The 142,074-nt window shown below is 41.9% G+C and overlaps 2 protein-coding genes, 1 non-coding gene and 1 pseudogene across 4 annotated transcripts; 3 read left to right on the top strand and 1 right to left on the bottom strand.

Annotated features, from left to right (window-relative positions):
• The first annotated feature begins 40,236 nt into the window (after positions 1–40,236).
• On the top strand, positions 40,237–100,929 carry LOC113894310. The gene is made up of 11 exons (XM_027544556.1): positions 40,237–40,308; positions 46,050–46,278; positions 48,042–48,194; positions 55,066–55,214; positions 58,196–58,336; positions 58,754–58,899; positions 64,912–65,004; positions 74,436–74,571; positions 85,369–85,475; positions 99,677–99,789; positions 100,672–100,929. Exons 2-11 carry the CDS (start codon positions 46,099–46,101, stop codon positions 100,681–100,683), a joined length of 1,230 nt encoding a protein of 409 aa, XP_027400357.1. The 5' UTR covers positions 40,237–40,308; positions 46,050–46,098; the 3' UTR covers positions 100,684–100,929.
• Positions 81,179–81,280, bottom strand: LOC113899441. Its single transcript, XR_003512912.1, has one exon. It is a non-coding gene; the product is annotated as a U6 spliceosomal RNA (small nuclear RNA).
• A 5,510-nt stretch (positions 100,930–106,439) lies between the features above and the next one.
• Positions 106,440–113,824, top strand: RNF7 (ring finger protein 7). 2 transcript variants are annotated; one of them, XM_027544541.1, is made up of 3 exons: positions 106,440–106,721; positions 110,204–110,251; positions 112,921–113,824. In XM_027544541.1, the coding sequence occupies exons 1-3, from the start codon at positions 106,554–106,556 to the stop codon at positions 112,975–112,977; spliced, it is 273 nt and encodes a 90-aa protein (XP_027400342.1). In that variant the 5' UTR covers positions 106,440–106,553; the 3' UTR covers positions 112,978–113,824. The 2 variants fall into 2 exon arrangements, with proteins under 2 accessions (XP_027400342.1, XP_027400336.1); XM_027544535.1 differs by having other exon boundaries at positions 106,462–106,728.
• A 5,618-nt stretch (positions 113,825–119,442) lies between these two features.
• LOC113899426 lies at positions 119,443–119,537 on the top strand (annotated as a pseudogene).
• The last annotated feature ends 22,537 nt before the right edge of the window (positions 119,538–142,074 follow it).

The following is a 142,074-nucleotide window of genomic DNA, read 5'->3' as shown; positions in this document are numbered from 1 at the left end:
AGCAAAGTTAAACCCAAAGACAAGGTGCCTCCTCTGACTCTATATCCTTGAGAGTAAAGCTGGACGTGTGTGGCATTTGGAGATAAGAGTGATTTTTAAGATTGGATTGAGAGAAACAAAAACATATGTTTACACAGAGACATGTCAGTTCAGTTCAGTCACTCAGTCATGTCTGACTCTTTGCAACCCCATGGACTGCAGCACGCCAGGCTTCCCTGTCCATCACAAACTCCCAGAGTTTACTCAAGCTCATGTCCATCCAGTCGTTCCTGCCATCCAACCAACTCATTCTCTGTCATTCCCTTCTCTTCCCACCTTCAATCTTTCCCAGCATCAGGGTCTTTTCCAACAAGTTGGTTCTTCTCATCAGGTGGGCAAAGTATTGGAGTTTCAGCTTCAGCACCAGTCCTTCCAATGAATAGTCAGGACTGATTTCCTTTAGGATGGACTGGTTGGATCTCCTTGCACTCCAAAGGACTCTCAAGAGTCTTCTCCAAAACCACACTTCAAAAGCATCAATTCTTTGGCGCTCAGCCTTCTTCACAGTCCAACTCTCATATCCATACATGACTACTGGAAAAACCATAGCTTTGACTAGATGGACCTTTGTTGGCAAAGTAATGCCTCTGTTTTTTAATATGCTGTCTAGGTTGGTCATAATTTTCCTTCCAAGGAGCAAGCGTCTTTTAATTTCATGGCTGCAGTCACCATCTGCAGTGATTTTGGAGCCCAAAAAAATAAAGTCAGCCACTGTTTCCACTGTTTCCCCGTCTACTTACCATGAAGTGATGGGACCAGATGCCATGATCTTTGTTTTCTGAATGTTGAGTTTTAAGCCAACTTTTTCATTCTCCTCTTTCACTTTCATCAAGAGGCTCTTCAGTTCTTTGCTTTCTGCCATAAGGGTAGTGTCATCTGCATATCTGGGGTTATTGATATTTCTCCTGGCAATCTTGATTCCAGCTTGTGCTTCATCCAGTCCAGCATTTTGCATGATGTACTCTGCTGCAAATGGTGACTGCAGCCATGAAATTAAAAGACGCTTACTCCTTGGAAGGAGAGTTATGACCAACCTAGATAGCATATTCAAAAGCAGAGACATTACTTTGCCAACAAAGGTTCATCTAGTCAAGGCTATGGTTTTTCCTGTGGTCATGTATGGATGTGAGAGTTGGACTGTGAAGAAGGCCGAGCACCAAAGAATTGATGCTTTTGAACTGTGATGTTGGAGAAGACTCTTGAGAGTCCCTTGGACTGCAAGGAGATCCAACCAGTCCATTCTGAAAGAGATCAGCCCTGGGATTTCTTTGGAAGGAATGATGCTAAAGCTGAAACTCCAGTACTTTGGCCACCTCATGAGAAGAGCTGACTCACTGGAAAAGACTCTGATGCTGGGAGGGATTGGGGGCAGGAGGAGAAGAGGACGACAGAGTATGAGATGGCTGGATGGCATCACTGACTTGATAGATGTGAGTCTGAGTGAACTCCAGGAGTTGGTGGTGGACAGGGAGGCCTGGCATGCTGCAATTCATGGGGTCGCAAAGAGTCGGACATGACTGAGTGACTGAACTGAACTGAAGAAGGGTTACAATATACAACCTTGATGTATTCCTTTCCAATTTGGAACCAGTCTGTTGTTCCATGTCCAGTTCTAACTGTTGCTTCTTGACCTGCACACAGATTTCTCAGGAGGCAGAGCAGGTGGTCTGGTATTCCCATCTCTTTCAGAATTTTCCAGTTTGTTGTGATCCACACAGTCAAAGGCTTTTGGCATAGTCAATAAAGCAGAAGTAGATGTTTTTCTGGAATTCTCTTGCTTTTTCAATGATCCAACAGATGTTGGCAATTTGATCTCTGGTTTCTCTGCCTTTTCTAAATCCAGCTTGAACACCTGGAAGTTCATGGTTTGCGTACTGTTGGAGTCTGGCTTGGAGAATTTTGAACATTACTTTGCCAGCGTAAGAGATAAGTGCCATCATGTGGTAGTTTGGGCATTCTCTGGCATTGCCTTTCTTTGGGATTGGAATGCTTTAGTGTAATTGCCCAAAAATGGAGACAACTGAAGTGTTCATTAACAGGTAAATAGAAAACGAAGCTGTGATATGTCTGTCCCAAAGATGGAGTACTCGCTGCTCGGCAAAATGAAGACACGAACAACCAACACAGCCAACAAGGCGTCAATCTCAAAGTTGCCGTCTTGAGCGAATGAAGCCAGTCATAAGAGATAATGTGCTGTGTGATATATTTGTATACAATTCTAGAAAGTGCAAACTAATCTACAGTGACAAAACGCAGACCAGTGGTTATCTGGGGGAGGGAAAGGGGACTAGGGGAGGGTCACAAAGCCACAGAGAAATGTTGGTGAGGGCTGGATCCCTTCACCCTCTCCACTGGGGTGCTGGTCACACGAGAAATTTACATATGTCAAATTTTATCAAATTATATACTTGAAGATATACTGTCTATTATATACCAGTTAGATGTCAGTGAAATTTTTAAATATATGGGTTGGCAATTTTGACTGTTTCTTGGATAAACTGGTCACATTTCTGCTAGAGTCCCTCCTCTTTCTGGCTAAACTGGAAATAGATTCTTGTTGACATCAAGAGAAATAGTGAGGGGTCTTTCCTGGTGGTCCAGTGGCTAAGACTCTGTGCTCCCAATGCAGGGGGTCAAGTTAAATCCCTGCTCAGGGAACTAGACCCCACATGCCGCAACTAGGAGTTCACATGCTGAAGACTGAAGATCCTGCATGCTGCAACCAAGACCTGGTGCAGCCAAATAAATTAAATAAATAGATATTTTTTAAAGAGAGAGAGAGAGTATGTATTTCAGGAGAAATGGAACAAGAGTTTATGAGTCTGTGGGGCAGGGGAATGAAGAAATACATCTCTTTCATAGCAACTGTGCTATTAATCATCACCAATCTGAGCATTTTTTGTCTGCCAGGCTGATCATTGTACATTACCTTATTTAATACTCATGCAACCTTGAGAATAGATGTTATTGGACTCAATTTACAGAAGAGCAGACTAAGGGAGATACCTGACATCCTAAGGAGTGGCAAGCAGATTCAGGATTTGAAACAGGTATTTATTTATTTGTGTGTACTTCTTAAACTTTCTACAAAGAAAATAAATTACTATTAATCAAAAATCTTTCAGTCTTTAAAGTTATTAAAATCACTTGGTAACAACACTTGAAAATTTCTTCTCAGAGAAGGCACTGGCACCCGACTCCAGTACTCTTGCCTGGAAAATCCCATGGATGGAGGAGCCTGGTAGGCTGCAGTCCATGGGGTTGCTAAGAGTTGGATACGACTCAGCGACTTCACTCTCACTTTTCAGTTTCATGCATTGGAGAAAGAAATGGCAACCCACTCCGGTGTTCTTGCCTGGAGAATCCCAGGGACGGGGGAGCCTGGTGGGCTGCTGTCTATGGGGTCGCACAGAGTCGGACACGCTTACTGAAGCGACTTAGCAGCAGCAGCAGCAGCATAGGTAATTCCGACTGCTTATTGAACCTATTAGGTAACACATACTTAATTGTTCCTTTCTTTTAATAATTTCTTTTTAAATATTTATTTTTATTTATTTATTTGGCTGCAACATGTGTTAGTTGTGGCACATGGGATCTTTAATTTTCATTGCCGCATGCAGGATCCTTTTCAGTTGCGGCATGTGGGATCTAGTTCCCTGACCAGGGATAGAACCTGGGCCCCCTGCATTGTGAGCGTGGAATCTTAGCCTCTGGACCGCCAGGGAAAGTGAAAGTGAAGTCACTCAGTCATGTCCGATTCTTTGTGACCCCATGGACTATAGCCTATCAGGCTCCTCCGTCCTTGGGATCTTCCAGGCAAGAGTGCTGGAGTGGATTGCCATTTCCTTCTCCAGGGGATCTTTCTGACCCAGGAATCAGACCCAGGAATCAAACCCAGGTCTCCCGCATTGCAGGCAGACGCTTTACCGTCTGAGCCACCAAGGAAGCCCCTAATTATTCCTCTTCTCTGAGGCTGAGACTCAAGAGTAGATGAGCTTGTGTCACAAATGACAAAGCTAAGAAGTGTAAGAGCCAGAATGTGAACTCAGACCACTTTGTGTGTGGAACACTTGTTCTTTTTATGTTCGTGGACCCAGATTTCATGTCCACCAAATGCTTGCATGGCCATTTTAACTCCCTGAGTCCCTTCCAGTCCAGGAGGTGTGTGCACGGATTTAACATAGCTGGAGTCACTCTGGCCATCTGTCACTGACTGTTCTATTTTCTATTTAGACCAGTGGAGCAATGTTTTCCATACTGTTACATAGACTTCTCATTTATTCTTTAAAGAGATATGTAATATTTCATGCAATTGATGTATTATAGTCACTTGCTTAGCCATCACTTTCTTTCGGTCTGTTTTTATGGAAAACCATGCTATCTGTCAAGGAACCAAAACGATAGCTGGTAACTTACAGTGGTCTTCAAAAATAGCAGAGAGAGAAGCAGAAGAGGAAAGATGCTCTGATGATTTGAGGCAGATCATTCACATCCCAGCTCAAAACAGGGAAAGGCTCGACAGCATTACCTCTTTTGTCCTTGAGGAGGAAGGCCACCGGGTTTAGGGAAAAGTTCGTAAGGATCTCTCCATGGTGATGTTTGCAGAGCATGTGTCAAAGTTTATTTCTGCTTTTCAATAACATAGCACATTTTTCTTACACTCACTATGAATAAAGATTATTCATCTACCCTCTTCCTTATGGATGACATTTTTAATTATTTGCCATATGGGATTTTTTATCTGAATTAGGGAGGATTGGGCTTCCCTGGTGGCTCAGACAGTAAAGAACCACCTCCAATGTGGGAGACCCAGGTTCAATCCCTGCGTTGGGAAGATCCTCTGGAGAAGCATCTACCCATTCAAGTATTCTTGCCTGGCAAATCCCCATGGACAGAGGAGCCTGGCAGGCTACAGTCCATGGGGTTGCAGAGAATCAGACACGACTGAGCAACTAAGCACAGCCCAGCACCCATTTCAGTATTCTTGCCAAGAAAATTCCATAACAGAGGAGCCTGGCGGGTTACAGTCCATGGGGTCACAAAAAGTCAGACAGAACTGAGTGACTGAGTACACACACACACACACACACACACGTATGTGTATGTAATTCTATTTTTAATTTTTTAAGGAACTACCATATTGTTTTCCTATATAATTGACATATAACGTTATATTGTTTCAAGTATATAACTTGAATTAGTCAATACACACACTGCAAAATGATCATCAAAATAAGTCTGGCTAACTTCCGTCACCATACGTCGTTACAAATCTTTTTTCTTATGATGAGAACCTTTAGATCTGTTCTCTTAGCAGCTGTCAGATATGTAGTACAGTACTATCCGATACAGTCACCATGCTGTACTTTACATCTCTATGCATGCGTGCTTAGTCACTCAATCGGGTCTGACTCTTTGTGACCCATGGACTGTAGCCCGCCAGGCTCCGCTGTCCATGGGGATTCTCCAGGCAAGAATACTGAAGTGGGTTGCCATGCCCTCCTCCAGGGGATCTTCCCAACCCAGGGATTGAACCGAGGTCTCCCACACTGCAGGTGGATTCTTTACCTTCTGAGCCACCAGGGAAGCACATCTCTACGACTTACTTATTTTATAACCATACCTTCTCCCTCGTCTCACCCCCTGCCTCTGGCAACCTCCAATTGTTCTGCATGAGCTTGAGTTTGGTTTTTTCTTCTAGATGCCACATGTAAGTGTGATCATACAGTATTTGTCTCTCTCTGTTTGACTTATTTCATTTAGCATAATGCCCTCAAGTTTCATTCATGTTGTTGCAAATAGCAAGATTTCATTCTTTTTTATAGCTGAATATCATTCTATTGTGTATATATAGATAACTGTATATAAATATCACATTTTCTTTATCTATTCATCCAACAATGGACACATTATTTCCATGTCTTGTCTGTTATAAATAATGCTTCAATGACCATGGGGGTGCATACATTTTTTGAATTAGTATTTTCATTTTTTTAAGATAAATACCTGAAAGTTGATTACTGTATTATATATGATAGCTCTACTTCTAATTTTTTGAGGAAGCTGCAAACTGTTTTCAGAAGTGGCTGCCCCAGTTTACATTCTCACCCACAGCGCTCAAAGGTTTCAATGTTTCCACATCTTTCCCGACACATATTTTCTGTTTTTGTTGATAGTAGCTTTCCTATACATTTTTAAATGGTTTTAAAAAGTTGAAAGAGAAATAATATTTCATGACATATCAGTTGAATTTCAGTGTCAGGAAGAAAGTTTGCTTAGAGCACATGCATGTTCGTTCATTTACGTATCTGGTTGCTGCTTTCAGACTCCAGTGGCAGAATGGAGTGATTTCAACAGAGATGATGGCCTGCAAGCCTAAAATATTTACTGTCTGGCTTTTTACAGAAAAAGTTTGCCAACTCCTGCTGTCGGAGCTTCTCCCTGGGATGATGGTGGGTCAACTTGGACTGAAACTTGAAAGCCAGACATTAATACACTAGTGGCCATGAATCTATGAAGTCCGTGCTTCCCACCTGCCTTCTTGGCCCTCAGTTGCTTTCTCAGTAAAGACCTCAGCCACGCTGTGGTCACCTCGTCTCAGCTCCAGCATGCAGGCTGTTCTCTGGATTGGCCTCGTTCAACCCTGGATGCCGGAACCCCCTGAGACTCTACACCTCCACCCCCTCTCACCTCAGATGACATACATGCTTCAGAGCCTGGGATCTGCTCCCCAGGAACTGCTGCCCCGAGAGCCGCTACCTGGAAGCCGGAGGACCAAAAAGTTGATTCTTAGAGCTGACAGTTGAATTTCCTGGCTCCTCCCCGCCAGTTCCGGGGCCATCAACATCCGCAGAGCTGCACTGCTCAGGATGGCACCACTTTGCACTCGGTCTTCATCCCTGTAGGCCTTTCCCCTCATACTAGCTGCAATGGGTTTGCCTTCTACGAGAGCCTGACTATGACACCCATAAAAGTCCTTTGTTGGATGTAGTAATTTCCCCAAGGATTCGCACACTTAGACTATTATACAGCCTTAAAAGCATGCCTCTATGCCTGTGAAAAGTATCTTATGAAATACTGGGTGGTGGATTTGTTTGTTGGTGTGTTCTAGATTTTCCTGAAAGGTACCATATCATTTATGTTGTAGAGGGAAAACAATAACACATGGCATATGTTATATTTGATCACAATCAATACAACAGAAATTGCCTTGAAAAATTAGTTCAGAACACATTTTGGGGAGTAGATGGTATCTGCCAAATGTTTGCTAATTACTCAGTATAAAAATATTCCATCTCCCCTGATATAGAATGAGCTTCCAGAAATCAATATAAACACCAAAATAAGAAAAAAATTGAAAAAAATAATAAAAAGATATGTACAGTAGGTTCACAGGAAGGGAAATGTGGCTTTTTTATACATGAAGAAATGCTAAATCTCACATGTAATAAAAAATACAAATTAAAACTTGATGAAGAATATCATAAATTTTCTATGGCAAGACAATCAAAGAAAGAAAGGGGAAAAAAATTACATGCTCCCTTTGTGGAAGGCCTTTCCCAAAGTTCAGTGTGCATCTATATTATATGTTAACCAGACCTCAAAGCAGGAGAATGAAATCAACCTTTGAGAAAAAGTTGGCCCCTTTCTTCAGGTGCCAGCATTATAATTCTATGATTAATGTATTTTTTTTTTTCATCTGAAATAAGGGGTTGCATTGCCCAAAGGCTTGTCTGTACATGCATTATTGACAAAAAAAAAAAAAAAATTGATGAATTGTTTACACAACGCTAACCTGTATGATACATAATTTCTTCATTTCAAATATGTATAAAACTGCATCTCTAACTCTTGATCCATGGATGAGAACCTGTTTCCTGGGTTGGAGTCCTCAGTTTGACTCAAAATTCTCTTTCCTTTTTCATAGCTTGATTGTTATTTGATTTTTCATCAACAAACTACAAGGTACCATATTCCACCTACCAGTTTGAAAAAGAATTTTAAAGTCTTATACCATATTCACTAGAGTGTAAAGAAACAATTACTTTTAGAAGTTGCTGTAAGAATTATTTGATACAGAGGGTAATTCAGCAATAGCAATCAAATTATGAATATACATCCCTACTGATGAAGCAAGTTTCACTCAGACATTTGTCCTATGAGTGTATAGACAGACATGAGCATGAAATCTTATGCACAAGGTTTTTCTCTGCAGCCCCACGTGAAATGGCAGAAGACGATGAGCATCCTAATATCCTAAATATCCACCAAGTCTATTCAAAAAAAGTGTTATTGAATGAAGAAAAAGATGGCAGAGGAGTAGGTGGACGAGGAGTACATCTCTCTCCACAGATACATCAGGAATACACCTTCAGACACAGAAGTGCATGCAGAACACCAGTTGAGAGCCGACAGGAGTACCTGACCAGTGGAAAAGAATATATAGAACCACGCAAAACTCGGTAGGACAAAGGAACTAGGGGGAAAACAGGAGTGTTAGTAGGACCGGACCTGCCCTCAGCGGGTGGGGGAACTGAAGCAGGGGTCCGATCCCCACACAAGGCAATTGTCTGAGTCAGAGGAGAAACAAAGCTGAGAGTGAAACAACTGATCTGTGGCAGCCTAAATGGAATGAGCATCAGACCGTCCTTGCTGCAGCCATACATACCCCAGACGGGGACGAGGGACCCCTGGAAGGTGCAGCAGTTGGGAGCTCGAGTTTCAGGATTATGAAGCAATCCCAGGCCAAGGGCTGCTGTTGACTGCGGAGAGACAGATCAAGGGGAAGTGAGGGAGGAGATCGTGATGGGAAATGCTGGCAGAGAAAAGCCAGGCAGCCAATGGAAGCAAGGCGGTACTGCTAGTCACACATAGAGGGTGGAGCCATCACCATAGCCTCTCTCACCTCACACGCCAGCAAAGGCAGCTGAACAATAGAGAGGCTGGTCCATCAAAGGCCTGATGCACTGAACTACAGCATAGGACCTCACCCAGGGTGCCCCTTTAAATGCCTGACCGCCGATTTACAGAGTAGGGCCCCAGCCAGGGGTGCCCCTCTATGTGCCTGATGTGCCGAACAACAGAGAAGGACCCCAGGCAAGGGAGCCCTCTAAGTACCTGAACAGGCGGAGCTGCAGAGAAAGACTGGCTGAAGAGGCCTCTGAACACCAGCTACAAGATGCTCAAAAAAAGACTCTGATACGGCCATAACTCCTGCAGTGGAGACAGTCTGTGTCCCTACACACTTGGCACCACCAGGGTCCCCACAAGCCAAGCAGCTGAGCCGCCTTCACGCTCAGGGCTCACTGGGGCAGAGCTGCCACAGGCAAAAATAGTCTTATGTCTATGCACGCAGGGTCGCTTTGGTCATGTCTGACTCTTTGCAGTCTTGAAGACTGTGGCCTGCCAGGCCTGTCAGGGAGGGCGGTTCTCCAGGCAAGAATACTGGAGTGTATTGGCCAATACTGGTTGCCATACCTTTCTGCTGCTGCTGCTGCTGCTAAGTCGCTTCAGTCGTGTCCGACTCTGTGCGACCCCATAGACGGCAGCCCACCAGGCTCCCCCGTCCCTGGGATTCTCCAGGCAAGAACACTGGAGTGGGTTGCCATTTGCTTCTCCAATGCAGGAAAGTGAAAAGTGAAAGTGAAGTCGCTGAGTCTTGTCCAACTCTTAGCGACCCCATGGACTGCAGCCCACCAGGCTCCTCCATCCATGGGATTCTCCAGGCAAGAGTACTGGAGTGTATTGGCCAATACTGGTTGCCATACCCTTCTAGAGCACCATATTTCCTGCTGCCCTAGCTGCCAACCCCTCTGGGTACCTGGTGCTGCCAGAACCCCTGTGACCCAAGCAGCTGCACCATCTCCACACCTGGCCCTCACAGGGACAAGCCCAAGTCCTCCAGGGCAGCTGCAGGACGACCCCAGTGGACAACCCACATGCAGAGGTAGAAATAAAACCACAACTGAAACCCAGGGGCAGTGTGGCTAAGGAAGAAGACCAAACCTTCCCACCAGCTCTACAAGCTGCAGATTAAATCCACATGATCAACTAGGCAGACTCTGTGTCTATGGAATATACAAAAAGTCATTGAGCGCTCCCACAAAAGAAAACACACTAGTTCTGATAGCTGTGGATTTTGGAGGCAAGAACACCCAGGAGTAGGACCAGATTAGAATCTGAGCTGCCCCCACAGCAGGTCCAGAGATCACCACAGTGTTTTAGGGCATCCTAGGGAGGTGAGGTGGACTGTGACTCCCAGTGAGGGAAAGGACTCTGACAGCAGTGACTCAAGAAAAACATTTATTATTCTTATGTTTTAACTTGTTGGGCTTTTGCAGTTCTGTGGAATTTTCCTTTCTTTCTCTCTTTTTTTAATTTTAATCTTTTAAAAACTAATGTTACTTTTTCCTGCATTTATTCCTTTGTTTGCTTTTCCTACTGTTCTTTTCTCCTTGCAGTTAATCTTTAACATATATAAATCTTCTTTACCTACCTCTATTTAACTTTGCATATCTATTCTTTTTTTCTTTGCGTCTCTCTTTTCCTCTCAACATATTTGTTAGTTTTATTTTCATTGCTTTGTTACCCTATTGGCACCTTGCTTTAGTTTTGTTTGCAGTTTGTGTTTTAGTTAGTTTTGTTCTGGTAGATATAATTTTTGATTTCCTTTGTTCACCGAGTCAATCTATTGTACTTTATTTTTGTTGGAATGTTTTGATTTTGCTTATGGATGTATACGCTACTGCTAAGTCACGTCAGTCACGTCTGACTCTGTGTGACCCCATAGACGGCAGCCCACCAGGCTCCCCCGTCCCTGGGATTCTCCAGGCAAGAACACTGGAGTGGGTTGCCATTTCCTTCTCCAATGCATGAAAGTGAAAAGTGAAAGTGAAGTCACTCAGTCAAGTCCGACTCCTAGCGACCCCATGGACTGCAGCCTACCAGGCTCCTCCATCCATGGGATTTTCTAGGCAAAAGTACTGGAGTGGGGTGCCATTGCCTTCTCCAATGGATGTATATGTATATGTGTATATTCAGCCATAATTTTTAATGTAATAAATCTCTGCCTCTATGTTGAGCTTTTGCAGTTCTGAGGTGTTTTTCCTTTTTTTCTGTTTTTTTCTTTCATCTTTTTTTTTCTTTTTTCTCTTTTTTATCATTTTAATTTTTAGTTTTTTAAAACCTATTATATTTTTTCTACATATATTCCTTTGTTTGCCTTTCCTACTGTTCTTTTCCCCTTGCAGTTAATCTTTAATGTATATAAATCTTCTTCATATACCTCTATTTAACTTTGCATATCTATTCTTCCTTTTTTTTCTTTCTTTCCTTTTCAAGAATATTAGAGATACCAACGGAACATTTCATGCAAAGATGGGCACAATAAAGGACAGAAATGGATCCAATGACAGCAGAAGATATTAAGAAGAGGTGGCAAGAATACACAGAAGAACTATACAATAAAGATCTTCACAACCCAGATAATTCCGATGGTGTGATCACTCACCTAGAGCCAAACACCTTGAAATGCAAAGTCAAGTGGGCCTTACACTTGACTACACTACAAACAAAGCTAGTGGAGGTGATGGAAGTCCAGTTGAGCTATTTCAAATCCTAAAAGATGGTGCTGTGAAAGTGCTGCACTCAATATGCCAGCAAATCTGGAAAACTCAGCAGTGGTCACAGGACTGCATAAGTTCAGTTTTCATTCTAATCCCAAAGAAAGGCAATGCCAAAGAATGCTCAAACTACTGCACAATTGCACTCATCTCACACGCTAGTAAAGTAATGCTCAAAATTCTCCAAGCCAGACTTCAACAGTACATGAACCATAAACTTCCAGATGTTCAAGCTGCATTTAGAAAAGGCAGAGGAACCAGAGATCAAATTGCCAACATCTGTTTGATTACTGAAAAAGCAAGAGAGTTCCAGAAAAACATCTACTTCGGCTTTACTGACTATGCCAAAAGCCTTTGTGTGGATCACAACAAACTGTGGGAAATTCTTAAAGAGATGGGAATACCAAACCACCTGACCTACCTCTTGAGAAATCTGCATGCAGGTCAGGAAGCAACAATTAGAACTGGACATGGAACAAAAGGCTGGCTCCAAATCAGGAAAGGAGTACATCAAGGCTGTATATTGTCACCCTACTTATTTAACTTATATACAGAGTACATCATGAGAAACACTGGTCTGGATGAAGCACAAGGTGGAATCATGAGTGTCAGGAGACATATCAATAACCTCAGATATGCAGATGACACCACCCTTATGGCAGAAAGCAAAGAAGAACTAAAGAGCCTCTTGATGAAAGTGAAAGAGGAGAGTAAAAATGTTGGCTTAAAACTCAACATTCAGAAAACTAAGATCATGGCATCCGGTCCTATCACTTTCATGGCAAATAGATGAGGAAACAATGAAAACAGTGACAGACTTTATTTTTTTTAGGCTCCAAAATCACTGCAGATGGTGACTGTAGCCATGAAATTAAAAGACGCTTGCTCCTTGGAAGAAGTTATGACCAACCTAGATAGCATATTTAAAAGCAGAGACATTACTTTGCCAACAGAGGTCTGTCTAGTCAAAGCTATGGTTTTTCCAGTAGTCATGTATGGATGTGAGAGTTGGACTATAAAGAAAGCTGAGCACTGAAGAATTGATGCTTTTGAAGTGTGGTGTTGGAGAAGACTCTTGAGAGTCCTTTGGAGTGCAAGAAGATCCAACCAGTCCATCCTAAAGGAAATCAGTCCTGACTATTCATTGGAAGGACTGGTGCTGAAGCTAAAGCTCCAATACTTTGGCCGCCTGATTCGAAGAACTGACTCATTTGAAAAGACTCTGATGCTGGGAAAGATTGAGGGCAGGAGGAGAAGAGGATGACAGAAGATGAGATGGTTGGATGGCATGACTGACATGTTGGACATGAGTTTGAGTAGGCTCCAGGAGTTGGTGATGGACAGGGAAGCCTGGCACGGTGCAGTCCATGGGGTTGCAAAGAGTCAGACACAACTGTGACTGAACTGAACTGAACAGCATATTTGTTTTGTTTTCATTGCTTTATTCCCCACTTGGCACCTTGCTTTAGTTTTGTTTTGCAGTTTGTGCTTTAGTTAGTTTTGTTCTTAACTGGTAAATATAATTTTTTATTTCCTTTGTTTGCTGGGTCAATCTACTGTACTTTATTTTTGTTGGACTGTTTTGACTTTGCTCATGGGTGTATATGTGTACGTATATATTCCATTATTTTAATTATTATTTGCCTGACTTATTTTGCCATTTGTCTGGGCTTCATCTTTGGCTTCTCATTTTTGGATATTTGTTTTAATCTCACTTAATGCCACTTGTGGAATCTTTGTTTTTGACCAGAGATCCAAGCCCTGAGCCTTTGGAGTGGGAGCACAGACTCCAAGACTGTAGACTACAAGAGAATTAATCCTAGGGAGTATCAAATTGTGTGAACTCACACAAATGAAACCACTTGAATACAAGACCCAGCATCACCCAACCACCAGGAGCAGCACTCTGTGCCGGACACGTCATCTAACAACAGACAAAACAAAAATACAAACCCAGTCATCAGCAGACAGGATTACCACCTCACTCAGCCTTGTGCGGAAAGACAAGCGACAAACAAAAACTCGGCACAAATCTCACCCTATACAAAGCTTACACAAACCACTGGACCAACCTTAGCAGGGCAGAAACCAAAAGGAAGAACGAATTCAACCTTCTTCAAGGTAAGAATTCAACTTTCCTTGAAGCCTGGGAAAAGGAGACCTCAAACACAATAAGTTTTTAAAAAAATAAGGAAAAGGCAGAGAAATACTACACAAATGAAGGAACAAACTAGAAACACAGAAGTCCAAATAAATGAAGAGGAAATAGGCGAATTAACTGAAAAATAATTCAGAATAATGAAAGTAAAGATGGTCAAAAACCCTGAAAACCAAATGGAGAAAATGCAAGAATCAATTAACAAAGACCTAGAAGAATTAAAGAATAAATATGCAGAGTCAAACAACAGAATTACTGAAATTAAAAATACTCTAGAAGGAATCAATAGCAGAATATCTGAAGCAGAATAACGATTCAGTGAGCTGGAAGATAAAATGGTGGAAATAAGTTCTGAAGAGCAGTATAAACTAAAAAGAATAAAAAGAACTGAGGATAGTCTCAGAGACCTCTGGGACAATATCAAACACACCAACATTCAAATTATAGGGGTACCAGAAGAAGAAGAGAAAAAGAAAGGGTATGAGAAATTTTTTGAAGAGATTATAGTTGAAAATTTCCCCAAATGGAAAAGGAAATAGTCAATCAAGTCCAAGAGGAACAAAGAGTCCCATACAGAATAAACCCAAGGAGAAACACACCAAGACACATACTAATCAAACTAACAAAGACTAAACAGAAAGAAAGAATATTAAAAGCCACAAGAGAGAAGCAACAAGTAACATACAAGTAACATACACTTAACAGCTGATCTTTCAACAGAAATTCTACAGCCCAGAAGGGAATGGCAGGATATATTTAAAGTAGTGAAAGGGAAAAATTTGCAACCAAGATTACTGTACCCAGCAAGAATCTTGTTCAAAATTGATGGAGAAATAAAAAGCTTTTCAGACAAGCAAAAGTTAAGAGAATTCAGTACCACCAAACCAGCTTTACAACAAATGTTAAAGGGACTTATATAGTCAAGAAATACAAGAGAAGAAAAAAGATCCTCAAAATCAACCGAAACAATTAAGAAAATGGCAATAGGAACATATATCTCAATAATTACTTTCAATATAAATGGATTAAATGCTCCAACCAAAAGACAGAGACTGGCTGAACAGATACAAAAACAGGACCCATATATATGCTGTCTACAAGAAACCCACTTGAGACCTCAAGACACATATAGACTGAAAGTGAGAGGATGGAAAATTATATTCCATGCAAATGGAAAGCAAAACAAAGCTGGAGTATCAATCCTCATATCAGACAAAATAGACCCTATAAAAAAGATTACAAGAAATGAGGAGGGACATTACATAATGATCAAGGGATCAATCCAAGACGAAGACATAACAATTGTAAATATCTATGCACCCAACATAGGAGCACCTCAATACATAATACAAACACTAACAAGCATAAAAGGAGAAATTGACAGTAATACAATAATAGTAGGAGATTTTAACACCCCACTCACACCAATGGACAGATCATCAAAACAGAAAATTAATAAGGAAACACAAGCCGTAAATTATGCATTAGATGAGACAGATCTCACTGATATCTTCAGGACATTCCATCCAAAGCCAGAAGAATACACCTTCTTCTCAAGTACACATGGAATATTTCAAGTACACATGGAATATGACCCAGATCACATCTTGGGTCACAAATCAAACCTCAGTAAATTTAAGAAAATTGAAATCGTATCAAGCATCTTCTCCGATCACAACACTATGAAACTAGATATCGATTACAAGAAAAAAACTGTGAAAAACACAAACACATGGAGATTAAACAACATACTTCTAAATAACCAACAAGTTACTGAAGAAATCAAAAGGGAAATCAAAAAATTTCTAGAAACAAATGACAATGAAAACACGACAACTCAAAACCTATAGGATGCAGCAAAAGCAGTTCTAAGAGGGAAGTTTATAGCAACACAATCCTACCTCAAGAAACAAGAAAACCATCCAATAGATAACCTAACTTTATACCTAAAACAACCAGAAAAAGAAGAACAAAACCCCCCCAAAATTAGTAGAGGGAAGAAATCATAAAGATCTGAGCAGAAATAAATGAAAAAGAAATGAAAGAAACAATACTAAAGATTAATAAAACTAAAAACTGGTTTTTTGAGAAGATAAACAAAATTGACAAACCTTTAGCCAGACTCTTCAAGAAAAAAAGAGAGATGAATCAAATCAACAAGATTAGAAATGAAAAAGGAGAGGTTACAACAGACAATGCAGAAATAGAAAGGATTATGAGAGACTATTATGAACAACTATATGGCAATAAAATAGATAACCCGGAAGAAATGGACAGATTCTTAGAAATGTTCAGCCTTCCAAGACTAAACCAGGAAGAATTAAGAATTATGAACAAGCCAATTACAAGCACTGAAATTGAAGCTGTGATCAAAAATCTCCCAAAAAACAAATGCCCAGACAAATGGTTTCACAGGAGAATTTTGTCAAACATTTAGAGAAGAGCTGATGCCTATCTTTCTAAAACTCTTTCAAAAAATTGTAGAGGAAGGAACACTTCCAAACTCATTCTATGAGGCCACTATCACCCTGATACCAAACCCAGACAAAGACAACACAAAAAAAGAAAACTACAGGCCAATATCACTGATGAACATAGATGCAAAAATCCTCAACAAAATTTTAGCAAACAGAATTCAGCAACACAACTTGATCATACACCATGATCAAGTTAGGTTTATTCCAGGGATGCAATTGTTCTTTGACATACGCAAATCAATTGATGTGATACACCATATTAACAAACTGAAAGATAAAAACCATATGATAATCTCAATAGATGCAGAAAAAAGCCTTTGACAAAATACAGCACCTATTTATGATTAAAACTCAAAAAATGGGCATAGTCTACCTCAACATAGTATGATAAGCCTACAGTAAACATTATTCTCAATGATGAAAAACTAAAAACATTCCCCTAAGATCAGGAGCAAGACAAGGGTGTCCACTTTCACCACTATTATTCAACATAGTTCTGGAAGTCCTAGCTACAGCAATCAGAGAAGAAAAAGAAATAAAAGGAATCCAGATCAGAAAAGAAGAAGTAAAGCTCTCACTGTTTGCAGATGACACGATATTGTACATAGAAAACCCTAAAGATAGTATCAGAAAATACTAGAGCTAGTCGGTGAATTTAGCAAAGTTGCAGGATACAAAATCAGTACACAGAAATCACTTGCATTTCTTTATACTAACAATGAAAATTCAGAAAGAGAAGTTAAAGAATCAATCCCATTCACCATTGCAACAAAAAGAATTAAATATCTAGGAATAGACTTACCTAAGGAGACAAAAGAACTGTGCACAGAAAATTGTAAGACACTGATGAAAGAAATCAAAGATAATATAAACAGACAGAGAGATATTCCATATTCCTAGGTAGGAAGACTCAGTACTGTGAAAATGTCTATACTACCAAACATGATCTACAGATTTAATGTGATCCCTACCAAATTATCAGTGGCATTTTTCACAGAACTAGAACAAAAAATTTCACAATTCGTATGGAAATACAAAAGACCCCAAACAGCCAAAGCAGCCTTGAGAAAGAAGAATGGAACTGGAAGAATCAACCTTCCTGACTTCAGATTATATTACAAAGCTACAGTCATCAAGACAGTATGGTACTGCCACAAAAACAAAACTATAGACCAATGGAACAAGATAGAAAGCCCAGAAATAAACCCATCCACTTATGGGTACCTTATTTTTGACAAAGGAGGCAAAAATATACAATAGGGCAAAGACAGCCCCTTCAATAAATGGTGCTGGGAAAACTGGACAGTTACATGTAAAAGAATGAAATTACAACACTTCCTAACACCATCAGTTCAGTTCAGGTCAGTCGCTCAGTCATGTCCGACTCTTTGCGACCCCATGAATCGCAGCACACCAGGCCTCCCCGTCCATCATCAACTCCCAGAGTTCATTCAGACTCATGTCCATCAAGTCAGTGATGTTATCCAGCCATCTCATCCTCTGTCATCCCCTTCTCCTCCTGCCCCCAATCCCTCCCAGCATCAGAGACTTTTCCAATGAGTCAACTCTTCACATGGATTAAACACCTAAATGTAAGACCAGAAACTATAAAACTCTTAGAGCAAAACATAGGCAGAACACTCAATGACATAAATCAAAGCAAGACCCTCTATGACCTACCTCCTAGAGTAATGGAAATAAAAACAAAAGTAAACAAGTGGGACCTGATTAAATTTAAAAGCTTTTGCACAGCAAAGGAAACTGTAAGCAAGGTAAAAAGACAACCCTCAGAATGGGAGAAAATAATAGCAAATGAAACAAGGAACAAAGGATTAATTTCCAAAATATACAAGCAATTCATACAACTCAATACCAGAAAAACAAACAACCCTATCAAAAAGTGGGAAAAAGACCTAAACAGACATTTCTCCAAAGACATACAGATGGCTAACAAGCACATGAAAAGATGCTCAACATCGTTCATTATTAGAGAAATGCAAATCGAAAATACAATGAGATATCACCTCACACCAGTCAGAATGGTCATCATCAAAAAGTCTACGAACAAACAAACAAAAAAAGTCTACAAACAATAAATGCTGGAGAGGGTGTGGAGAAAAGGGTATGCTCTTGCACTTTTGGTGGGAATGTAAATTGATGCAGCCACTATGGAAGATGGTATAGAGATTCCTTAAAAAACTAGGAATAAAACCACCATATGACCCAGCAATCGCACTCCTAGGCATATACCCTGAGGAAACAAAAATTGAAAAAGACACATGTATCCCATTGTTCATTGCAGCACTATTTACAATAGCTAGAACATGGAAGCAACTTAGATGTCCATCGACAGATGAATGGATAAAGAATTAGTGGTACATACAGACAATGGATGGAGAAAGACATGGCAACCCACTCCAGTATTCTTGCCTAGAGAATCCCGGGGACCGAGGAGCCGGGTAGGCTGCTGTCCATGGGGTCGCACAGAGTTGGACACAACTGATGTGACTTTGTTGCAGCAGCAGCATAGACAATGGAATATTATGCAGCCATAAAAAGGGACACATTTGAGTCAGTTTTAATGAGGTAGATGAACCTAGAACCTATTATACAGAGTGAAGTAAGTCAGAAAGAGAAAGATAACTGTCATAATCTAATGCATATATAGACTATGCACTAGTCTAGAAATCTAGAAAATCTAGAAAAATGGTACTGAAGTATTTATTTGCAGGGCAGCAATGGAGAAACAGACCTAGAGAATAGACATGGACGTGGGGAGAGGGTGAGATGTATGGAAAGAGTAACATGGAAACTTACATTACCATATGTAAAATAGATAGCCAACAGGAATTTGCTGTATGGCTCAGGAAACTCAAAAAGGGGCTCTGTATCAACCTAGAGGGGTGGGATGGGGAGGGAGATGAGAGGGAGGTTCAAAAGGGAGGTGATATATGTATACCTATGGTTGATTTATATTGAGGTTTGACAAAAAAACAACAAAATTCTGTAAAGCAATTATCCTTTAATAAAAAAATAAATTTTTTAAAAAGTGTTATGTCTATATAAGAATTTTAATGGGAAAGATTTTATGTAGTATGAAACTGAAAGGCTGCGGTTGCAAGCCTTGTGCTACACTGGGATTCGTGACCTCCAGAGGAGAGGATTTCAATCCGGGGCCAGAGACAAGGCTTGACTACTCAGAGCTTTTTGTATAGAGAAGTTTTATTAAAGTATAAAAGAGATACGGAAAGCTTCTGACAGACATCAGAAGGGGACAGAAAGAGTGCCCCTTTGTTAGTTTTTAGCAAGGCATTTTAGGAGAAGGAAATGGCAACCCACTCCAGTACTCTTGCCTGGAAAATCCAAAGGATGGAGGAGCGTGGTAGGCTATAATCCATGGGGTCACAAAGAGTCAGACACAACTGAACGACTTCACTTTCTAGGTCTGTTAGCAAGCTGCTAATCAGATAAGGGAAACACCTCAAGGTTGAGGGGCCCTTCTCCTCAGGCCCTTCTCCCAGAATATGCATTTTTGAGATAGAATGGCACCCCCCCCAGCCATAAAACAATTGACGTGAATACTGGTTTGTTGAGCCATTATCAGCCCAAGATTTGAGAAAAGAAAAAAAGGTTAGTCTTAGGTAGAGCCAAAAGGCAGATTTCAAAGCAAATACATAGTTTCATAAGAAAAATGCTTTGGTTCACTCAAGGTTTGAGAAAAGGAACCACGTGTTATCAACACAGAATTAAAAGAAGCCTCTTGTAATTTTGTATAGAGAAGGGGGGGGCGGAACGTCTGCCACTTGGAGTTTATTTACTCCTGCCTCCTGAGGACCTCTGGTCTTGCTACCTGTTGCTGCTGCTGCTAAGTCACTTCAGCTGTGTCCGACTCTGTGCGACCCCATAGACGGCAGCCCACCAGGCCCCACCATCCCTGGGATTCTCCAGGCAAGAACACAGGAGTGGGTTGCCATTTCCTTCTCCAATGCTTGAAAGTGAAAAGTGAAAGTGAAGTCGCTCAGTCGTGTCCGACTCTTTGCGACCCCATGGACTGCAGCCCACCAGGCTCCTCCATCCGTAGGATTTTCCAGGCAAGAGTACTGGAGTGGGGTGCCATTGCTTTCTCCGTGCTACCTGTTAAACCTCTCAAAACTAACTAAAATTTAATATTAGGTTAAAGAAAAAACAACATATAGAACAGTGGGTTCAGTATGCTATCATTTGTATAAACCTATGTTTCTCTATGCATAGAATTTCTTTGAAAGACTATGTAAGAAAAACTTAACATTGGCTGGAGAAAATGGGGGAGGCAAAGGGTGAGACTGACTTTTCTTCACTGTATACTCTTTTGTACCTTTGAATTTTGAAATATGTGATTATATTACCTAGGCTTCAAAAAACTGTTTTTAAAAATTAATTTTAAAAAATGCTCCCACATAGAGCAATATGGTAGACTGAATGACACCAAACCTTCCTACCATAAAACACCTAATACTCTGGGGACATATACATATATTTTAATATTTTAAAATTTGTGGCTAAGTTGACATGAAATTAAGAGAAAACCTCAGAAGTCAGAATTACGAGCGAATACAAAACTAAGAAAGCCAACTAATGCTAAAGCATGAGTGCACTAAGGCATCAGTAAAATCCTGCACAGAAGGACTTGGTGTTCAAGACTCAGGGAGAAGGGCAGAAATACTGTGCAAGGCCCTGGCAAGAGGAAGTCAGCACTTAGAGTCTCAAATAAAGCTGGGGCCTTAAAGAAGATCCTTAATGAAGGTGGTTTCCTTGGTGGCTCAGTGGTAAAGAATCTGCCTGCCAATGCAGGGGATGCAGGTTCCATCCCAGGAATGGGAAAATCCCCTGGAGAAGGAAATGGGAACCCACTCCAGTATTCTTGTCTGGGAAATCCCATAGACAGAGAAGCCTGGTGTGCTACAGTCCAGGAGGTCGCAAAAGAGTCGGACATGACTTAGCGACTAAAAAACAACAACAAGAAATCCATGGAAACATCTATCCCACAAAAGGTGGTAGCAAGAAAACTTGCCGATATGGCCTTGACTCTGGGTAGAAGGGCCATTAAGGTCCCCTGGAAGCCTTAACTCTCCAACTCATTATATAAAGGCAACATAATTTTGATACCCAGACAAGAAGCAAGAAAAGAACTCAGAGATAGTTTTGCCCATGAATGTATATACAAAATCCTAAATAGAGTGGCAACAGACCAGTTATTGATCAGCAAATATAATACAACATGACCAAGTTGGGCTTATCTCAGACCAGGTTGGTTAAATATTATAATCCAAAATCAAAATCCAACTGAGAAAATTTTGAAGATTTTATTGGCTTTATTTAATGATTCATGAAGCAGCATTCCATTAGCAGATGGAAAGGAGCTCCAAGGAGCTATACAATATGAGAGACTAGGCAGAAGGGAGCAGGAACAAGGTAATCATACTAGGCTAAAAGCAGGCTGGTTATTTCAAGGTCCTTTTCCTTTAGGGGATAGCAAGAGTCCAGTCAGGTAGATGACCTAACTAATGCTAATCAGGTGATTCCTGACTGACTAGTTTAAGACTGCAGTTCTGGGAGAGCCAGAAACTGTAAGTAAGTCTTAGTTTGGTGACATGGGGTTTAGCATGACTGACTGCATTTGGGGCCTGGTGTCTGGTTTTTAACATTAGAAAATATATTCATACAACTGACTAAAGAAGGAAGGTAATGATCATCTCAAATATGGACAGGAAAAGCACTGAATAATGATTATAAATAAAACTATAAAGAACAAGGACCCCAGTGAACGATGTCCCTGAAATACTATGGCAAATGCCATTCTCAACGATGAAACACTGAAAGCTCAAAAAAAAACAGAATGTGAAAATGCATGTGCTCGTAACTAATCAGTGTTCAATAGGTACTCACTAGTACAAATAAGAAAATAATAAGAAATAATAGATGGAAAGGGAGAAAAACCAAACTGGCATTAAATCAGGTGATAGTCTTTATAGTAAAGCACAAAACTCTACAACCAAATTAATAGAATTAATAAGAGATCTGGTCAAGATTGTTGGACACAGGTCACATAGAAACACTAATTGTATTTCTGCATACCAGTAATATTGGGGGAAACATTTTTTTTTTATAAAATACCACATATAACTGCAATAAGAATATTTGAAATGGCTCAAGGGCTACTACTGTGAAGCCTTCTTCTACAAGTTGACAGTCAAACTCCTAGAGCCGATTCCTGTCTCTGCAACCAGATGTTCCTTTAGAATCAACAATAGCACACGGAACCTTCAGATTCATGCAGGGCAGATCCTGACATTCTTAAAAAAGAAGAAACCCAAAGATGCCTTTTGTGTTGTGGAAATACCGATGATCGATCTTTACCCAAGAGACTCCTGGAATTTTGTCTTTGGACAGGCCTCTTTGACAGAGGGTGTTCCTTTTTGACATTGTTGGTAGAAACTTGCTCAGCTTGAGACAATTACAGTTTAGATGTGAGGGCCTTGTAGTATTTCTGGTGCAGCATCCTGCCGTAGTGGAAAGGATGCTCTGGATAGGCCCTGATGATCTGGATCCGTTCCCCTCCACCCAGCTCGGCCATCCATTCACTGCCTGCACCACCTTGGAGCTAATAATACCTGTTTCACTGTGTTGTTTTGAGATAATTTACATAAAAGTGCTGACCCATAAAAAAAAACAACAAAAAACTGATAATATACCTAAAGAAGAAATCTAACAAAAGACAGATTTATGGAAACAAATTGTGTAGTGTAATTGGGAGATCATTAGTATAAACTAACGCCAAAGCCTTTGACTGTGTGGATCACAACAAACTGTGGAAAATTCTTCAAGAGATGGGAATACCAGACCACCTGACCTGCCTCCTGAGAAATCTGTATGCAGATCAAGAAGTAACAGTTAGAACTGGACATGGAACAACAAACTGGTTCCAAATCAGCAAAGGACTGTCAAGGCTGCATATTGTCACCCTGCTTATTTAACTTATATGCAGAGTACATCATGTGAAATGCTGGTCTGGATGAAGCACAAGCTGGAATCAAGATTGCCAGGAAAAATATCAATAACCTTAGTTATGCAGATGACACCACCCTTATGGCAGAAAGCAAAGAAGAACTAAAGAGCCTCTTGATGAAAGTGAAAGAGGAGAGTAAAAAAGTTGGCTTAAAGCTCAACATTCAGAAAACTAAGATCATGGCATCCAGTCCCATCACTTCATGGGAAATAGATGGGGAAACAGTGACAGACTTTATTTTTTTAGGCTCTAAAATCATTGCAGATGGTGACTGCAGCCATGAAATTAAAAGACGCTTGCTCCTTGGAAGAAAAGCTATGACACACCTAGACAGCATATTAAAAAGCAGAGACATTACTTTACCAACAAAGGTCCATCTAGTCAAAGCTGTGGTTTTTCCAGTAGTCATGTATGGATGTGAGAGTTGGACTGTGAAGAAGGCTGAGCACTGAAGAATTGATGCTTTTGAAGAGAGTCCCTTGGAGTGCAAGGAGATCCAACCAGTCCATCCTAAAGGAAATCAGTCCTGACTATTCATTGGAAGGAGTGATGCTGAAGCTGAAACTCCAATACTTTGAGTACCTGATGTGAAGAACCGACTCATCTGAAAAGACCCTGATGCTGGGAAAGATTGAAGGAATGAGGAAAAGGGGACGAAGAGGATGAGATGGTTGGATGGCATCACCGACACGGTGGACATGAGTTTGAGTAGGCTCCAGGAGTTGGCAATGGACAGGGAGACCTGGCGTGCTGCAGTCCATGGGGTCGCTAAGAGTCGGACACAACTGAGCGATTGACTTGAACTGAACAATTCTAACAAACTCCAAACTCTGGATGGTATAACACAATAGAAGGGTTGTTTTTGTTTTTTTGTTTTCTTGCTCTCCCAAAAGTTCAGTGTGGGTATTCTGTGAGAGACTTCCACACAGGGACTGGGGGACCAGATTCTTCTAATTTGTGGCCTTCTGTTTCCTGGGGCCTCAGAATCGTTTTCATGATCCCCTGCATCCCTCTACACTAAGGGGAATAGTCAAAGGGAGGAGGATCCCAGAGGAGGGCCAGGCCTGGCAGTGCGGCACAAGGCGATTTCTGCTCTCATTTCATTGTTCAGAGCCCACCCATGGGCCCCATCACCCTTAGGAAAGCTGGAGGGGGGTGTAGTCCTGGTGTGAGCTAAACAAAAGGGAAGTAGGCTGTCCAAAACACTAGACAGTTCTCACCACAGACATGCTGCTGCCGCTGCTAAGTCGCTTCAGTCGTGTCTGACTCTGTGCGACCCCAAAGACAGACAGCAGCTCACCAGGCTCCCCCGTCCCTGGGATTCTCCAGGCAAGAACACTGGAGTGGGTTGCCATTTCCTTCTCCAATGCGTGGAAGTGAAAAGTGAAAGTGAAGTCCCTCAGTCGTGTCCGACTCTTAGCGACCCCATGGACTGCAGCCTACCAAGCTCCTCCGTCCATGAGATTTTCTAGGCAAGAGTACTGGAGTAGGTTGCCATTGTCTTCTCTGCCCCGGACATGAGACAAGATCAAAACAAATGTTTATTGATAGGAAGACTCCATATCACAAAAGCATTCATTATCCCCAAGTTAACTTTTAGATCTGATGCAATGCTCATCAAAATCCTAACATAGCTTTTCATGGAACTTGAGCAGCTAATTTTAAAATGTATTTGAAAGAGGAAATGGCCAAAAATAGCCAAACTTTTCCTAAATATGGGGGGAGGGGAAACCTGCCTTGTCAGGAAATATAAGTTACTATAAAACTGTAGTAATGGTATAGTATTGGCCCAAGGACAGAAAACTATACCAAAGGACCAGGAACAAAGGCCCATAAGCAGAGCCCCACATGTGTGGGTGACACCTGACAGAGGAACCACAGGTCAGCAAGGGAAAGATGACTTTCCAACTCATAGTGCTAGGATCCTTTTGTCCACTGTATCATTTTTATTGTTTTATTGCTTTTCTTGATAAACTGTTAAATATGAAAGGCTGAGCTCTAACGATTGTAAAAGAAAATACAGAATATCTTTAAGACCAATTGGGAAAGGATTCTTAAACACAGCACGGGGACCTCCCTGCTGTCTTGGTCCAGTGACCAAGACTCTGTGCTCCCAACGCAGGAGTCCTAGGTTTGACCCAGGGAATTGGGTTCCCACATCTGCAACTAGGAGTTCACACACCACAAATAAAGTTCCTGCATGCCGCAACTAAGACCCGCTGCAGACAAAGTAGTTTTTTAAAAACACACAACACAAAAATGTCAAACAAAAAAGAAAATTATTGACAAAATAAACCACACTAAAATCAGGAGTTGAGTTCATCTGAAAAAGTCATAAAGAAATTGAAAAGGCAAATGATAGGCTCGGAGAATATGTTCTCAATACAAATAACTGACAAGGACTTAGTATCCAAATATAAGAATAAATCAATAAAGAAAACAACCCTGCAGCAAAATAAAGACAAGAACAAGTTTTTGCTAAAAAAGGAGACCCAAATGACCAATAAACACATTTAACTACACCTCAGCATGGTTTATGAGCCTCACCTCATTAGTAACTGTGAAAATGCAAATTAAAAGTGCAACAAAATACTGTTTTCCAGTCACTAAATGGGCAAAGTTTTAAATCCCCAATCGAACAACTGGGGACAACAGGCATTTTTTCACAAGATGTATACATATGTTGTAAATCTATAAAGAAAAACAAGGGAATAATACATACCTGAGAATAGGGGTTACTTCAGGATGAAAGACAGAGGGAGGGGCCCATGGGAAGGCGTCCCAGTGTCTGTACTTAAATGAAGGTTGGCTACACAAATTTTTTATTATTATTATTACATATATGTGTTACATATATATATATATTCTATTGTGTATACATGTTCTACTGTATGTAGAAAATATTTCATAATTTTTAAATCAGAAATTGATTTAAAATGAAATAGACACTATCTTTAGTGACTTTCCTGGTGGCTCAGATGGTAAAGCGTTTGCCTAAAATGCATAAAACCTGGGTTCGATCCCTAGGTCAGGAAGATCCCCTGGAGAAGGAAATAGCAACTCACTCCAGTACTCTTGCCTGAAAAATCCTATGGACGGAGGAGCCTGGTAGGCTACAGTCCATGGGGTTGCAAAGAGTCAGACACAACTGAGTGACTTCACTTTCACTCACTTTCATAGCAGTGTTGCCCTGCTTTGTTCCTGAGACACTATCTTGCCTCTGGAAGACTTGAAGCACAGTCAAGAAAACAGAAAATCAAATCATCCCAGTTCAACATAGGTGGATATTAATGCTCCAAGAGCACCAAGAAGAGAGAGGCATCAATTCTGCCTAGGAACATGGAAGCAACCTAAATGTCCATTAACAGAGGAATGGATAAAGAAGATGTGGTACATATATATGATGGAATATCAGTCATAAAAAGGAACGAAATTGGATCATTTGTAGTGATGTGGAGGGACCTGGAGTCTGTCATACAGAGTGAGGCAAGTCAGAAAGAGAAAAACAAATATTTATATTAATGCATGTATGTGGAATCCAGAAAGATGGTAAAGATGAGCTTGTTTGCAGGGCAGGAATAGAGAGGCAATTGTAGAGAACAGACATGTGGAAACAGAGGCAAAGAGGAGGGTGAGACAAACTGCGAGAGGAGGACTGACGTATATACACCATATATCTATTTAGAATAGATGGCATCACAGACTCGATGGACATGAGTTTGAGCAAGCTCCAAGAATTGGTGATGGACAGGGAAGCCTGGTGTGCTGCAGTCCATGGGGTCGCAAAGAGTTGGACACGACTGAGCAACTGAACTGACTGAACTGATCTATTTAGAAATCTAGTGGGAAGCTCGGTGCTCTGATGACCTAGAAGGGTGGGTGGGATGCGGGGAGAGGGACAGAGATTCAAGGAGAGGATACATGTGTACATATAGCTGACTCACTTTGGTGTGTAGCAGAAACTAACATAACATTATAAAGCAATTATACTCCAATAAAAAACATTCTGCCTGGGAGATTTGGGGCGCCCCTCCAGATGAAAGAAAACTTTGAGTGGAGCCTTGAAGAGCGAGTAGGAGTTTCCAGAGAGAGACAAGCATCCACATCAGCAAGACTAGATTTACAAAGTGGGGTAGAGGTGGCATGAGAGACCTCGAGGAGGAACTGCCCAGGAACACAGACTCTGCTCTCACAAGGGTGTCCACACGTCCATTTTTGCTGTTAGACTGAAGGCCAAATGGTTGTTGCTATTGTTCTTGCTGTTGTTTTCCAAGCCACCCACAAGCCTGGCACCTATAAATGGAAAATTGAATCTCTGAAATAAATGAGACTGTGAAACAAGTGTGAAATGGTCAGGTAACCATGACAAGCGTGGGTCCATCCGTCATCAAGGTGGTGAAATTCCCCCACCCCGTCAGACTGCAGGTCTCACTGTGCACCCTTCCTACAAAGCAAACAGAATGAGCTTGTGACGGCCTTTGCAAAGCCCAAGAAAAATGTTGTGGTTATTCTGTGTAAACATAAGGGTGGCTTTGAGAGGAAAAGACATTGTGAATTTTGAGATCTGCCTAGATTTTAGATACTTCACATCTAACCACGTCACAGTGCCAAAGAAAGGTAGCAATTTTTCTTCCCCAGCAAAAATATAGCCAGACCTATTAATTAAAAAAATAACTAAATTGGCACCTAGCTTTCCCTTGACACGCCTTTCTGTTCTCTGATAGAAAAACTAAAAGAGGGAAGGGGGACAGTAGAGTTCTGGAAGGCAAGTAACAGGCCAGTAGGGTTTGCCACATTCACAACCAGTCCATCCATATAGAACAGAATGGGCAGACCCATCCGTACAGAGGGCCTGAGGCAAAGACCCACAAGAATCCCTTCAACTTTGACAATTATCTTCCATTATTGTCAGAAAACCATGTTCAGTTCAGTTCAGTCGCTCAGTCATGTCCGACTCTTTGCAACCCCAGGAACTTGAAAGGTTGTTGTTGAATCACGCGAACACACCGGGATTCTTGGCCCCTGGAGGAGAAGAATTCAATCCGGGGCCAGAGACAAGGCTTGATTGCTCAGAGCTTTTGTGTAATAAAGTTTTATTAAAGTATAAAGGAGATAGAGAAAGCTTCTGACATAAGCATCAGAAGGGGGCAGAAAGAGTACCCCTTGCTTGCTAGTGTTAACAATGAGGTTATATAATCCAAAGAATGTCTGGAGGTTGTAAAGACCTCATCAGACCTACTCCCATAATTTACATTTTAAGATAACACTGTCCTCAGGCAAGATACATCCTTGTAAAGACCAGGTCTACTCCCATAATTAACATTTGAAGATAACAGAAGGTTTAATCCAAAGACTGTCCTTAGGCAGGATACATTATTGTTATATAATCCTAAGGAATGTGGAGAAAGAAAAAGTTTGTCCTTTCTTCCTCCTTGAGAATTCTAGACCCCTCTCTCCTTGGGGACCCCTAGACTCCCTATCAACCTGCCTAGGAAATGACTCTCTCAAACTGCAGCACACCAGGCCTCCCTGTCCATCACCAACTCCTGGAGTTCACTCAAACTTATGTCCATCGAATCAGTGGTGCCATCCAGCCATCTCATCCTCTGTCGTCCCCTTCTCCTCCTGCCCCCAATCCCTCCCAGCATCAGGGTCTTTTCCAATGAGTCAGCTCTTTGCATGAGGTGGCCAAAGTACTGGAGTTTCAGCTTTAGCATCATTCCTTCCAAAGAACACCCCGGACTGATCTCCTTTAGAATGGACTGGTTGGATCTCCTTGCAGTCCAAGGGACTCTCAAGAGTCTTCTCCAACACCACAGTTCAAAAGCATCAATTCTTCAGCGCTCAGTTTTCTTCACAGTCCAACTCTCACATCCATACATGACCACTGGAAAAACTACAGCCTTGACTAGACAGACCTTTGTTGGCAAAGTAATGTCTCTGCTTTTGAATATGCTATCTCAGTTGGTCATAACTTTCCTTCCAAGGAGTAAGCATCTTTTAATTTCATGGTTGCAGTCACCATTTACAGTGATTTTGGAGCCCAAAAAAATAAAGTCTGACACTGTTTCCACTGTTTCCCCATCTATTTCCCATGAAGTGATGGGACCAGATGCCATGATCTTCGTTTTCTGAATGTTGAGCTTTAAGCCAACTTTTTCACTCTCCACTTTCACTTTCATCAAGAGGCTTTTTAGTTCCTCTTCACTTTCTGCCATAAGGGTGGTGTCATCTGCATATCTGAGGTGATTGATATTTCTCCCGGCAATCTTGATTCCAGCTTGTGCTTCTTCCAGCCCAGCATTTCTCATGATGTACTCTGCATAGAAGTTAAATAAGCAGGGTGACAATATACAGCCTTGACGTACTCCTCTTCCTATTTGGAACCAGTGTGTTGTTCCACGTCCAGTTCTAACTGTTGCTTCCTGACCTGTGCATAGGTTTCTCAAGAGGCAGGTCAGGTGGTCTGGTATTCCCATCTCTTGAAGAATTTTCCACAGTTTATTGTGATCCACACAGTCAAAGGCTTTGGCATAGTCAATAAAGCAGAAATAGATGTTTTTCTGGAACTCTCTTCCTATTTCAATGATCCAGCGCATGTTGGCAATTTGATCTCTGGTTCCTCTGCCTTTTCTAAAACCAGCTTGAACATCTGGAAGAAAATCATGTTACCATTATCTAAATCCTCCAGTAATTCTTTTTCTTTAATCAGTCTTTTTCACATACCCTGGGTTTGACTGAAGGTCTTTGGTGTTTGAATTACATTATGGGTGACCCAGTAAGGCAGGCAGAAGCCATGGAACCATAAGCTGACATTGTTTTAACTTTTATCTGTTTTTGGTCTCTCAGCAGGAATCAGGCAAAGAATTTCAGAAGAGTCTACTAATCTCTCAAAACTGACAGTCGGGCTAAGGATGTCAGGAACCCCTTGGCTAACCCTCACCCTTGAAGAATGGGGGTATCATATTGCATTGGCTGTTTTTTATTAAGAAACCTAACACGTTTTGGAAGATTTTCTATTGCTTTTGCTTCTATTGTTGTGAATGCTTTTGTTAAACCCAAGGAGGAAGTAGCGGCTGACATAGTGGGTTTGAAGTCAGACAGAAATGATTAGAAGCCAGCTTTTATGCCTTAGTTTTAGTAGTTTCTTCATGCAAACAAATACATTGTAATTTTTTAACCCCAGAGTTTCCATTTCTTAATATTTATGAATAACACTACACCAAATATATTGTATGAAAATTTTAATTTCCAGTGACAGACACTGTTGGCTCCTCACCCAGAAATCACTCACCTTCCTTCCCTTCCAAAAGTACCCTGCTGTTGTGTAGGCAGGCACATCCACCATGGAGACCTTTGTCTCCTTTGTTAATGATATGTCTGAGGGGCAGGCATGTTGTCCTACTTTGAACAATGAAATTAGAAGTTAAGTGTTTCAGAGGCTTCTGGGAATGCATTTCTTGAAGAAAGTCTGTTTTCCCCCTTCTCTCTTCTTTTCTGCTTGGCCACTGTCTTGTAAAAACAGGACACTTTGAGTTGCAAACAGCTGATAGTGCCACCATCAGGAGAGAAGACAAACTGTGGATTGCAGAGTGGGAAAAGAAAGCTCTGAGGTCCTTCCTTACATCATGGACACACCAAACCAACTCTGGGACCTCTTTCCACCAGAATTTTTGTTGCCTGAGTGCCAAGTTGCTTCGTCGTGTCTGACTCTGTGATGTAATGGACCGTAGCCCACAAGGCTCCTCTGTCAGTGGGATTCTCCAGGCAAGAATACTCAAGTGGATTGTTATGCCCTCTTCCAAGGAACCTTGTTTCTCCTGCATTAGCAGGCAGCTTCTTTACCACTAGTGCCACCTGGGAAGCCCAGACTTCTTGTTACATGGTCAATAAACATTGGACTACTGTTGCTATATTAATTGAATTTCCGGCTGCTGGCAGCTGAAAGCATTCTAGTTCCTACAATCTAAATATAAATGATTTCCTAGAGTAGGATCCTAAGTGGGGAATTTCTAAATTATTGATACATACACACAAATCACTCCTGTGACAATAGTGAGACACATTCTCACAGCAACCTTCTTAACACTGAGTCACCAAGGAGGAAGAGCTTTCTTTAAAAATCACTGCTAATTTGATAGGCAAACTTACAACTCAAAACTGGTGTTTGTTCATCTCCATTTGGTGAAGCGAGGCATGATCAGACTTGGTGTACGACAGCCCTGTGGCATCCCACCCAGGAAAGGGGGAGCGTGGTTGGTCTCGAGCTTTGAGAAGCATTCCTTTACACTCAACGTTCAGACTTTCTAAGAGTGAAGATCCCTAGGGCTGATGGGGCAAAAGAGTTGGTAAGTATTACACAAGGAGAGAAAGTGGACAAAAGGAACTTCCTGGGGCTTCTTATTGTCTCCTAGGTTGATGGATTCTAGCATGATTGGTCTGGGGTAGGGTCCCAGGCATGGGCATTCTTTTGACCCCCCAGCTAATTCTAACGTGTAGACAACGTTGAGAGGCACTGATATAGCCCACCTTGAAGACTTAGGTTTTTTTTAATCATTATCCTGCTCACCTTCAAAGACTATTTGAAGCCTCCATGGAGTCTCTCATTGCAAAATATTCCTTGACCCTTTTCATTACAATCTTCATTTGGGATCTTTTTTCTGATCAGATCATGTTTCAGAAACACCTGCAAATGACTGCAAGGCCAGGGCTCAGTGAGCCTCCTATATCTAATGCTGACGAACTTCAGGCCTGCCCAACCCGGGAAAACCTCCTCTTCCTAAGAAACTCCCAGCTTCCCTGCCTGGTGCAAGGGCCTCACCATTTCTCCCCTGAACATTTTGTCTTTTTTCCACATGGACCCAGTCAGGACTGACTGATGAGAACAAACAGGAGAGGGGAGCTTCCCAAGAACTCTGGAGGGGGACAAGGGCTGGGGAAGGTGGTGGTGGCCGTCTCCGCTCTTTTTCTTATGCCTCCAGTCAGTGCTGGAAGAACACACAGGTGTGGAGACAAAGTTACAACAGCTCCAGTCCTGAGTATGCTGCCGGGAGCTCTTGGCACCCATTCCTGAACCTGTCTTTGGACCACTAGAGGGTGTGTATGTGTGTGTTAGTGTGTGTGTGCACTCAGTCTCTCAGTTGTGTCTGACTCTTTGCAACCTCATGGACTGTGGCCCACCATGCCCCTCTGTCCACAGGATTTTTCGGGCAAGAATACTAGAGTGGGTTGCCATTTCCTCCTCCAGGGGATCTTCCTGAACCTGTGTCTCCTGCACCTCCTGCATTGAAGGGGGATTCTTTACCAGTGAGCCACCTGGGAAGCCCTACTAGAGGTGGTAGGGGCTTATAACTTTGGCTTTCATGTAATCTATTAAAGTCAGTTGACCAAAGATTACCAGATGCTCACCTGCAGTCAAAGATAAAGACAGTAGATTTATTGGGCTTGCAGGAGAGGATGGGCCCAGAGGCTCAGGAGAGGGGACCTGGGAGGGACTTCTCACAGGACCACACAGTGTTGAGTGATTCTCAGATGGCATGAGGAAGGTGGAGGGCAGTCCTAGCCAGATGCAGCCAAGAATAGAGCATTTTGGTAATTGAACATCTAATGTTATCTAGAAAACAGGGGGCACTAGACTTGGTTGTAACTGATGAAGAGGTAGCAGTCAGATATCTCAGAAGAAGCGGGTCGGTCAGTCACTCTTGTGTTTAGAGAATGGCCTTGCTCAGTCTCCTTCCAAACGTTTTGGAGGGTGGGGGGCTTGCCTGAACATCGCTGCCATGCAGGTGGGAAAACCAACAGTCTGGCTGCCGGCAGGACTGGCTTGGCTTTCACGTTTTTGGTTTAAAACCCCATGTTTTTCTTGAGAACTCAAAGAGATTCTGTCATCATTTCTTGCCTCTGCAATCCCTGTTCTCTTCACAACAGTGACTATGTGCTTTCAGAGAGGGGTCAACAATAAAACTTCTAAATAAAACGATCCCAATCAAAACTGTGAAACCTGCTCACTGCACCCTTTTTTCATCATGTAATTGAATGTTTCCACATTCTCTGAAGATGCGTCAATAAAGGAGTTCCTGTTTCCAGAAATTCCCATTGTGCTTGGGGGTAAAAGAAATCTGATCAGCTTTGCCTTAACTAAACCAGGGCTCCCTTTCCTTATGTAATGAGAACCCAGAGGTGGTCAACCTGGATGGGTTCAATGGCTCCACGATGCTATCAGAGACCTGACTCTTTCTATCCATCTTCTCAGCCATCCAGGCTGCGGTTGATGTCTGGGGGTGATGTGCAAGACAGCAGCTTCACTTTCAATGTGATGACTGTATTCTGAGTGAGAAGAAATGGAAGAACAAAACACAAATACTCGTACGACTTGGGTCTGCCTGTTTGAAGAGCTTTCTGGGAAGCCTCATCTATTAACTTCTGCTTCTGTCTTATCCAGCATTGCAATGTCACATGGTTACCCCATAGGCAAGTAATGCCAGGGATGTTGTTTTCCTAGCCTGGCTTACTAGTTCAGTTCAGTTCAGTCGCTCAATTGTGTCTGACTCTTTGTGACCCCATGGACTGCAGCATGCCAGGCTTCACTGTCCATCATCAACTCCCAGAGCTTGCTCCAACTCGTTTCCATTGAGTCGGTGATGTCATCCAATCATCTCATCCTCTGCCCTCCCCTTCTCCTCCTGCCTTCAATCTTTCTGATCTGGAAAGCATCAGGGTCTTTTCCAGTGAAGTCAGTTCTTCACATCAGGTGACCAAAGTATTGGAGTTTCAGCTTCAGCATCAGTCCTTCCACTGAATAGTCAGGACTGATTTCCTTTAGGATGGACTGGTTGGATCTCCTTGCCATCCAGTGACTCTCAAGAGTCTTCTCCAACACCACAGTTCAAAAGCATCAATTCTTTGGCACTCAGCTTTCTTTATGATCCAACTCTCACATCGATACATGAGTACTGGAAAAACCATAGCTTTGACTAGACAGACCTTTGTTGGCAACGTAATGTCTCTGCTTTTTAATATGCTATCTAGGTGTGTCATAGCTTCTCTTCCAAGGAGCAAATGTGTTTTAAATTCATGGCTGCAGTCACCATCTGCAGTGATTTTGGAGCCCAAGAAAATAAAGTCTGTCACTGTTTCCATTGTGTCCCCATCTATTTACTATGAAGTGATGGGACCAGATGTCATGATCTTAATTTTCTGAATGTTGAGTTTTAAGCCAGCTTTTTCACTCACCTCTTTCACTTTCATCAAGAGGCTCTTTAGTTTCTCTTCACTTTCTGCCATAAGGGTGGTGTCATCTGCATATCTGAGGTTATTGATATATCTCTGGCCAATCTTGATTCCAGCTTGTGCTTCATCCAGCCTGGCATTTCACATGATGTACTCTGCATATAAATTAAATAAGCAGGGTGACAATATACAGCCTTTATTACCCCATCATAGTTTGGCCTCAGGCCAAACAACAGGGAGAGAACACAGCCCCACCCATCAACAGAAAATTGAATTAAAGATTTACTGAGCACAGCCCTGCCCATCAGAACAAGACCCAGTTTCCCCCATAGTCAGTCTCTCCCATCTGGAAGCTTCCATAAGCCTCTTATCCTTATCCATCAGAGGGCAGATAGAATGAAAACCACAATCACAGAAAACTAACCAAACTGATCACATGGATCACAGCCTTGTCTAACTCAATGAAACTATGAGTCATGGTGTTTTAGGGCCACCCAAGACAGATGGGTCACAGTGGAGAGTTCTGACAAAATGTGGTCCACTGGAGAAGGGAATGGCAAACCACTTCAGTATTCTTTCCTTGAGAACCCCATGAACAGTATGAAAAGGAAAAAAGATATGACACTGAGAAATGAACTCTCCAGGTTGGTAGGTGCCCAATATGCTACTGGAGAAGAGTGGTGAAATAACTCCAGAAAGAATGAAGGGATGGAGCCAAAGCAAAAACAAAGCCCAGCTGTGGATGGGACTGGTGATGGAAGTAAATTCCAATGCTGTAAAGAACAATATTGCGTAGGAACCTGGAATGCTAGGTCCATGAATCAAGGTAAATTAGAAGTGGTCAAACAGGATATAGCAAGAGTGAATGTCAACATTTTAGGAATCAGTAAACTAAAATGGACTGGAATGGGCGAATTTAACTCAGATGACCATCATATCTACTACTGTGGGCAAGAATCCCATAGAAGAAATGGAATAGCCCTCATAGTCAACAAGAGACCAAAATGCTGTACTTGGGTGCAAATGACAGAATGACCTCTGTTCCTTTCCAAGGCAGATCATTCACTATCACAGTAATCCAAGTCTATGCCCCAACCAGGAATGCTGAAGAAGCTGAAGTTGAATGGTCTATGATGACCTACAAGACCTTCTAGAACTAACACCAAAAAAAAGATGTCCTTTTCATCAGAGGAGACTGGAATGCAAAAGTAGGAAGTCAAGACATACCTGGAAAAACAGGCAAATTTGGCCTTGGAATACGGAATGAAGCAGGGCAAAGGCTAACAGAGTTTTGCCAAGAAAATGTACTGGTCATAGCAAGCACCCTCCTCCAACAACACAAGAGATGACTCTACACATGGACATCATCAGATGGTCAATAGTGAAATCAGATTGTTTATATTCTTTGCAGCCAAAGATGGAGAAGCTCTATACAGTCAGCAAAAACAAGACCAGGAGCTGACTGTGGCTCAGATCATGAACTCCTTATTACCAAATTCAGACTTAAATTGAAGAAAGTAGGGAAAACCACTAGACCATTCAGGTATGACCTAAACCAAGTGCCTTACGATTATACAGTGGAAGTGACTAATAGATTCAACGGATTAGATCTAATAGAGTGCCTGAAGAACTATGGATGGAGGTTCATGATATTGTACAGGAGACAGGGATCAAGACCATCTCCAAGAAAAAGAAATTCAAAAAGGCAAAATGGTTGTCTGAGGAGGCCTTACAAATAGCTGAGAAAAGAAGAGATGCCTGGCTTACTAACCCCTAGGCCAAAATAGAGTTCAGTCAGCAAGGTGGAAGTAGAGAGTGGATGTTCCCCACTCACCAGTGGCTGAGTCATGCACCCTGTAAACCATCTTTTATTGAGAAGTACTTAGGTGTGTTAGTTATATATTGGAGGTGGAGGAAATTACTCTAAAATGTAATGGCTTAATACAGCAAATGTTTATGATTACATACAATTTCTGAGAGTTGAGATTCTGGGAGCAGCTTAGCTGGGTGGTTCTGGCTCAGAGTTGCTCATAGGCTTACAGGACTTGAAGGCTTAAATGGGCTTGAAGGATCCACTTTCAGGACATCTCATCCACACAGCCCTAGGTTGGGGGCCTTTCCTAGGGCTGCTTGGATGACCTTACCAAGTGGTAATTGGCTTCTCCCAGAGAAGACAAGGAAGAGACAAAGAGGGTGTCATGATGCCCTTTATGACCTGGTCTCACACCATGGCTTCCGTCCTAGTTTATTTGTTAGCAGCCGAGTCACTAATCCAACTCACACTCAAGGAAAGAGTAATTAGGTTCTGCCTTTTGAAGGGAGGAGTAGATATAGTTGTGGAGACATTTATAAACCACTTCCTCTGGGGTGGACTGCCCCTGAGCTGTTCTGCCCCGTCTCACCTCACACCGTCCTTTGCATCTCTTCCTTCCTCTGCTCACTCTCCCTCTTTCTTTCTCCTTTTCCTTTCTTTTTCTTTTCCATCATCAGGTCTCCTGGGTTTCCTCCTCTATGGCAAAACAGCCTCTCTCCCCAAAAAGCCAAATTCATCTCAAACCCCTTCTAAGACTCCAATTGCTAGAGTCAATGGGGAGAAATCATGATTATGGGGTGATTCTTTTTTGTATTTTTTTGGGGTTTTAGTATTTATTTGCTTTTATTTATTTGGGTGCAGGATCTTTTTTTAGCTGTGGCACATGTGATCTTTAGTTATGGCATATGGGATCAGTTCCCTGACCAGGGAGTGAACCAGGGCCCCCTGCCTTGGGACCACAGAGTCTTAGCCATTGGACCACCAGGGAAGTCCCTTAGTGTTGATTCTTAAGGTCTGATCAGGGCTCTGAGAACCAAAAAGATCATGAACATCTACCCTCTTCCTATGCATAAACAGAAAACCAAAACATTACACTGCAAAAGACAGATAAAGAAGTTCAACAAAGTTCTGACTTTTCCCAAAACTATTTTGCTAGGGTTTTTCTTAAAACATGAAATATCAAATTCTGTCCTTGCATTTTCTGTTGTTGTCTCCCAGCTTTGCAGGAGCTCAAAACACATGTTTAGCATGTCCTGTAATTCAGCCCTGGTGAGTCACACCCTAAAATGTTAACAACTGTGAAATGAGCTCTGGGCTGCCCTGACTCACAGATGCTGGATGTACGAGGAATCCATATAATAGTCTCAAACTGGTGCCCATCGCACCCACTGCCCCAGCCATCCTTGTGGTCCTGGCAGCTAATAGCTGCTGTGACTGAGGTTGCTAGTTATCTCCCAATATCCATCTTTCCCTTCTTCTGTAAATAACAGAAGTTCTCGTTTTTCACTGGGCTCATGTCTGTCTGGAATAAAGATCATCTTTCCCATCTTTCCCAGCCTCCTTTGCCCTAGGTATGAGCCTGGTGGGCTATGCAAAGAGTCGGACACGACTGAAGCGACTGAGCGCACCACAGCACATGATCATGTCCATAGGTCTGGCTAGTGGAATAGAAGAAAAGGTATTACACTCGATTTCCTGGAAATTTCCTTAAAGGGAGAGAAAGTGCCCTTCTTTGTCCAGTTTTCCTTCCTTATATCTGAAATAGGAACAAAATTGGCTGGAGCTCAGCACCCATTTGGGGCCATGTGTGAAAGTCACACTGAAGATGGCAGAGTAATAAAGTAGAAAGAGCCTGGATTCTTCATGATCTTGGGCCTTTGATAGCAGCTCTGGACTGTTTGCCCAATGAGTTTCACTAACATGAAAGGGAAATGAACTTCTATCTTTTTCCAACCAGTGTTAATGGGTTTCTGACACTTGCAGCTGATCCTAATCCTAGTGTTACATTTCCTTTACAAACCTGCCCACGGTGCACAGGGATCCTCATCTCCTCTCTGATGGCCTGTCTAGTTTCTGACTTTGCTCTGTCCTGTCCTCAGGGGCTCTGACCTTCCTGATCATTCTCTATTTCTTAAGCATCTGCTTTTGAGTCCTGGTCTATAAAATGTAAGTGCACTCTCTCATCCCACTCCACACTCCTCTCACTGTCCTTCTGGTTACATTGTAGGAAGCCTGGACTAGGGCCCAGCAGAGGAAAGGAAGAGGCTGCACAAAGCAGAAATGACCTAGGGGTGACAACTTTTAGGGGGCAGCTCACTGGACAGTCCAGTCTGTCCAAACAGGATCCCTCCCTGCCCTTCTTGACCTTCCCCACAGCTTCAGTTTACTTTGGGCCTACTTAGATCCATTTGGGTTTAAAATATACACTTAAAAATAGCCAGTGTGGAGGAGTTGTGGGACTATTTTCCACTTGCAGTTTACTATGAATTTGTTTAATCCAATTTATTTCATTATTCATTGTTTCATTAAACATTTACTAAGAGCCTATTCTACACCCTACGTGAGAGACACAGATAAACAGATAGATAGATACAAATAACTTATTATCTGATAGTTCTGGAGGTCAAAGTCCCAGACGGGTATCACTGGACTAGGAGCGAGGTGTCAGGACAGCTGAGTGCTTTTATGTGGGTTTGAGAGAGTTCATTTCCGCTTCTTTTGAGCCCCTAGAAACTGCTCACATTCCTTGGCTCTTTTGCCATCTTTAAAGCCAGCAACAGCCAGTTGAGTGCTTCTCATTACATCTCTCTGACCTTTCTTTTCATCACTCATCTCTAGCACAGCAGCGAAAGTTTCCCTACTTCAAGTTCTCAGACTTAGATTGGCCCCACCCAGGGAATCAAGGATAGCAGTCCCATCTCAAGGTCTATAACTTTAATCACATCTACAAAGTCTCTTTTGCCATGTAAGGTACCATATTCATAGGTTTCCAGGACTGGGGCATAGATATCTTTGGGGGCCTTAAATTTGCAAGCCCCAAAGCCACTGCCCACAGCAAGATTTCTTAAAAATCTCTTTTCAGGGACTTTCCTGGCAGTTCAGTGGTTAGGATTCCATGCTTCTACTGCAGAGAACATGGGTTCAATCCCTGGTAGGGGAAGATACCGCAAGTCATACAGCACGACCAAAAAGAAAAAACAAAAAACAAACAAACAAAAAATCCCTTTTCCTCCCCCAACCACTTCTTCCCAAAGCTCCAACTGCTTTGCACCTCTGTTCTCCATTTTCCCCAGAAAAACTCCCAGGCCCAGCCCCTGAACAGCCTCCTTTATCCTGGCGCCCCCTTTCTCTTGGGAGTGGGGAGACAAAATGTCGCAAAAGGAAACCTCGCTAGTGCGCAGGTGAGTCCTCTCACCTTGGTTTCTGCTTATTGCTGTGGGCTGTAACCACCATTTATAACCTCGATTTCTTTGAAAAACCCACTTAGGGGCTCCAGTGCGGTCCACAGCTGACATCGCGTGGGCGGGAAATAGGCCGAGGCATCTACTCTTTGGAGACCTCTGCTCCTCCCTCCCAATGACCCATTGATAACCAGGGACACGGGTCCCCAGCTCTGTCCCCTCCTAGACCTCGTCCCTTGCAGCCCCATCAGCTGCCAGGACCCAGATCCGCAGCAAGGGCACCTGGAGTTCTCCCGGTCCCAGGCAGAGCCCCCGCGAACCCTGGAACGCTGTTTCCTGCTGCTCCTCTTTCCCTCCTCCTGCTGTTCCTCCTCTCCTCCTGGCGCTCTGGCCCCCGCGGGTCGCTGTCTTTCTCCGGCCTCCGCCCCTAGCCGCTACCGCCCCCTGGCAGCCGTCTCCATGGTGCACACCAGACGCGGGAAGCCACCCGGCGGCGGTGGAGGGAGGCAGGGACCCGGCGCATGAGTGAGTGCGGGGCGCGGGCCAGGCGCCAGGAGCGCGTGCTGGGTGAGGGCGAGGTTGCACCGGCACTCCGAACCGTGATTAGGTGCTCCAGACACGCTGGGACCTGGGCTCGGTGGAGGTCTTGCTTGGTTTGCGCCTGCCCCGCCCCAGGGACATAGGCCTCCCCACCCAGACATCCCCAGGGTAGGGATTTCCGGCATCGGTGGGTAGTGGGAATTCTTTCCGGGATCTTTCGAAACTGTTGTGTGCACCAGGGGTTTTGAAGAAGGCCGAAAAAGGCAGCCCCTCAGGCCTGCCAGGTAGCTGCCCCTCTGGGAGCTAGCCGCTGTTGGAGCTGGGCGGGCAGGGCACTCAGAACTCAGGGCAGGGGCTCTTCTCCCCTCACCGCTTCTCCAGACGGCAGGACCCTCAGGCCCCTACTCTCACCTGCTCACCCCCCATCCCCACCTTCCATTTCCAGGAGAATCACAACCAGACAAGATGAGAAAATCTAGCATCCGTGGAGTATCCACTCCGGAAACCTCCAATAAATATTCATTAACTTACTAGCCAATCACCTAGGTAATTGCTAAGCTGGGCCACACACTTATAGAAACGACAGAAGGAAATACTCATACTGAAATAGTAAGTGAAAAACTCAAGATTTAAGAGGGTCTAAGTAGAATATTTATCGAATATATGTGTATATACCCAGAAGAGGCTCATGAGAAATACTTGATATTGTGAACAGTAGTACTGAATAGTGGGGTTCTCATGGTAAGTATACTGGAGTGGTTTGCCATTCCCTCCCCTAGTTACAAGCTTGAATCAAGATTGTCTAGAGAAATAAAAACAACCTCAGGTATGAGATGAAACCACTCCAATAGCAGAAGAGAAACTAAAGAGCCTCTTGATGAGGGTGAAAGAGTAGAGTGAAAAAAATCAACTTAAATTTTGATATTAAAAAAACTAAGATCATGGCACCCAGTCTCATCACTTCATGGCAAATAAAAGGGGAAAAGGTGGAAGCAGAGACAGATTTCCTCCTCTTAGGCTTTGAAATCACTGCAGATGGTGACCACAGCCATGAAATTAGAAGATGATTGCTTCTTGGCAGGAAAGCTATGACAAACCTAGACAGTGGGTTAAAAAGCAGACATTACTTTACCGACAAAATCCAAACAGTCAAGGCTAGTCATGTACAGATGTGAGAGTTGGACCATAAAGAAGGCTGAATGCCGAAGAATTGATGCTTTCAAACTGTGGTGCTGGAGAAGACTTTTGAGAGTCCCGTGCACATCAAGCAGATCAAACCAGTCAATCTTAAAGGAAATCAATTCTGAATACTTATTGGAAAGACTGATGCTGAAGCTGAAGCTCCAATACTTTGGCCACCTGATGCAAAGAGTGGACTCATTAGAAAAGACGCTGATGCTGAGAAGGATTGAAGACAGAAGGAGAAGAGTGTGACAGAGGATGAGATGGTTGGATGGCATTATTGATTAAATGGACATGAACTTGGGCAAACTCTGGAAATGGTAAGGGCTAGGCAAGCCTGGCATGCTGCAGTCCACGGGGTCACAAAGAGTTAGACATGACTTGGCGACTGAACAAACAATATTGGATAGTACCATCTTAGTCAGCTTGAAGTGAAGTCGCTCAGTCATGTCCAACTCTTTGCGAGCCCATGGACTGTAGCCTACCAGGCTCCTCTGTCTATGGGATTTTCCAGGCAATAGTACTGGAGTGGACTGCCATTTCCATAATAGAATACCAATGACAACAGAAATGTTTTTCACAGTTCTAGAGGCTGGGAAATCCAAGACGAAAATACTAGTAAGATAGATTTCATTCTGAAGCCTGTTCTCCTGGTTTGTAAGGGAAAGAAAGTGTTAGTCGCTCAATTGTTCTGACTCTTTGTGACTCCATGGTCACAGGGCTCCTTTGTCCATGGAATTCTCCAGGCAAGAATACTGGAGTGAATAGCCATTTCCTTCTCCTGGGGATCTTCCCAACTGAGGGACTGAACCCAGGTCTTCTGCACTGCAGGCAGATTCTTAACAATCTGAGCCACCAAGGCAGCCCCCTTGGTTTGTAGGTGATGGCCAATTCAACAGCTTGGGTGTGGATGGGTTGGAGGTGAGCTCTGTTGTCTCTTCTTAATCCCATCATTAGGGCCCCACCCTCATGACCTTATCTAACTGTAATTACCTTCCAAAGAACCCACATCATCACACTGGGGATTCAGCATTTGAATTTGAAGGGGAGGGGAGGTGAAAACATTCAATTCATAACAGTTTCTAACAAATGGTACCTTAGAGTGGTTACAAATGGGGGCTATGGATCTAGATTGTCTAAATTTGAATCCCAACTACACCACTTACCAGTGTCTGCCCTTAGGCAAATCACATAAACTCAGTATGCCTCAGGTTCCCTCCTTAGCATCTGCTATGTGTCAGATTCTGTTCTCAGAAGGCAATGGCACCCCACTCCAGTACTCTTGCCTGGAAAATCCCATGGACGGAGGAGCCTGGTAGGCTGCAGTCCATGGGGTCACTGAGGGTCGGACACGACTGAGCGACTTCACTTTCACTTTTCACTTTCATGCATTGGAGAAGGAAATGGCAACCCACTCCAGTGTTCTTGCCTGGAGAATCCCAGGGACGGGGGAGCCTGGTGGGCTGCCGTCTCTGGGGTTGCACAGAATCGGACACGACTGAAGCGACTTAGTAGTAGTAGTAGTAGTAGTAACTCATTATTCCCCATAACACTTCTTTGTCACCATCATCTCCATCTTACTGATGAAAAAATCTTTACAATTGTTATCTCATATAATCCTCACAAATGTCAAAGAGTTAATATTCCCACCATGTGTACAGATGAAGAAAATGAGGTTCAAGGAAGAGAAGTTGATTACCCACGATCACCCTGCTGGTAATGGACAGAAACAGGATTCAAACCTGTTCCGGTGAACTGGGCCACCCGCTCCCGACCCACACAGTCTCCCATGGTGCTATGCAGTGTTTGCCAATTGCCTGATGATAAGCAGCACTAGAGATGCTTTCCAAAAATGGTCTTAGCATGGATGGACCTAGAGACTGTCATCCAGAGTGAAGTAGGTCAGAAAAATAAATACCATGTATTTATGCGTGGGGAATTCGAAAAAACTGTTATAAACCTTCTTATTTACAAAGCAGAAGTAGAGAACAAATGTGTACATACCAAGGGGGAAAGGGAGGTGGGATGAATTGGGAGATTGGGATTGACATATATACACTGCGTGCATGCTAAGTCACTTCAGTCGTGTCTGACTCTTGCAACCCCATGGACTATATGCTGCCAGGTTCCTCTGTCCATGGGATTCTCCAGGCAAGAATACTGGAATGGGTAGCCATGCCCTCCTCCAGGGGAATTTCCCAGCCCAGGGATCGAACCCAAGTCTCCTGCGGCTCATGCATTGCAGGCAGATACTTTACTGCTGAATCACTGGGGGAGCCCGACATATGTTGGGGTCCTTTAATGGACCAGAACCTGGTGGTCCGGAGTCGACTGATAAGAAAGTAAAGGAGAGAGAAAGAGGCTGATATTTGTTGGTTTACGCAGGAAGCCAATAAAGCCTCTGCACCGGGCTTGCTCTGTTCACAAAGGCCTCAGGCGCCCTCTCGATGGGGTGAAGGCGCAGAGCACTTTCTCGAGAGGGTCTTAGAAGCCCGGGCAGCAAAGTCAACACAGAGAACCTCTGCGCTCCAAAGAAATAGCCTGAGAGACAGAGTTGTAAATAATCACTTTTACCATACGGTTCATAAAAAGGAAGAGGGTACTTATCACCGTATAGAAAAACTAATGAAGGAAATGCCTGGATTCCTCAGCCCCCCCGGGAGAGGCTTCCTCTCCTCTTAATTCCTGGATATTCAGGAATTAATAAGGAACAGATTCCTGACAGATCCAAAACAGCACACAGGAAGCCTCCTGTTTAAATGCTTCCTGACAGACATATATACACTGCTATGTATAAAATAAAATAACTAACGAGAACCTACTGTATAACACAGGGAACTCAGTGCCTGGTGGTAACCTAAATGGGAAGGAAATCCAAAAAAGAGGGGATATATATATATATATAGCTGATTCAGTGATTCACTGATTTACTTTGCTGTACAGTAGAAACTAACACAACACTGTAAAACAACTATATGCCAATAAATTTTTTTTAATGGTCTTGGGAATCAGTACGCTCAGTTCTGTTTTCAGCCAGAGCAAATCCCTTCTCTCCCTTCCTGGGCCTCATTTTTGTTCCATATAAAAGAAGAAGTTAGACCAGCCCCAAGATGAAAAGTAGGTTTTGGGTAGCTGCCAAGTCTGGTTGCTCTGCAGGAGCTGCTGGAGCAGAGCTATGAGCAGAATGCTGGAGCTACAACTGGGTGCTGGCCATGGGTCGGGTGAGTGGTAGGGTGAAGAGCCATTTTGGTTGGCCCAGTATTTTCCTGGTTTTAGCACTTAAAGTCCTGAGACAGTGGGTCATCCCAGTGATAGCTTACATGGATTAGATAATCTATAAAGTCCCAACCAGAGCTATTAAGAATATGATTTTTCCTTACCCAAGTACCTGAGTCTCTACATTCTACTGGGTTTACTCTCCCTTTTTAGAATGTTTTTCACTTGTGATGGGCTAATTTCTAGCAATAGGATACCAATGCAAGTGTGACCTAAATTGAAAATGTGGACTACCCCCAGTAGTTCGTATGGCTTCTAACAGATGACGCTAGCCTTCCCTTGAAAATTTAAAACATCCCCAAGCGCCCTGGAAGTGTGCAGTGCCTCCACGCATCTCAGTACATTTTGGGATCTGTGACTCTGAGACATGAAGCATTTCTAGAGACAAAAAGGGATGTTAAGTAATGTCAAAAGAGTACATCTCCTAGGAAAATTTATCAGTTCTAAATTTGTAAGTACCCAGTATTAATACCATAGTGCCAAAATATATAAAACAAAAATTTGTGCTACAAATTAATAAGTGATAGAGAAGGTGTGGAGAAAAGGGAACCCTCCTACACTGTTGGTGGGAATGTAAACTGGTGCAGCCACTATGGAGAACAGCATAGAGGTTCCTTAAAAGACTAAAAATTCCGTATGATCCAGCAATCCCACTGACAAAAATTAGAACTGACTCTTGCAGCCAGCAGAGTAAAAATAACATCAATAATAATAAAAATGTTTCCTTATCACTACATGCCAGGCACTGTGTAGTGCTTTATAAACTCATCTCATTTAACCTTTATGACAACCATAATCCATTTTACAGATTGGGAAATGGAGGCTTGAAGAGTTTATAATTTCTCTAAGGCCACACAGTAAATCAAGTAGTGGAGATAAGACTAAAATCCAAGTTTGTTACCTTCCAAAGCCCACATTCTTAACCACTATAATTACTGCGTGGCAGGAATTATGTCTGAAAGAAAATTATGCCACTTTTAAATCAATATGAACGTGGAAGTATTTAAAGCCCACTATTAATGTTAATTGTGTTCCTTTATAATTGAATTCAAAGAACTTCCCCCATTTTAAACAATCTAAAAGAAAGAATCCATTTCCATGAGTATAGTCCTTGCAAATTGAAATTTTCTGCTCTGATTCTCCACTCTCATTTTAAGATTAGTGAAGTACTTTATGATTTTCAGAGAAGGTGTGCAGCGATATTTGCTCATTTTTAGTGGGAAAGTGTGATCTCCTCCTTAAAAAGATATCTGTGTGCTGGGTTTCAGGGCAAGTTACAGTTCTCAGAATCCAAGTGGAATTTAACGCTATGAAACAATGCCAAGAGAAAAGCAAGGAAAACGAAAAACTAAAGGAGCACCCCAGTCCATTGTTTCCATTCTTCAAAAGTTCCTGAAAACATACGAGAAGCGTTGTGTACAGACTCAGACGTCTGTGTGTCCAGCCATCAAAAGGGACTTGAAAGCCAGCATCAACCATGAACGGATTCTCAGGAAGGTGAGTGTATCCTCTCAAGAAACCAAGGAACATGGATTCTCAATCCCTTCAAGCCCAGAATTGGCGGGGTCGCCCGCTCTGCGTTCCTGCCTGCATGCCGTCCAGAGCCTGACTCTGGCACCAAAGTCTGCTCGGCACTCCTCCTACCTTCCCACTCCTCCCTCCCAGTCTGCCCATCCCCGTCCTTCATCCTTCGAGCAGCTCTGCCTGTTCTCACCCCGCTTCACCTCCGGAACGGCCAGCCTGCCTCTCCTCCCACTCTATGTCTGGAGAGTCCAGCTCAAAAGCATCCCTTTTGTCATCATTGCAGAACCTCCCTCGCCAGCACTCCCGACCCTCCAAAAGAATGTCTCCTTGTCTTGACATCTGATGCGTCCAAGCCATCAAGCTTGACCTGCAAATACCCACACCCCTCCCATCTCACTTGGAGTAAGACAGCATATCATTTGGATTTCAGGGGAAAAAAACCTGATGTCACATCTTTTCTGAGATTAAATCTACTGGTTGAATGTCAGGGGGGAGGAAGAGAGGCCAGCCTAAGTGGTCAGCTCAGGAAGGGGCGCCTGAGTGACCAGAAGGGGGAGCCTGGCACCCAAAGACGGACTGTCCAGCTTCACAACTTCTCTATCACCAGCCCAGAAAGACAGTCTGTGTTTTAATAACCACATACCTACTGATTTCATAAAATGCTGGGTGTTAAGCAAGACAACAAATTAAACAAAATAATTAGATAGAGATGGTACTTTAAATACCATTACTTAAGACTTTGACACAAATCCATTCCACCCATATTTTTCCTGAATGTTTCTCGGGTTGGGAGGGTGATTACATTGCACCCTCCACAGAGAAACCCTCCCACAGTTCCTGTCTAAATCTCTCTCTCTTTCTGAACTCCCATTCTCAGGAAAGCTGCCCGCACCCACTATATTCCTTCAGGCTTTCACTCTCCACTTCTCCTCTTCCCGACCTGCGCTCCTGCGCATGCTCAGTCGCTTCAGTCATGTTCGACTCTGCAATTCCATGGACTGTAGCCCACCAGGCTGGTCTATCCATGGGATTCTCCAGGCAGGAATACTGGGATGGGTTACCATGCCCTCCTCTGGGGGACTTCCTGACGCAGGGATCAAACCCAAGTCTCCTGTGTCTCCTGCATTGGCCTAATTCATTTTTTCTGGTTGTAGTTATTATAATTAGGCTGCACTACTTAATCATAGGGTTAATCATAAACTTTATTCAAATTTATAACCATGTCAGCAGTATTTTCCAAGTATTTTTAATTATAATCACCATCAGAAATATAATTAACATTATGACCCAGTATATAAGTACTGGAATCTGTGTGACCCTAAGAGCTGTTTATGTTGGGTTGCTTTGGTTGGGTCTCCATTTTGATTTCGAACGTCAGTAAAATGAAAGTGTCATGAGACAGTTATTCCTTACTGCATAGTATATACTCAGATAATTTCCCTTCTTTTCTGTTTCATTAAAGAAATAAAGAAAAAGCTGGTAACAACCCACTAAATTGATTTCCTGACCCAGTTATGGACAGTAGCCTGCTGGAAAAAAATCTCTGCCTTGTGGGACTTTTCATGAAGCTTAGGCAGGAACTCCCTAAGTTTGTGTTGAACCCCAATGCACACTTGATCCAAAGTTAATAAGTAATGTCCTTCTAATGTTGTCTAATGACGATATTTTTCTCTACATATTTGGACACATGAACCTCCGTTTATGATGCCCACCTGTAGTTTTTTTTAACATTCTAGTTTGTACTGGTGAGACCTGATGACTCCCCGCCAGGCATCCCACCAATGTCCTTGGAAGCTTTGCTCATGACTGTTCGGGATGAGTGTTACATGCTGGGGAGAGAGATCTGCATCTGGGGCTTTCAACTGAGCAACCCAGAGATCGCCAGACTTGTGAGTCATGCATTTTAAAAATTGCTCTCCATTTAACCTTAAAATTGAATGTAAGCATATTATCATGTGTTCCAGCTATAGTTTATGTGGTTGTTGACTGATATGCTCCAAACTATTCTTTTTTAAAAGTATTTTTAGTGAAATATTTCAGACATATAAAAGTGCAAAAAATAATAGAACTGACATCTATGTACTCACCGTTGCATAATATACTTTTTAAGGAATGGATATTGAAGATATTTACAAATGCAAGAGCTAAAGTGCCATCTTTCTTCTTCTCCCCCATCTACTTCCAGGAGGTACCACTAGCCTGGAGTTGATGTGTATCAACCCCATTCATGTTTTTATGCTTTTATTACATATGCATGTATATTTTTACTTACCTACGTGAATTGTACTTTGTGTGATTTTATGACTTCTTTTACTCACATTATGTTGTCAAGATTTCTCCATGTTTATTAATTTTGACTGCTATTGTATAACACATAGCCTTCAGTCTTGAATGATGGTTTGCTGAAAACACGCTTATAGATTAAATATCATTATTTTTTATATTGAACTTCCTTTATAGTGAGTCCTAAGTTATATATAGGACTTTACTTCTGGCAAGGGCAAATCAGATAATTCAGGTAAATCCTTTCACTGAGGACAAAAAGATAAGCTAACATACACAATATGGGAGATAAATAAGCTTGATTTCTACTTCACATCATACCCCAGAATCAATTCCAGATGGATTATATATTATTTAAGGCAAAACAATAAGGTTTCTAGAAGATAGTCTAGGACAACACCAGAATCATGATTCTGGGGTGGAGAAAAACTCAAACAGAACACAAAAAACACTAATTTTTCCAGTTCCTAGCCTTTTTGAAAGTCCCTTATTTCTCTGAATGTTTAAACTTATAATCTATGTCTAATAATTTCAATAATCTGAATTATTTTGGAGTCTGACATTTCTGACTCTTGCTTCTACTGGTTCTTACTTATGAGGGCATTCCTTTGTATGTTTTGTGATTTTTTTTTTTTTTTTTACTGTAAATTCATATTTTGTGGGGACAAAAATAGCTATGGCAATTTCTTGAGCTCTGATTTGCAGATAGCTCTCTCCAGAGAATATTTACAGGTTTTTCTACCACACGCTCAGAGCTGTTAAATTCTTTTTTTTTTTTCCCTTTGGTTTTTTTTTTTTGGCCGTACCACATGGCATTCAGGATCTTAGTTTCCCAACCAAGGATGGAACTTGTGTCCCCTGCAGTGGAAATGCAGTCTTAACTGCTGTACTGCCAGGGAAGTCCCAAAATTAAGTTCTTAATCTAAGGTTTCTTTGGGGCTTCCCTGGTGGCTCAGATGGTAAAGAATCTGCCTGTGATGCAGGAGACCTGGGTTGTCTCTGGGTTGGGAAGATCCCCTGGAGAAAAGAATGATGACCCCCTCCAATATTCTAACCTGGAGAATTCCATGGATAGAGAAGCCTGGCAGGCTACAGTCCATGGGATGGAAAGAGTCAGACATTATTGAGTGACTAACACTTTCACTTTCAAGGTTTTTTGAACCATTCTGGTGATGTTAATTCAAGTTGCAAACCTGTGCTAAGGCTAGTTTTGTGAGTTCTCGGGGGATGTATTTTTTTCCATATACTCAGTTTGAGATGGGCCATTTTCCCTGGGATCCTTTGGGGAAGGGAAGAGTTGGGTTTATTTCTAGTTCTTTGTTACTCTAAGGACATAGCACTACAATCCACTTTATGTTTTGAGCCACACCTCTATTCAGGATTTCCTGTTGGACTGCTCACCTTGTCCCCTGGACTGTATGATCCATTAAAATCAAAGCCCAAATCTACTGCTTTAATGATGCTGTCAAAAGGGAAAGCTGGCTTCAGGGCCGCATACCTCTCTGGGTCATTTTCTTCTCATTCTTTGCCCTTTGGATATTTCTCCCTAACCTGCCTGTCAATCAACACATTTTAAAAAGATATGTTTAAAACTCTCCGAACAATGCATAGAGGAAAAGCTTCATAATGTTAGATTTGGCAGTGATTTCTTAGATATACACTAAAAGCACAAGCAACACACACACACACTCATTAAGTGAATCGGACCTCGTAAAAATGAAAAACTTCTGTGCTTCAAAGGACACAATCAACCGAGTGAAAAGGGAGAAAATAATTGCAAAGCATATATGTGGTAAGGGGTTAATATCCAGAATATATAAAGAACTCATATAACTCAGCAACAAGAAATAAGCAAACTGATTTTAAAATGGTCAAGGGCTTGAACAGACATTCTCTGAAGAAGATACACAAATGACCAAGAAGCACCTGAAAAGATTTTGAACACCATCAATCATTCAATTCAGTTCAGTCGCTCAGTTGTGTCCAACTCTTTGTGACTCCATGAATTGCAGCACGCCAGATCTCCCTGTCCATCACCAAATCCCAGAGTTCACTCAGACTCACGTCCATTGAGTCGGTGATGCCATCCAGCCATCTCATCTTCTGTCATCCCCTTCTCCTCCTGCCCCCAATCCCTCCCAGCATCAGGGTCTTTTCCAGTGAGTCAACTCTTCACATGAGGTAGCCAAAGTATTGGAGTTTCAGCCTCAGCATCAGTCCTTCCAATGAACACCCAGGACTAATCTCCTTTAGGATGGACTGGTTGGATCTCCTTGCAGTCCAAGGGACTCTCAAGAGTCTTCTCCAAACCACACTTCAAAAGCATCAATTCTCTGGCGCTCAGCTTTCTTCACAGTCCAACTTTCACATCCATACATGAACACTGGAAAAACCATAGCCTTGACTAGACGGACCTTTGTTGGCAAAGGAATGTCTCTGCTTTTCAATATGTTATCTAGGTTGGTCATAACTTTCCTTCCAAGGAGTTTTAATTTTATGGCTGCAATCACCATCTGCAGTGATTTTGGAGCCCAAAAAATAAAGTCTGACACTGTTTCCACTGTTTCCCTATTCTCTATTTGCCATGAAGTGATGGGACCAGATACCATGATCTTAGTTTTCTGAATGTTGAGTTTTAAGCCAACTTTTTCACTCTCCTCTTTCACTTTCATCAAGAGGCTCTTCAGTTCTTCTTTGCTTTCTGCCATAGGGTGGTGTCATCTGCATATCTGAGGTTATTGATATTTCTCCCGGCAATCTTCATTCCAGCTTGTGTTTCTTCCAGTCCAGCGTTTCTCATGATGTACTCTGCATAGAAGTTAAATAAACAGGGTGACAATATACAGCCTTGACATACTCCTTTTCCTATTTGGAACCAGTCTGTTGTTCCATGTCCAATTCTAACTGTTGCTTCCTGACCTGCATACGGGTTTCTCAAGAGGCAGGTCAGGTGGTCTGGTATTCCCATCTCTTTCAGAATTTTCCACAGTTTATTGTGATCCACACAGTCAAAGGCTTTGGCATAGTCAATAAAGCAGACATAGATGTTTTTCTGGAACTCTCTTGCTTTTTCGATGATCCAGCGGATGTTGGCAATTTGATCTCTGGTTCCTCTGCCTTTCCTAAAACCAGCTTGAACATCTGGAAGTTCATGGTTCACATATTGCTGAAGCCTGGCTTGGAGAATTTTGAGCATTACTCTACTAGCATGTGAGATGAGTGCAACTGTGCGATAGTTTGAGCATTCTTTGGCATTGCCTTTCTTTGGGATTGGAATGAAAACTGACCTTTTCCAGTCCTCTGGCCACTGCTGAGTTTTCCAAATTTGCTGGCACATTGAGTGCAGCATTTTCACAGCATCATCTTCCAGGATTTGAAATAGCTCAACTGGAATTCCATCACCTCCACTAGCTTTGTTCGTAGTGATGCTTTCTAAGGCCCACTTGACTTCACATTCCAGGATGTCTGGTTCTAGGTAAGTGATCACACCATCGTGATTATCTTGGTTGTGAAAATCTTTTGGGGGGCCACTATCAATCATTAGAGAAATGCAAATCAAAACCACCATGAGATACCACCCCATGTTAACTAAGATGGTTACTATTCAAAAAAGCAGAAAATAAAGTGTTGATGAGGATGCAGAGAAATTGGAACCCTTGTGCGCTATTGGTGGAAATGTAAAATGGTGCCACTATGGAAAATAGTATGGTGGCTCCTCCAAACATTAAAAATAGAGAACTGCTATATCATCCAGCAATTCCACTTCTGAGTACATACCCAAGAGAATTGAAAGAAGGGTCTCAAAGAGATATTTATACATTCATGTTCATACCAGCATTATTCACAATAGCCATAGATGGAAGCAAACCGAGTATCTACTGACAGACCAATGGGTAAACAAAATATGGTATATACATACAGTCGGATATTCAGTTCAGTTCAGGCGCTCAGTCGTGTCCGACTCTTTGTGACCCCATGAATCACAGCACGCCAGGCCTCCCTGTCCATCACCAATTCCCAGAGTTCACTCAGACTCACGTCCATCGAGTCAGTGATGCCATCCAGCCATCTCATCCTCTGTCGTCCCCTTCTCCTCCTGCCTCCAATCCCTCCCAGCATCAGAGTCTTTTCCAATGAGTCAACTCTTCGAATGAGGTGGCCAAAGGACTGGAATTTCAGCTTTAGCATCATTCCTTCCAAAGAAATCCCAGGGCTGATCTCCTTCAGAATGGACTGGTTGGCTCTCCTTGCAGTCCAGGTGACTCTCAAGAGTCTTCTCCAACACCACAGTTCAAAAGCATCAATTCTTCGGTGCTCAGCCTTCTTCACAGTCCAACTCTCACATCCATACATGACCACAGGAAAAACCATAGCCTTGACTAGACAGACCTTTGTTGGCAAAGTAATGTCTCTGCTTTTGAATATGCTATCTAGGTTGGACATAACTTGAAGGAAATTCTGACACATGCTACAACATGGATGAACCTTGAAGTGAGTGAAATAAGTCAGAAACAAAAGGATAGTGTATATGAGGTACCTAGAGTAGTCAAATTCATAGAGCAGACAGTAGAATTGGCAGTTGCCAGGGGCTGGGGGCTGAGGACAATGGGAGCGTTTGTTGAATGGGTACAGAGGTTCAGTTTTGACCAATGGAAAACATTCAGGAGAGGAATGGTGATGGGGCTTGCACAACAGTGTGAATACACTTAAAGCCACAGAGATGTACACTTAAAAGTTATTAAAATGGTAAATTTTATATGTTTTTGACTTTAATTTTAAAATGAATCTTTAAAAAGGTATTTTAAATATATAAACAGAATTTTTAATTTTTTTTTATTCAGAGGCTCAGTCAGGTACTCAGTTCATTCAAATTGGAAAGAGAATGCTATTCATGCATGTTAAAAGTGATCCTTAACAGTTCCTTAAAATGTAGCCCTCTTGGTAATCTACAGGCTTCTCTGGTGGCTCAGATGGTAAAGGATCTGCCTACAATGCAGGAGATTTCTGAGTTTGATCCCTGAGTGGGGAAGATACCCTGGAGAAGAGAATGCCTACCCATTTCAGTATTCTTGCCTGGAGAATCCCATGGACAGAGGAGCCTGGTGGGCTATAGTCCATGGGGTCACAAAGAATCGAACACAGCTGAGCAACTAACACTTTTACTTTTTCACTTTCTCGGTCAGCTGAAGGCTGCTGAGAAATTCTATCAGACGGCCGTGGTCTTGCCCACAGCAGGGCGGGTAACCCTGCAAACCACTGGTTGAGATCTTTAGGACCTGGTCCAGAGTTTATTTTGCACAGACCAACGTTAACATCAGCAGGGATGTGCCACATGGCCTCCTCTGTCAGAAATACAGCTTGAGAAATCTGATCCAGCACTCAAACTAGACTTTCTCTCATTAAAGAAGCCTCAGGCACCAGCTCTGTAGTTAAGATTGCAAGGGCTTTTTTATTCTCAACCAAGCTGTAATTTGGAATCCTGTCTCTGACCCACATGTCATTACCTCACAAAACCCTACATCCTCCAAACCCTACCAAAGTCACTTTCAGGCTTAAATTCTGTACTGAGGGAATCCTCAGGTCATGGTGATTCTAATTGCTAAAAAGGCAGCTTTCGTGTTTTTTTAGCTTTAAATACTTTTTCCTATCAGGTTGGAATTTCACTGTCATTGGGATCCTTTGTTACAGCAAGAAATGACCTTGCCTTAGACTTGTGCTTATATTGTGCTACCGTATATTTTCTCTCATCATAAAGCTTGATGTTTCCTGAACAATTCTTCAATGAGTCTTCATTTTATCTTTTATTTTAAATTTTTATTTATTTTGCCATGCCAAGCAGCTGTGGGATCTTAGTCCCCTAACCAGGGATCGAAACCTGGCCCTTGGCAGTGAAAGCATGGAGTCCTAACCACTGGACAGCCAGGGAATTCCTAGTGAGTCTTCATTTTAAAGGGAAATTATTTTGTTTTTGTGCCACTTTCTCTTTGGGTAACTAGAAAGTTATCTTAGAGGCCAAAATGTTGAATAATTAACATAAGTGACTTTGAAGTAATTTATAAAAACACAGATCATATTCAACCATGCTGCTGCTGCTGCTGCTAAGTCACGTCAGTCATGTCTGACTCTGTGTGACCCCATAGACGGCAGCCCACCAGGCTCCCCCATCCCTGGGATTCTCCAGGCAAGAACACTGGAGTGGGTTGCCATTTCCTTCTCCAATGCATGAAAGTGAAACGTGAAAGTAAAGTTGCTCAGTCGTGTCCAACTCTTAGCGACCCCATGGACTGTAGCCTATGAGGCTCCTCCATCCATGGGATTTCCCAGGCAAGAGTACAGGAGTGGGGTGCCATTGCCTTCTCCGATATTCAACCATAGTAGTGTTTAAAAGTTAAATGAAGAATAAACTCGAATATAAAAAACCAAACACAGATCATGTTTGTTTTCATTGTGTCTGCACTTTTAACCTTGCATTCTCAGGCTTTGCTTCTAGAATCGAAGGGGCACACCCGCTGCCCGTTTACCACCCTGGAACTCATTGACTGCAAGATGGATCCATGGTCTCTGGGGAGGCTTGGGCAGGCTTTGCATCTCAGCAGTCTGCATGTTCTTGTCCTCGACTACTGCAGGTAAGGCTGGAATGCAGATCCTTCAAAGTTCCCCATGCCTACGCCCGCCCCCGCTGGCAGCTGGGGGAGGCAAAGGCAGGGGAGGGAAATATCCTAGTTCCTTGTGTCTAATCAAGTCATTGCTGCAAAGGACACCCTAAAACTTCCTTAGAGTTCATGTTCCTAGTAAATGTTAGGGTTCTCAAAAAGAGTCTCTAGTCATTTGTTTATTCTTTTAACAAACATTTGTCGAAGGCTAGTTTGTCCAAGGCATGGTGCTTGTTGCTAAGGAAGATATAAGTGTACTTAAGGCACTGCCACTGTCCAAGGGAGTCCTCAGTGTACAGAGGGAGGAGACACGCTCTTGATTATGTAAAGCACAAGGCGGAAAGTCTGAATATCACAAAAGTTGTTGATATACATTTTAGCAGTAGTTTGGATAAGGGGAATTGCAGTTCCATAGACATGGTCAGTGTTCACTAGGAAAGAAGGTGGGAGGAAAGGTATGGTGCCAGACAAGAGCAGAGCAAGTCCTTCAGAGGGCTGGGCTCCGAGTGGTCAGGGGAGGTCAAAGTCAATAATACTAATAATGACAATATTTGCTAATGGTTATTACTGCGTGCCAAGCACAGGACGTGGATTTTCTCATTACAGTAGATATGTATCAATATATACCATTACATAGAGATGTATGATTATAATGATAGATATGTACCGTTTCTAACCCTTGACTATAGGTAAGGAAAAACTCAGGGGGATTAACTGGCTTGTTCAAGGCCATTTGGTTCTTAGGGATGGAGACTAGATGTGAATTCAGGTGTCTGATTCAGAGTCCACCTTTAATCAATGATACTAGACTGCTGGGGTCTTAATTTACAATCCATAAAAGATTTCAAACTGCTTATGTGATCTGGGGTTGGTCGTGCCACCTCTCTGATCTATGAGCTGATCTCTTCCATTTCCCAAGTCTATGATTCTATGACTCTTGCCACGGAGCCAGGTGGTGCCCTGTACTCAAAAGGCCAGTGGGCTGTGAAGTCATGCCTGAGAAGTGGTAGCTCAGTGACACAAAGACCCCACTAAAGGACTGGGATCTTATTAGGGCCCTGGTGGTGACAGAGAACAAGTCCATCAGCACAACTGGGGAAAGTCAATATTCTGTGGAGATTCTCCGCGTTTCTGAAATGCTGGGAGGAGCCTTATGCTGTTACTTCAGTCATGTCTGACTCTGTGTGAACCTACAGACTGAAGCCTGCCAAGGCTTCTCTGTCCGTGGGATTCTCCAGGCAAGAATACAGGAGTGGGCTACCATGCCCTCCTCCAGGGGACCTTCCTGACCCAGGGATCAAACCTGCATCTCTTATGTCTCCTGCATTGTAGGCGGATTCTTTACCGCTGAGCCACCAGGAGCCTTAGGGTCTCTTAATTCAGGGCAGCAGAAGGACAGGGTCCTCGGGACACCGTGCAGTGATTCAGGAGCAGCCACAGAGTTCCCCAAATGGACCAAGTAGAACCAACCCCACTGCTAGGAGACCCTCTAGACTCCAGTTGCTGTGCTGTACCCAGAGACCTGCACTGCGGGGAAGAAAGAAGGAATTCCCGTCTTTAAGAAACGGCTTGTTTTAATTGTCAGTGGAAATACTGCTGCTGCTGACACCTAGAGCTGTCAGGGTTGGGTAGCTGGGAGTCTGCACTGAGACCTCAACATGGACAGATTGCAGGTCACTGCCCTCTGGGGACTGGAGCTCTGTCCTCAGCGTTTTCCCTGATAGACTATGAAGTCCTGCAGGCAGGACACCCCTCTTTCTCATACACAGCTGCATCCCCTCAGCCACTGTGGTCCTCAATAATTACTTGTTGAATACATTTATAAATTTTAAAGTTATTTCTGTCAGTACTGTTCACTTCATTTTTTAAATTTTTATTTATTTTTATTCTTGGCTGTGCTAGGTCTTCGTTTCTTTTGTGAGGGCTGTCTCTAGTTGTGGAGAGCAGGGGCTACTCTTCATTGATGGGCATGGGCTTCTCATTACAGTGGCTGCAGAGCATGGGTTCTGGGCGTGTGGGCTTCACTAGTTGTGGTACACAGGATTAGTTATTCTGTGGCATGTAGGATCTTTCTGGACCAGGGATCGAACCTGTGTCCCCTGCATTGGCAGGTGGATTCTTATCCACTGTGCCACCAGGGAGTATATATGAGTTTAGTCATTCAGTCGTGTCTGACTCTTTGTGATCCCATGGACTGTAGCCTGCCAGGCTCCTCTGTCCATGGGATACTCCAGGCAAGAATACTGGAGTGGGTCGCCATGCTCTCCACCAGGGGGTCTTCCCAGCCCAGGGATCCAACCCAGGTCTCCCGTGTTGCAGGCAGATTCTTAACCATCTGAGCCACCTGGGAAGCCCTGTGCCACCAGGCAAGTTCTCATTTTTTTTTAAAGTTCAAGCCTTGACTCTGCAAATTCCCCAAACATGTTGCTGGGCCTCAGTTTCTTGACCTAATCCCTACCTACCCACAGAGGCTGTTGCTGGCATGAATGAGATGATGGGTGTGATTTCACTTTGAAACTCTAGGGATTGTGCAGATTAGGGCAAGAGGACCTCAGGGCCAAGGAGGGCTGAGAGGTTTAACTTTCCTGAACCTGCTGTGGACATGGCGTAAGAGGATTCTCCTTACAGAGTCCTGGTACCAATGAGTCTTCCCAGACTACCAACTGGGCCACCTCTCTCGTCTTCAGGATTCACAACTTGCTCTCCATCTGCTCCCTTGAATGGGTACTTCAAACAGTTCTCTGCTCTCTTTGCCCAGGAGGCAGACTCCGGGTCCCCTTTCCTCCACAGGCAGGCTGCCCACCTCATTCATCCCAGCCGACCCCCACAGGCAGCCCTAGCCCTGGAAGCCTAAACTGAGACCAGCAGAAGTGCTGCTCACTGCCTTGGAAGTACTTAACATTAATAATCCAATGGGTAGCATAAATTTTAAAGTTCCTATCCTTTCTTTTTAGATTTACACATGAAGAAATTGAGAGTATTCTCTCAGGCCTGGAGAACAACCAAAGGCTTCAGAGCCTCAGTCTGCGCTACTGTGGTCTGGGGCCACAGAATGGACCGAGGCTGGGCTCCATCGTATGCCACAGTGCCATTCGGTGAGAGGGTCCCCTGCTCCCCGCCACCCCCGCCCCGTCACATCTTGGCACTGTTGCGTCTTGAGTTATATAAACACTTACTTACAGAGCCTGCTAACCCATGAGTTCTTAGATTTTTTATTACGTTTCTCATCATGTTTTCCTCCTCTAGTTATTTTGTTTCTCTTTTCTTAATTATAATAGAAAGATCCTTTAGTTATATTTGAGAATCAAGGGTGTTGTGCTAAATGCCTGTTTTGGCCGGCTGATGCAGTTACTAGGTCTATTTTTTATGACATGGCCTATTATTATTTATTATGATTATTTATGTATTATTTTGTAACTAGGCCTATTATTTTATGAGTTGAAGACCTTAAATCTAAATTTGACAGAGGGGAAAAAATATCTAATGAATAGTGTATTTCGCCCCTTCCCCAGTGAGCTGCACCTCGGTGGCAATTACTTGCAATGTTCTGGAGCTCTGGGTCTCCTCAGACCCCTGGCAGAGTATGCAGAGATGCAGGGGAAAGACCAACTGGCCATTTCCCCACCAGACACCAGGAACCCCCCTCCGCTGCTCCAAGGTAAGCTGTGGGAAACTTGGTCCTAGGCTCATTCACTAAGTCGCTAAGTCGCTGCAGTCGTGTCCGACTCTGCCCGACCCCACAGGCGGCAGCCCACCAGGCTCCCCCGTCCCTGGGATTCTCCTAGGCTCACTGGGGCCGCCTAAAAGACGGAACCTTTGTTTTGCAATTAAAGGTGACCTTCCCAGTGATTCAAGGAGATTCTTCTTCCTGAGAATGTGTAGGGACAGAATAACAGGTCCCCAAAGATGTCTTTGTCCTAATCTTCAGATCCTGTGACTATCTTTGCTCACATGGCAAAAAGATCATTGTAAGAAGGAGGCAGGCAGTTAGAGTCAGAGAGAAGGAAGTGTTAGAATAGAAGGAGAGGTTGGAGTGACGTGAGGTAGTGTTCATAAGCCATGGTGGCCTGTAGGAGCTAGAAGGGACAAGGAAACAAGTTCTTTTCAGAGCCTCCAAAAGGAATGCGGGTCCACTGACACCTTGACTTTTGCCTATAGGAGCCCTTTTGGACTCTGACCCCCAGAGCTGTAAAATGATATACGTGTACTATTTTAAGCCACTAAGTTTGTGGTCTCTGTTACAACTGCTTTGGTTCCTGATAAGAGCTCTCTTCCTGGCCAGCTGATGGCCCCCCTCTTGCTTTGTCCTCACAGGGTCTTTCCTAGGTATGTGAAGGCAGACAGAGCAAGCTCTCTGGTTTCTGACAAGAACACTAATCTTGGGCTTCCTTGGTGGCCCAGTGGTTAAGAATCCACCTGCCAATGCGGGAGACATGGAAAGATTCCACATGCTGCAGGGCAACTGAGCCCATGAGCTGCAATTAATGAAGCCCGTGTGCTCTAGAGTCCATGCTCCATAACAAGAGAAGCAACCACGATGAGAAGCCAAAGCATTGCAACCAGAGAGTAGCCCCCGCTCTCTGCAACTAGAGAAGACCTGTGCACAAACCCAGTCCATGGAGTTCTCCAGGCCAGAATACTGGAGTGGGTAGCCTTTCCCTTCTCCAGGGATCTTCCCAACCCAGGGATCAAGCTCAGGTCTTCCGCATTGCAGGCAGATTCTTTACCAGCTAAGCCAGAGGGAAGAACACTGAAGACCCAGCACAGCCAAAAATAGAGAGACCCCAGAGTTCCCTTACTGTTTCACCTTGTGGGATTATAGCAAGAAGACAGCCATCTGTGAACCAGGATGCAGGCTCTCACCAGACACTGAATCTGCTGGTACCTGGATCTTGGACTTGCCAACCTCTTCTGAACTGTGAAAAATAATTATTGTTTATAAGCCACCCAGTCTATGATGTTTTGTTATAACAGCCCAAACACATTAAGACAAAGAGTACACACAAACTTCCCAGTAGCAACATTTGTGGGAATGTGGATGGTTTCTTAAAATGTCCAGATTCTCACCTTTCATAATGACCCAGTACCTGTGGTTGGTATCATTGGTCACAATCATCATTCTACTTTGTGAAAGAAAGGCACACCTGTCCCCCATCAAGTATCTGAGCAGAGTATCTCCCCTAGGGTTCAGAAACAAAGAGATAGTTCAAAATATGAGTGTGTTTAAAAAAAAAATGAATGACTCTAATAACTCAGCAATAAATCATGTTTTACAGGTCACATGGCTTCGAATTTTTGCTTTTAACAAAATTGAAGGAGGAATTAAGTTATAAATAGATCATTAAAAAAATTTTTTAATAAAAAAAATAAAATAAAATTTTGTGTTGCCATGATGATGCCTGGTTCCACCTAAACTTAACTTTTCTCAAACCTTGAACTAACCAGTGCATTTTTCTCATGGAAATGTTTTTCTTAAACTATGTTAATGAACTATGTGTTTACCCTAGATTCTGTCTTTCTTTAAACTGGTTCCAGTTCCGGTTAGCCTAAGACTCAGAAATGACATTACAAACCAGTATGTTTTACTCATGCAAATGTTATCTTAAGCCATGTTAATGAGACTACGTCTTTGCTTGGAAAACTGCCTTTCTTCAAGATTCATGTCAATTGTTTTATGATCCAGGACAACTCACCTTGTGCCAGTGTTATCTCAAAATATATGTTGAGGTGAGGGGCCTGGTGCCAGTCTCTGAGTTCTCAGATATTTCCTTTCTCTAATTAGCAGCCTGCTAGTAGGTATATAACTTCCTACTAAAGACTAGCAGGAGGGTACTACTTCTGCCCCCTTTTGATGTCTATGTTGGAAGCTTTCTCTATCTCTTTTATACTTTAATAAAACTTTATTACACACACACACACACTTTTTTTTTTGGTCAATCACTATATAGTTTTTAGCCCATAACTCAGGAGTTCAAGGGCTTCCCTGATGGCTCAGCAGGTAAAGAATTCCCCTGCAATGCAGGAGACACAGGGGATGCGGGTTCCATCCCTTGGTTGAGAAGATCACCTGGTGGAGGGAAATGGCAACCCACTCCAGTATGCTTGCCTGAAAAACCCTGTGGACAGAGGAGCCTGATGGGCTACAGTCCATGGGGTTGCAAAGAGTCAGAAATGACTGAGCGATTGGCACACACACAAGAGTTCAAAGAATTGAATAATACTGCTGTGATAAAACTCCTGGGATTTATTTGAATTTTAGATGCTGCTGCTAAGTCACTTCAGTCGTGTCCGACTCTGTGCAACCCCATAAGCGGCAGCCCACCAGGCTCCCCCGTCCCTGGGATTCTCCAGGCAAGAGTACTGGAGTGGGGTGCCATTAATTAATTATAAGTATGTTCCATGCAATGTTTGGGATACACTTAAAATGATTATTCTTTGTTTATCTGACATTCAAATTGAACTGGGTATCCTGTATTTGGAGGACAAGAGAGAGTAAACCTGCTGAAGCTATTATCCCATTCCCATCCATATGAATAAGATTTCTCAGCAGTTACGACTATAGCAATAAAAAAGAGAAAAAGCACTGATGCTGAAGTCTGCTTCATTTTAGCAGTGATATTCTTTAATAAATACATGAATTAATTATAAAAATAAATAAAACAGCACCATCCATCTCTTTGGGAGAGGTGGTCAATAAAATTTTATTTTTCTATTTAATTAGGATTTATCAAAATATATAAACTATATTGTATTTATCAATTGCATATGTCTAATCATTGAGTAATAACTACAGAAGACTGTTTAATACTTTTGAGGCTTATGATCGCAACAAATTTTTAAAATTTAAATACTTGTAAGTGAAGCATTTTTTTTTACAGAGAAGTATTATAGGATGACCCATAAATGACTTTCAAATATAAAATTCTATAGAGTTATTAAAATGAAAATACTAGTAAAAACACAGGAAAAAAGGGAATCATGTAAAGTGATTCAGTTACATATACATATATAACTTTTTTCAGATTTTTTTCCCTTATAGGTCATTACAAAATATTTATTATAGTTTCCTATACTATACAAGAGGTCCTTGTTGGTTATCTATTTTATATATAGCAGTGTGTATATCAAGGAAGGCAATGGCACCCACTCCAGTACTCTTGCCTGTAAAATCCCATGGATGGGGGAGCCTAGTAGGCTGCAGTCCATTGGATCGCTAAGAGTTGGACACGACTGAGCGACTTCACTTTCACTTTTCCCTTTCATGCATTGGAGAAGGAAATGGCACCCCACTCCAGTGTTCTTGCCTGGAGAATCCCAGGGATGGGGGAGCCTGGTGGGCTGCCGTCTATGGGGTCGCACAGAGTCGGACACGACGGAAGCAACTTAGCAGCAGCAGCAGCAGCAGTGTGTATATGTTAATCCCAAACTCCTAATTTATCCCTCTCCTCACCCTAGATTTTATTTTTAAATGTCAATATTTTCTATATGTTAGAAATGTCATCCTTTGAAATTTTAAAACTTATGATGAACAAGTGTAGATACCAAACTAAAAAGTTACAAGATTGTTTATAACTTTTCCATTTCCTTCTAGGATGTTATTGAAGGCAAAAATGTCTTGAGGCCAATGCTTCATAAGGCCCAAATGTTTGATTTCCTTTCCTGCTCTGTGAGCTACTTGAGGCTCCTGGTAGCTTCTTGCCAGAGGTGGGCACAGAAGCTTTCTGCTGCCGACCACCAAGGAGGCATGAATGCCTCACTATCCAATGACAAGTTTGCTTTCTTAATTACTTGTTATAATGTATAAAATGCAATTTTGGGAATAACGCTCCTTCCTTCCTTTATCATATGTATGTGTGTGTGTGTTTACCTGTGTCTTTTCTTACACACATGTTAGAGCATAAAACAAAGATCCCTGCCCCGAGGAGAGGGCTGGGAACACAGTGTGCTTGTGTACGTGTGTGTGTGTGAGTGGTGGGGGGAGTCAGACAACTTTTAAAAAGCATAACAAATATATACCAGCTATAGTTTACTATAAGATGATAACTGCTGTGGAAAAAAGGAAAAAACAATCAAGGTATGTAAGTTTGGGAACCTGGGGAAGGAAAAAATGGTTGGGGTGTGATTTTATTTTATTTTTATCCTCAAATACAAATAGCTTTATAGTTTGCTAATACACACACACACACACACACACACACACATGGTCAGGTGCAAATATAGCAATACGGAAAATTCTTAGAAGTAGAATTATAGGGCCAAAAGGCATGTGAATTTAGTGACTTTATTTTTATCTTAGCATTTATTTATTTGGCTATGTTGGGTCTTGGTTGCAGAACTCAGGATCTTTGTTGTGTGATCTTTCATTGTTGCACATAGGCTTCAGAGTGCATGGGCTCAGTAGTTGTAACACAGGAGCTTAGTTAACCCCTGGCATGTGGGATCTTAGTTTCCTCACCAGGAATCGAACCGGCATCACCTGCGTTGCAAGGCAGATTCTTAACCCCTGGACCACCAGGGAAGTCCCTAGAGTGACTTTAAATAGATGGTTGAGTATAGGCTTCCTTGAAGAGGTGGCATTTGTGCACAGACACAGGAGGGGAGGGATCAAGCCTGCAGATAAATGAGGAGTGTTCCAGGAACACCCCAAGGCCTGCACACAAGGAGCAGCGGGTGCCTGGGCAGTCCCGGGGCCAGGAGTCACGTGCCTTCCTTGTTAGTTAGGAAAGCACAGAGGAATCAGGACTGAGTCGGGACTTAGGTTTGAGAAGGACCACTCAGTCTGTGTGGCAAACAGACTCAGTGTGGGTGGGGGGCACAGAGACCTTCTGGGAGGCTGTTGTCACTCGGATGAGCAGTGGTGGTGAGAGGTGAGAGGGTTCCACCCAGGTGAGACGAGACGGCAGCAGAGGACACTCTACATCTACACTGCTTCCTGGTCGATGGGATGTGGGGTGTGAGAGAGAGGGAAAGAGGGTCCAGAGCGACCCTAGTGTGATAATATATCAGAATGTATACTTATTTATTTTATAATTTTACCTATTTATTTATTTTTATTTTTGACTGCGCCAGGTCTCTGCTGCTGCATGTAGGCTTTCTCTAGTTGCAGCAAGCAGTGGTTACTCTCTAGTTGCAATGGTGGCTTCTCTTGAGAAGTTGTGGAGCTCTAGGGTGCTCAGGCTCAGTAGTTGCAGTGCATGGGCTTAGTTTCTCCAAGGCATGTGGAATCTTTCTGGACCAGGAATCGAACCTGTGTCCCTGGCTTTGGAAAGTGGATTCTTAACTACTGGGCCACTAGGGTTGTCTCCAATATATATATTTAAATGTGCCAAAAATGTTTTCTTCTCTGCTACATTCTTACTAATTCCTGAGAATGGAGCCACTGGTATAGAGGGCAACTGTGGAACTGAAAGAAGGGTTTACACACGGACCTCAGGTTGGTTCTTCAGGTGCTGCCTGGCTGCATGCTTTCTTCAAGCCTTTGAGGGGAGAAACATGAAAAAGACAAGACAGAAGTGAAGTCAGTGGGTCAGATAATTCTTTTTTATGAGAAATACCTCTGCCCAAAGTATACATAAAATGAAGGCAATAAATGATATTAGAGAGTGTCAAAAATCCATGCATGCAACTTTGAATTATTATTTTTTTTAACCTTTTAATTTTTTTCATACAGCCAGACAGAGAGGAAGTTCACCTCTGAACCAGATTGCAGAGTCATCCAGGGCTGTAACAGTGAAACATACCTCAGGGAAGAAGAGAAAAAAAGGTATTTTTGGTTATTTAAACTGTTCCTCTTACTTCATTCATCTTGTAAATCACTTCCTCCTTTCATAGCCTGTGTGTAATTACTAAAGTAATTACCCGAAACAGAGAGAAAAACTCAAGTGCAGAAAAAGACTCAGTGTCTGATGGCTTCATATAAACCTAGTACTGACCAGCTTAGCCATACCCACGGGAACTATAACCACCAGAGGAATATGACTCTGCCACATTCAACAAGTCCAAAAAAAAAAAAAAATTACAGGAACACTCTGCAATAAACAGAAGGCCTGATAAATTCAGCTTGGAAACTCTTTTCCTCTGGTCATTCCTTAGAGGTAGAAATGGAGCATATACCTTGAGAAAACCACAATCCAAAAAGACACATGCACCCCAATGTTTATTGCAATGCTATTTGCAATAGCCAGGACACAGAAGCAACCTAGATGTCCATCGACAGATGAATGGATAAAGAGGCTGTCATACATATATACAATGGAATATTACTCGGCCATAAAAAGGAACAAATTTGAGTCAGTTGTAGTGAGGTGGATGAACCTAGAGCCTTTTATCCAGAGTGAAGTAAGTCAGAAAGAGAAAAGCAAATATTGTATATTAACACACACGCACACACACATGTATGTGGAATCTAGAAAAACAGTCTGCTGGACATGGCAGGGGAAGGCGTGGATAGGGCAAATTGAGAGTAGCATCGACATATATACACTGCCATGTGAAGGCTAGACAACTAGCAGGAAGCTGCTGATTAACACAGGGAGCCCAGCCTGGCACTCTGTGACGACCTAGAGGGATGGGATGAGGGGAGGAGGGAGACTCAAGAGAGAGGGAACGTATGTAAAATCATGACTGATTCGAATTGCTGCACATCAGAGACCATCACAACATTGTAAAGCAATTATGCTCCAGTTTAAAAAAGGTAGAAACAGGGTAATTTAGAGGGAATTTTAAGAAGTCACCAGCTCCATAACCTCTGAGCAAGATTAAACTAAGAGAGAAGCTGTCCAAGTATTAAAGGTTTGCACTAAATGGTAGGGAACCAGGATTCCATTCCCAGTACTCGCCCTGATGGTCTCAGCCTCCTGTTTTGCAAGTCAAGGACTTGTGCTCACAGCTTCCTAAATTCCACTCTAGCTTTAACATTTTGAAGTTACGAAGAGACAGCACAAGATGATTGATCACTGGATGTGTCATGAGCAGTCTTTGGGAAATTCCTCGTGGAGGCTAGCCTAACTTTCTGTTATTCTGTTTTAGTCCACTTTTTTTTTGTTTTGTAATTTGTGGTAGTAGGCCCTTATAATGAAGCTTTTCACCCTTTGGCTTTCTCGTCCCCAATTTTAATCTGTTCTTACGTGGTCTTTTTTCTGTCCTTGAATTATTCTTGTTTCTTTTCTGTGAAATCTCACTGAATTTGAAAAAAATATAATTTAGTGATCTAAAAAAGCCAGATGAAAAGGTAAAGTGAGAACATTTATCAGGCCCTGGCTGTTGTCTGATGTGAATAGTCTTTCTGCTGAATAGTGACTCAACAGTCCTATCCCCTCAGATGTCATCCAGCCCAGTGTAAGGACTGTCCTCTGTACGGCAACCTGGCTTGGACACACTGATCCTCCTCATCCCCAGAGGAACCCCAGCCAACTCCTCTGAGAGCATTTTTGGTTGAAAATATTCCCAAATGGCAACTGTCTAAAACAAACGATAACCTAGTATGGTGCTCTTCCTCCTCCTCTTCCTCCTTCCTCTTTCCCCCTTTAGTAGATTTTCCAAAATCCACTAGCACTATTTAAAAAAAATTTTTAATTAAAAAACAATGCAGGACTTCCCTGGCAGCTCACAGGGGTAAAGAATCCACCTGCCGATACAGGAGACATGGGTTCAATCCCTGATGCAGGAAGATCCCATATTCGGAGAAAGAACTAAACCTGTGCACCACAGCTACTGAGCCTGTGCTTTGGAGCCCGGGAACCACAACTGAAGCCCTCGCGTTCTATGGCCCGTGCTCAGCGACAAGAGAAGCTCCGGCAATGAGAAGCCCACGCGCTGAAACTAGGGAGTAGCCCCCGCTCACCACAACTAGAGAAAAGTCCATACAGCAGGGATGAAGACTCAGCACAGACATAAATAAATACATTAAAAAAAAAAAAAAAAGGCAATGCAAGCCACAAGCCTATAATCTTAGCTGGAACAAGAGTACATGGGAGGGTAGACATGGCAAGAGGGGTGCGTCACATTAAGGAGGATTGCATGCCAGGCCAAAAGTTTGGACTTAATCCAATAGACAATGGGAGCATTAAAGTCTTTTGTCTCCCAAGGAATTCTGTGCCTGGAATCAATAGAAACCACTTTGTATCTAATATTTATTTACTTTGTAGCCTCTTGTCAAAGTAGAGCATTTTCATGCTATCCAGACTTCACAAAGCAAATTAAAAAACAGCTTCCTATACTGGATAGTTACTTTCACAGTCATAAGGTGTTTATTTGTCTGAGGATGAGGTTGGTCTTTGGTAGAAGAGTTCTACATGTTTCAAAATAAGATTCAGATAGAGCTGATTTACATCAACCTCCTGGGTGAGGAGTCCAGATGGTTTCCATTTGGTCCCAATTGGAAACAGCCAAACTATTTTTATGCTCGCCCCTTTGTGGACAAGAGGCTTTTGGTCTGCTGCTTGGAAAGTTGAACTCTACTATACCCCTATTCAGAAGCCTGACACCCTTTCTATTCCTTCCAAATGAATTACAGGAACTTGACAACATCAGCACTCACGTGGGTGAGGTCTGGCTTGGCCTACCTTAGTCACACGCTTGTCAGGTCCATAAGGAGCCAGAGGATGGATGAACACTGAAAATCACTGAGAGGTCCTCAGAAATAGTCATCTGCAGATAAGACAGCTCCCTGTGCCCCATTCAGCTTGACTTGTCATGTCACCTCAAGGCCCTCCAAGTTCAGAAGACCCAGCAAGGACTTAGGAGTGCTCTGTCCCCTGGGTCTGCTCCATTTCCCAGCCCAAGCCCCACACCATAGTTTCCAGGATTGTCCTAACTCTCAAGGATTTAGAACTGGGAGCCCCAAACATATGGCTTAGATGTGTTCAGAGAGCAAAATCTGACACATGCTCAGTCCCCAAGCTTGCATGTGCTTTCAATTGTATCCGATTCTTTGCACCCCTGTGGACTGAAGCCTACCAGGCTCCTCTATCCATGAAATTTTCCAGGCAAGAATACTGGAGTAGGTTGCCATTTTCTATTCCAGACAGACCGTTGCTACAGTACTAAAGTCACTCAGGTGGCAAATTCACTTCCCCAAATAAACTATTCGTGTTTATATCATTGCCACAGACCATAGGAATGCTAGTGGCTTTAAGGAATGCAAGGGTCAAGTTCAAAAGTCAAGATGTAATCTTCAAAACAGCTTTATTAGTTCCAAGTCAGGAAATTACTGGTTATAATCCAGAAATTGTTTTACTCAAGATTTTATCCTGAGTGATAGCTAGACAATGGAATCTTTGTGGACAGGTTCCAAGGTCCAAGGTGTGAATCACCCAACACTAATTACACTTTGCTTCCTTAAGTCCTGCAATCAATAGGATTTATATTCTGGCTGATAAACCTCTGGTAATCACACAGAAAATCGCACATGCTCCTTGCTGATGGAAATAAGCTGTTTTAATAAGTTTAAAAAGACAAAAGCCAACTTCAAGAAGAAGGTCCTACCGGGACCTGGCATCCACAGATGAACACTGAGTAATGGTTCGCATTCTGATGCCCACCGGAATGAGTGATACCCATCTGTTGGTCTCAGAAGAGGCTAGATGGGAATTTCTGGCTCCATAAAAATTTACACTTGATCTTTGGATGTGGGCTCATATGGGAAACAGCTCTCTCTGGAAGGAATGGGGCTTCCCAGGTGGGGCTAGTGGTAAAGAACCTGCCTGCCAATGCAGGAGGAGAAAGAGACACAGGTTTGATCCCTGGGTGGGGAAGATGCCCTGGAGGAGGGCATGGAAGCCCACTCTAGTATTCTTGCCTGGATAATTCCACAGACAGAGGAGCCTGGCAGGCTACAGTCCACAGGGTCACAAAGAGTCGGACACAGCTGAAGCGATTTAGCACAGCACAGCACAGCAGCTGGAAGGAATGAGAAGAGGTTCATCAGCTGTGAAAGAGAGAGCATTCTAGGCAAAGGGAAGGGAAGTGAAGTGAAGTGGAGTCGCTCAGTCGTGTCCGACTCTTTGCGACCCCATGGACTGTAACCTACCAGGCTTCTCCATCCATGAGATTTTCCAGGCAAGAGTACTTGAGTGGGTTGCTATTTCCTTCTCCAAGGCAAAGGGAACCAGGTGAGAAAAGGCTCGGGGTGAAGGTGCCTGGAGTGTTCAGCATCTGGAAAGTGTGACATTCACTGCAGAGTGATTATGGGGAGAGGGCTGGAGGCCAGTGGACACATATGGCCAAAAGCCACAAATGTTGTTAAGGAACAGGACTTTCTTCTGTGTGCAGAGGGGGAGCCATGATGCATTTGGAACAAGACAGTGACATAATAAGAGCTGGATTTTTAAAAAGAACCTCCAGCAGCTTTGCAGCACTTGTTTTAGAGATGGACATCAGGACAATGGGAGACTAGTTTAGAGGTTTTTACAGATCAGGCAAAAGAAGATAGAGGGCAGAACTGAGACTGCAGTGATGGAAATATAGAGTCTAGATATATTTAGGAAGGAGAATTGACAGGACCTAGTGAGGGTGGTAAGAAAGGTTCTGAAATCAGGAATAGCTGGGGAATCTCAGAGATTAATTGAAGAGAAAATGGGAGGAAGCTCAAGGTAGGGCAAGTCTACATTGGATCTGTGGTATGGCTCCCTGGTGAGGCATGCAGTTGTCAGAAACATGTATCTGATCCTCAGGGAGGCACTGGCAGAAGTGGGGACATTTTATACCTGGAGGTTCTCCATCAGGTTGGACCCATCCCAGGATTTCAATGACACACAATCCAGAAATGAAGCTGGAAAGTTAGGCAGTAATATTTGCTGTGCACTACATGACTCTGCAATCTTTATTCCACCGTGCTTCCCAGTCAGTCTTCACAGTGCATTTAGGATATGAGTGCATGTGTGTGTTCCAAGTCACTTCGGCTGTGTCTCTTTGCAACCCTATGGACTGTAGCCCGCCAGGCTCCTCTGTCCATGGGATTCTCCAGGAAGAATACCGGAGTGGGTTGTCATGCCCTCCTCTAAGGGATCTTCCTGACCCAGGGATCGAACCTACGTCTCTATGTCTCCTGCATTGGCAGGCAGGTTCTTTACCACTAGTGCCAACTGGGAAGCCCAGGATATGAGTATTATGATCTATATGTCAGCATTGGGGACATTTAGGTTCAGAGAAGTTAAGTGACTTTCTGGGGAGTCACGCAGCATTTTTCAGAGAGGTTTCAAACCTGGAGATTCTTCTCATTTCAGTACACCATTCTGTCGCAGGCACAGCAGGCATTGCTATTCCACTACTAAGGTCTCTGAGACAGAGGAGGGTCAATTAAAGTGCTCATTGTTGGTGAGCTTGTTTTTGTTTAAAGAAGTGTAAGATTAGGTAAAACTAGGCTGGAGTGAATACAGCTGGGGTGGATCAAGTATTACCAGGAGCTGAGCATGGACTCACTCTTACTCCAAGAAATTTGTTTCCCATTCAAAGAAGAGAATTTGATTCTGCTTGAAATTTAGTTAGGGTCTTGGAGCAGGAAGTCCCCTGACCTAAGGCAGCATTAGCCTTCCTACCCTCTAACAGGGCATGTGGGACTCCCTAGAGGTCTAAATTCTGGAGAGTGCCTTGGACTAGCACTTTCTAAACTGGTTATTTTTCATGGGCCCAGATGACATTATTACCTCTCTTACCAGTTGGAGTGAGATTTGGATTGTTTTATCCATGGGAATGCAAGCTGGACCAGGACAATAACAAGCTGGGGAGCCTCCTTCCTCTCCAGTTGCACACGTTAATGCCACGCTGGCTCAGTGCAGGATGATGACTGACTGAGACCATTTTGTTTCTTTCCTTGCAAAGCTGAGCAGCTGCACAGGAATTTGGCCTTTGGCCTTGGCCTCCTTGGCCTCATGCTTCCTCACTGCTGCTTTCTGGCATGCTAGGAGGGGGCAAACAGAAATGAGTGCCACCTGCAATCAGTATCCACATTGTTAATCATTCTGGGTAGTCAACTTCTCAAAGGCATTTGTATTTGTGAAGAGATGTCAAAAACAGAAAAATCATACTTTCTTCATGTTCATGAGTTGTGTGTCTCAAGGCATTATTAACTATACCAGGCTTGGAAATACAATGAATGGTGAGATAAAATTTTCTACAACATGATTACACTTATTCATTGATTCACTCATTTATTCAAGAAACAGTTATTAAATACCTATGGTGTGCCAGATGCTGTGCTAGGACATTGGTACTGTTATATAATTCATAACGGCTGTCATTAGCTATCATTCTCATACCCTGAATGTAAGGACAAATGAGGGGTGGACCAGTTAGGCTTATCTTCAGTAAAACTAAAGGATAGGCTAGTTGTCATCCCTCCAACTATGTCTTGAAGGAAAATAAATCCTATTTCCTTTAGTAACTCAGCAGATTACATTTATATCCAAATAAACCAATTGGATCTTTTCTAAAAGCATGCTTTTATTTTTAAATTGGCAAGCTAGAATGATCCAATGTCCAGATTTGTCATGTTTCCCTAAAAAGTCAGTTATCTTTCATGACTTGAAAACATACCCTGAGTTATCATCCACTCTCGTCTCTTCTTCGCTCATCCCACACACTAGGTAATGTACTCCCTCAGCTTCATGAGGGCAGGAAGTTCTGTCTCTTTTGCTCCCTGTTAAATTCCCAGCAGCTAGAACTGTGGCTGGCCCATAATAAGAGCTCAAAAATATTTGTTGAATGCTGAATGAATTCAAGAACAGAAGAGTCCCATCCAGCCCTGGGGTTAGATTCTCAAGTCAGTACCTCAGGCAAAATTAGTATGAGCTTTTTTTTTTTTTTTCTGGATGCACAGCTTGTGGGATCTTAGTTCCTGACTAGGAATTGAACCCCAGGCCATGGCAATAAAAACACTGAGTCCTAACCACTAGAGTGCCAGGAAATTCCTTAAATAAGCCTTTAAAATCTCCCTTTTCATTTCTTCATTCCTTCTTTTTCTTTTGGTCAGGCGGCATGTGGGAATCTTAGTTTCCCCACCAGGATCCAACCCACACCCCCTGCATTGGAAGTGCAGAGTCTTAACCACCAGACCACCAGGAAAGTCCCTAAATGAGCCTTTATAATCCTTTGAATCGCCAACACAAGACGGTGTATAGATATATGTTATCTCTAAGTTCCATGCATTTTCTTCCTGACTTTGGAACAGGTCACTGGTGTTCAGTCAAGCCTCTCGTGAAGTAGTTGGCTGTGATTCCCAGGGTCAGTGCACACAAAGCATTTACCTACAAACTCTTGGAGGCCCCAGGGGAAGCGATCAGCTTCCTAACTGGAGATTTAGCTCTCTCATCTCACACTTATGAGTGGATAAACCAGCATTATATCCATAACTCTTTTCTCTTTCTCTATCTCCTTCCTGTTTTTTTTTTTTCCTTTGCCAAACTCCTAAACTTATAAATCAAATGTGAATATGATACTGTGAATCAACTGCACTCCAATAAAAATTAAATACCCCCCCAAAATGTGAATTTTGTGAAAGCTGTATAGAACGAGGGTGAACCAGGCTCCAGGACCACTGAACTCAGGCAGGATGGTTCTTTCTTCAAATTTGTCCTTCTAGAACTCAAAAAACATGATAATTTTGCAAGCTCTTTTAGAGGGCTGAATCCTTGTATTAAGTTGGTGCAAAAGTAATTGCAGTTTTGCATTATTGAAATTTGCCATTTCATATTGGAATACATTCTTAAATAAATGTGGTTATGTTCAGTTCAGTTCAGTTCAGTCACTCAGTCATGTCCGACTCTTTGTGACCCCATGAATTGCAGCATGCCAGGCCTCCCTGTCCATCACTAACTCCTGGAGTTCACTCAGACTCACGTCCATCAAGTCGGTGATGCCATCCAGCCATCTCATCCTCTGTCGTCCCCTTCTCCTCCTGCCCCCAATCCCTCCCAGCATCAGAGTCTTTTCCAATGAGTCAACTCTTTGCATGAGGTGGCCAAAGTACTGGAGTTTCAGCTTTAGCATCATTCCTTCCAAAGAACACCCAGGATTGATCTCCTTTAGAATGGACTGGTTGGATCTCCTTGCAGTCCTAGGGACTCTCAAGAGTCTTCTCCAACACCACAGTTCAAAAGCATCAATTCTTCAGCGCTCAGCTTTCTTCACAGTTAAATAAGTGTTATACATCATTTTAATGTGTATTTCTTTCTTTTTGTTTATTTGCCAATGACTTATTACTAGCTGTTCATTTTATATTTATTTTAGACTATGGAAATTATGTTAGACAAAAAGCAAATCTGAACAATTTTCTTATTCGAGTTCAAAATGAGTCATAAAGTAGCAGAGACAAGTCACAACATCAACAATGCATTTGGCTCAGGAACTGCTAACATACAGTATTCAAGAACTTCTGCAAAGGTGACGAGAGCCTTAAAGATGAGGAACATAGTGGCTGGCCGTTGGAAATTGACAGCGACCAACTGAGAGGACCATCGAAGCTGATCCTCTTACAACTACATGAGAAATTGTCAAAGAACTCAGCGTCACCCATTCTACAGTCATTCAGCATTTGAAGCAAATTTGAAAAGTGAAAAAGCTTATTAAGTTGATGCCTCATGAACTGACCACAAATCAAAAAGTCATCGTTTTGAAGAGTCATCACTTATTCTACACAATAATGAACCATTTCTCAATGGGATTGTGATGTGTGACAAAAAGTGGATTGTATACAACAATCAGCAATGACTACCTCAGTGGCTGGACCAAGAAGAAGCTCCAAAGCACTTGCCAAAATCAAACTTGCACCCCAAAAACAGTCATGGTCACTGTTTGGTGGTCTGCTGCCTGTCTGATCCACTGCTGCTGCTGCTAAGTCGCATCAGTCCTGTCCGACTTGGTGCGACCCCATAGATGGCAGCCCACCAGGCTCCCCCGTCCCTGGGATTCTCCAGGCAAGAACACTGGAGTGGGTTGCCATTTCCTTCTCCAATGCAGGAAAGTGAAAAGTGAAAGTGAAGTCGCTCAGTTGTGTCTGACTCTTAGCGACCTCATGGACTGCAGCCTACCAGGCTCCTCTGTTCATGGGATTTTCCAGGCAAGAGTACTAAAGTGAGGTGCCATTGCCTTCTCCGACACAAGTTAGATCAGTATAATCTTAAAAATTAAAATCAATTAAGGTGGTGAAATGGGAGAACTATTGTCTAAAAATAATCAAATACTCTGGTCTTTCTACAGGAATCAAGAAAAAAATTAAAGATTTGATTGAAACTGGTCCTTGGTTGGTGAAGTTGTATTTAGCAGATAATGGTATAGATGGAAAGGGAAAAGAAGGAGAAAATGACTTGTTGGAATTAACTCAAATATTAACATGGTGAGTAGAAAACTAAAATGGTTTATTTGTTCACCTTCCAAAATGAGGTGCTTGGGTTAAATCATGGGGACAATCATTTAATTGCAGCTTGTGAGTCGTGCCAAGTGAGATTTTCAGCTGAGAGGAAAGCAGTGATCCATCCTGTCATTGGTACCTGATCTGTGGGAAGGCCTGAAATCATGAAAATGGCATGGCAGATAGTTGTATGTTAGCCCACAAATGGGTCTTGAAGACCTCATTAGAAGCCCCATTTAAAAAAATTGACAACTAAGGCAAGGCAAGAGGTATGACTTCCAGATTTTTCTTCCCTATGGTCAGGATATAATGTAAATCTAAGCAATGTGACGTGAGGAAGAAAGGCAGCCTACTCAAGAGTGAACACTCCTTTGTGTTTGATTACAAAATTGTCCCAATCTCCTTAAAAGGAGAAAGAGCTATTCTTGGAAGCTTCTAGAAAACAGAATATTTCCTTGCCGCTTTTATCTTCCCACCCTTGATTGTCTCCCTGTCCACTCTCCTGAAAATGCATGCCCAGTAGGCCAAGCCATAAGTGAGCAGGGGTAGCCCTGTGAGAAAGCTTTCTGGATTGGCTCTTAGGACAATTGTCCATCTTAGGACATCAGTAGTTATAGCATCTTGGGGCAATCAAGGGCAATAGAGCATAGCCAAGATTTGGGGCTTGAGGGCTTGATTGAAGACTATTTTTAAAAAATAATTATTTGTATATTTATTTATTTTTGTCTGCAGTCGTTCTTCGTTGCTGTGCACAGGCTTCAATAGTTGTGATCTGCAGGCTCTGGAGCTCAGCCTCAGTGGTTGTGGTGCAGGGGTTTAGTTGCCCCATGGGATATTAGTTCCCAGACGAAGGATCCAACCCACATCCGCTGTGTTGGAAGGCTAATTCTTAACCACTGAATCACCAGGGAAGTCCCTATTTATAAAGTAATAAATTCCTTCTCTAATGTATTTCCTTATTCAGGAAGGATGAGATTTACAACTTGGATAACTTTGCTGGTATTTTTTATAGTAAATATATTAGTAAACTTAATTTTGTTAACCCATAGTACAACACTAGATTTACTATATTCTAATGTATTATCCTTTTAGTATATTGCTAACATTTTGTTAAGCATTTTTGCATTGGACTTCCCTGGTGGTCCAGTGGTTAAGAATCAGGAGACAACAGGTTCAATCCCTCATCTGGGAAGACTCCATGTACTATGGGGCAGCTAAGCCCATGTGCCATAACTACTGCGCCCACACTCTAGAGCATGTACTCCACAAAAAGAGAAGCCACCATGATGAGAAGCCCTTATGCTGCAGCAGAGACTAGCCCCTGCTCACCACAACTAGGAAAAAGCCCATGCACAGCAATGAAAATATTTTTTTAATTAAAAAAAGAAAATAACTTTTGTGTCTATGTTCATGAAGAATGTTAGTCTATACTTCTCTTGTAATGTCTTCAGCTGGTATTGGGGATCAGGGTAATTCTGGCCTCACAGAATGAGTTAGGAAGTGTTTCCTCCTCTTCTACTTAATGAAATAAGTCGTGTAGAATTCACATTATTTCATCTCTAAATATTTGCTAAAATTCAATGATGAAGATATCTGGACTTAGAGTTTTCTTTATGGAAAGATATTTAAACTACAACTTCAATTTTTTAATCGACAGATGGCTGTTCTGGCTTTTTTTTTTTTTGAGTAAAACTTTGTGTCTTTTCAAGAAATTTGTTCATGTCATTTAACTTTTCAAATGTATTGGTATCAAGTTATTCATATATTTTCTTATAATCTTTTTCATGTGGGATCTGTAGTGATATCGCTTCTTCCATGTTTGAAATTCTTGATTTGTTTTCTCCTTTCCAATTAATCTGATTGGAAATTTGTCAGTTTTATTGATCTTTACAAAAAAACAACTTCTGGCTTTTTCTAATGTTAATCTTTATTCAATTTCCTTGATCTATTCTTTTTTATCATTTCTTTTATCCTGCTTACCTTGGGTATAATATGCTCTCCTCTCTTTCTAGTTTATTAAGGTAGAGGTTTAAGTTATTGACTTTAAACCTTTTTAATTCAAATATAAATATTTATGTTAATGCTAAGTATACTCAATATGCCAGCAAATTTGGAAAACTCAGCAGTGGCCACAGGATTGGAAAAGGTCAGTTTTCATTCCAAACCCAAAGAAAGGCAAGCCAAAGAGTGCTCAAACTACTGCACAATTGCACTCATCTGCATGCTAGCAAAGTAATGCTCAAAATTCTCCAAGCCAGGCTTCAGCAATACGTGAACTGTAAACTTCCAGATGTTCAAGCTGGATTTAGAAAAGGCAGAGGAACCAGAGATCAAATTGCCAACATCTGCTGGATCATTGAAAAAGCAAGAAAGTTCTAGAAAAACATCTATTTCTGCTTTATTGACTATGCCAAAGCCTTTGACTGTGTGGATCACAATAAACTGTGGAAAATTCTTCAAGAGATGGAAATACCAGACCACCTGACCTGCCTCTTGAGAAATCTGTATGCAGGTCAGGAAGCAACAGTTACAACTAGATATGGAACAACAGATTGGTTCCAAATCGGGAAAGGAGTATGTCAAGGCTGTATATTGTCACCCTGCGTATTTAACTTATGTGCAGAGTACATCATGAGAAACACTGGGCTGGAAGAAGCACAAGCTGGAATCAAGATTGCCAGGAGAAATATCAGTAACCTCAGATACACAGATGACACCACCCTTATGGCAGAAAGTGAAGAAGAACTAAAGAGCCTCTTGATGAAAGTGAAAGAGAGTGAAAAAGTTGGCTTAAAGCTCAACATTCAGAAAACTAAGATCATGGCATCCAGTCCCATCACTTCATGGCAAATAGATGGGGAAACAGTGGAAACAGTGTCAGACTTTATTTTTTTGGGCTACAAAATCACTGCAGATAGTGACTGCAGCCATGAAATTAAAAGACACTTATTCCTTGGAAGGAAAGTTATGACCAACCTAGACAGCATATTAAAAAGCAAACATTACTTTGCCAACAATGGTCTATCTAGTCAAGGCTATGGTTTTTCCAGTAGTCATGTATGGATGTGAGAGTTGGACTATAAAGAAAGCTGAGCACCGAAAAATTGATGCTTTTGAACTGAGGTATTGGAGAAGACTCTTGAGAGTCCCTTGGACTGCAAGGAGATCCAACCAGTCCATCCTAAAGGAGACCAATCTTGGGTGTTCATTGGAAGAACTGATGTTGAAGCTGAAACTCCAATACTTTGGCCACCTGATGCGAAGAGCTGACTCATTTGAAAAGACCTTGATGCTGGGAAAGATTGAGGGCAGGAGGAGAAGGGGACGACGGAGGATGAGATGGTTGAATGGCATCACCAACTCAATCGACATGAGTTTGGGTAAACTCCGGGAGTTGGTGATGGACAGGGAGGTCTGGCGTGCTGCGATTCATGGGGTCACAAAGAGTCAGACATGACTGAGTGACTGAAATGAACTGAACTGAACTGATGTATTCTTTTGTTGCATCCTACAAATTTTGATATATTGTATCTTTATTGTTATTCAACTCAAGCTATTTTCTAATTGCCCTCTTGATTTCTTCTTTGACCTATGGATTATTAGAAGAGGGCTGTTTAGTTTTCACATATTTGTTAAATTTTCATTTTTTTTTTTTGGTTGATTTCTAAGTAAATTCTGCTGTGGGTGGAAAACATACCAGTTTTATGACCCAACTGATCAAAATTTATGATCAATTTTGGTAAATCTTCCATGTGCACTTGAAAAGAATGTGTATTCTGCTATTATTGGAGGAAAATATTCCATAAATGTCAGTTAGGTCAAGCTGGTCAGCAGTGTTGCTCAAGTGTTGTAACATCTGCTATATCTTTACAAATTTTCTGTTAACTTGCTCTATCAATTATTGAGATAGAGATAATTGTAATTTTAAAAGTATCAATATATCATCAAATTTGGAAAGCTCGGCACTGGCCACAGGACTGAAAAAGGTCAGTTTTCATTCCAATCCCAAAGAAGGACAATGTCAAAGAATGTTCATACTACCATACAATTGTGCTCATTTCATATGCTAGCAAGGTTATGCTCAAAATCCTTCAAGCTAGGCTTGAGCAGTGTGTGAACCAAGAACTTCCAGATGTACAAGCTGGGTTTCAAAGTGGCAGAGGAATCAGAGATCAAATTGCCAACATTCCTTGGATCATTAAGAAAGCAAGGAAGTTCCAGAAAAAAAACATCTACTTCTGCCTCAATTGACTGTGATAAGCCTTTGACTATGTGGATCACAACAAACTGGAGAATTCTTAAAGACATGGGAGTACCAGACCACCTTATCTGTCTTGTGAGAAACCTATATGTGGGTCAAGAAGGAACAGTTAGAACTGGACATGACGGAGAAGGCGATGGCACCCCACTCCAGTACTCTTGCCTGGAAAATCCCATGGACGGAGGAGCCTGGTAGGCTGCAGTCCACGGGGTCACTAAGAGTCGGACACAACTGAGCGACTTCCCTTTCACTTTTCACTTTCCTGCATTGGAGAAGGAAATGGCAACCCACTCCAGTGTTCTTGCCTGGAGAATCCCAGGGACGGTGGAGCCTGGTGGGCTGCCGTCTATGGGGTCACACAGAGTCGGACACGACTGAAGTGACTTAGTAGCAGCAGTGTTTATATGTTAATCTCAAACTCCTAATTTATCCCTTTCTCCACTTCCCTGTTTGGTAAACATAGGTTTATTTTCTATGTCTGTAAGTCTATTTCTGTTTTGTAAATAAATTTACTTGTATCATTTTTCTTAAAAAAAAAAAAAAGAACTGGACATGAAACAACTTACTGGTTTAAAATGGGAAAGGAGTACAACAAGGTTGTATAATGTCACCTTGTTCATTTAACTTATTTGCAGAGAACATCATGCAAAATACCAGGCTGGATGAATCACAAGGTGGAATCAAGATTACTGTAAGAAATATCAACAATCTTAGATATGCAGATGATACACTTTAATGGTAGAAAGTGAAGAGGAACTGAAGAGCCTCTTGATGAGGCTGAAAGAGGACAGTGAAAAAGATGGCTTGAAACTCAACATTAATAAAAGCTAAGATTTGGTCATCTGGTCCCATCACTTTATGGCAAACAGAAGGGAGAAAAGTGGAAACAGTGAGATTTTTTTCTCTTGGGCTCCAAAATCACTGCAGACAGTGACTACAGCCACAAAGTTAAAAGACACTTGTTCCTTGAAAGGAAAGCTGTGACAAACCTAGACAGCATATTAAAAAGCAGAGACATCACTTTGCCAACAAAGGTCCATATAGTTAAAGCCATGGTTTTTCCAGTAGTTATGTATGGATGTATGAGCTGGATCATAAAGAAGGCTGAGTGCCAAAGAATTAATGCTTTCGAATTGTGGTGCTGGAGGACTCTTAAGAGTCCCTTGGACTTCAAGGAGGTCAGACCAGTCAATCCTCTAGGAAATCAACCCTGAATATTCATTGGAAAGACTGATGCTGAAGTTCCAGTACTTTGGCCACCCGATACAAAGAGCTGATTCATTGGAAAAGCCCCTGATGCTGGGAAACATTGAAGGCAAAAGGAGACTAGAACAGCAGAGGATAAGATGGTTAGATAGCATCACTTACTCAATGAACATGAATTTGGGCAAACTCCAGGAGATAGCGGAGGACAGAGGAGCCTGGCATGCTGCAGTCTATGAGATTGCAAAGAGTCGGACATGACTTAGAGACTGAACAACAACAACAAATATCTCCTTGCAGTTTAATCAATTTTACTTCATGTATTTTGAAGCACTGTTATTAGCTGCATGAACTTTTAGGGTTCTTAAGTCTCTTGCAGAATTGACCCTTATTATCATTATGAAATCCCTAGTAATATTTTTCTCTTATCTCTGGTCTTATTCCCGTCTCTGAAATCTAACTTGACTAATATTAATATATCCACTCCAATCTTCTTTAGATTGATATTAGCATGATATATCTGAATCTGTCGTTTTACTTTTAGCCTATCTATATTTTTTTATCTAAATTCTTATAAACAGCAGATAGTTGAGATCTTATTTTTTTAAAAACCTATTTGGACAATCTTTGTCTTTTAACTGTTTTTTATCTAGACAGCTATATTTAATATGATTATCAATATGACTGGATTTTAACATACCATCATGTTATTTGTTTTCTTTGTCGTATGTGGTTTTTTTTTCTGTTCAATTTAAAGTATATTTCTGTTTTTGGATTGAATAATATTTATAATTCCATTTTTATCTCTTTTATTGTTCCATTAGCTATACTTTTTTTTTAGTGATTGCACACTATTCATTTTAGTTTATCACAATTTACCTTCAAATAATATACTATTTCACTTATAGTTTAAAAATCTTACATTTCCATTCCCTCTCATTCTTTGTTTTACTGTTATCATATATTTTACTGTTATAAATCCCCAAACATATTATCATTATACTTGTTTTAAGCAGTTAATATTTTCTTAAAAAGAAGGGTAAGTCTTTTATACCTATTCACACATTTACCATTTCTAGTCTTCTTCATTCCTTTGGATGTATCCAAATTTCTCTCTAGTATCATTTTCCCTTTTTTTAACATTTTATGTATTTGTGCCTCATCTTTGTTCAGGGGCCATGCTAATCTCTGTTGTTCCAATTTTAGTATATGTGTTGCCAAAGACAACACTAGTATCATTTTCCTTTGATCTGAAGGACTTTCTTTATAGATTTATTATAGTCCTGACCTACTTGTGATGACTTCTCTGAGTTTTAGTATGTGTGGTATGTTTGCCTTCATTTTTTAAGATTTTTTTCCTGGATATAGAATACTTGGCTGACAGTTAATACTTTCAAGATGTTGCTCCACTGTCTTCTGCTTACATTGTTTCTGAAAAGAAGTCTGCAGTTACTTTTATCTTTTTTCTTTTGAACATAATTTGTCTTTTTCTTTGGCTGCTTTTAAGACTTTCTCTTTACTGCTCTAGTGACCTACAACATAAACTCACAAAGACAGCTTAGCCCAAACTTAATATCCATGGCCTTTGTATCATTCATCTTCTCTGGGGTTTTTTAGTCTCACTCTATCTCATGGGTTATTTTCTGGTGTGACTTCTGAAATGAGCTGCATATTCACCTCAAGGATAGCTCCCCTCCATATTTCTACATCTGCAGGTCTAACACTCATTTTCCTTCTTCACCTCTATGAGTTCTGACAGGCTGATGCCCTGGAAGTAGAAGCACCATCTTCACAACCCTCCACCCGCACTCTGGCAAGTCCAGTTCTGGGCCAGCTGTAGACCAAGTTGGAGGATGAGCAAACAGGCTCCAGGAGCACTTTGGAGAACAGATTTATAGCTCCTCACCTTTTATCATTGAATGTCCTGAGGATTTACAAAGGAGGAGCTCAGTGGATGAATGAGGAGGCAAGGGACTTGTGAGGGTGCCTGCTAGCAAAATCAGCTCCATGGGTCTGCTTAATTAAATGTTTACTTGGGGTGGCTTATGCATATGCATTTATGTTGGGGTAAGATTTGGTGATGGAGATCGTGGGGCACTAACCAACTGCCTGCCTCCTGGCACTATGCACCCTTGGTAGCACCTGGGTCTAGCCTCACCTTCAGATTAGCTGATCCAGGGTCAAGAGATATGCCTTTTGTGTGTGATGAGTCTTTACCTAACTCTGCTGCTTAAGCCTACCCCAAAAGGCAGTATCAGAGGATTTGACTTCAAGGCAGAAACTCAAATGCTGGTTTGGGTGCAGGAACCCTGCTGGTTCCCCATCTCATGAACCACACCTCCCTCTGACCAGGATTCCTCTAACAGTGGTCTATAGGGCTGACAGAACAATATAATTACTTAACGCTGACTGTCAGATTTTACCTTCTTCTCTGACCACACTAAACGTGACAACAGGAACTGACTACAGAATTTGTAGGGACCCCGTGCAAATGGAAACTCATGGGCCCTTGTTCAAATATTATTAAGCATTTCAAGAGGATGACAGAGCACTTAACCAAGTGAGGAGCCCTTCTGAGCACAGGGTCCTGTGCAGCTGCTGGCCGTGTGTGACAGGGTTATAAATACAACTTAACAATGTGCACCAGGACCAGGAATTCCTTTTGCATCTTTTTGTTTTTTTTAGTTCTGACACTAAATACTTAGATCTCTTTGTTCTCTTTTTTAAACTGCAAATATTAAGAGCTACTGAAAATTAAAACATTTTCTTGGTATATTTGAATCATACTTCATGGTTATTATTTTTAATATTTAATCAAACTGTAAATATTAAGAACTAATGAAAATTCAAACATTTCCTTGGTATATTTGAATCATACTTCATGGTTATTTTCAGGCAAACTGCCTACGTTCACATCCCTGTGTCACAATTTAATCTCAGGCAAGTTAAATAACTTCTCTGTATTTCAGTCCCTCATTTGTAAAATCGGGGATAATAACAATCTCTAACTAAAGAGATTGTTGTAGGGTAAATGAGATCATATATGAGGTGCTAAATGTAGTGCCTAAGGCTCCAACTAGCACCTCTATATGAGTTAGAAAAAGTGCCCCTTTGGGTAGAGGAATTAAAAGGCACTTCCTCTCACCAGTGAGTCAGAAGAAGTTATCCCTTCCAGGTCTATGCTTCATGCCCAGGACTTGGCAAACAGACCTTGGCTGGCTTTCAGCCCCACTCATACCCTTGGAACGCCCCATTGTGCCAAGCACAGTACTTAAACATGTGGGTGGCCATGATCATATCTGATGCATAGTGAATGCTCCGTAAATCCAAAGCATAGTGGTTAAATCCATGGCATCCGGAATCAGACCTAGATATAGAATGGTTGAGTTGTAAAATTTGTCTTCAACACCCTCCATTCTCCTTTGGTGCTTCTCTTTCTCCGTTTCCTCCTTGAAGCATCCCAGCTCTCCCTCATCTTCTCTGAAGGAATTGGACACAGTCAGGCAGTTCAGGAAGCCAAAGCTTGTCAAGTCCTGATTAGGCAGACTGTTTCCTTGGGAGTGAGATCGAGAGGCAGAGTCTGGCAAGACCATTCAGTCCTGGCTTTGAATTCTGGCTCCTCAATCAATAGAAATTGTGGGTAGCAAGAGAATGGCCTTGTATTCACTACTGACCCTAACTGAAATTTCATATCCCCAGCACATGGTAAAGGCTTAAAATTGTTTTATTGATAGTTATGATAATTTCTTTCAGAGCACAGGCCATGGGTTGTTTTTATTTTATTTATTTACTTATTTATTTATGTTTGGCTGCCCTGGGTCTTCCTTCCTGCTTTCTCAGGTTACAGCAAGCGGGAACTACTCTCTGGTTGGAGCGTGCAGGCTTCTCCCCATGGTGGCTTCTGTTGTTGCAGAGCACAGGCTCAGTAGTTGTGGCACATGGGTTTAGTTGCTCCATGGTGTGTGGAATCTTCCTGGACCAGGGGTCAAACCTGTGTTCCCTGCGTTGGCAGCTGAAGGGGATTCCTATTCACCAGAATACCAGGGAAGTCCCAAGAACGTGTGTTAAATTGCTTTTAGTCCCTGCAATGTCAGGCACTTAATGTGCACTTAGTAACTATACACTCAGAATTAATAGCATCATTGGTATTGCATTTTGCAAATGCTTTCATAAAAATGGCTTCGTTCTATTTTTCCACAACCTTGTGAAATAGGCAAACTCACCCTTTTGAGGCCAAATTTACAGATGAGGAAGATAAGACCCAACATGGCTTGTGGCCTGCCCATGATCACAGAGTTGACAAAACATAAAAGCTGATCCAGAGCCTAGGACTTCAGAACCTAGGACCTCACCCAGATTCCATGCCCCTTACAATGCCAGAGACTCCCTAAGTCCATTTGGCAGGCCAAGGCCAGAAAATGAATGAAGTTTCAATGATCCTCAAAGAAACTAGAAAAATAAAGATAGGTAGAGTGTTCATTTTCCATAAAGCTAAACTTACTTCATTTAAAAAGCTAACCTTGGGGGCTTCCCTGGTGGTCCAGTGGTTAGGAATCCACCTTGCAATGCTGGGGATACAGGTTCAGCCCCTGGTGGGAGAGCTAAGATCCCACAGGCTACACAGCAGCTAAAGCCATGCGCTGCAGCTACTGAGCCATGTGCTCTGGAGCCCACGTTCCACAACCAGAGAGCCCACGCGCTGCAAGGACCGAACCCACGCACCACAACTAGGGCCTCTGTGCCTCAACGGAAGACCCTGCATGCCTCAACTAAGACCCAACGCAACCAAATCAATAAACGTTTTTTAAAACTCAATTTAAAAATCCTTTATTGTGAGACTGTACTCTTCCTAATTTTATATAAAAATATATGTTCTTCTATAGTGTTACTAGGTGAAAGTTATTAGACCTACCAAAAGTTGCCCAAGTGACGTTTGTCTGTCTCCCCACCCCCCAGTTATCTGACGTTTTACTGGTGTGTAAAATCTAAAAGACTGAGAAGCACTGTGCAATAACACGCCATATCTTTTGAATAAATAAATGCATGGAATATTTAAGGCAGCTAAAATCCTTATCGTACCAGCTTACTTAGGAGAGGCACCCAAACTAGAGAGATTAAACTGGGGGGGAAACTGTATTCAGGATGTCTTCAGTTTCAAATTGGGTCAGTGCCGCATCTTTGGGAGGGAGGGGAGGGGCGGTGGAGAGGACCTTAAAAAAAAAAGAAAAAAGAGCATACTCCAAAATAACTGGATTGCGTTTCTTTGCGTAACCATGCTTGGTACAACACCATTTTGTTTTGTCACTTTCTCTGGTCAGCCTGATCAAATACTCTGTCCACTTAAAGGAGATTGACCTTGGAAACAATGTCCTGGGAGAAAAGGCTGCTGTTGACCTACTTGAAGCACTGAGAGCCAGAAAGACAGGTAGGTGTTTTCAGTTTGTGTTCCCCTTCACCTGTCCACATCCACTCCTTCCCAAATGCTGCACTACTCACAACTTGCTCCACTTTTTCCACTGAACAACTGGCTGGAGCTAAGTGATGACCAGGATCACTGTCACAGGCTGGCCACCATTGTGTGGCCTGTGATTTGCATTAAGTTCTAGTGCTCTTAGGATGTGATATGTAGTCTTTGATCTAGGTGATAAATGTTGTTGAAATGAAATTTTTGCTGTTGCTCTTTCTTTTCTCCTGTGCTCTTGAAAAGTCAAAGTGTTAGTCACTCAGTCGTGTCTGACTCTTTGCGACCCCATGTACTGTAGCCCACCAGGCTTCTCTGTTCATGAATTCTCCAGACAAGAATACCAAAGAGGATCTTCCCCAGGGATCGAACCTGGGTCTCCCGCATTGCCGACAGATTCTTTACCAACTGAGTCATCAGGGAAGCCCTGAACTCTTATCCTCACCTATTCTCTAAGGACCTGTCTCCTGTTCTCTATTCTTTCTCCCAACCCGACCTGCAAAGATTTCTCCAGGTATCAACTGGAAAACTAAAGTAACAGCCCTCATAAGATTCTGATATGCTTCCTGGATCATCAAAGAATGGCTCAAGTGTGATAGGTACAGAGAGAGCATTAAGGGTATTTTTTTATCATGTAATCCTTTTGTAATCCAGAGCCAGACATTGTGGAGAGTGAAGTCAAGTAGGCCTTAGGAAGCATTGCTGTTGATAAAGCTAGTGGATGCAATGAAATTCCAGCAGAACTCTTCAAAACCCTAATGGATGATGTCATCAAGGTGTTGCATTCATTATGTTAGCAAATCTGGAAGACCCAGCATTGGCTACTGGGTCTGACCTGGAAAAGGACTGGAAAAGGTTAATCTTTATCCCAATTTCCCAAGAAGGGTAGTACTAACGAATGTTCTAACCATCAGACAATTGCACTCATCTCCCATGCTAGTAAGGTTGTGTTTAAAATCTTGCATGCTAGGCTTCAGCTTTATGCAAACCAAGAAATTCCAGATGTCCAAACAAGGTTTAGAAAAGGCAGAGGAACCAGAGATCAAATTGCCAACATTTGCTGGATCATAGAGAAAGAAAGCTAGGGAATTCCAGAAAAACATCTGCGTCTCTGTCATTGACTATGCCAAAGCCTTTAACTGTGTGGATCATAATAAACTGTGGAAAGCTCTATAAAAGATGGGAATATCAGACCACCTCACCCATCTCCTGAGAAACCTGTATGGGAGTCAACAAGCAACAGTTAGAACCCTGTTGGAACAACTGACTGGTTCAAGACTGAGAAACGAGTATGACAGAGCTGTCTGCTGTCACCCTGTTTATTTAACCTATATGCTGAGCACATCATGAGAAATGCTAGGCTGGACCGTTCAACTTCAGCTTCTTCAGCGTTACTGGTTGGGGCATAGACTTGGATTATTGTGATATTGAATGGTTTGCCTTGGAAACGAACAGAGATCATTCTGTCATTTTTGAGATTGCATCCAAGTACTGCATTTCGGACTCTTTTGTTGACCATGATGGCCACTCCATTTCTTCTGAGGGATTCCTGACCACAGTAGTAGATATAATGGTCATCTGAGTTAAATTCACCCATTCCAGTCCATTTCAGTTCGCTGATTCCTAGAATGTCGACATTTACTCTTGCCATCTCTTGTTTGACCACTTCCAATTTGCCTTGATTCATGGACCTGACATTCCAGGTTCCTATGCAATATTGCTCTTTACAGCATCGGACCTTGCTTCTATCACCAGTCACATCCACAGCTGGGTATTGTTTTTGCTTTGGCTCCATCCCTTCATTCTTTCTGGAGTTATTTCTCCACTGATCTCCAGTAGCATATTGGGCACCTACTGACCTAGGGAGTTTCTCTTTCAGTATCCTATCATTTTGCCTTTTCATACTGTTCATGGTCTCTGTTCGTTTCCAAGGCAAACCATTCAATATCACAGTAATCCAAGTCTATGCCCCAACCAGTAACACTGAAGAAGCTGAAGTTGAATGGTTCTATGAAGACCTACAAGACCTTTTAGAACTAACACCCAAAAAAGATGTCCTTTTCATTATAGGGGACTGGAATGCAAAAGTAGGAAGTCAAGAAACACCTGGAGTAACAGGCAAATTTGGCCTTGGAATACGCAATGAAGCAGGGCAAAGACTAATAGAGTTTTGCCAAGAAAATGCACTGGTCATAACAAACACCCTCTTCCAACAACACAAGAGAAGACTCTATACATGGACATCACCAGATGGTCAACACCGAAATCAGATTGATTCTATTCTTCGCAGCCAAAGATGGAGAAGCCCTATACAGTCAGCAAAAACAAGACCAGGAGCTGACTGTGGCTCAGACCATGAACTCCTTATTGCCAAATTCAGACTTAAATTGAAGAAAGTAGGGAAAACCACTAGACCATTCAGGTATGACCTAAATCAAATCCCTTATGATTATACAGTGGAAGTGAGAAATAGATTTAAGGGCCTAGATCTGATAGATAGAGTGCCTGATGAACTATGGAATGAGGTTCGTGACATTGTACAGGAGACAGGAATCAAGACCATTCCCATAGAAAAGAAATGCAAAAAAGCAAAATGGCTGTCTGGGGAGGCCTTACAAATAGCTGTGAAAAGAAGAGAAGCAAAAAGCAAAGGAGAAAAGGAAAGATATAAACATCTGAATGCAGAGTTCCAAAGAATAGCAAGAACAGATAAGAAAGCTGAAGAACAGCAATCAATGCGAAGAAATAGAGGAAAACAACAGAATAGGAAAGACTAGGGATCTCTTCAAGAAAACCAGAGATACCAAAGGAATATTTCATGCAAAAATGAGCTTGATAAAGGACAGAAATGGTATGGACCTAACAGAAGCAGAAGATATTAAGAAGAGATGGCAAGAATACGCAGAAGAACTGTACAAAAAAGATCTTCATGACCCAGATAATCACGGTGGTGTGATCACTGACCTAGAGCCAGACATCCTGGAATGTGAAGTCAAGTGGGCCTTAGAAAGCATCACTACAAACAAAGCTAGTGGAGGTGATGGAATTCCAGTTGAGCTATTCCAAATCCTGAAAGATGATGCTGTGAAAGTGCTGCACTCAATGTGCCAGCAAATTTGGAAAACTCAGCAGTGGCCACAGGACTGGAAAAGGTCAGTTTTCATTCCAGTCCCAAAGAAAGGCAATGCCAAAGAATGCTCAAACTACCACACAATTGCACTCATCTCACACGCTAGTAAAGTAATGCTCAAAATTCTCCAAGGCAGGCTTCAGCAATATGTGAACCGTGAACTTCCAGATGTTAAGGTGGATTTAGAAAAGGCAGAGGAACCAGAGATCAAATTGCCAACATCCACTGGATCATAGAAAAAGCAAGAGAGTTCCAGAAAAACATCTATTTCTGCTTTATTGACTATGCCAAAGCCTTTGACTGTGTGGATCACAATAAACTGTGGAAAATTCTTCAAGAGATGGGAATACCAGACCACCTGACCTGCCTCTTGAGAAATCTGTATGCAGGTCAGGAAGCAACAGTTACAACTGGATATGGAACAACAGACTGGTTCCAAATAGGAAAAGGAGTTTGTCAAGGCTGTATATTGTCACCCTGTTTATTTAACTTATATGCAGAGTACATCATGAGAAACGCTGGACTGGAAGAAACACAAGCTGGAATCAAGATTGCCGGGAGAAATATCAATAATCTCAGACATGCAGATGACACCACCCTTATGGCAGAAAGTGAAGAGGAACTCAAAAGCCTCTTGATGAAAGTGAAAGTGGAGAGTGAAAAAGTTGGCTTAAAGCTGAACATTCAGAAAACGAAGATCATGGCATCCAGTCCCACCACTTCATGGGAAATAGATGGGGAAACAGTGGAAACAGTGGCTGACTTTATTTTTTTGGCCTCCAAAATCACTGCAGATGGTGATTGCAGCCATGAAATTAAAAGACACTTACTCCTTGGAAGGAAAGTTATGACCAACCTAGACAGCATATTCAAAAGCAGAGACATTACTTTGCCAACAAAGGTCCATCTAGTCAAGGCTATGGTTTTTCCAGTGGTCATGTATGGATGTGAGAGTTGGACTGTGAAGAAGGCTGAGCACCGAAGAACTGATGCTTTTGAACTGTGGTGTTGGAGAAGACTCTTTAGAGTCCCCTGGACTGCAAGGAGATCCATCCAGTCCATTCTAAAGGAGATCAGCCCTGGGATTTCTTTGGAAGGAATGATGCTAAAGCTTAAACTCCAGTCCTTTGGCCACCTCATGCGAAGAATTGACTCATTGGAAAAGACCCTGATGCTGGGAGGGATTGGGGGCAGGAGGAGAAGGGGACGACAGAGGATAAGATGGCTGGATGGCATCACTGACTCGATGGACATGAATTTGAGTGAACTCTGGGAGTTGGTGATGGACAGGGAGGCCTGGCGTGCTGCGATTCATGGGATCGAGAAGAGTCGGACACGACTGAGCGACTGATCTGATCTGATCTGATCAAGACAGACAGGAGAAACATCAACAACTTCAGATATGCGGATGATACCACTCTAATGGCAGAAAACAAGGAGGGACTAAAGAGCCCTTGATGAGGGTGAAGGAGGAAAGTGAAAGAGCCAGCTTAAAACTAAATATGAAAAAAACTAAGATCATGGCATCCAGCCCGGTTACTTCATGGCAAATAGAGGGGGAAAAGGTGGAAGTAGTGACAGATTTCCTCTTCTTGGGCTCTAAAATCACTGCAGATGCTGACTGCAGCCATGAAATCAGAAGACATTTGCTTCTTGGCAGGATAGCTATGAAAAACCTAGACAGTATATTGAAAAGCAGACACGTTACTCTACCGACAAAGGTCTGTATAGTCAAGGCTATGGTCTTCCCAGTGGTCATGTACAGTTGTGAGAACTGGACCATAAAGAAGGCAGAATGCCAAAGAATTGATGCCTTTGAACTATGGTGCTGGAGAAGACTCCTGAGGGCTCCTTGGATGGCATGGAGATCAAACCAGTTAGTCTTAAGGGAAATCAACCCTGAATACTCATTGGAAGAACTGATGCTGAAGCTGAAACTCCAATATTTTGGTCATCTGCTGCAAACAGCTGATTCATTGGAAAAGTCCCTGATGCTGGGGAAGATTGAAGGCAAAAAGAGAAGAGGGCATCAGAGGATGAGATGGCTGGATGGCATCACCAATGCAATGGACATGAACTTAGGCAAATTTCGGGATATGGTAAGGGACAGGGAGGCCTGGTGGGCTGCAGTCCATAGAGTCACAAAGAGTTGGACGTGACTGGGCCACTAAGCAACAACCAAAATCCTTTGAAAGTGAGAGGCTCACATATGGAACCAGCTGTTTAGTACTGGCCACACCTGTCCTCTCCTTCACAATACCCATGTCCAGAATTAATGATAGCCACTCTTACTGCTGGTGGAAAAATGAGGAAAGGTCATTTTATTTTATTTTTAAATTTTATTTATCTATTTATTTTGTAACACCAAAACATTTTGTACTGGGGTATAGCCTATTAGCAATGTTGTGATAGCTTCAGATGAACAGTGAAGGGACTCAGCCATACATGTATATGTGTCCATTCTCCCCCAAAGCCCCCTCCCATCCAGGCTGGCACATAACATTGAGCAGAGTTCCATGTGCTATACAGTAGGTTTTTATTGGTTATCCATTGTAAAAATAGCAGTGTGTACAAAGAAAGGTCGTTTTCAATAAAGCTCAATGAAAGACAGCATAGACACATTTGAAAATCCAAACTCAGTGTTAGTAAAACACGAGACACATCTTGGTACACTATCTGGTAGATTATGTGGAGAGAATGAAATGATATAAGCATCCAGTCTTCTATCATTTCTATAGTAAAAGTCTTATTAGAGGCATGACATAATTTCACACTGCAGATTTTTTTTTTTTTAACACTGGCAGCTTTAGAGAGAATTATAATATTACTGTTTACTTCACTGTCACTTTTTTTTCCCACTGTCATCTTTAAACTGAAATTACTGCATTGCCATTTAACAATCAAATGATTCCAGGATTTTAAGATCCTCCCTTTATTTTTAGAGAAACAGAACATCTACTTCCTAGTCCATTTAAGTTGAATTTAAACTAAACAGATTTATTCTGTTAAAATTAACTTAAATTTAACTTTAATTTAGGCTCAATAAACAGAAGGCAGGTCAATGATTTCATTTGGTTTTTCTTGGCACTGTAGCAGCTTTCTCATTCCACACTGCACCAGAGACATTATAAGGCTGCAGTGGGTGCTCATGATGGGTGGTCTCAGATGGCTGATGGCAAATAATTATCACTGAGCGCGTATTTGGAGCTGCAAAACATGGTGCTTGCCTGGTAAATGGTTCAATTTGCATAAGTAGGAAGATGATCATGAAATACCTGCCTGAAAATAGTCATTTAGAAAGCGTTAAAATGTCCCTTCTAGTTCAAGAAATCCGCTTTTCCCAAATGTGGTAATACATATGAATAGTTTGAATGCATTCATATTTTGAACCAAATAATTATGAGATATTTCTGCTGGAGCAGTTCAATCAGATTTGTTAGTTTGAATACCAGAAAAGACCCTTCAAACCAAGGTTACTTGGTTGGATTCTACAGGGAAAATATCTTGACATTTAGCCCTAATATGACATCATTTTAAACATTAAAAGCAATTAGTAATATTACTGGTTAGAGAACTAATGTTCTTCTGATTGCTTCTGTGTTCTTATAATTAATAAGTTATTACGCTAATTTTTAATTCTAATTCTCCTTCTCTCATGAAATCCAAATTAATAGCCTAAGGCTATTTATTTACCAGCCAAGGAGTTTTTAATGACCTATTTTAACGATGGAATATACACAATAATGATGTTTCCTCAGAAACATCAACTTTATGTGTTTAAAAAAAAAATTTAACAGAAAGACAAGTCTCAATCCACATCTTACAGCACTGTTTTTTGACTAATCCTGAAAAGAATACTTCAGGATCACTTTGTTTATTTATTCATACTTATTTCTTTCACATACATTTATTAAATGCTTTTTGTGTGCCAGGCCCTATTCTAAATGCTGGTAATTGAGCAATGAATTCCTGCCTCCATGAGGCTTACTTCCTAGTGGAGAATAACAGACATTAAATCAGCTACTTCACAAAGAAGGAAAATACATATGATTGTGTATCATATAGAGATTATATTTCAAAGAAAAATAAAGCAAGAAAAGGAGATAGTGTGTATATGTCAGGGGCTGGAGGCTGCCAGGGAAAAGGGACATTTGAATAAAGACCCAAAGGAGGAAGGGAGCCAGCCATGTAAGTATCTGTGAGATGCGCATTCCAGGTAAATGAATAGCAAGCACAGTGGTCATAAAGCAGGAGGCTACCTGGTGTGTTCCAGTGCCAGAAAGGCAGCCAGCAGGGCTGGAATGGGGTGAGAGAGAACAGGAAGGTAATAAGGTAAAAATTCCAAGAAGTAAGTGTGGAGGGTGGGGGGCCTTCTAGACAATTACGAGAACTTTTTTTTTAACTCTGTTGAGACGGAAAAGCACCTGAGAATTTTAAGCTGAGTTTTAACAGGATCATTCCAGCTCTAAATTGAAACAGATTCCGGGGGAGGCAAGAGTAGAAGCAAAGAAAACACTTAGGGAGTTTTCTCTGGAAAAATGAAACAGCCTTTCAGCAGACCCAGGACACCCAGCAATGAGCTTTAGATGAGAAGCTAGAAATAGGAGGAGTAAGGAAAATTCTACACATTGAACATCTTGGATTCAGCCTTTCTTTTCACCCAAGATATCTTTGTCTGCCTTGCTTCCAGAAGGCTGATAGTCATGTAGAAGACTGGGGTATTCTTTGAAAAACTGAACAGCCCCAGAGAAAGGAACTCCAGATGCTGAGAGCTGGCCACTCCCTCACCATTCAAAGCAGCCCTGCACATACACAGGAGCTTCCCATCAGCCTTTGGATGCCTCTTGCTTCACTGTGAACAGAAATCTCAGAATCTCCAGAGACATGAAGCAATTCTCCAACACAGGAAACCGTGCCTGAAACAAAGAGAATAAAAGAGCCCTGAAGATATAGAGACTATGTGAAAAACTTTAAAAAGAAATAAGTTAAAACACTCTCAGTTAAACAGAAGATCATGCATCTATAAAACAAGAACAGGATGCTATGAAAAAAGATTAGGAAAAAAATTAGGTTATTAGAAGTGAAAATAAAAACTTCAAACAAATGTTGAAAAACGAAGTCAAGAAAGTCTTCAAAAGTAGAACAAAAGATAGGGAGATGAAAAATTGGTGAGAAAATATGAGCAAGAGGATCAGTCTAAGAGCACCAGTAGCTAACTCATAATTTCAAAAAGAAAAGAAAGAAGTGAGGGAAGGGAATTATCAAAGGAATAAACCAAGAACTTTCCCAGAACCAAGGTACATAAATCTGCATATTGAAAAAGCCCACTGAGTGCTCAGCACAGTGCATGACAATCATGGCTTTCAGAATGCTAGGAATAAAAGGTAGATCCTAACAACGTACGGGGCTTCCCTGCTAGCTCAGCTGGTAAAGAATCTGCCTGTAGTGCAGGAGACCCAGGTTCAATCCCTGGGTCAGGAAGATCTCCTGGAGAAGGGAATGGCAACCCACTTCAGTATCCTTGCCTAGAGAACTCCATGGACAGACCATGGGGTCGCAAAGAGTTGGACACGACTGAGCGACTAGCACACACAACAGTATATAAAAAGAGAAAGAAAGATTGCATACAAAGGACTGGAAGTCAGGAAAATCATAGACTTCGTAACTGAAAACTAGAGGCAAAGGAGCCCTGCCATGACGACTCTGTGAGAACTCTACACATTCCTAACTCCTTACCAAGTGTGAGTGGAAACTAGAGATGTCTGTAGCTTGAAAGGACTCAAACTCTGTACCTCCTCTGTATCCATTCTCAGAAAGCTTCCAGAGAATATACTTGAGCAAAGTGAGGGAATTCACATAGACAAAGAATACAGAATCCAGAAATCAGAAGAAGTGTAGAAAAGGGAGTCCCAGATGATGGTTTAGGTCAGAAAAATGGAGGACTTTAAAAAGGGGGAATATTGCATTAAAAACTGAATTAATAGGGGATTGAAAATGCTTAAGTATTTTGAAAGAAATAATGATAGTTATGTGAGAAATAAAAGAAATTAAGGGGACTATTTCAAATAGGCAATGGCGCCCCACTCCAGTACTCTTGCCTGGAGAATCCCATGGATGGAGGAGCCTGGTGGGCTGCAGTCCATGGGATCGCTAAGAGTCGGACACGACTGAGCGACTTCACTTTCACTTTTCCCTTTCATGCATTGGAGAAGGAAATGGCAACCCACTCCAGTGTTCTTGCCTGGAGAATCCCAGGGACGGGGGAGCCTGGTGGGCTGCCAGGGGTCGCACAGAGTCGGACACGACTGAAGCGACTTAGCAGCAGCATGCATTATTTTGATTGAAATATTTTTAGAGAATTGAGCAGGGCATAGCTTTCTCACCATGCCAGTCACCATTATATAATTCCATCTCAGTATCTAATACTATCTTAAGTCATCTCAGCTTCTGCTAAGGACTTTGAGCATTGAAGAATGGGTAGAACTTTACAAGGAGAAGAAATTGATGACCGAAAGTATGTTCAGGGAACATGACAGTCTTGTGGGTTTGGTTGCTACACCAACATTCTGAGGCTTCAGGCTGGCCCCCAAACCATACTGTTGGCCCCATTTTAAATGGTCTCCAACCCCCGAAACTCCTTTCAGCCAGAGCCACGAATCCCACACTCTTCCTGCCTTTCTCAGTGATCAAGACTTTGGACCTTTTTTCCTATTGAAGACCTTGTTTTCCTCTACTTTGGACCTATCCTGTTTCTTTCTTTTCAACTCTGAGCTTTGTTTCTCTCCATGACTATGATTCACACCTATTGAGATGATACTTGGCTGTGTGGAAAAGAACCAGCTACAGTGGTCTAATAAGGTAGAGGAAGACTGGGGAGGTAAGAGACACTCCACCATGTCATTCACATCCCAGGTTCCCTCTCTTTTGTCACCATTAACCTCAGCAAGGTTATCCTCATGGTTTATCCTCATGGTTGCAAAGTGGCTGCTTCACCAGTAGCCTCCCATTTCTATCCCACAACAGAAGAAGGAAAGGACAAGGAAAAATTGTGGGCACCTATATGAGGAAAATCTCTGAAATTCCCAGGATAGTTTGGCTTATGTTTAGTTGGTGAGAAGTATGTCACATGCCCACCCTTAATGCCAAGGAGGACTGGAAAATAGATTTTTTTTATAGCTGGGCACATTGTTACACTTAAAAAAAAAATGAGTTCTTTTAGAAGAGGAGAAAAGAGATCAAGCAGGGAGGTGGCTGTCTTTGCCTCACTCTTTTAGATTGCTATAGATCAGTCAGCCAGTCCTTTGTCAAAGGCCTTTGAAGCCAGTGACCCCTTCAGAGTGGCCCAAGTGAGAGAAACCAGGCTCTTTATTAGACATTCGGCATGGCCCCTTGAGTCAACTAGCAGACTTGCATCTGTATAACCTGCTGCTCTACGAGGGAACGTAGAAGACACACACCTGGGCCAAAAGTGGACCCAAGAAGGGACTTCCCTGGTGGTCCCATGGATAAGAATCTACCTTCCAATACAGGGGACTCAGGTTGGATCCCTGGTTGGGGAACTATGATCCCACGTGCCACAGTGCAACCAAGACCCCATGCCACAACTAGAGGGTCTGTGCACCGCAACAAAAGATCCCACTTGGCACAAGGAAGACCCCGAAAGCCACAACTAAAACTCAACACAGCAAAATTAATTAATCTTTTAATAATTAAATTTTAAATTGACTTTAATTTTTAAATTACTCAGTTTAAATCAATTAATTTAATTTTAAAATAGACCTAGGAAAAACAAGGGGCTACTGCATGCTCTCCCAATATAGGCATGCCCCTGAAAGATGATTACCTTAGATTTTGTCCTGGACCAACCCCACTGTGGAGCATCAGAGCAGACCTCCACCACATTAACACACACCCTGATTTTTTGTATGAGCCATGGGATGAAAGGACTCCCTAGCACACCAAGTACTGATAACCATCGATCACCAGGGGAAATCATCCAGCTAGGATACTGACTCCTTTCTCTCCCAGCCACATTTTTACCACCCAGACCCTCAGTGACCCAGGTTCTGGCCCTTTCCAAGTCCTGAAATTATAAACCATATTGTCTTACAGCTCCAAGCCCCTTGCCCTCCACCACCCTTTACTGTACCCAGCCTGACCTCATCCCACACTTTTACAGCCAGCTTCAAGTTTCAACCTCAGTTCATATCCAGGTGGTTACTTGTGTGCCGTGCTGCCATGCTAATTCACTTCAGTTGTGTCCAACTCTTTGTGACCCTGTGGACTGTAGCCTGCCAGGCTCCTCTGTCCATGGGGATTCTCCAGGCAAGAATACCGGAGTGGGTTGCCGTGTCCTCCTCCAGGGGATCGTCCCGACCCAAGGATAGAACCCTTGTCTCTTATGTCTCCTGCATTGGCAGGCGGGTTCTTTACCACTAGTGCCACCTGGGAAGCCCCTTGTTACTTGTACTTCTGACCAACTGACTATAAATCAGAGTCTCTCACGAGCCCCTCCTTAGGTTCAATTAGGATACAGGAAACCAGTTTACTCACCAATTGTCAGTTTATTGCAAAGGACATTAAAGGCTATGAATCTTCAGCCAGCTGAAGATGTACACAGGGTGAGGTCCCAAAGGAGCTTCTGTCCTCCTGGAGTCTGGGACCCAGCACAGAGACACATGGAAGCATTGTTTCCCCAACTTAGACACTCTCTGAACCTCATCCTTTTGGTTCTTACGAAGGCTTCATCACACAGGCTGCTGCTGCTGCTGCTAAGTCATTTCAGTCGTGTCCGACTCTTCACAACCCCATGGACTGCAGCCTACCAGGCTCCTCCACCCATGGGGTTTTCCAAGCAAGAGTACTGGAGTGGGGTGCCATTGCTTCTCCGAATCACATAGGCATGGTTGGTTAAATCGTTGGCTGTTGGTGGCCATTAACCAATGGCCAGTCATTGGCCATTAAGTGCCAGCCTCTCTCCCCTCCCTGGAAATCAGAGACTGAAAGTTCCAAACCTCCATTCCAGGTTGGTTCCCTTGGCAAGCAGTCCCACTCTTTAGGGAATTTCTGAAAGTCACTTTATTAACATAGCCCCAGCCCGTGGTAAGAAGGGGCTTGTTATGAATAAAAAGATCATTGAAAAAGCAAGAGAATTCCAGAAAAACATCTATTTCTGCATTATTGACTATGCCAAAGCCTTTGACTGTGTGGATCACAATAAACTGTGGGAAATTTTGAAAGAGATGGAAATACCAGACCACCTGACCTGCCTCTTGGGAAATCTGTATGCAGGTCAGGAAGCAACAGTTACAACTGGATATGGAACAACAGATTGGTTCCAAATAGGAAAAGGAGTATGTCAAGGCTGTATATTGTCACCCTGCTTATTTAACTTCTATGCAGAGTACATCATGAGAAACGCTGGGCTGGAAGAAGCACAAGCTGGAATCAAGATTGCCGGGAGAAATATCAATCACCTCAGATATGCAGATGACACCACCCTTATGGCAGAAAGTGAAGAGGAACTAAAAAGCCTCTTGAAGAAGATGAACGAGGAGAGTGAAAAAGTTGGCTTAAAGCTCAACATTCAGAAAACGAAGATCATGGCATCCGGTCCCATCACTTCATGGGAAATAGATGGGGAAACAGTGGAAACAGTGTCCGACTTTATTTTTGGGGCTCCAAAATCACTGCAGATGGTGACTGCAGCCATGAAATTAAAAGACGCTTACTCCTTAGAAGGAAAGTTATGACCAACCGAGATAGCATATTCAAAAGCAGAGACATTACTTTGCCAACAAAGGTCTGTCTAGTCAAGGCTATGGTTTTTCCAGTGGTCATGTAATGGATGTGAGAGTTGGATTGTGAAGAAGGCTGAGCGCCGAAGAATTGATGCTTTTGAATTGTGGTGCTGGAGAAGACTCTTGAGAGTCCCCTGGACTGCAAGGAGATCCAACCAGTCCATTCTGAAGGAGATCAGCCCTGGGATTTCTTTGGAAGGAATGATGCTAAAGCTGAAATTCCAGTACTTTGGCCACCTCATGCGAAGAGTTGACTCATTGTAAAAGACTCTGATGCTGGGAGGGATTGGGGGCAGGAGGAGAAGGGGACGACAGAGGATGAGATGGCTGGATGGCATCACTGACTCAATGGACGTGAGTCTGAGTGAACTCCAGGAGTTGGTGATGGACAGGGAGGCCTGGTGTGCTGCGATTCATGGGGTCGCAAAGAGTCAGACACGACTGAGCGACTGAACTGAACTGAACTGAACAGTTTCCCTTAGAATCAGGGATTCAAATGATGCCGTCTACTCCCACCTCCTGAAAGTCCTGCTTCTAGGTTGACTTTATTCTTAGGCAGATTCTTTCTGCACAGTGGCAAGTAGGGAAGCACAAGCTAGGAGTTTACATTCTGCCTGTTTAATCTTAAGAAAGATCCTTTCTCTTCACATTCATTGGACCAGCACAAGTTACATGGACACCCATTGACCAGTCACTGCCAGGGAGAAGAAATGCGTGAATCAGCCAGGTCTGAGTTATATACCCAACCCTGGAGGGCAGGGAGTGGAACCCCAAAGGAAACTCAATGTTCTGTTCCAGCAAGAAGCCACAGTGGAGGCTTGGCAAGCACAAACCAGAGATACCTGCTAAAGATGGAGAGTCAATAATGTTATCAGAGCTGATGAACTAAAAGATCAGAATTTTGCTTTTGGATGATTAATCTGGAACCTGGGTCCAGGATGGACTTGGGATTGTGGAAGTCTGAGGTTAGGAGGACTAGTTAGAAGGCAACTAGATTGATCCAGGTAAAGGATATGACAGTGGAATAGAAAAAGAAAGGACTAGTACAAGAAGTTATTACAGAAATTATTATGATCACTCACATCAAGGAGATATAAGGAAAAGATATTAGGTAAAAGGAAAGTTGCCCAGTTAATAAAATGTGGGAGAATGCCCTGCTCAGAATGCTAAGACTCAGTCCACCATGGAATTGTGAAATAGCCTACCCATCACTATTATGTTCTTCCTCCTCTCAGGTAAACTGCCAGTTTTAAAAATTACAGTCACTCCCCAGATCTCTTCAGACACCTTCAGATCTATTTGGAAAAACAGCAAGAAATCTAGTAGTACTCATAAAAAGAAGAAAAAGGTATGCTCTTGGCTATCTATGCATGTGAGTAGCAGCTCCACTGAATGGAGCCTGGGTACTCTGTTGGGGTAGATGGTACCATGGGTAGCACATGGGCTTGGTGAGAGCATGAGCATTTGAGTTCGAAGTCACACTCCCCTAAACCATCATTGCACTCTGATGGATGATGACTATACCAAGGGACAAGCAGGAAGAGAACAGCACAGTTCTCTCAAAGATTAGTGCAAACTCTGCCGCCTCTCTTTGAACTTTCCCCACCAACCCCAACACACACACACACACACACACACACACACACACATTCTGGTTCCTGTTAGCCTACTGTGGGTCTGCAACGGTGAATTTATATCAATTCTTTATGAAGCTGTGCTGTGTTGCCTCTTTTTGTTGTTCAGTCAGTAAGTTGTATCTGACTCTTTGTGACCCCATGGACTGCAGCACGCCAAACTTCCCCGTCCTTCACCATCTCCCAGAGTTTGCTCAGACTCGTGCCCATTGAGATGATGATGTCATCCAACTATCTCATCCTCTGTCACCCCCTCTCCTCCTGCCTTCAATCTTTCCCAACATTAGGATCTTTTCCAGTGAGTTGGCTTTTCACATCAGATGGCCAAAATACTGGGGCTTCAGCTTCAACATCAGTCCTTCCAACAAATATTCAGGGTTATTTCCTTTAGGACTGACTGGTTTGATCACCTTGCTGTCCAAGGGACTCTCAAGCGTCTTCTCCAGCACCACAGTTCAAAAGCACCAATTCTTCAGTCTTCCGTATTCTGCCTCTTAGGGCGGGTAATGATTTACATATGCTTCCTTTCTACTGTATGAAGTTGAACTTCCTTTTTCTTTTTTTCTAATTATGATTTCCTGTCCATTTTTTCACAGGCTAAAAACTGAATACGAATGCCATGTATCCATATGGATTCTATCTATTTCCATGGACAACTAGATGCGCCTGGAAAAATATTGCTTGTAACCAAGTGGCTTGTAACCAAGTATCACTGTAACCAAGCCCCTTTCAAGTTCTAAAATTTGATAAGCCTCTTTTATGAAAGTTCAGAATAGTGTTAGTCTTATCATGTTTATCATTTTCTAAAATGTGGGTTTCACAAACATGTCTTAGTAAAAATAAGTGGAATTCTTCTTTGGGGCTCTTGTGCATGTCAAGTTTATAATTTGAAGGAAGTTATGATCTTTATCTAGAAAAGAAAAAAATCTTCTTTCATAAATGTATCTATGGTTGGGAGCAACAGGAATTTGGGAAATAACAACCACTTTCTGAAAGACAACATCTCTAAAAATAGGGATCTTACCCCAAATGAGGAAACCTCCGCTTACTGCAACCTATACCCGCATTAAAGTTTCAGACAGCTCCATGGGCAATGGAAGAGGTGTCATGGATCAATATATTGATGATAAATTGGGTTTGTTAAATTGTACATGTTGCAGGGATAAAAAGCATAGATTGGGCAATTAAAATGAAACCAGAATTCTCTGTGGAAACCTGCTGCTTTTCAGGTGACCTTGGGCAGGTCAGTTAACCTCACTGTGCCTCAGTTTCTCCTTACATAAGATACAGATAAGAAGAGCACATAGTCATTTGGTGAGCATTGAATGAGGTGACACATGTCAAGTATTTTAAGATAATACCTGTTTCATTGTATGTTTTCAAAAATTAATATTAATGACTGGTATTATTGCTGATGTTAGAATTGAGTGATTCCAGTTATTTCACTTACAATAGCTACACAAGAAAAATAGAAAAAAAAAAAAAAGGCTTAAGATCTCTTCATTTAGCACTTAGAAACTGCCATTGATTCTATGTATAATGTAACAAGTTCTGGTATGTTCTGGGCAAAAATCTAATTGTGGAGGTGAGGATGGTTATGGTAAATTATGTCCTCTCTTGAGGATCTTAGCTCCTAGCAAGGAAGTCAGGATCCTCATTCATTAAAAGTAAACATTAGGGCATGAGTTGAAATAGTCAGGGTAAGCAAGCCTATGGAATAGTGACAGCAACTTAACAAATCTCCAGAACTTATATATCTGATGTTAAGATGTGTGAGGCTTCCTGGTAAATTGTTTCTGCTAAAAAAAAAAAATAGAACTTTTTAAAGATTTGCCACTGACATCCACGGGATGGGAGTGTAAAATCTGTGTGTTCATTTAGGTGTATTTTGACAATGTCTATCAAAATGAAAACAAACAAACAACCTATAGCCTTGACTCAGGCATGCATACATTTAGGGGTCTTTTGACAATGTCTATCAAAATGAAAAAAAAAAAAAAAACAACATAGCCTTGACTTAGGCATACATACATATTTCCTTGCACATGTCTGGAGTATATCTATCTATAGAAATATGTATATGCTGCTGCTGCTGCTGCTAAGTCGCTTCAGTCGTGTCCGACTCTGTGCGACCCCATAGATGGCAGCCCACCAGGCTCCCCCGTCCCTGGGATTCTCCAGGCAAGAACACTGGAGTGGGTTGCCATTTCCTTCAGTGCGTGAAAGTGAAGTCGCTCAGTCGTGTCTGACTCTTTGAGACCCCATGGACTGCAGCCTACCAGGCTCCTCCATCCATGGGATTTTCCAGGCAAGAGTACTGGAGTGGGGTGCCATTGCCTTCTCCATGTATATAGAAATATCTAAGGAAATATGTATTAAGATGTTTACAGCAGCACTATTAATTATACATTGGAAACAACTAAATGTCTCTCAACTGGTTCTCAGAGACATAAATCACAGGAAATGTATATAGTGGAATACTGTGCGGTCATTAGGAAGAACAACGTGCATATGAAAAAGCTTATGTGGAGAGACGCGCTAGTCATACTATTAAACAAAAAGAGCAGCCTGGAGAATAGTGAATGTGAAAATTTCACATTAAAATGAACTGGTATAATATGAGTTGGCAATTTCATCTCTGGGTTTATATATCCAAAAAAATTGAAAGCAAGATCACGAAGAGATAATTGTACACCTATGTTCATAAAGTGTTATTCATAATAATTAAATGATAGAAGCAACCCATGTATCCACTGATGGATGAATAGATCAGCAAAATGTGGTCGATACATACAATGGCATAGTATTCACTTTTAAAAAGGAAGGAAATTCTGACACATGCTATAGCATGGATGAACCTGGAGGACTTTATGCTGTGTACACCAGTTACAAAAAGACAAACACTGTATAATTCCAATTATGTGAGGTACCTAGATTATTCAAACTCAGAAACAGAAAGGAAAATGGTGGGTGCCAGAGGGACAAGGGCGAAATGCAGAGTTGTTTAATGGGTATGGAATACAGTTTCAGTTTGGGAAGATGAAAAAGTTCTAGAGATTGGTTGCTAACAATGTGAATATACTTAATGCTACTGAACTATATACACTTAAAAATGGTTAGGATGGGGGTTTCCCTGGTGGCTCATGGGAAAAAGAATCCACCCACCAATGAAAGAGACAATGGTTCCATCCCTGATCCAGGAATATCCCATATGCCGTGGAGCAACTAAGCCCATGCACCCCAACTACTGAACCTATGTTCTAGAGTCCAGGAGTCACAACTACTGAAGCCCTTGCACCCTAGAGTCTGTGCCACACAGCAAGAGAAGCCACTGCAGTGAGAAGCCCGGCACTGCAACTGGAAGAGCCCCCGCCTGCAAAGAAGACCCGGCACAGCCAAAAATAAGTAAGTAAATAAAGTTTAAATCTTTAGGATGGTAAACTCTACGTTATATATATTTTACCACAATTTAAGTTTTTAAATGAGTTGATGTGTTACATGTCTGCTAGTATATATGTAGCAGTTTCTGAAGAGTCTATTAATAGTACTTGCTTTTTTCCCATTGGATACTCAATTTACTATTTTAAGGTTTTTATCATTTATGAGCTGTCAATTAAAAAAAAAAACACCTTACAATTGTTTGATGAACATCAGTAACAGCACTTTGGGGTTGTTATATGACCTGGTGCCAAAAGAGAGGAAGAAACACAGTAAGTGCCACGTGTCATGATTTTTCTGGGAGGAACGAATAGTGGCAAAGGATGCTCACTAAGGACAACAAGATAAGTGAGTTTTTCCTCAATGCAGAAGCAATGTAGCTGGAACAGGTAGAGAGAAGTTCTGACCAATTTCAGAAATGTTAAAATGTGAGGCGGGGAAAAAGACAGTCCTCGGTGTGTTTGGATGCCTGAGCTAATTAATCTGATGAGGGTCCCAGTGAGGAGTGTTTAGGAAATGACACTGGAAAAGTGGATTGGTGCTATATTGCGGCAGGATTTAAGGGACCAACTGGCACATTTAGATTTTGCTGTAATGATAATGCAGAGCTGTGGAACATTTTGAATAGGAGAGTGCTGGGTGGAAAAGGAGTATAGGAAAATTAAACAGGCACTTTAGATTGAATGCTAGAGTGGGGAGCAGAGATAGGAAGGAAGTCAGGACACAATAATCCAGGGGTGGGGAGGTGAGGTTCAGACTCAACACCAACAGGTACCACTCCTTCTTAATCATCCTCTGGCCTTTCATCTAAGGTCCCTCTTTTTCTCTTTCAAACTGCCCAGTTCCCACCAATTGGGGCATTTTTATCCTCTTCTGGTTCCAGTCTTTTTTTTTTTTTTTTAATTAATTATCTAGCATTTATAATCATTTATAGTCAGATATGCGGTAGCTTAATGTGAATGAAACATGTTCTGGATGGTTCATCTGGGTTTGTTTACAGACATTTTTGTCTGGCTCATGAAGTTACGGTGGTCAAATTTACATCTGCTACCACTACTACTGCTCTGTCCGTTTGCTTTCACCATTTACTTCCTGGCCTCCAAGGCCCCCCATCTCCCCCCCAGTTCAAACTTTACCTCTTCTATGAGGCTTTCCCTCACTCCATCTGTCTTGAGGAAGGTTTCTGTCTCTTACCCAACTGGACTTCCTCAGTGGCTCAGATGGTAAAGCATCTGCCCACAATGCGGGAGACCCGGGTTCGATCCTTGGGTCGGGAAGATCCCTTGGAGAAGGAAATGGCAACCCAGTATCCCTTGGAGAAGGAAATGGCAACCCACTCCAGTATTCTGGAGAAGGAAATGGCAATCCACTCCTGTATTCTTGCCTGGAAAATCTCATGGACGGAGGAGCCTGGTTGGCTACTGTCCATGGGGTCGCAAAGATGGGGTCGCCAAGAGTTGGACAGGACTGAGCAACTTCACTATCTACCATCTGTCTCTTACAGCACTTAATGCACCACTCAACAAACAGCACAAATGTGACCCTGTGTCCATATTTGTAATCTTACATTTTAATGCATCCTTGACTCCTCTGCCAGATTTCTGGAGTTTGGTTAGCCTAGACCCAGGGGCACCAGGCCTGACCTCAGGAGGTGAGGGAATGATGAGGCCCAATAAAAAGAAGTGGGAAGCTCTGAGTCCTAATCCTGACACAGCAGGTGGCCACCACTAGGTGGTAGTGGTGACCAAGCATCTTCCGGTCTCCCTGCCTCAGCTTCGGTATCTTTTAAATGAAGATGTTACCTGCTTTGCTTGGGAAAACATAATAACATGACCCTGGGCTGGTAGTAATAGAAGAACCCTAGTTTCCACTGTCCCCTTCTCAGAATAGCAGAATTACTTTTCTGAATTACTATAAATTACTTTTATAAATATAGCAGAATTACTATCAATTACTTTTTGGGACTTCATTATTCCTGCATATAAAAAGTTAAACTAGCTTTAAGTTTCTTAGAGTGTGGTCTCCTGGGTTCCTGGAATCCTTTCAGGGGACCAACAACGTCAAAACTATTTACATAACAGTATTCATAGCTATGAGGTTCCCTGGTAGCTCAGCTGGTAAACAATCAGCCTGTAATGCAGAAGACCCCGGTTCAATTCCTGGGTTGGGAAGATCCCCTGGAGAAGGGAATGGCTACCCACTCCAGTATTCTTCCCTGGAGAATCCTATGGACAGATAAGCCTGACGGGCTACACAGTCCATGGGATCTGCAAAGAGTCGGACACGACTGAGAGACTAAGCACAGCACAGCACTCATAGCTATTTTTCTTCATTCTCTCTTGTGAGTGTACAATATTGGTATTCTAAGGATAACTTGTAATGGATTTCTTACTGTTTTGAAGTGAATTAATATATTCAAATTTTTCCCGTTTTCTTAAAAAGGAAATACATATGTATAAGCGTGTATATGTACACATCCATCCTACACAAACAAAAGTTCTTAAATGTCCTTAAGTAATTTTTAAGTGTAAAGGGGTCCCGAGACCAAAATATTTGAGAACCGTTGAACCAGATTTCTAGCTCGTCATTCATTCACTCAACAAATAACTGTCCCTTCCCGAGGCTGCATTTCTTAAACGAAGGCGATGATCAAGAAATAGTCCCCGCTCCCAGGGCGTTTACATTTGAGAGGGACGAATATATCAACAAGACAACTTCTAAAAGCGGTGTCATGAAGACATAAAACAGGACACGTGTTTCCACCGCGCAGGGTCGGCCCGGGGTCTCTCAGCCCGCTGAGCTGGCCGGGCGATGGGGACGCGAGTACCGGGAACCAGCACACCGGGAAGCCGCTGGTGCCGGCGTACGGTGATGTCACTGGGCCGCGCCAGCCAATCGCGGGCGCTCCCCCGTCCTAGACCCCCGCGGCGACCCGCGGCCTGCGGGCGGCGCTGTGGCCCGTCGGACGGCCCCACGGAGCCGCCATAGCCGCCCGCCTCCCACGACTCAACGTCTCCGTCGCCGGCTCCGCGCCGCCGCTATGGCCGACGTGGAAGACGGTGAGGAACCCTGCGCCCTGTCCTCTCACTCGGGGAGCGCAGGATCCAAGTCGGGCGGCGACAAAATGTTCTCTCTCAAGAAGTGGAACGCGGTGGCCATGTGGAGCTGGGACGTGGAGTGCGATACGTGCGCCATCTGCAGGGTCCAGGTGATGGGTAAGCGCAGCACGCGAGGCCCCGGCTGTGCTGCGGCCTCCGCAGGCCCGGCATCGGGCGTAGGGGCTTGAAGGACCAAGCCTCCGAGAGACCGTTCCGGGAGGAGTAAGGGCGGGATCGCCCTGCCCCGGCCCCGGGAGACCGCGGGCCACGCCGAGCTGCCGCTGATCCGAGGGCTGCGGCCGCTGCCAGGGGCCGAGGGGTCGTTCAGCAGGCGACCTGTGCCGGGGACGGGTATTCTGGGGGCAAAAAAGGAGTAGCAGGCAGGACGATTAAACAAGGTCATTTCCAGTAGTGATCGGTGTGATCACGACAATAAAAGTAGATGATTTAACGGGAGCTGAGAGGAACCACTTCGGTTTGTGTGGCCAGCGACGGCACCCTTTGCCGAAAGCAAACCACACAGAGGTCAAGGTCAAGGCCCTGAGTCAGCGGGTCAGTCTGATGGTTCTGGTCACACATCAAAGTGATGCTCTGGAGTCATCTTCCCCCAAAATGACCACTAGTCGTGCTCTGGAGAGGCTCAGGGAAGAAGAGAGTTCCTAGCCGTCCCCTTTCTGGATTGGCTACTGTTCTGCTGGCTTTTAAACCTGGATGATTCAAGATTGGTCAGATAGCGCTCGGTTCGCTTGAACTAGAAGAATGTAAACCCTTTTATTCAGAGACATGAAGCTTCATCTCTTTACTGGCCACTCCCCATCCTAGCATGCCATTTCCTGGAGAAGGGTAGTGTCCTCAAGTCCGGCCTTTATGGAAAGCCCTCTTTTGCAGACTTGTTACTTCTTTCTATGATATTTTTAATAAAAATATTGGACCAAATGAAGCATTTCAGAACAGCTTCATCTCGTTGTGTTTTATATGGTCTCTGTTTTAAGATCTTAGACGACCTTAAAACAGAGTTGCTGTTTAAATGCACGTTATATTTTTAAATAGGGCATTTAAAACTACAGCATTTAAGAGCGTCTTAAATGTCATTTCTTGAAGGTAGTTGGAGAAAACTGAGGCTTCTGTAGTTTGAAAACTTTGTGTCTTGCACTGAAAAATGAGACAGTTGGAGAAAATAACTTAGAAGTTGCTTTCCCTTCTTGAGCATTGAAAATTCAGACCTAGCAGAAATAAGAGATTTCACAATTTACTCTCTCTGTGGTATGTGCTTATGTTATGTATTCGTAGGAATTTGTTATAAAGAGAATTTGCAACTATGGGATTCAAATTTTTTTTACTTTTTAAAAGAACTAGATTTCAGATGTGATCCACTTATTTTGTGTATCGGGTTTTTAGGTACTTAGTTTATGGGCCTGCAATACAGCCCCCTTGCCCTAACCCTTTCTTGAAAGCTAGAATCATAACTTCCAGTTTGTGGGATTTTTTTCTTTTTTAGTTTAAAATAATTTTCCTAAAAGAGCATTTTATTTTTCTCCCCAAAGAAAACTTTTAAATTAGGTAGAAATGCAAAATATAATGGTTGAAAGTTTGCAAGAAATAAACTTTACTGGGATATTTAAGGTAAGTCAAAGTATGGGCTATAAATGACTCACTTCTCACATTAACTTTCTAATTATAACAAGTATTTGGCTACTGTGGATTAATGTTTCAGATTTACAACAGCTGTACTTTGGGTTCAGGAAAGTATTCTGGGCTAGACCTCTCTATTTTGTTTATGAGGTGTTAAAATCCATTTAGTGGTCAGGTGACAGCAGAAGGAAGTTTGTTTTCTGGCATCATTCTAAAAGGTGTTACTGTACTCCTTAGAAATGCGCTGTTCTAGATATTAAGAACATCATCAAAAAAAAATGTTTTCTTTCATCTGAAACTTTAGGAATTTTTATCTGTTCAGGTCAGTTGTTGATAGTGAATCTAAATCAAAGCTGTAGGCATAATTCAGAGACTTCTAGATTCTATAAAAAGCCCACTTAATCCCGTGTCCTTGATATTTGAATTCATCTCATACACCTAAATGATTTGTTATAACTTCTTGATCTAAGAGTTGCCAGTCAGCCCATTCTAATATAGTTAACACACTCTTCCTTGGTTTCCACTCTGCCGACTTTATTGTGAAAGGAGCAGCTAGCAAGCACCAGTGAGGAAGAGGGGACTAGGTTTGCTTGCACTGTGAAGGGATAAAGAGCCAGAGTAACCTTCCACAGCTATCCGTTAACTTGGACGTTTGACATAACCTTCTGGAGCCTTGTTTTCCTAACTTGTAAAAGAGACAGTTGGGATCATGAACTCTAATTCTGTGACTGCACAGAACCAGAGGCATGTCTTCCCCCTTATATCATGATCCTTGCGATATTTAATTGTTTACCTATCTGCTTTCCCATTTACTGGTGAGACCAGGGACCCAGACTTGGTCATTTTGGTGGCCCCCCGGGCATTACTCTTTGCACAGGGTAGGTACTCAGTAACTGTGAAATTGAAGAAAGCCTCAGGAGGCAGTGGTTGTTTTTAATCCACACTGAAGAGGCCAGGGTGGTGTGTTTTTTTAAGGGTAAGAGCATGCAGAGAGGACCAAACAAATGCCTGAGCTATATCCAGTGGAAGAAAAGAAGCAGGCTTCAACTCTATCCTGTTTCTATTTTTATAGAATTTTTCTCTAATTTATATTAAAATCTATTTTTTTTCTGTTAGTTTGAACTTCCTTTCACCCAACTTTGACTGCTGTCAGCTAGTGAATGAGTCCATTTCTTTGGTTCCTGAAATATTCTATATTACCTTCTTCATCAAGCAAATGGTAGTACAGCCTGAATTTTGAAAATGTCTAGTATATCCTTTTGGTTCCCATTCCTCATATTTACTCCCAGGTAATTTATTAAAATACTTTACCGTTGTTGGGTAAATGCATTAGGCTCAGATTATTTGTAAAGGGAGCATTTCCTTAAAAAAGAAAAAATAAGAGAGAAACCTAATATTTAGGGGTTTTTTAAATTTGATTTTTATGTAGGTTGTACAGTCACAACTTAAAAACTTGAGAAAGTATGCAGTGAAAAACCCCTTCCCAGTCCATCTCCTCCCAGGTGAACTTTATTATTAGTTTCTTGAATATCCTTCTAGAGTTTCTATATATATGTAAGCAAATACCAATATATATGTGTGGCTTATTTTAAAGGATGTCTTGAAAATAAACTATGCGTAAAATTGATACGTGTGCATGTGTCCAGTGAGTAATATAGCGGAATATAGCATATTTTTCTCTAGAGGTTACATCCACTGTCAGGACATCTTTTCATTAGCGCTTGTAAAAATAGAGGGTCAGTAACCCTTGTGAAATTGCTCCTGGTCATAAGTAAATTAGTAGAGTGCCTTGTACTTGACTCATCTTTAAGCAGTTATGTTCAGATGAGAAATTAATAGTATGAGTCTTTTAATCTACATCTCTAACCCTTTGGGCCTTTTATTTGACTTTAAAGTATGTGGGGTTTTAAAAATTGCATTCTGAGCATCAGAATGAGAATTGCTGTTTGTTTGCTTTCAGATGCCTGTCTTAGATGTCAAGCTGAAAACAAACAAGAGGATTGTGTTGGTATGTTGTAATTTTGTTCTCCTGCTTTTTCAACTGAAGGTTTTCTCTCAGTGGGGATGTTTGAATTTGCAATTAAGATTGGCTTTATCAATACACAAAAATAAACTGTAAAGCAGCGATTCATTATTAATATAAAATGTGTTGGTTCTCAAAGGGTTTTAATAGGATTATCTGTAAGTCCTTTAATTGCTTGTAATTCAGAAGAATTGATTATATATTGTAGACATGGGCATGGTAAATGTTTTAATAATCAAAAAAGAAATATATTTTCTTCTATTAAGAAAAATATAAAATAAGGAATTTGCCAAAACATCCTTTAAATTTTGAGTATGTTACAGGTTAGTTTTGGTCAGTCAGGATTTTATTCTAACAAAGCATTTCAGTTTTCAGTACTCTTTTATGATCCAGTATTTAACTTTTCTACTAAGGTGAAAACAGTTCTAAATCTCCAGATTCCTTTGGATGTAGTTTATAGATAGAAATCTGTTAAATTTTACTTACATGTGGTACTACAGTAGTTGTCTTAGGGGAAAAAAAAAAGTTGTCTTAGGTTAAATATTGTAAGCAACTCAGATTTTTATGCTCTAGCTCTTGAGGTCATCACTTCTAAGATTGCTATATAAAAGTATATAAAGATTTTCCTGGAATGAAAGATTAACTTTGTACTTTTGTTTATATGGTTTACATACAGCTTCTGAATGATTCATGTAGTTTTAATCAAATCCTGTTTCTTTCTTCTGAAAGACTTAAAATGAGTCCCCCTAGCTTCCAACCCCCACAACCAATTTTCATTAAAAGGTTTTTTTTTTCTTTTTCATTGTTCTGTTATATAGCTAAGTTGGTCAAGCAAGGGACAAATGAAGCCCATGTTTGAGGTTGTATTCCGTATTATGGGTGATTTCCCTTGATTTAAATTTTTTCTTTGATGCTGTTTTAAAAATATTAATTTAATTGAGGATTGTGAGGGGTAGGCCAGCTTTCTTTGATCATAGAGAGGCCCTTCTTTTCTTGAAACAGCCCTGTCTTTCAAAGCCAACCACTTTGAAAATTCCATTCTGTTTGTCACATGAGGAACTGCACTGCCTATGAATGACTTAACACAGATCATCACCACTTCCAGAAAACAGTTCAGATCAGATCAGTCGCTCAGTCGTGTCCGACTCTTTGCGACCCCATGAATCGCAGCACACCAGGCCTCCCTGTCCATTACCAACTCCCAGAGTTCACTCAGACTCACGTCCATCGAGTCAGTGATGGCATCCAGCCATCTCATCCTCTGTCGTCCCCTTCTCCTCCTGCCCCCAATCCCTCCCAGCATCAGAGTCTTTTCCAATGAGTCAACTCTTCGCATGAGGTGGCCAAAGGACTGGAGTTTCAGCTTTAGCATCATTCCTTCCAAAGAAATCCCAGGGCTGATCTCCTTTAGAATGGACTGGTTGGATCTCCTTGCAGTCCAAGGAAAGAAACAGTTCAGAGGTACCACTAATAATGTTTTTTAGAAGCATGCCACCTATTTATAATAGCCTGCTATGAGCTGAAAACATTTAAAACTCATTATATCTTAGTAGATAAAACTCAGGAGGGTCTTCCCTGGTGGCTCAGTGGTAAGAAATCCCCCTGCCAGTGCAGAAGACAATGTTTGATCCCTGGTCCGGCAGGATCCCACGTGCCGTGGAGCAACTAAGCCCATGTGCCACAACTACTGAGCCTGTGCTCTGGAGCCTGGGAACTGCAGATACGGAAGCCCGAACACCTAGAGCCCGTGCTCTGTAACAAGAGAAACCATGGCAATGAGAAGCCCACGCATCGCAACTAGAGAGTAGCCTTTGCTCGACACAATTAGAGAAAAAGCCCAAGCAGCAACAAAGACCCAGCACAACCAAAAATAAAGAAAGAAAATTTAAAAATCAGGAGGACATTTTTCAATAAACTAACTTAAAGGCCCAAAAGGTCTCCAAGGTCAGTGCATGAGTGGAGTGGTTTGGGATCTAAGGAAGACTCATCTTTTAGGGCTTCCCTGGTGGTGCTAGTAAAGAACCTGCCTGCCAGTGCAGGAGGCACAAGAGATGTGGGTTCCATCCCTGAGTCTGAAAGATCCCTTGGATAAGGGCCTGGAAATCCACTCCACTATTCTTGCCTGGAGAATCCCATGGACAGAGGAGCTTGGCAGGCTACAGTCCATAGGGTTGCAAGGAGTCAAATATAAGTGAACCGACTTAGTACACGTACACAGGTCTTTTAATCTCCCAACATGAGAAAGCATGTGGAGCTATGTAGGAGTGGGAAGCCACCACAGCATCCTCAGATTCCAACAGTGATGTCAGGTTTCCGAGCATGGTGCCTTAACCTCCTTGTTTTTTTCATTTGACTGCACCGTTGTGGCATGCGGAATCTAGTTCCCTGAACAGGGATTGAACCCCCGGCCCCCTACATTGGGAGCGCAGAGTCTTAGCCACTGGACCACCAGGGAAGTTCCCTTACCTCATTTTTTAAAGTGTAATTTCTATATGTAAGGTTCTTTTTCTTTATGACTAAAAAAAATTTATTTTGGCCAGTTAACCATCTTTAAGATTATGAACCATAATTATTACATAACAAAATAGAATTTTGAGTTCAGTAAGTTAAATTGAAATATGTAATGTCAGATATTCTTTTTTCTTTTTTCCAAGTGGTCTGGGGAGAATGTAATCATTCCTTCCACAACTGCTGCATGTCCTTGTGGGTGAAACAGAACAATCGCTGCCCTCTCTGCCAGCAGGACTGGGTGGTCCAGAGAATCGGGAAGTGAGAGCAGCCGAAGGTGTTCTTCAAGCAGTCAGTTGTTTGGAGCCCTGGTGGATCTTGTTATCAGGTGCCCTACAGAGGCTAGAACTCTCCAGGGGTCTAAGTCTTCGAATAGGAGATGGATCTGTGGTCTTCTGGGACTCATCAAAGGCATGGTTTGGCCTTTTTCAGTTTTATTTTCAGAAATTCTCTACAATTAAGATAATTTATTAAGGATGGTCTTTCCTACCTCTGTGGTATGTGTCTCACACACTGCTTAGAAGTGCTATAAAGGAGAGGACTATAAATTGAACAACCTTCATAATTTACTTACCGATATCCAAGGAGTTATTGAAGCGGTTCCGTTCAGAAGAGAATTTTTTGCATGCTTATGGTTGATCAATTTTTTTAAAAGACAATGTTATAGTAACAAATAAAGTACAGTTTAAAACCCAGTTCTTATCCTTAATGTGTTCCTAATATTTATTTTTGGCAGGGGGGAGGATAATTAATGAAATTTTTATTTGATATAATTTTAAGTTTGGACCAGGGAACAGGGTAAATAAAATTTAACCTTTGGGTATATGGGATTTCGAGTGTCTTTATAATCCTCTCTCTTGACTCTTCAAGAAAACCCAGATCTGCACTCACCTAGGGAGTGGTAAAGGACAGAAGTCTTTTCAGCTTCTGGTTGTATTGTGTTATAATTTAACTGTGTTTTAGGGGGAAATGTTTACCATTGTCACATTGGGTCAAAAAGTTAACTTTACCACATGATGTTTTAATAAATGGTTTATTCTGTTTACCTCATTTGAATTGTCATTATTGCAAGTTTATGCTCAACTTTCAACTTAAACTAATTTGGCAAGTGAATGCTTTTGGTTAATTTGAAAAAATATTCATTTGTTCTTTCTTTGGTAATAATAAAATTATTAATAACTTTATTACCTACAAACATAAATGTAAGAAAATACTTAAATTTTATCAATTCACATTCAATGGAAATATCTTAGGATAATTTAGAAGCCACAAGTTCATTTTGAACTTTTTCATAACATAGGCTATTGCTATGCATTTAGCCAACTAAAATCTTGAAATCTTAATCATTCACTTGTGCAGTTGTGGAGTTTGCCAGTCTGAATCTTTTTGAGTCTAAGGAATGTGGATACATAAAAGAATATTAAAAGTATAATAATTAAAAATTAGAATTCTGTATGCTTTCAACTTACTTACTATGTATTAGATTTCTTGTAAATTTTGCTTTATTATTTTTTTCACAATTAGCTACTGAAAGAATTAATTACAATATACAACTATGTTTGTACTTTGTTGATGTTTGGACCAATTGAATGTGTTTCTTATTGTGCAGTAAGCTATTTTAGCTTCTCTTTTCCCTTCTTAAAAGGTGGTGTCTATAAAATGTGAACCAAATATTTGGCTCTGCAATGAAGAGAGAAATAGTAAGAATGTTTAGTAAGAATGTTGAGTTATTTCAGTCTGTATGACAGTATGTAAATGAAATCTGGAGAATGGTGGTAATAAGTTGATTTTCCATACAGCAAAACCTCAGCCCACCTCCTAACAAAGCTCTGTTTCTATTCCACATCAGCATCTGAGGGTAGAAGAGGAGGAGGGACTGGGACAATGCAGCCCTGATCCTACCCATCTGGGGTGATACCAGCTCATCTGCATAGCCATCTGAAGGTTGAATATACGTTGTTTCATCAGAAAGGGCACACTGTGACATGAGTTCCAGTGCAGAAGTTAAGCAGTGAACAGGTTTTTCTTTCCATTTGGTTAAACAATGTTGAATTTTACTTCACTAAGGGACGCCGTCTCTGGGGTCACACAGTCGGACACGACTGAAGTGACTTAGCAGCAGCAGTGTATTGGAAACACATCTGTGAGCTTGGGCTATTTAATTTTCTATCTCTGCAAGTTGTATTCTTGTATTACAGCTGACATCTAAGAAGATATCATCCTACCAAACCTATTACTTGCTTTTTAATAAAATATGTCCTCTTTACTCTCCTGCAGTAAACTAACGTAAATGTCTCCACACATAATTAAAATGTATATAGTAATAATTGAATTGTAATATAAAGTAGAAATGAAAGTATAATTCATTTCTTTTTCAGTATGTAAATTCTTAGACACAATTACACCAGAAGACGTAATGAAGTAGGCTGGTGAGTGTGTGTGTGTGTGGTGTGTGTGTGTGGTGTGTGTGTGTGTAATCGCTGCAGGAAGACAGCAACAATGTAGACCGCTGTTACTCAGAAAGGTGAGGAGCTTTTCCACTGATAAGACGTTTTCCTCCCAAAATGGTGGATTGTGCTAGTAAAGTTCTGAACAAAACCAATGTACAATCTTGATTTACATTTTAACTGCATATTTGGTAACTTCAGTGGATTTTAAAGCTAGGCAGAACTGTGCTTTGTGTCTACATGTAGAAAGAAATCAGGTTCTAGCCACAGATAATCAGATTTTTCAACTACATGAGTGGACATTTGAAAGTCATGTAGGATGTTGAACTATGTTTCTTCCTGTGAGACTCTACATTACAAGGTACCACACTTCTCTGGCCTCCACTCACCAAACACCAGTGGTGCCATCCAAAGAAAACATTTCCAAACCATCCCCTCTAGAGGTAGCAGTGGCTGTTTGGGGGGACACTGGTTTCAGTGCTTGTACCGGCGATTGCGATGTATACTTTGCTGCCACTATTTTGGAGAAACATGCTAATATGACACAGAAAATACATTGTTTTAAATATATAGGATTCAGAATCTTGGATAGCTGCTATTCTACATAGAGCCAAATCTTACTGATCCGTGCCCTCATCTCTAAAGGTGTGAACCACTATTAAATTAGTGTGCAATACCTAGGATACATGTGATGGTGAATATTCACTTTAGGCTTAAAGAATAAGCCTTAAATTATTTAAGTGACACTAATATAGAAAGCTTTTAGAATCAGAGAAAAGTGTTTTAAGTGTTCCTTTAGAAGTTTAGTAGACATCTGATAAGAAAGGAAATATTAAAACAATGCTTTGTTGCTTTTTAGAATATTGCCAAGGGCTATCTTTGAGTAATACTCTGAAAAGAAAGAAAAATTCCATGTTTACTTTAGTGAATCCTTATTTTTAAAAATATCACTGATTTGGATGTAAGGAAAACTAGAATTAAATACAAATAAATGTAAGTTATTTCTGTATTGGATGTTTGAATGGTATAACAAAATACATGAGAAAAGCTTACATAATGGTTCCTCTATAGCCATCTTTATGTCATTCCATTTCTACCACGGTCAGGTTTTGTTCAGCAAAAATATGCCTTCAGGAAGTCTTTTCTCTACATGTTGATATTGAGTTTAAAGCCTGAGAGCTGAAACTCTAGTGCCAGAACACCTGGATTTGCATCCCAGTGCCAACATTTTCTTGTATGACCTTGAACAAGTTGCTTCTCCCTTTACTTAAGTTTCCTCATGTACAATGTAGATAACAATAACGATACCTCCCTCACCAGATCGTTTTGAGGACTGAAGACCAAATGTGTTAATACAAATGTAAAACTGAAAACAGCTCCTAGTGCATGGTAAGTGCTGCTGTTACTTCATTTTAGTGATTTCTGGAAGATGCTTTAACAGAAGTGGAACTTTAAAAAATACTGTGCTTTTAGTTATGGGGCAAAACATTCCTAACTTCTGAATAAAAGTATTCTGAGGAAAAATTGTCATAAACAGATTTCTTGTAGCGCTGTGAGTTTTTGTGGAGGATGGTAATGAGACCTTCATGACTTGCCTGTTAAATTTTTTTCTAATCATTCACGTCAAGATTTCTAGATTTTATATTAAAAGGTTTTGTAAATGTTGAGCTCTCTTTAATTTTAGGTTTCCCATCTCAGAAATATTTCATCAGACCTTACAGATATGAATATAGCAGTACATTTAAAATTTTTTTATTGAATTACAGTTGATTTACAATGTTGTCCGATGGCACCCCACTCTAGTACTCTTGCCTGAAAAATCCCATGGACAGAGGAGCCTGGTAGGCTCCATGGGGTCACTAGGAGTCGGACATGACTGAGCAACTTCACTTTCATTTTTCACTTTCATGCATTGGAGAAGGAATTGGCAACCCACTCCAGTGTTCTTGCCTGGAGAATCCCAGAGACAGGAGCCTGGTGGGCTGCCGTCTATGAGGTCGCACAGAGTCGGACACGACTGAAGCGACTTAGCAGTAGCAGTAGCAGCAGTTAATTTCTGCTGTACAGGAAAGTGATTCAGTTTTGTGTATGAAAGTAGTAGTCACTCAGTTGTGTCGGACTCTGCAACCCAGTGGACTGTAGCCCACCAGGCACCACTGTCCTTGGAATTCTCCAGGCAAAAATAATAGAGTGTTGCCATTCCCTTCTCCAGGGGTTATTCCCAACCCAGGGATCAAACTCAGGTCTCCTGCATTGCAGGCAGATTACCTCTGGGCCACCAGGGAAGCCCATATAAAGTTCCCTGTGATGCATAGGACCTTGTTGTTTATCCATTCTATGTTTAATAATTTGCATCTGCTAATCCGGAACTCCCAGTTCATCCCTCCCTCCTCACATCTCCCCCTTGGCAACCACAAATCTGTTCTCTGTTATCAAGCAGTATATTTTTCAACCACTTGATTTGGGGCGTATCCACACATTTAGAAAAATGTATCTTTTTTGATTGCTCTCAGTTTTCATCTTCCTAGATTTTCTAGGAATAAGCTTTACGATCAATCTGATACTTTCTCTTGCCCATGCACTTGTTAAACCTGAGTCAACGGTTGAAACTCAAGCTGCTTTTCCTAGGTTGGCTGGAAACGCCTTCCTGAGTGGCTGTAGCTGCCACGCAGCATAGTAGTAAGACCGCCTGTTTTGAAGCCACTCAGCCTGGCTTGGAATTGTAGCTGCATCTGTGTGATATTGCACAAAGTCCTTAACTTCTTTGTGCCTATTTCCTCACCTAAAATAGAATAACAATATTATCTACCTCATAGAGCCGCTATGAAGATTAAATGAATTAGTGATGTTAACTGCCTAGAACAATGCCTGAAACAGAGTACACACTCAATAAATGGTAGCCATCTTTGTATTGGATTGGCCAAAAGCTTCCTTCAGATTTTTCTGCAAGATGTTACGAAAAACCTGAAGGAAATTTTAGCCAACCCAGTAGGTCACTACTGCCATTGCCGATCTCTGCCTTAATCAGAGAATGGCCTTTCAGAAAGGTTTATTGTTTGCTTCTTGTAAGAATCCTGACATTTGCATGTCCCTACAACGTGTAAGGAACTGTCAACATGGGTTTTTAGAAGAATGGTTTTCAACCTTTTATTTTTTAACCACCTCAACACATCTGAAAAGCACATTTCATCAGTAACAATGGGATCTCCCAGAAAGATTCTCAAAATAGGATGTGTGTAGCAGATGGGCAGGGAGAAGAGTTAGGAAAAAATACCCAGATGACAATCTTAGGTAAAAATTTTGGAACTGGGACTTCCCTGGTTGTCCAATGTTAAGACTCCGAGCTTCCAATCTGAGGGGCTCGAGTATCATCCCTGATTGGGGAACTAAGATCCCGCATGCTACTAACTCACCTCGGCCAAGAAAAAAAAAAAATGTAACTATTTTAGCACAGATGAAATGTTCTATGCCAGTTGAATTTTATCCTAGCCTGTAAGAAGATGCCTACTGTCTTAACTTATTGGGACTTACAAAGAAAATATAACTAAATTCTTTATCCCAAAATTTTAGTGTAATAGAATAATCATAATTCTTGCCAGACCACCATGGATGTGACTTTATAAATCCAAATAATACATAGCATAAAACAAGCTTTGTGTGGTTGTTATAATAGCAATTCTTAGACCTTTATTGTACATTAAACCCTACAATGCTAATTCCTACTCTGCTATTTCTCTACTTTTATAAAAAGTTATATATAACATTGTAAATGTGTGTGCGCACTCAGTCGTGTCCAACTCTTTTCGACCCCATGGACTGTAGCCTGCCAGGCTCCTCTGTCCATGTAATTTTCCAGGCAAGAATACTGGAATGGGTTGCCATTTCCTCCTCCAGGGGATCTTCCCAACCCAGTCTCTTGCATCTCCTGCATTGGTAGGCAGATTCTTTACCACTGTTCCACTTGGGAATAACATTATATATTTATAATAAAATTTTATTATTTCTTGCTTGGCATACCAATGGAATTTGAATACAAATACAAATACAAAATTTTCTCTCTCAGAGGTGGCAGGTCTGTTAGGGAATGTTAGATTTACAACAGCATTGTGTAGTAGAATGTAATGTACCGTCTAAGAGACACTCAGTGCTCTAGGAATTAGAAGGGACAGAACACATTCTCTCGCAACATATACAGTACAGTCAGCCGTCCATATCTTCAGTTCCTACATCCAGGATTCCAAAAAATGATACAGAGAAGATTAGTATGGCCACTGAGCAAGAATGACATGCCAATACATGAAGCAGTCTATAGTTTTCAGTCACACACACAAAAAAATCTCCAAAAAGACATCGCCTTCGGTTCTATCAACACTGCACACACCCTCATATTTGCCTGGTAGTATCCTTCTATGTAAGGTAAGGGGAGAAGGGGGGCCTGCCCATGGGCGAATCAGACTCCCTTAAGGAAGAAAGCATGTGAAATCATTTCTTTCTTGAAGGTATAGATCTGCGCTGTTTAGTAGTGTCGCTACTACAGTCATCAAGACAGTATGATACTAGCACAAAAATAGAAATATAGAACAATGGAACAAGATAGAAATTCCAGAGATAGATCCACGCACCTATGGTCTCCTTATCTTTGACAAATGAGGCAAAAATATACACTGCAGAAAGACAGTCTCTTCAATAAGTGGTGCTGGGAAAACTAGGCTGCTGCTGCTGCTAAGTCGCGTCAGTCATGTCCGACTCTGTGCGACCCCATAGACGGCAGCCCACCAGGCTCCGCCGTCCCTGGGATTCTCCAGGCAAGAGTACTGGAGTGGGGTGCCATTGCCTTCTCCGGGGAAAACTAGGCAGCTACATGTAAAAGAATGAAATTAGAACACTTCCTAACACTATACACAAAAATAAATTCAAGATGGATTAACGACCTAAATGTAGGACCAGAAACTATAAAACTTCAGGGAAAACATAGGCAAAACACTCTGACATAAACCACAGCAATACACATACTAGTGTAAGGGGACCCAATTATACTTAAAAGCTTTTGCACAGTGAAGGAAACTATAAGCAAGGTGAAAAGGCAAACCTCAGAACGGGAGAAAATAATAGCAAATGAAACAATTGACAAATACGTAAACTCCAGAATATATAAGCAGCTCATGAAGTTCAATACCAGAAAAACAAACAACCAATCAAAAGTGGGCAGAAGACCTAAACAGACGTTTCTCCAAAGACATACGGATGGCCAATAAGCAGAAAAGATGCTCAGCATTGCTCGTTATCAGAGAAATACAAATCAAAACTACAATGAGGTATTATCTGTCAGAGTGGCCATCATCAGAAAGTCCACAATCAATGCTGGAGAGGGCGTGGAGAAAAGAGAACCCTTTTGCACTGTTGGTGGGAATGCAAACTGATACAGCCACAATGCAGAACGGTATGGCTATTCCTTAAAACACTAGGAGTAAAACAACCATATGATGCAGCAACCCCACTACTGGCCTTATAACCTTACCTTGTAACCAATTATGTCTTTTTCATAATTGAATAAGACACATGTTCACTGCAGCATTATTTACAATAGCTAAGACATGGAAGCAGCCTAGATGTCCATTGACAGATGAATGGATAGGGAAGTTATGTTACATATATACAATACAATATTATTCAGCTATAAAAAGGAATGCATTTGAGTTGGTTCTAATGAGGTGGAGGAACTTAGAGCCTATTATACAATGTGAAGTCAGAAAGAAAGACAAATATTGTATATTAATGCATATGTATGAAATCAAGAAAGATGGTACTGATGAGCCTATCCACAGGGCAGCAGTGGAGATGCAAAGAACAGGCTTTTGGATACAGCTAGGGAGAAAGAAGGTGGGATGATTGAGAGAGTAGCATTGAAACATACATACTACCATATGTAAAGTAGATAGCCTGTGTGAATTGGCTGTATGACAAAGGGAGCCCAAAGCCAGTGCCCTGTGACAACCTAGAGAGGTGGGATGGGGAGGGAGGTGGGCGAGACGTTCAGGAGGGAGGGGACACATATATACCTATGACTGATTCGTGTTGGTGCATGGCAGAAAGCCATCACAATATTGTAAAGTAATGATCCCCCAATTAAAAATAAAAGGCTGTAAAAAAAAATAATGTAGCTGCTAGCCAATAAATTTAAATAATTAAAGTAAAACTTTAAATTCAGTCCTTTAGTTATACCAGCCACATTTCAAGCACCCAGCAGTCACATGTAGATGATGGCTTCCATACCGGATATCACAAACAGAACATTTCCCTCATGCAAGAAAGTTCTGTTGGACAGTGGTGGTGTAGACCATCCATTTTATAAGGTCTTTCCATCAGAATGGGTCTTTCCATTAGGTCTTTCCATGGGAGCCTTAGGTATATTCAATTCTGTTTTAAGTGTCCTTCCACCTTACCTTTAAAAGATTATCTCTGGAAACTAGAATGTTGAACATGAGCCTTATTTTACTAATAAATATTATCCTTGGCAAAAAAGAAAGAATTAAACATTTTAAAAATATGTTCTTTTTGAAGTATAGTTGATTTACTGTGTTGTGATAATTTCTACTATTATAGCAAAATGATTCAGTCATACACACACACACACACACACACACACGCACGCACGCACGCATGCATGAAAGGTGGCTCAGACGGTAAAGGTGGCTCAGGTGGCTCAGATGGTAAAGAGTCTGCCTACAGTGCAGGAGACCTAGGTTCGATCCCTGAGTCAGGAAGAGCCCTGGGAGAAGGAAATGGCAACCCACTCCAGTATTCTTGCCTGGAAAATTCCATGGACAGAGGAACACGGCAGGCTGCAGTTCATGGGGTAGGAAAGAGTCGGACATGACCGAGCGACTAAGATGATATGCTTATATACTTTTCCATTATGGTTTCTCACGTAAATCATATGTATTTTACTGTGCTATACAGTAGGAGCTTGTTGTTTATCCATTCTATGTATAATAGTTTGCGTCTGCCAATGCCAAACTCCCACTCCATTCCTTCCCCACCCCACCTACCCTTGGCAAGCACAAGCCTGTTCTCTATGTCTGTGAGCCAGTTTCTGTTTCATAGATACATTCATTTGTGCTGTATTTTAGATTCTATTAATACATATAAGTAATATTGTATAGTATTTGCTTTTTTCTTTCTGATTGACTTCACTTAACATGATAGTCTCTAGGTCCACCCATGTTGCTGTAAATGGCACGATTTTATTCTTTTTATGGTTCAGCAATAGTCCATTATATATATATATATTGGAGAAGGCAATGGCACCCCACTCCAGTACTCTTGCCTGGAAAATCCCATGGATGGAGGAGCCTGGTGGGCTGCAGTCCATGGGGTCGCTAGGAGTTGGACACGACTGAGCGACTTCACTTTCACTTTTCACTTTCATGCATTGGAGAAGGAAATGGCAACCCACTCCAGTTCTTGCCTGGAGAATCCCAGGGACGGGGGAGCCTGGTGGGCTGCTGTCTCTGGGGTCGCACAGAGTCGGACACGACTGAAGCGACTTAGCAGCATATATATATATATATATATTTATTTATTTTATGCTGCCAAATTGCTTCAGTCATCTCTGACTCTTTGCGACCAAAGAGCTGTAGCCCACCAGGCTCCTCTGTCCGTGGGATTCTTCAGGCAAGAACACTGGAGTGGGTTGCCATGCCCTCCTCCAGAGGATCTTCCTGACCCACATCTCTTCCATCTCCTTCATTGGCAGGCAGGTTTTTTACCACTTGCACCACACGGGAAGCCCCATATAGTTGTCATGTGATCCTGCAGTCCTATTCCTGGTCATATATATATATATATATAACTGTAAATTCAAGTACCTGCTTCTATGTCCTTGATAGATTTATAGCAATGGGACATTTGTCAATGTCCGGAGACATTTGCAGTTGTCACAGCTAGGATCAGGGATGCTACTGGGATGTAGTGGGTAGAAGCCAGGGATGCTGCTAACCACTCAACAGAGCACAGGACAGTCCCTTACAACAGAGGATTATGGGGCCCCATAGCACTGGGGTTGAGAAATCCTGGTTAATGCTAATTTATATACATTTTGATCATTTTTTTGAGAAGGTAGAATTCCCTATTAGAAGCCTGCTGAAACATGGTCAGTAACCATGATAAACTTTGTATAACACTATGTGCCAAATTCTCTTCTAAGAGCTTTACGTGTATTAACTCATTTAATCCTCACAAAACCCTTCTCTGTTATCATTAACTCTTTTTTTTTAAGCTGAGGAAACATAGACATAAGAGGCTAAGTATTGCTATGGACTAAATTGTGTTCCCCCAAAATTAATGTATATGTTCTATCCTATGGAAATGATGAACTTTTAAGAAGGGAAAGACATCTCTGTGTGTGTGTGTGTGTGTGTGTGTGTGTGTCTCCTCCTACCCTGGCACTCCTATATGTGCTGAGAAAAGGCCATGTGAGGACACAGTGTCTGTAGTCATCTGCAACCCCACGAAAGCCCTCACCAGACACTGACGCTGATGTCTTAGAATTTCCAGCCTTCAGAACTGTAGAAATACATTTCTGAGATACTGAGAAAATGCATTCCTGTTGTTTAAGCTACTCAATCTATGGTATGTTGTTAAGGCAGCCTGAGCTAAGACACCTGCCCAACTTTAAAACACCAGGGAATGAAAAGCAGGATGAAAATCCAGGCAGACTGGTTCCAGAATCTGTGTTTTTATCACTAGCCCGTATTATCCCAGTGGGCTTCCCTGGTGGCTCAGCGGTAAAGAATCCACCTGCCAATGCTGGAGAAGTGGCTTCAATCCCTTGGTCAGGAAGATTCCCTGGAGAAGGAAATGGCAACTACAGTATTGTTGCCAGGAAAATTCTATGGACAGAGGAGCCTGGCAGGCTATGGACCATGGGGTTGCAAGGAGTCGGACATGAATTAGTGGCTAACACTTTTCACTTTATATTATCCTAATAGAATACCTTATTTGAACATATTTTTCTCCAAAATTGCTTTTCTAAAGTTTGTTCACACATTTCTGTTTTCAATTCTGTGAAGATACTTCTCGATTTATAACTGTGTTTTAGAGCAGTATATTCTGTGGTATATTGGCCAAGCCATTTCATTGTGTTCTCTACCATTTTATTGTGTCCTGCATCATTTTATTGTGCCCTAGCATACTGCTGCCATATATGACCTAAATTCAAACACTCAAAAGAGGTACAAACTATTATGTATAAAATAAACCCAAAGACATATTGTACAACACAAGGAATATAGCCAATATTTTATAGTAACTGTAACTGGAGTATATAACCTTTAAAAATCACTATATCATACACCTGTAACATATAATATGGTATATCAACTATACTTCAATAAAAGTGAAAAAAATAAATTCAGAGGTTCATATGCTGAAAAGGGAGTTTATGTTTACTTAAAAAGAGTAGGTGCTTATGACAAAATCTTTGGCTTAAAAAAAAGTAATATATTAAAGTGGTACATTTTTCATAAATGGTCAAATAATACTGAAGCAGGTTATTATTAGTACTAGATTTATCAGTGTTTTAAAATTTGGTTTGTTGTTTAGTCACAACCCCATGGACTGTAGCCCACTAGGCTCCTCTGTTCATGGGATTTCCCAGGCAAGAATACTGGAATGGGTTGCCATTTCCTTTTTCAGGGGATCTTCCCAACCCAGGGATTGAACCCTTGTCTCCTGCGTTGGCAGGCAAATTCTTAGCCACTGAGCCACAGGGAAGCCCAAAAGTTTATTTTGTTGCTGTTCAGTTACTCAGTCATGTCCGACTCTTTGCCACCCATGAAGTGATGGGACCGGATACCATGATCTTCATTTTTTGAATGTCGAGTTGTAAGCCAGCAGCACCCCAGTTTTCCCTGTCCTTCACCATCTCCCGGAGTTTGCTCAAACTCATGTCCATTGAGTTAGTGATGCCATCCAACCATCTCATCCTCTGTCGTCACCCTCTCCTCCTGCCTTCAATCTTTCCCAGCATCCTGGGCTTTTCCAGTGAGTCAGCTCTTCGCATCAGGTGGCCAAAGTATTGGAGCTTCAGCTTCAGCATCAGTCCTCCCAATGAACTTTCAGGGTTGATTTCCTTTAGGATTGACTGGTTTGATCTCCTTGCAGTCCAAGAGACTCTCAAAAGTCTTCTCCAACACCACAGTTTGAAAGCATCAGTTCTTTGGCATTCAGCCTTCTTTATGGTTCAACTCTCACATCCATACGTGACTACTGGAAAAACCATAGTTTTGACTGTATGGACCTTTGTCAGCAAAGTAATGTCTCTGCTTTTTAATATGCTGTCTAGGTTGGTCATAGCTTTTCTTCCAAGGAGCAAGCGTCTTTTAATTTCATGGCTGCAGTCACCATCCACAGTGATTTTGGAGCCAAGAAAATAAAGTCTGTCATCCCATTGTTTCCCCATCTATTTACCAGGAAGTGATGGGATCAGATACCATTATCTTCATTTTTTGAATTCTGAGGTGTAAGCCAGCTTTTTCACTCTCCTCTTTCACCTTCATCAAGAGTCTCTTTAGTTCCCGTTTCCTTTCTGCCATAGGGTGGTGTCATTTACATACCTGAGATTATTGGTATTTCTCCCAGCAATCTTGATTCCAACTTGTACTTCATCAAGCCCGGCGTTTCGCATGATGTACTTTGCGTATAAGTTAAATAAGCAGGGTGACAAAATACAGCCTTGATGTACTTCTTTCCCAATTTGGAACCAGTCTGTTGTTCCATGTCCGGTTCTAACTATTGCTTCTTGAACTGTATACAGGTTTCTCAGGAGGCAGGTCTGGTGGTCTGGTATTCTCATCTCTTTAAGAATTTTCCACAGTTTGCTGTGATCCACACACTCAAAGGTTTTAGGATAGTCAATGAAGCAGGTTTTTGTGTTTTTTTTTTTTAATTCTCTCACTTTTTATATGATCCAGTGGATGTTGGCAATTCGATCTCTGGCTTCTCTGCCTTTTCTAAATCCAGCTTGTACATCTGGAAGTTCTGGGGCAAATAATATGCTGAAAAATGTTAAGCCCTTCTTCCCATGTAAAAGTATATTTATGTCTCAAGACTTGGAGTTCCTGGAAAACCTAGTTATATCCTTAATAAGTCAGGTTTAACAAATAGATAATGGTGCATAATGTAGAGTTAATTGCATGTTTGTTCTGGTATCTTTTAAACACTAGTGAACCAGCTGGCAATACATTTGGCAGCAAATATCAGAAAACCTGAGCACATTTGCTTTAAAAGATGGGGGGTAATTGTCTCACAATGAGAAGGCCGGGGTAGGAAGCAGGGCTAATACAATGGTCGGTGGCACTATCAGGAGCCAGACTCTCTCCTTTCTGCCCTTGACATCTTTATCTTAAAATCTCATTCTCACGCCCTCTCCCCCACGGTCCCAGGATTGCTGCTGTTCTGCATGCCTCATATTCACATTCTTGGGGAAAAGTGAGGAGGTGTGGGGGAAGGATTTTTTTTTCCTTAAGGAGACTTGGACTTTTACTTGGGAAGGGCCACCCTTCCCACTGTCTTTAGTCTATTTCTCAGTGGCCAGAATTTTGTCACACAGCCCCTTCTAAAGCAAAGGGAAAGGGAGATAAAGTTTGATTTTCCAATTAGCCTCCAATTAAAATAAATACATTTATACTAAAAAAAGTTTGACTTACCAACTTTTACAGTAGAGGAATAAAAAAGGAAAAGTCATTGGGAACAGGTGTTGGATGAATCAACCTATATCATCTGCCACAATTCATGTTAGCAAGTAACTTAACAATTGTTTATACTTGGGGAGTTGTTACATGTGAAACCATGCCCCACGAAGCTGGTGACTAACAGAAATTCTTGAGCTTGTCTTATGAAACAATAAATAAGGGAACAACTTGTTAAAACCCCTCTGCTTGTAACCTGCCCTTACTGGTTAAGCTTGCTTTCATTTTAGTTCAGTCACTCAGTTGTGTCCAACACTTTGCAACCCCATGGACTACAGCACACCAGGCTTCCCTGTCCATCACCAACTCCCAGAGCTTACTCAAACTCATGTCCATCAAGTCGGTGATGCCATCCAGCCATCTCATCCTCTGTCATCCCCTTCTCCTCCTGCCCTCAATCTTTCCCAGCATCAGGGTCTTTTCCAATGAATCAGTTCTTTGCATTAGGTGGCCAAAGTAAAGCTTGCTTTAGTTTTTTTTTTTCTTCCTTAATTGTCTACCTCCGATCTTCACATAGCCTAGGTAATCTATCACAAGAGTCATAAACCACCTTTATAGATGACACCTCTGACCTATGGCTTGCTAGTAACTGGAGCATAAGTTGTTTTTTAGGAAATTAGAGTCAGCTCTTGTCCAGTTCAAGCCAGCTAAGACTGGTTGGAACCACTGATCTTATAACTGGGCCTGGGACTTTTCCTGGCGGTCCAGTGGCTAGGGCTCTGAGCTCCCAATGCAGGGAGCCTGGATTCAACCCGTGGTCAGGGAGCTAGATTCCACACGCTGCAACTGAAAAAAAACAAAACAAAACTGGGCCTGTATAGGTGTCCATGAATGACTCTTTTAGATGTCAGAGGGTCAAAAACTCCACCTTTGGAACATGCTAAGCACCTCTATTTTTGACCATGCGTCTCCCAAGAAGCATGATACACCTGTACAGAACACCGATCACCTCACTCTTTCCCTACCTCCAATCACCTTTCTCCACTCCTGAGACCACTCTACTCATTTATCCCATAAATGTCTCAGGTCCCTTGCCTTCAGAAAGGCAGATCTGAGACTTGTTCTCCCATTTTCTCACTTGGCTGCCTCGTCAATACTTTCTCTGCTGCAAACCCTTGGCATCTCAGGGTTTGGCTTGCTATGCATCAGGCAAACCAGCCTGATTTTGTAACACATGCACTTTCTTTTTATAGATTCCTAGAACTGGAAAGGATCTTAGAGCTCATTTTCTCTCTGAAATGACAGCTTTGTGTTTGTATTTTTTAATATGCTGACTTGGAAAGCAAAAAACTCTAATGAGCCTGAGTACATGTTCCTTATGACACGAATTTGGATAGTTCTTGAATAAAATTATATGTCTCAAAAATATAACTCTATAAAAATCATATCATCCAGGCTGTAATACCACTTTTAGATATTTTTCCTGACTCTATTTTTATGCAGAGATTGTAGAGTAATTAGTCTTTATATTTTGAAACTTTGAACTGAAATAGTGCATGAAATCTTTCACAGATAAAATTGATTGCTTCTATAATTTTCCTGAGAAATGTAAACTGTTTAGAAAGATATAAACCTAAAGCTCTTATCTAACTATCTTATTGCTGCCTTCACTGCCTCAAGGTCTATAAAACATTCAGCTTCTCTACTAAAGAACGTGGTCAGTCAACAGAATACTGCCTGATGAGGCCATATTGTCAACAAAAGCTTAATTAAAGAACTAGATGTCAGGCGAAAGAATTAAAAAGATACTTCACAAAAGCAGATATACAAATAGACAGTCAGCATATGAAAATATGCCTAACTTTCCCCATCAGAAATGTAAGTTAAAATTGCCATGAAATGCCTCTATGCACCCCAGAGAATAGCTCCAGTTTAAAAGACTGATAACACCAAGTCTTGGTGAAGATGCAGAAGCTCTGGAATTCTCCTTCTTTGCTGGTGGGAATAAGAAATGAAACAGCCATTTTGGAAAATAAAAGGCAGGGTCATAAAAAGTTAAGTATGCATCTACCCTATGATCCAGCAATTCTATTCCTGGGTATTTGCCCAAGAAAAATGAAAACATTTGACCACAAAAAAATGTCGATGAATCTTTAAAGGCACTTTTCGTACTTATACTAACCCCAAACTGGAAACAACCCAAATGTCCATCAATAGAAGAATAACATTCTATTCATAGAATGGAATGAATAGAGTAGCAGTCTAAAAAAATAAAAGGAAAAAGTGATACATGGTGCAACATGAATGAATCTCAAAACATTTTGTTGAGCAAAAGCAGCCAGGCATAAAAGAGTATTTAACTGTATGATTCTATTTCTACAAAGTTCAATAAAAAGTAGAACTAAACTATAGTGATAAAAAATCAGAAGAATGGTAGCCTTTCAGAGGGGCTATTGACTGGAAAAGGCACAAGAAATCTTTCAATGATGAAAGAAAAGTTCTATAAATTGACTTGGGTAATGGCTACATGCGTTTACATACTTGTCAAAATTCTTAGACTGTACACTTAAGAGCTATGCATTTCAATCTATATAAAATAAACCTGCATTTAAAAACAGAAATGGATATTATTATTTAAGATCATAACCAACACCTTTTTACATTTGTTACTAAGTGGAAAATACAAGAAAATTCACTAATGGTTGTTCCATTTGTCTTATTGTTCAACTCTTCAAGAAAGCACTCAAATCAAAATAATTGTGTTTCTCATCTTGTTCTGGTCCCCTGCGGAGGTAATTTGAGAAAGCTCCTTGGAGTTCATTAGAAGGGCTACATTTTCAAGAAGTTTATCAAAATACAGAAGAAATAAGTAAAGGAAGAAGTGACTTTTTAAAAGAGCAGACATTTTATTCATTCCAACTCTCTTCTAGTATGTTTTTCAGGGTTTTAAACATACAAAATCTTGCAGCTTCCCCCAATTATAAGATGGAGATTTTAGGGTAGCCTGAAATTCTTCACTGAACTCTAAATTGAACACACTAACACTGAATTTTTATAATAGGCTTAAATCTTCTTAAGGATAAAGATATGGATATGTATCTTTTCCAGACCTTGGGCTTAAAATAGCCCTCAACAGCCCTGAGGCTGGTAGTGTTGAGTTTCTGTCTGACTGATGGTCCAGAATTGGAGTTTTATGAGTGCATACAGATACCTACTGAAGTTTAGGAGTGCTGAAGTCCCTCCAATTCCTCCACAGCCCTGCCATTTGGTCCTTAAGGCAGATGTAAAGTCAAGAAGTTACTCTTCAAGCCCTTATGAGGTCCTCACAGGCTGCTCTCAAACCCATCATCTAACCATGTGAATACACCAGGTCCTCCCAGCTTAGGTCAGACCAAACCTCTGCGAGCTCTGCCTACATAGACCAGGTGGAGGGGCCCAAGTGCTGCACATAAGACCTCCCTTGACTCCAGCCATATCGTTCCAGTGGGAGCTCCAGCACTCTGTGTGCACCCCTCCCCGCCTGGAAAACTCAGGGTCTGGGTACCACCCTCTGCTTTGAGACCACCCTGCCCTTGAAGAAACCCAGGCTTTCCAACTTACCTCCCATTCTCTTAAATCTAATCCGAAGTAGTCTTTTACATTCCCTTTTATTCCTTCATCTCCACTCCTGGGGCTTCCCTGGTAGCTCAGACAGTAAAGAATCCTCCTGCAGCTCAGGAGGTGGAACCCTGGGTTCAATCCCTGGGTCAGGAAGACTCCCTGGAGAAAGGAATGCCAACCCACTCTTTGGCCTGGAGAATTCCACGTACAGAGGAGCTTGGCTGGCTCCAGTCCACGAGGTTGCAAAGAGTCAGACACGACTGAGCAATTAAACACACACACAGTCCCACTCCTCCTCAATTTCTGAAACTCTTCCTCTGTGACCTCTGATATTCATACTAATGAAACATCCTCTGTCTTGGAACTTCCTGGTGGTCCAGTGGCTAAGACTCCAAGCTCCCGATGCATGGGGCCTAGGTTCCATCCCTCAGTTCAGTCACTCAGTCATGTCTGACTCTTTGCAACCCTGTGGACTGCCGCACACCAGACCTCCCTGTCCATCACCTACTCCCTGAGTTTACCCAAACTCATGTCCATTGAGTCAGTGATGTCATCCAACCATCTCATTCTCTGTCGTCCCCTTCTCCTCCTGCCCTCAATCTTTCCCAGCATCAGGGTCTTTTCAAATGAGTCAGCTCTTCACATCAGGTGGCCAAAGTATTGGAGTCTCAGCTTCAACATCAGTCCTTCCAATGAATATTCAGGACTGCTCTCCTTTAGGATGGGCTGGTTGAATCTCCTTGCAGTCCAAGGGACTCTCAAGAGTCTTCTCCAACGCCACAGTTCAAAAGCATCAATTCTTCAGCGCTCAGCTTTCTTTGTAGTCTGACTGTCACACCCATACATGACCACTGGAAAAACCATAGCCTTGACTAGACAGACCTTTGTTGGCAAAGTAATGTCTCTGCTTTTTAATATGCTGTCTAGGTTGGTCATAACTTTTCTTCCAAGGAGTAAGCATCCAACCCTTGTTGGGGAACTAGATCTCACATGCCACAGCTAAGAGTTTGCATGCCACAACTAAAGATCCCACAACCCAAAACGAAGACTGACGATCCTGCATGCTCTAAGACCCAGTACAACCAAAAAAAATAAAATAAAGCTAAATTTATTTTAAAAAGTTTCCTCCATCTTCATCCTTCTCCACTTCACTTTCTTCTTCTCTCTCAAGCCTTCTTCTCCCCCGAGAACACTGCTTCCTCTCAACCCTTCTGCTCGTTCATATGGATGGGCCTGGTAATATGTGGGATGTCTTAATTTCTCTCTGTTGCTGCTTCCCTCCCTAAAACCACCCAGCTTTGATGCTTATATCATTAGACTCCACCTCTCACTAATGGCCTCATAATCACTCCCCTTTGTTGGATGAAGACTCTAGCTCCTGGCTCTCTGTGTATCTCTTCATCACTACTCTTTGGGTCGTTCTTAGTAACTTCAACATTCACATAAATGATACTACGAATACCCTGGTTTCTCAACCCCTGACCTCTTCTCCTCCAGTGATCGTGTGCTCTCCACCCCTACCTTGGACACTCACTCCAGTGGTCACACCCAAGAGCAAAACTCCTTAAAAGAAAAGCTAACACTGGGCTTCCCTAGTGGCTCAGTGGTAAAGAATCTGACTGCCAATGCAAGAGACGTGGGTTTGACCCCTGGTCTGGGAAGATCCCACAGGTTGTAGAGCAACTAAGCCAGTGTGCCACAACTACTGAGCCTTTGCTCTAGAGCCCAGGAGCCAAAACTACTGAGCCCACGTGACACAGCTGCTGAAGCCCCAACACCCTGGAGCTTGAAATAAGAGACAATACGGCAATGAGAGGCCCATGTACCCCAACTAGACACAAGCCCCCATGGCCAAAACTAGAGAAAGCCTGAGCAGCAACGAAGACCCAGCCCAACCATAAATCAATAAATAACTTTTTTTTTTTTTTTAAAAGAGAAGCTTATACTGCCTGGTTCCAACTTTCTCCTTCCATTCCCTATTAACTGAGTCTAATAAGTGTTTCCTCACATCACTCCATTGAAACTGCTCTTGCCAAGTTCCCCAGTGAGCTTTAAATTGCAAATTTCTTGTTTCAGTATCTTATTAAAATAACATACTTAATCACTGTTCATCGAAACTATATGAACTTTGTCTTGCCTGCCACCGCCTTACCCTGCCAAAATAGGCAGTATGACATAGTAGTGATGTCAATACCCTTGATTACGGTGACCAACAGAAATAGTTCAGTCAAGTTTGCTACTAAAAACACCTTGGAAAAATTCTGAATTAAAAGTGTCAAACAGAGTTCATTTATCTGCCCAAATAGTAAATGCTGGTGTGCCACTCTGAAAATACTACAACGCTAGTTGGTTGGCTTTCCTTTATACATAGCATAACCTCTCATTTATAAGTACCCACTTTTATAAGTAAAATTAGCATTTTTTTTATCCCATTTGATATTCCTTTTCAGTTTCACAGCTCAGTTCAGTTCAGTTCAGTCGCTCAGTTGTGTCCGACTCTTTGCGACCCCATTAATCACAGCACACCAGGCCTCCCTGTCCATCACCAACCCCCGGAGTTCACCCAGACTCACATCCATTGAGTCAGTGATGCCATCCAGCCATTTCATCCTCTGTCATCCCCTTCTCCTCCTGCCCCCAATCCCTCCCAGCATCAGAGTCTTTTCCAATGAGTCAACTCTTTGCATGAGGTGGCCAAAGTACTGGAGTTTCAGCTTTAGCATCAGTCCTTCCAAAGAAATCCCAGGGCTGATCTCCTTAAGAATGGACTGGTTGGATCTCCTTGCAGTCCAAGGGACTCTCAAGAGTCTTCTCCAACACAAGGAAGCCAATAAAACTGTCAACGATGATCAGTTCTTCAATGCTTATCCTGCTTGGTCTATCAGCAGCATCTGTCATCACTCTTCCTGGACATCCTTTCTAGGCTAGCATCCTCTGCCCTTCTGCCCTCTGACCTCTAGGGCTCAGTCCTTAACCTTCTCTGCTCTCACCCCACTGTGTCGCAATCCTGTCCTACAGCTTTAAATGCCATTTATATGCTTGGTGACAGCGAACATGTCCAGTCCAGGTCTCTCCCCTATACTCCAGACTCACAGACCCAGCAGATGAATTAAGATCTCCATTCAGTTGCCCCGCAGGCAGTTCGGATTTAACAGGTGCAAGGCGGAGTTCTTCATCTTTCCTGAAACCCATCCTTCTGGAGGATTTCCAGCTGCATTTATAGGAAATTCATCCATCCAGTTACTCAGGCCCCAAACCCCAGAGTTGATCTTTTTCCTGCCACACCCCACATTCAACTCAGGAGCAAACCCTCCTACCCCCTCCACTGACCTCTCATCAGAGTTACTACCACAGACTCCAAATTGATTTTGTTTCTAGCCTTGGCCCCTTCAGCTTGTGCTCCTGTTAAAATGTCCATCCACGCAGAGCATTCCTCTGCTGAAAACTTCCAGTGGCTTCCAGATGTCCCAGCCGAGCTCAGCCATCTGCCAACTGACCGGGTAAATGAGCCCACTGAGTGAAACTCGAAGAGAGTTGCCCAATGAAACACCAAGTCCTGAGAAGGTATAAATCATTATTTTAGGTTATGATATTTTGGGGTAGTTTGTAATGCCACCATTTAATGCATTATACATTTTACTTATTTTGTTTGTTGATATTCTCATCCACTCAATGTAATCTCCATAAAGACAGGGATTTTTTTTTCTCTTTTGTTTACTGTTGCACACCCAGTGCCTAGAACAATATCTGACATAATATGTTTTATTTATCTGTCTATTTTTTTTTCAATTTATTTTTCATTTACTTGGTGGCACTGGGTCTTAGCTGTGGTGCTTGGGGCTTCTCTCTAGTTGCAGTGTGTGGGCTCAGTACTTGCTGTGTGCTAGCTTAATTGCCCTGCATCACGTGGGATTTTAGTTCCCCTACAGGGATCAAACCCTTGTCCCCTGCAAGGAAAGCAGATTCTTAATCACTGAACCGCCAGAAAAGTCTCCTGTCTATGTATCTATCTATCTCTACCAGTGGGATGAATGAATACACAGAACAAACAAATGAAAAGATGTCAGGAGAGTGATATAAGGATTTTAGTTGATATGCATGACTTAGTCCTCAGTTCCACCTTTCCTAATCCCCCTTTTTTACATCAAGGTCATTATTGCAATGGAAGATCAGATTTGAGATGCTTAAGTCTCACCGGCTGAATCATGTTGCATTGTCTTTAGGCTACCCCATGCCAGAGCCAGCCTTCTATTACGGCCCCTACCGTATATGGAAGTCTTCCCAGGTAACTCAGTGGTAAAGAATCTGCCTGCCAATGTACGAGCCAGAGGAGACTCGGGTTCCATCCCTGGATTGGGAAGATACCCTGGATGAGGAAATGGCAGCCCACTCCAATATTCTTGCCTGGAGAATTCCATGAACAGAGGAGCCTGGCTGGCTACAGTCTATGGGGTTGCAAAGAGTCTGACAGGACTGAGCATGCATGCACTGTATATGGAAATAAAGCTTTCATCTTGTTTGCTATTACCAAATGACCCCAGTGTTACCACTGTTAATCAAACATGACAGTATTTATATACTTGAAAATATTTTTAATATAACTTCCCCTCCCCACCAGATGACCCTGCTGCTGCTGCTGCTGCTGCTGCTAAGTCGCTTCAGTCATGTCCGACTCTGTGCAACCCCATAGACGGCAGCCCACCAGACTTCCCCGCCCCGGGGTTCTCCAGGCAAGAACACTGGAGTGGGTTGCCATTTCCTTCTTCAATGCATGAAAGTGAAAAGTGAAAGTGAAGTCGCTCAGTCATGTCTGACTCTTAGCGACCCCATGGACTGCAGCCTACCAGGCTCCTCCGTCCATGGATTTTCCAGGCAAGAGTACTGGAGTGGGGTGCCATTGCCTTCTCCGAGATGACCCTGAGCTGGGATCAAATGCTTGGCTGGTTCACTTCTCCTTATAATTCTCTTATTTTCTCAACTCATAATTATTAATATTTTATTCTTTGCTGAATATGAAAAAAGAAAATATTTTAGAAGCAGACTTACCAAGATTTGTGGCAAACACTTAACACTTCTCCATTCCATTCCACAATATAGTCTTTCTTTTAAACTGGGACTCACTACAACTGATTTTTTAAATTGAAGTATAGTTGATGTACAATATTATAAAAGTTACAGGTATATAATACAGTGAATTACAATTTTTTAAGTTATGCTCTATTTATAGTTATTATAAAATATCGGCCATATTCCGTGTTGTACAATATACTTGCTGTTGTTTGGTGGCTAAATCGTGTCTGACTCTTGACCTCATGGACTGTAGCCCACCAGTCTCTGTTCATGGGATTTCCCAGGCAAGAATACTGGAGTGGGCTGACATTTCCTTCTCCAGGGGATCTTCTCAATCCAGGAATTGAACCCATGTGTCCTGAATTGTCAGGCAGATTCTTTACCACTGAGCCACCAGGGAAGCCTTATGTCTGCTATATCTTTGTAGCTTATCTTCAACCTGATAGTTTATACTTCCACAATAGTCTTTTATGTTCTACCAAAACTTGGTTTTACTCTTCATCGTAACCACAAGAACTTGTTCTTGCTGTTTCTCACATTTCCCCCATATATCAAATATATAGTAATATTTTTAGTAGACTTTATTTTGCTTTTTCTTTGTTAACATTATATTGTTTGGTCTTCTCTAATAATCTCTTAGCCTTCTTTAATAAAATATCTTACTCTCTGGAGAATTGTTTATAAATGTTTAAAGTGTCATTGTGCAAACATATACACAGTTCATTTTCTTTTGTGCGTCTGTCATGATCCACTTTCAAACTAAACCTCTATCAGGAAGTATTTTCTATTTCCTTCAAATATACCAATTACTTAATTTTCTCTTTCAGCTCTTATGACTCCTTGTTTAAGAAGAATATCTTCTGTTATGGGTGTGTAGTCATTATTAGAACAATCAGAGTCTTATTTAGAGAGGAAGATGTTTATATAATACCAGATTATGGCTCTTAAGAATCAATATTTATGAATTTAAACAATGTCCACAGATTCTTTGGGTTGTTGCAACCTCTTCTAGTCTTATTGTTGTTGTTCAGTCGCTCAGTCATGTCTGACTCTTTGCAACTCCATGGACTACCGCACACCAGGCTTCCCTTGTCCTTCACCATCGCCTGGAGCTGCTCAAACTCATGTCCATTGAGTCAGTGATGCAATCCAACCATCTCATCTTCTGTTGCCCCCTTCTCCTCCTGCCTTCTGCTTTCCCCAGCATCAAGGTCTTTTCCAGTGAATCTTCTAGTCTGCTGCTGCTGCTGCTGCTAAGTCACTTCAGTCCTGTCCAACTCTGTGCAACCCCATAGACGGCAGCCCACCAGGCTCCCCCGTCCCTGGGATTCTCCAGGCAAGAATACTGGAGTGGGTTGCCCTTTCCTTCTCCAATGCATGAAAGTGAAAAGTGAAAGTGAAGTCACTCAGTCGTGTCCGACTCTTAGCGACCTCATGGACTGCAGCCTACCAGGCTCCTCCGTTCATGGGATTTTCCAGGCAAGAGTACTGGAGTGGGGTGCCATTACCTTCTCCAATCTTCTAGTCTAAGTAGCCTCAAAACCAAAATTTCTTGGTATGGCTTTTATTTTATTTTTTTGCCACATGCATAGTATGTGGAACTTCCTCTGTCAGGGATCGAACCCATGCTCCCTGCAGTGGAAACATGGAGTCTCAACCCATTGGACCACTAAGGAAATCTGTTATAGCTTTTAAAGAAGGTCAGGATTCCTGCCAATGAAAGGATTGTTCCTTCAGATGCACAGTGACTGTTTCATTATCAATTGCAATAGAGCTGAATGAAATTCTTGGTGCTATACCACAATACCACAGAAGCCTGACAACTAGAAAGTCTGCCATTTTGATAGGAAACAAAACGTCCAAATCTCAACACTTAATACATATAGGTTTATTCTGGATATGAGATTATATTAAGGAATTGTTGGTAACAGTGATTGGGGGATAATGGCATGGTACTTACGCTGACTATCCATCTGCTTATTCTCAGATATGTCCTCTAACTTTGCCCTTCTCTGATCTACATCTCAGATGACTCACCTCCCAGCCTCCCTTGTTGTATCAACCTGCTAGGGCTGCTGACAAAATTCTATAGACTAAAGAAGCTTAAGCAACTGAAATTCATTCTCTCACAGCTCAGGAGACCAGAGGTCCAAGATCAAGCTGTCAGCAGAGTTGGTTCTTTCTGAAGCCTCTGAGTAAGAACATGTTCTATGCTTATCTCCTGACTTCTGGTGGGTGTCAGCAATCCTTCATGTTCCTTGGTTTATAGGCACATTACTCCAATCTCTGTCTTTGTTTTTTTTTTTTTTTTCTGTATATCTCCTCTGTGTCTCTGTATCCAGATCTCTCCTTTTTTTAAAAGACACCAGTCACCAGACTTAAGACCCACCCAAATCTAGTGTGACCTCATCTTGACTTGAGTGCATCTGTGAAAATCCCTATTTCCTAATAAAGTCACATTCACACATACTGGGGTTTAGGACTTGAATGCTTCATTCAACTTCCTACAACCCCATCACTGGGTGTCTGTGGCCCTAAGGTTTAGGAACACACTTCCCCAGCACCTGGGTTGGGAGTAGCTTTCTGCTCAAGCTCATCTCTGAGCTGCTTCACCAAATCCTACTTGTCTGTATTGCACAAGGTATGTAATATTTGTGTACATATATGTACCCAGTATATATATACATAATACCAAAGTATTTACAGATGGGATTTTCTTTAAAATATTCCAGCAAAAAAGGGGGGGAGTGGTGGAGGAAATCCTAGTGTAAACTGTGGACTTTGTTTGATTCAGTTCCAGTCCAGTCGCTCAGTCATGTCTGACTTTTTGTGACCTCTTGGACTACAGCACGCCAGGCCTCCCTGTCGATCACCAACTCCTGGAGCCTACTCAAACTCATGTCCATTGCAACGGTGATGCCATCCAACCATCTCATCCTCTATCATACCCTTCTCCTCCCACCTTCAATCTTTCCCAGAATCAGGGTCTTTTCAAACAAGTCAGCTCTTCCCATCAGGTGGCCAAAGGATTGGAGTTTCGGCTTCACCATCAGTCCTTCCAATGAATATTCAGGACTGATTTCCTTTAGGATGGACTGGTTGGATCCCTTGCAGTCCAAGGGACTCTCAAGAGTCCTCTCCAACATCACAGTTCAAAAGTATCACGATACTGGATGCTTGGGGCTAGTGCACTGGGACGACCCAGAGGGATAGTATGGGGAGGGAGGAGGGAGGAGGGTTCAGGATGGGGAACACATGTATACCTGTGGTGGATTCATTTTGATATTTGGCAAAACTAATACAATTATGTAAAGTTTAAAAATTAAATAAAAATTCAAAAAAAAAAAGCATCAATTCTTCTGGGTTCAGCTTTCCTTATAGTGCAACTCTCACATCCACACATGACTACTGGAAAAACCATAGCCTTAACTAGACAGACCTTTGTTGGCAAAGTAATGTCTCTACTTTTTAATATGCTGTCTAGGTTGATCATAGCTTTTCTTCCAAGGAGTAAGCGTCTTTTAATTTCATGGCTGCAGTCACCATCAGCAGTGATTTTGGAGCCACCAAAAATAAAATCTCTCACTGTTTCCATTGTTTCCCCATCTATTTGCCATGAAGTGATAGGACCAGATGCCATGATCTTTGTTTTCTGAATGTTGAGTTTTAAGCCAACTTTTTCACTCTCCTCTTTCACTTTCATCAAGAGGCTCTTTTGTTCTTCACTTTCTGCCATAAGGATGGTATCATCTGCATATCTGACGTTATTGATATTTCTCCCTGCAATCTTGATTTCAGCTTGTGCTTCATCCAGTCCAGGATTTCTCATGATGTACTCTGCCTATAAGTTAAATAAGCAGGGTGACAATATACAGCCTTGATTTGGAACCAGTCTGTTGTTCCACGTCTGGTTCTAACTGTTGCTTCTTGACCTGCATACAGGTTTCTCAGGAGGCAGGTAAGGTGGTCTGGTATTCTCATCTCTTTAAGAATTTTCTACGGTTTGTTGTGACCCACACAGTCAAAGGCTTTGGCATAGTCAATAAAGCAGAAGTAGATGTTTCTTTGAAACTCTCTTGCTTTTTCGATGATCCAACGGATGTTGGCAATTTGATCTCTGGTTCCTCTGCCTTTTCTAAATCCACCTTAACATCTGGAAGTTCACGGTTCACATACTGTTGAAGCCTGGCTTGGAGAATTTTGTGTATTACTTTGCTAGTGTGTGAGATGAGTGCAATTGTGCGGTAGTTTGAGCATTCTTTGGCATTGCCTTTCTTTGGGACTGAAATGAAAACTGACCTTTTCCAGTCCTGTGGCCACTGCTGAGTTTTCCAAATTTGCTGACATACTGAGTGAAGCACTTTCAGAGCATCATCTTTTAGGATTTGAAGTAGCTCAACTGGAATTCCATCACCTCCACTAGCTTTGTTCGTAGTGATACTTCCTAAGGCCCACTTGACTTCACATTCCAAAATGTCTGGCTCTAGGTGAGTGATCAGGCCATCGTGATTATCTGAGTCATGAAGATCTTTTTGTACAGTTCTTCTGTGTATTCTTGCCACCTCATTCTTGCCACCTCTTCTTAATATCTTTTGCTTCTGTTAGGTCCATACCATTTCTGGAAAAACCAAAGCTTTGATTAGACGGACCTTTGTTGTCAACTTTGTGCCAGTAACTGTTTGGTATTTAATTCTCTCAAGAACTTACTCAAAAATCAACATTGATATAAATGGAGTATAATCTTTAAAAATTGGGAATCATTATATTGTATACCTGCAAAATATAATATTGTATACCAACTATAATTTTTTAAAAGCATAAACATAGATCATCTCTCTTTTCTCATAATTAGATTGAAACTCAGAGAAGTTAACTAACTTGCAGAAGGTCACACAGCTAGGACTTGCTAAAACCAGGACTCAGCTCTCCCAAGCTGTGCTGGGCTGCTTATAACCATAGGGCCACATCTCCAGTCCAAGATCTCTGATGATTTCCTCCACTGGTGCAGTGTACCTTGAATGTGCCCAGCACTTGGCTCTGCTTCTAAGCTAAGGATTTAGTGCTGTTCTTTAACTGATCTACAATTACTGTTTCATCAATTTGGGAAAACCCCTGAATCCTAATTGTTAGTCATCACACCAAGTGTTCCATTTTTAACTAGACCTTTCTTTTGTTTCAAGTGGGTAAAATTTTAAAAATAATGGTACTCTTTAAAATTGCAGTAGTTGATGTATAATCATTTTATAAATTCTAAACTTTGTAACATACTATTTAAATTCCATTCTCATCAGTCAGATCATGTTTAATTACTAAGAGAGTTTTTTTACCCAGATGGTCTATAGTATTACTAATTAGAAAAAAAAATAAGAAAAACTTTCTCTTACTTATGAATGACAAAGCTACATGAAGAAAATTTGTCCATACTGTCCAACAAGGTGGCCACTGACCACATGTGGCTACTGACCATTTGAAATGTGACTGACTTGAATTGGTAAGTGTAAAATACAAAGTCAATTCTGAAAACTCAGGACACGAAAAAAGATGTAAAATATCCCATTAGCAATGTTTATATCAAATATAAGTTGAAATGATAATAATTTGCACATATTGGACCAAGTAAAATATCTTATTAAGGTTAATTTCACTTGTTTCTTTAATGTGGTTGCTAGAAAATCTGAAATTACACCTGTGGCCTTGCATTTATGTGTTGGACAGTGCAGGGTTAAGTGATCACTTGGTGATTTAAAGTAAGTATCCGTGCCAGTGGGATCAAGCAGCTCATAGCAGATACAGGCATCAGTGAAAAACATCTTTTTTTCAGTGAGGTTAAATAGTGATGTGATGACAGCCATACCATTTTCTCAAAGTTCTGCCCTGCTGGATTGCCACTATATTCATAAGGACTTCCCTGGTGGTCCAGGGACTAAGATCCCAAGCTCCCAAAGGGGACCCAGGTTTGATTCCTGGTCAGGGAACTAGATCCCACATGCCGTGACTAAGACACAACACAGACAAATAAGTAAATAAACATTTAAAATAAACAAAAGAACCTTACTCTTAAAAAAAAAAAAAAAACAGGAAAGTCATTTCCCACTTAGGGGAGAGTCTCCGATTGATTTTTCTCTACTCAGAAATGTGAGCCTGGGATGACCTGTCAAAGACAAAAAAAAAAAAAAAAGTATCAACATTTTTAGTGTGGGTTGCAAAGCAGATGATGGTTCTGAACAGTGGTCACTCATGCAGATCCTCCACCTCTGCACTGGTCCGATGGTTTACAGCGCAGCAGTGCAGAGCCAAAGGGCACCCACGAGTTCATTACATAATTCTTGGTAGCGTGAGGCCAAGCGCATATCTGCTCCGGGGGCCAGGTGGCAGGCTCTGCTCAGGCCCACCATGGCCATCACAGTGATGTTTTGACAGAGAGTGTGCTAGAGGTTGTTTGTTTGGAAAAAGACTGACCAGCTCTTTTTTTTCCCTCCGTCCTCCTTCCTCT

Source organism: Bos indicus x Bos taurus, chromosome 1 (assembly GCF_003369695.1).
Source record: "Bos indicus x Bos taurus breed Angus x Brahman F1 hybrid chromosome 1, Bos_hybrid_MaternalHap_v2.0, whole genome shotgun sequence".
In the NCBI taxonomy this organism is placed as follows: Eukaryota; Metazoa; Chordata; class Mammalia; order Artiodactyla; family Bovidae; genus Bos; species Bos indicus x Bos taurus.
This window is presented reverse-complemented; position numbering and strand designations above follow the sequence as displayed.

Excerpts from the sequence above, each read along its gene's own strand:
- RNF7 (XM_027544535.1), top strand. The coding sequence starts at position 106,554 with ATGGCCGACGTGGAAGACGGTGAGGAACCCTGCGCCCTGTCCTCTCAC. Across the intron at positions 106,729-110,203 it reads CTGCAGGGTCCAGGTGATGG|ATGCCTGTCTTAGATGTCAA; the intron begins GTAAGCGCAGCA and ends GTTTGCTTTCAG. Across the intron at positions 110,252-112,920 it reads CAAACAAGAGGATTGTGTTG|TGGTCTGGGGAGAATGTAAT; the intron begins GTATGTTGTAAT and ends CTTTTTTCCAAG.
- LOC113894310 (XM_027544556.1), top strand. The coding sequence starts at position 46,099 with ATGCCAAGAGAAAAGCAAGGAAAACGAAAAACTAAAGGAGCACCCCAG. Across the intron at positions 55,215-58,195 it reads CTTGTCCTCGACTACTGCAG|ATTTACACATGAAGAAATTG; the intron begins GTAAGGCTGGAA and ends CTTTCTTTTTAG. Across the intron at positions 65,005-74,435 it reads AGGGAAGAAGAGAAAAAAAG|GAATCAAGAAAAAAATTAAA; the intron begins GTATTTTTGGTT and ends GTCTTTCTACAG.